The sequence below is a fragment of the Symphalangus syndactylus genome, chromosome 1, assembly GCF_028878055.3.
Source record: "Symphalangus syndactylus isolate Jambi chromosome 1, NHGRI_mSymSyn1-v2.1_pri, whole genome shotgun sequence".
NCBI classification, from domain to species: domain Eukaryota; kingdom Metazoa; phylum Chordata; class Mammalia; order Primates; family Hylobatidae; genus Symphalangus; species Symphalangus syndactylus.
The window spans coordinates 91,671,360-91,793,255 of record NC_072423.2 but is presented as its reverse complement, the minus strand read 5'-3'; the positions used below and the strand labels follow the sequence as shown (position 1 = coordinate 91,793,255).

The following is a 121,896-nucleotide window of genomic DNA, read 5'->3' as shown; positions in this document are numbered from 1 at the left end:
AGTCAAGTGGACACCTAAAACTAACCATCACACTACATTTCCAGATTCTGTTGGCAATTTGATTGTGGTTAGGGCCAGGCAATAAAAGATGGTGGAATATTGGAGAGCAAAAGGAAGGCAGAAGCCCCCTTGATTTAGGGAGGACCTACATCAGTGACAATATCTCCTCTGTTGTTCCAGCTCCCACCCACTAGCCCATTTCCTCTAGGTTCCTCTGGGTGATCCTAACACCTGAATACAGGAGGCATTAACTCTTCTACTTGTTCTCCAGTTTTTGTGGTAGCACCTTCCACCATAGATGATGTCTGAGTTGTCTTACCATTCCTTGTCTGAACTTTGCAAGTTAGTTCCCCATATCAAATTCTCTCTATTGAATAAATGATATAATGTGGTTTTTACGATGGGTTGCCAATACCTTGGAATGTCTCATGTTCCTTTGTTCAGTGTTCCACAATTATTTATTTGGTACTTAACATGTTCCAAAAACTCTTCAAGATGATGAGGATACAAGAAAGATCAAAGCAGACTGTTTTATTTCACTGGAAGTACATTCAAGTAGTGGGGAAATAGGTAATAAGCAAATATATGGCTGGTAGTGCTAAATGGCATGAAGAAAATGAAACAGAATAAGGATATGGGTAGAGAGAGATACAGTATCTAGATCAAATGTAAGGAGACTACATAGGGAAGCCCTCTCAAATGTGGTAACATTTGACTGGAGAACCGAAAGAACTGATGGAATATTTGAGGCATTTTGTGGAAAAGTCAGTGCAGAAATCCTGGAGTGGAAATTGCCTAGCATCATTTGAAACATAAAGAAGGCCAGTATGGGTAGAGAAAAATAAGGTAAAGTCATTTGGGTAAAGGGACTAAATCTAATAAGACCTTGAGGGTAGTAGGGTGGTTGACATTATTCTGCAGGACATGGAAGCCACAGGAGATATTTGAGATTTGACATGACATGACAAATTTGAAACAGTATACTCTACAATTTATGTGGAAGAAAGGTATGGAGGCAGGGGAATAGTCCAGGTGAGAAATGAGATTGACTTAGACTTGGGAGGTAGTAGGCTGGTAGTTAGGAGAAGTCAGATTCCGGACGTCATTTGAAGGTAAAGCAATTTTTAAAACTTGGAGTTTAGGGGAGTAGTTTGCTGCAGATAAAAATCTAAGAGTTTGTTATAGTTTGGATGTTTGTCCCTCCAAATCTCATGTTGAAATTTGACCCCAATTATCGGAGGTGAGCCCACTGGGAGGTATTTGGGTAATAGAGGCAGATCTCTCATGAATAGATTAATGCTGTCTCTTGAAGGTGGGTGAGTTATCAATCTATTAGTTCCCTTAAGAACTGGCTATTCAAAAATGTCTGGCTCCTCTCCAACTGCCCTCTTGCTACCTCTCTTGCCATGTGATCTCCGCAGTACCCTGACTTCCCTTCACCTTCTGCAGTGGAAACAGCCTGAAGCCCACACTTGATGTACATGCTGATGCCACAATCCTTATACCATCTGCAGAACCATGAGCCAAATAAGCCCCTTTTCTTTACAAATTACACAGCCTCAGGTATTCCTTTATAGCAACATGCAACTGACTAAGATAGAAGCATTAGAAAATAAATTAAGGAAGTGAGCACATGTAAACCAAAGAAATTGTTAAAGAACTTAGCCCTCCAAAACTCCAATGTTTGAAGACTCAGCACAGAAGACTGAGAAACTAGAGCCTGGAATGAATTAGTAAAATAAAAATAGAGTAGAAATCTGGTGGGCCAAAGGAGAAAAATGTTTCCAGGAAGAAGAATTTATCAACTGCAACACATAAACATTTGGATCTAATAATATGGAAAACATTAAGACCCGCCTTACTAAGAAGAAATTGGGTGATAAATGCCTGATAGGATTGAGTTAAAATATAAATGGAAGGGAAGAAAATGAGAAAAGATTTGCTGTCAATAATATCAGGTAATAGAGCAGTAGCTTAAGGAGAAAATGGGTTCATCAAAGTTTATTTTGGTTTCTGCTTTTCAAATTGAGAGACATCACTGTCTGTTTGTATGTCAGGAGTTTGGTGATTTCTTAATGGAGCTTACCTCACATTACAGAATTATTTTGCCTGTGTCCTGGCTTTCCTTGCTTCCCCAAAAGATAGGTAAGGTTCTGATTCCATTGATTTACTGGCAGGTGTATTCAGAGATGAGGGCAGCTCTTCCTAGTGCATCTTTCTATGCAAGCTTGTTGGGGAGGCCTCAGTTTTTACAGTAGTATTGCCTTACCAAAGCTTCCCATGTCCTTCAGTATACATTTTGTTTCCACTAAGAAAACATGGATGTTAAAACTAGCCTTGCTGTCATGTAATATTGAAAGGTATCAGTGAGATCAAAGGAAAGAACTGAGCACAGTAGCAAGTCAATGTGAGTGTCCTAAAGAAACTATATAAAGCCAGCAAAACAATCAATAATGCTGGAAGCAAATGAGAGATAAATAGATGAACATAAGATCCTATAGGCACGTAAAACAGAGAGATAGCAGTGGTGGTGCATAACGGGAATTCGACCTCAGCAAGAGTGAGTAGACTTCACCTCTCTTCCATTTGAATAAGACGTAAACTTCTCATGCTGACATTACAGTACCTGGGCTTCTTTTGTCCAAATGATTATAGAATCTGTGAAACAGAAGAAGCCTGGGTGCCATGAGGGTGGAATGAGAATTTTACATGTGGGTGTTTGTATCATTACCCATAGTTTCCTAATTGCCACCAGCCTGATCCTCCATTGTGTACCCAACACTGGACTTCCTGCCAGATTTTGTTAGGCTTTATACAGTGTTCACATCTTACTATCCCAGTCAACTTAAAGGGGCATATTACAACACTTGTCCATGTTACATTTTCCCTGTAAACAAAGGAGGGTAATACCCATCTCACAGGGTTGTTGTGAGGAATAAATAACATGCACAGGAATCACCCAGCCCAGTGTCTGGCACATAGGAAATGCCAATATATTGCTAGTGATCATTATTATCCTTACTAATGCTTTTTTCTCTGCATGCTTCTTTACTTCCTCATTACTCTAGAGATACATCACTATTTTGACCTACGGAACATTCATTCTCATTCCTTTTTGTGTCTATACTTGGTCACCATGGTACTTACTAATTTCCTATCCTTTAAATTTTCTGTGTTTCATGGGAGATTTGGAGGATGGGGTACAACGGTTTCAGCTTCTTCTCTTCCAGCTGTCTTGACTCTAGATATGCCATCATTGTTTCTCAGCATAAAAACAATCATTTAATTTACGAGATGAAAATAAGTCATTTATTAAAGTGAGTAAGAGATTTTTCTTTTTTTTTTATTATACTTTAGGTTTTAGGGTACATGTGCACAATGTGCAGGTTTGTTACATATGTATCCATGTGCCATGTTGATTTCCTGCACCCATTAACTCGTCATTTAGCATTAGGTGTATCTCCTAATGCTGTCCCTCCCCCCTCCCCCAACCCCACAACAGTCTCCAGAGTGTGATGTTCCCCTTCCTGTGTCCATGAGTTCTCATTGTTCAATTCCCACCTATGAGTGAGAACATGCGGTGTTTGGTTTTTTGTCCTTGCGATAGTTTACTGAGAATGATGGTTTCCAGTTTCATCCATGTCCCTACAAAGGACATGAACTCATCATTTTTTATGGCTGCATAGTATTCCATGGTGTATACGTGCCACATTTTCTTAATCCAGTCTATCATTGTTGGACATTTGGGCTGGTTCCAACTCTTTGCTATTGCGAATAGTGATGCAATAAACATACGTGTGCATGTGTCTTTATAGCAGCATGATTTATATTCCTTTCGGTATATACCCAGTAATGGGATGGCTGGGTCAAATGGTATTTCTAGTTCTAGATCCCTGAGGAATCACCACACTGACTTCCACAATGGTTAAACTAGTTTACAGTCCCACCAACAGTGTAAAAGTGTTCCTATTTCTCCACATCCTCTCCAGCACCTGTTGTTTCCTGACTTTTTAATGATGGCCATTCTAACTGGTGTGAGATGGTATCTCACTGTGGTTTTGATTTGCATTTCTCTGATGGCCAGTGATGATGAGCATTTCTTCATGTGTTTTTTGGCTGCATAAATGTCTTCTTTTGAGAAGTGTCTGTTCATGTCCTTTGCCTGCTTTTTGATGGGGTTGTTTTTTTTCTTGTAAATTTGTTTGAGTTCATTGTAGATTCTGCATATTAGCCCTTTGTCAGATGAGTAGGTTGCAAAAATTTTCTCCCATTCTGTAGGTTGCCTGTTCACTCTGATGGTAGTTTCTTTTGCTGTGCAGAAGCTCTTTAGTTTAATGAGATCCCATTTGTCAATTTTGGCTTTTGTTGCCATTGCTTTTGGTGTTTTAGACATGAAGTCCTTGCCCACGCCTATGTCCTGAATGGTATTGCCTAGGTTTTCTTGTAGGATTTTAATGGTTTTAGGTCTAACATTTAAGTCTTTAATCCATCTTGAATTAATTGTTGTATAAGGTGTAAGGAAGGGATCCACTTTCAGCTTTCTACATATGGCTAGCCAGTTCTCCCAGCACCATTTATTAAATAGGGAATCCTTTCCCCATTTCTTGTTTTTGTCAGATTTGTCAAAGATCAGATAGTTGTAGATATGTGGCATCATTTCTGAGGGCTCTGTTCTGTTCCATTGATCTATGTCTCTGTTGTGGTACCAGTACCATGCTGTTTTGGTTACTGTAGCCTTGTAGTATAGTTTGAAGTCAGGTAGTGTGATGCCTCCAGCTTTGTTCTTTTCGCTTAGGATTGACTTGGCAATGCGGGCTCTTTGTTGGTTCCATATGAACTTGAAAGTAGTTTTTTCCAATTCTGTGAAGAAAGTCATTGGTAGCTTGATGGGGATGGCATTGAATCTATAAATTACCTTGGGCAGTATGGCCATTTTCACGATATTGATTCTTCCAACCCATGAGCATGGAATGTTCTTCCATTTGTTTGTATCCTCTTTTATTTCATTGAGCAGTGGTTTGTAGTTCTCCTTGAAGAGGTCCTTCACATCCCTTGTAAGTTGGATTCCTAGGTATTTTATTCTCTTTGAAGAAATTGTGAATGGGAGTTCACTCATGATTTGGCTCTCTGTTTGTCTGTTATTGGTGTACAAGAATGCTTGTGATTTTTGTACATTGATTTTGTATCCTGAGACTTTGCTGAAGTTGCTAATCAGCTTAAGGAGATTTTGGGCTGAGACAATGGGGTTTTCTAGATATACAATCATGTCATCTGCAAACAGGGACAATTTGACTTCCTCTTTTCCTAATTGAATACCCTTTATTTCCTTCTCCTGCCTGATTGCTCTGGCCAGAACTTCCAGCACTATGTTGAATAGGAGCGGTGAGAGGGGGCATCCCTGTCTTGTGCCACTTTTCAAAGGGAATGCTTCCAGTTTTTGCCCATTCAGTATGATATTGGCTGTGGGTTTGTCGTAGATAGCTGTTATTATTTTGAGATACGTCCCATCAATATCTAATTTATTGAGAGTTTTTAGCATGAAGGGTTGTTGAATTTTGTCAAAGGCCTTTTCTGCATCTATTGAGATAATCATGTGGTTTTTGTCTTTGGTTCTGTTTATATGCTGGATTACATTTATTGATTTGCATATGTTGAACCAGCCTTGCATCCCAGGGATGAAGCCCATTTGATTATGGTGGATAAGCTTTTTGATGTGCTGCTGGATTCGGTTTGCTAGTGTTTTATTGAGGATTTTTGCATCAATGTTCATCAAGGATATTGGTCTGAAATTCTCTTTTTTGGTTATGTCTCTGCCAGGCTTTGGTATCAGGATGATGCTGGCTTCATAAAATATGTTAGGGAGGATTCCCTCTTTTTCTATCGATTGGAATAGTTTCAGAAGGAATGGTACCAGTTCCTCCTTGAGATTTTTCTTTAGAGTTAGACTACCATGGTCCATATTTTGGCTCTACCACTTACACTCTGTATATCCTTTGGCAGGTTATTTAATGTTTCTAGGACTTTGTTTTCTCAGGGGTAAAATGTAGATACAAGTGTGAGAACTAAAATAAGGAAAACATTAAAAGTGCTTACAACAGAATCAACTCATAATGAATACTCAGTGAATTTGCAGCTGTAGTCATTACTTACATCATTTTATTCCTGTGGTTCTGAATGGTTTGCCTTGCTGGAACGTTCACTTCTTACTATTTTTACACTGTGTCAGTAACTTTAGTAAAATATAATTGTGATTGTCTAACCCCATTATGGGGTGAATTGTGTCTCCCACTCCCAAAATTCCTATGTCAAAGTCCCAACCCCTAATACCTCAAAATATAACCATATTTCGGGATAGGTTAAAATGAGGCCCATAGGGTGGGGCCCTGATCCAATATGACTAGTGTCCTTACAAGAAGAGGAAGAAACACCAGGTATGCACATGAATAAATGAAAGAACACGTGAGGACACGGCGAGAAGGCAGCTATCAACAAACCAAAGAGAGAGGCTCAGAGGAAATCAAATCTGTTGATACCTTAATCTAAGATTTTCAGCCTTCAGAACTGTGAGAAAATAAACTTCTGTTAAGTCACCTTCTGTTAAGTCTGTGGTATTTTGTTACACAGCCCTAGTGAACTAAAATATTTCTAACAATTTACAACAAAACCCTGTGATGTATTAGATTTCCTCTTTGGAATAGATCCGTGAAAGTCATTTCCTGAGCAGAGAATCTCTGAAGGCTGGACAGGAATCTGCTTTATTTATTTATTTTTTTTTTTTTTGAGACAGAGTCTTGCTGTGTCACCCAGGCTGGAGTGCAGTGGCACAATCTCAGCTCACTGCAACTTTCACTCCCGGGTTCAAGTGGCTCTCCTGCCTCAGCCTCCGGAGTAGCTGGGATTATAGGTGTGAGCCACTGCACCCATCCAGGAATCTGCATCTTAAGATGTTTCACGGGTGATCAGTTTGAAATTCAAAAACAAGAACTTCTTGTAGGCAGAATAAATTCTGGAGATTTTGTTTTTTTTGTTTTTTTTTTTTTTTTTTGAGACGGAGTCTTGCTGTGTCACCCAGGTGGAGTGCAGTGGCGCGATCTCGGCTCACTGCAAGCTCCGCCTCCCGGGTTCAGGCCATTCTCCTGCCTCAGCCTCCTGAGGAGCTGGGACTACAGGCGCCCGCCAACACGCCCGGCTAATTTTTTGTATTTTTAGCAGAGACAGGGTTTCACCGTGTTAGCCAGGATGGTCTCGATCTCCTGACCTCGTGATCCGCCCGCCTCGGCCTCCCAAAGTGCTGGGATTACAGGCTTGAGCCACCGCGCCCGGCCAATTCTGGAGATTTTGTTTGTTTCTTTGGGTTTCTTTTTAATCAATCTCTCTTTTCCCATTATATCCCTGCATGCTATATAGCTGCTGGCTTTTGAATATCCTTGTAGGTACACAATTATGCCACACCTTTAACTGTAATTGTGTAATTATTATTCCCTCATTTAAAAATTGACTCTGGCAGTCCCTCATCCACTGCTTCATTATCTCAAGAATCTTCCCACAAGAGTAGGTCAAGTTGGCTGGGCATGGTGGCTCATGCCTGTAATCCCAGCACTTTGGGAGGCTGAGGTGGGCAGATCACATGAGGCCAGGAGTTTGAGACCAGCCTGGCCAATATGACGAAACCCCTTCTCCACAAAAAATACAAAAATTAGCTGGTCATGTGGGTGAATGCCTGTAATCCCAGCTACTTGGGAGGCTGAGACATGAGAATCGATTGAACCCAGGAGGTCAAGGCTGCAGTGAGCCAAGATCCCACTGCTGCACTCCAGCCTGGTGACAGAGTGAGATTTTGTCTCAAAAAAAAAAAGAGTAGGTAAAGTTAATTTGTAGAGGGATGACTCCCCTGCTCCATGGCAGCTATCCAGGTATCATTAAACAGTTTCTCTTTAATCTTCCATAGCACACTGTGTATCTTCCTTATAGTTATATGATGACATTACAGTACAATTATTTACAAACCTGTCACTTATATGAGACATTGAGCTCAAATTTTATTTTAAACTTATAAATAAATATATGTAAGTTAACATTGCTTTATTTACAGCAATAGTACCATAAAGCCCAAAATGATATTTGAATGAATCAATAAATCTGGTGAAATACACTACTATAATACATAAAAGCACTATTTCCTTTCTCTTTATTTCGTATCCTAGTTTCCCTATTTTAAAAATCTTTAAAGCCCTGTCATTAGTATGACTTGAACTGAAGCACAACTACAGTTAGCAAAAGTCAATGTTTAAACTCCACATTCCACTTTCCTTTAACTAAGGATAGTTTTTATTAACTTTTAGTAAAATTCAGTCCTAGTCAAGAAAAAGCCCTGCTCTCTGATCTTTGTACAAGAACATCATAAAGCAATTCACTTTGGATTTTCTAATATCCCTTTTCTGAGAAGAATGGCAGACTATTGAACAGGTGTATTTTAGGTCACGTGGTGACTGCATCCACCAAAAATCCACCGTTGACTTATCAGGAAACTCAGAGACCAGGATCTTTCACAGAGTTGTCTTTTAAGAAGATTCAGTTGTCAACAGCTAGCAGTCTCTTTGCCAAATAATTATATCTGTGACTTCTGAAACTATCTGGCTGCCTAAACTTAAAGGACTCGGGGAAAGTCCTTCCACTGCTCTTCTGCAGTGGTGTCACACCACTCAGTGCAGGGCCCACCGAGAAGAACGCAGTGTCAGGATCCACATGGCACTGTGGTAACTTTGTGAAAGGGGACATTTTCTCCCTCTGAACTTATCTTCATAAAGTCATTGTGCTTCCTCTTGGGGATCACCTGTTCAGTCTCAATGGGCTTTGATGTGCTCCTGGATCAAGTGGGTGGCATGGGGAGATTCCAGATTTGTCTGATGGCTTTCTTTTGCATCACCAACATCCTGCTGTTCCCTAATATTGTGTTGGAGAACTTCACTGCATTCACCCCTGGTCATCGCTGCTGGGTCTCCCTCCTGGACAATGACACTGTGTCTGACAATGATACTGGGACCCTCAGCAAGGATGACCTCCTGAGAATCTCCATCCCACTGGACTCAAACCTGAGGCCACAGAAGTGTCAGCGCTTTATCCATCCCCAGTGGCAGCTCCTTCACCTGAATGGGACCTTCCCCAACACAAATGAGCCAGACACGGAGCCCTGTGTGGATGGCTGGGTGTACGACAGAAGCTCTTTCCCCTCCACCATAGTGACTGAGGTAAAAGGCCCCATGTAAATCTTCTGTTTATGTGATTAAAGTGTTTGGGGTTAACACAAAAAATTGACTTGCTTTGTACCTTTAGTCCTTAGATGGGACCTGTAGTCAGCTCGTTCTTCATTCCTTTAGCAGGTGGCAGCAACTGATTATCTATTAATACTCTACAATACAGCCAAGTGTATTAGTATTCCATTGGTGTAAAAGTAATTGTGGTATTAGACCATGAATTTAAAATCATTATAACTAGGCTCAAACACATCTTTATTAATCAAAACAGGAACCATTACAATCAACACATTTTCACCAATGAGAAATAAGTTTGTTAATTCTGTAATATAAACATCTATGCTTTGGGATTTGACAAATTTTTCTGCATTCTGCTGGTTGTGAAAGTGTTTTTCCTACAAAATGTTGTCGAGATACTTAGTTTTGGTTGTTTTTGTTTTTTGTTTTTTGAGGGAGGCCAGAGTTTTATTACTACTCAAATTAGTCTCCCTGAGCATTCGGGGAGCAGAGTTTTTAAGGATAACTTGGTGGGTTGAGGGGAGCCAGTGAGCCAAGAGTGCTGACTGGTCAGGGCTGAAATCATAGGGAGTCAAAGCTGCCTTCTTGTGCTGAGTCACTTCCTGAATCGGACCGCAAGATCAGATGAGCCAGTTTATCAATCTGAGTGGTGACAGCTGATCCATCAAGTGCCGGGTCTGCAAAATATCTCAAGCACTGATCTTAGGAGCAGTTTAGGGAGGGTCAGAATCTTGTGGCCTCCAGCAGCATGACTATTAAACCATAATTTCTAATCCTGTGGCTAATGTTAATCTAGTCCCCAGGCAAGAAGGAGGTCTGCTTTGAGAAAGCCTGTCTTTGTTTAAACTATAAACTACAAGCTAAGTTTCTCCCAAAGTTAGTTCAACCTATGCCCAGGAATGCACAAGGACACCTTGGAGGTTAGAAGCAAGATGGAGTCCGTTAAGTTAGATCTCTTTCACTGTCTCAGTCATAAATTTGCAAAGGCAGTTTCAATCCCTCCCTTTGGGTTTTATAACACCTTAATCTTAAGGTGTAGGCTATGAAGATGGGAAAAGGCCATCTATCACTCCAGCTTCTTCCTGCTGACAGGGGACATAATGAGAATGGGAGTGAACCCCAAGGTGAGAAGAGTGGAACTGCTTTGCAGCTGAGTGTATTCATGCAGGCCTGGATGGGCTTCCAAGGCTTGCGTGGCAAAAATATTAGTACTCTCATCTATAGTTTTAGTATAGTATTTAAATGAAGAGCATGCTATAAGGTAAATAATGAGTCCTAGGATGAGGAGTACAATTCCCAATTTTAAAAGCAAAGATTTGAAAACATTTGTTTGGGACCTTCTAACCCACAAATAATTTAGAATTTAGTCTAACCTGCAGAAAATAAACATCAAGAACAGCTAACAAAAGTGTAATATAGTTTTTCTTTTGAAGCATAATTTTTCTCTCTCCAGTCCCTATTTTTATTAAAAACAAATTATGATAGAACTGACTTACAGTTTACAAAACAAACTTTAGTCTCACTGTACTTGGCCTGATTATTTGCATAAAGTGCAGCAAGAATAACTATTTTTCACTTAGGCTTTTTTAATTGGCTTTGATGAAACTCTGTTCCGTGAAGAATCTCAGATAAGGCTTTTTAAAAGCCAAGCCCAGCCATGGGTTTGTACTCTCAAATACCTATGAGTTGAGCAAAGTCCTCTCCTTGAGATAACTCAGGGTTCCTGGGCCTGTTAGAAAGTGACATTCTTTACTTAACACAGGTCAGGAACCTTGTACAGGGACTCTGTGTGGACAAGGTATGAGGCCAGATTCCCCAAAGGGTTTTAATTGGCTCCATAAGTCAACTTTGATTCTTTACAAGAAGCATGCCATTCCAGTCAAAGCCTTGGTAAAATGACCAGTTTCTCCAATTGTATCCTTTACTCTGATAGAGGAGGCTTAGTTTTCCAAACAAAACCCAACAAAGATAGCATGAGGCCAACTGAATCTGTCTCCTCCCTCTCCTCCTTTTTTTTCCTGCCATTTACTCAAAGGAGAAAACAAAACTCTTTCATTACCTTTTAACATTACATAAAAATTGTCTTCAAAAGAGAAAACCAAATTTCATGTTTGCATTAGTGCATCTTTAATGTTAAAGTTTGTTTTTTAAAATAAAATTTTATATTGCTATCTAGTTTTAATTAGTTTGACCATAAGGTAAGATTTTTATAAACTTTTTAGAACCCTTTACAATTTTCCATCAAACAGCACATCAATTTTCTAAGAAAACCCTGTTATTTGGACACATGCGCCCAGATTCTGGCCCCACATCAGTATGATTTTAATGTTCTAACCTATTGGAAAAAGCTAAATAATTTCTTTTAAGTCTTAGCCAACTTGTTTATACCCACAGAATTTTTTATAAGATTAACCCTTTACAAAACCTTTTCACTTTGCTTAAACTTTCAGTTTTGTCTTATTACTCTTTTAGTTTAAGACAATCTTTAAAAACCCCTCTAAACTAGAAAAAATTACATTCCCTTTAACAAAAGCCATATTCTTATGTCTTCTTATAAACTTTTACCAAAAACACATTCCCTACACACCTTGTATGTCAAACTGTTTCTCCAGTAATCTCAACTTCATGTTCCAATGTTAACTCTTTGCTACTTTTGTTTTTTAGTGAAAAATCTGATAAGTAAGCAATTTTAATTATGTACTGGGGTGGAGCCTAGGACATCAGATAGAAGTGAAGATAAGATCTAACTCTTTTCTGCATAGCTAAGGGCAAGGCTCTTCATGTGTCCCCAAGCCTCATCTATAATCTAATGCTCCAAAGTAGGTAAATTGAATGATTTTCAAAGGTCAAGGAAACACTTTGACCTTAAGGCATTTAGCAGATCTGATATCTGGCCTTAATTTAGACCAAATGTCTACATTTTCAAGACATTTTGTTTTACCAATAATCTTTAAAACTGTCTTTATTCCCAGATATGGTGGCTCATGCCTGTAGTCCCAGCACTTTGGGAGGCCGAGGTGGGCAGATCATGAGGTCAAGAGATTGAGACCATCCTGGCCAACATGGTGAAACTCCATCTCTACTAAAAATACAAAAATTAGCTGGGCATGGTGGCGTGTGCCTGTAGTCCCAGCTACTCAGGATGCTGAGGCAGGAGAATTGCTTGAACCCGGAATGCAGCAGTTGCAGTGAGCTGAGATTGCGCCACTGCACTCCAGTCTGGTGACAGAGCAAGACTCCGTCTCAAAAGAAAAAAAAAAAACTGTCTTTATTTCCAAAAGATTACTAAAGACATGTGAACAAAAAGTCATTAAAGTTTCTATTTTTCTGACAAAATATTAAGCTCTTATTTTTCTAAGCTAATTAATCAGAGCTCTTTTACATATAAATATCACACACACACAAAAAAAACATATAAATACAGACAAACAGAAGATTCAGCACTTGTAAGATTTTTCATTTGCCAGTTTCTTAATTGGATTACTGGCTTCAGGGTAGAGCCCTTGGAGGAAAAGGGCCAGGAGAGCATGCATTTGTAGGGCCTAATCACAGCTGAAGGTAAAGACAGATCCCCAAAATTAGGGGTGCCATTTTATACTGGATCCTGGATCAGATCCCTAAAAGGAGGGAAATACTTTGGGAGAAGACAGTGCGGTGCTTTTACCGACTGTGCATTTCATTGCAAGGCAACCCAGCCAATCAGCCCATTTTATAATCAGACCATCCCCCATGAGAGTCTCATTTCTCAGTGGGGGTTGGGGATGTTTCCATATCTTCCAGGTAGCCAAGAGCATGCCTCTCTGATCCAGGTGTGCAGAGTCAAGTGTTCCTCCATAACTACTATTAGCCATCCCCTAAGGTATATTTCCTACCTAGTTATTATACACCAAGCTCTTTCATAATGAAAAGTAATTTCTAATACCCCTAAAACCCAAAACCGTCAGATAACACAACACGAAACAGAACAGAGCCTTTTGAGAGGGATCTATCTGCTTTTAATTCCTGGGGTTTCATGAGGAAAACAGAGCTTTTCTCCAAAACGGGGTCTGTGGCACCTTCTGTTTTTCCCAAGAAGTCCCAGGCTACCAGAAATTATCTTAGGGACCCTCGTGTGTGCATTAAGAGTGGCAAGCCAAAAAAATGGAGAAAAATATTTTAGTTGACTGAGAAGAAAAAAGCTTTTTCCAGAAAAAAAAGTTCCAAGAAGAGAAAAACATAAAGGCCTTTTAAATATGTCTATAGCTTGTTTATCCACTTTTAATTAAGCTGACTTTTAACCACAGTGCTCTTTCAAAAAATCCTTTCAGATCTCTTATTACCCAAGCAGCCAATATTTCTGAACTTTGCCAAAGGTAACCTTCTAGGTGCTTTAAAGACATGGTAGGGAGTTTCTTTTTACAAGATTTAGAATCTCTACAAGGTAGTTCAGAGAAAAGAAAATTCAACAGAGGAAATCAAAAGCTATCCATGGGGGAAAAAAACCTTATTAAATGGCAAAGTTACACAAATAACAGACCAGGAAGGAATCATTCCAGAAGCCAACAATTGAACCCAGGCCACCACTATCAAAAGATAAAGCCTTAGCTATTGAGCTATACAGCATTGAGCAGTTTCTATTGCTTTTCCCAGAAGGAGCCTACAGCCTACAGAAGCCAATTTCTTTTTTTTCTTTTTTTTTTTTTTGAGACAGAGTCTCGCTCTGTTGCCCAGGCTGGAGTGCAGTGGTGCGATCTTGGCTCACTGCAAGCTCTGCCTCCTGGGTTCATGCCATTCTCCTGCCTCAGCCTCCCAAGTAGCTGGAACTACAGGCACCTGCCACCATGCCTGGCTAATTTTTTGTATTTTTAGTAGAGACGGGGTTTCACTGTGTTAGCCAGGATGGTCTCGATCTCCTGACCTCATGATCTGCCTGCCTCAGCCTCCGAAAGTGCTGGGATTACAGGCATGAGCCACTGCGCCCAGCCTCAGAAGCCAATTTCAAGCTTGCAAAGCTTTTAACTGGTCAGGAAAAAATTGTAGGACTATGACATGAACCCCCAAATTTCTGTCCTCTGGATGGTGGAAACAAAAAGAATGTATCCCCGCATGGTCATAAGGTTGAGCTCTTAAGGACACAAAACAAGACAGAAATTTCATACAGTATTGGCTTCAGGGACCCATAGCAAAGTTTGTAACTGACCAGCCTGCTGAGCTGGCTTGAAAAGCAGGCTTATAGAGGTCCTAAACCCACGTTCTATCCTGTGATACCCCTCTCTCCATTACAGAACACAGAAAGACAAATTCTTAGCACAAACTATACCAGATATGCTACAGCCTAAGATTAGTCTCACAAATCCTTTTTTTATTAATCAAACCCTTGCAGATGAGACAGATAGTTTACTATTTACCAAGACAGAGAAAGACTGAGAGAGACCAGAAACTTGACCAGTAAGAATTTCTTACCCTTTTTGCTGGCATATCAGGTTTCCAGGTTCCCTTTCTCTGCAGCTTCCAGAAGAATGGAGTGGCTTCTGATGATCCTGCTCACTTGTGCTATAGCTGTGGGGTTCACACCACTTTAAAAGAGGAAATCGCCCTTTCCTGTTTTATGGAACCATAGACAATATTCTTAATTTGCAAGATGCTGCCCAATGGGCTGCATGGGGAACTGAATTAACATTTTCCATTCCAGCAAAATACACATACAAAACAGACATTAGTCCCCTCATTCAGCACCCAATATCAGCCTGGCAAAGCTCAAACTTTTTTCCTGTTGGTCCCTGTTGTCTTTGATCCACTCCAGGTGGGGAGAGATGACCTGCAAATGTAATTCACAATGGGGTCTCTGGGCAAGGCAAAGAGCAGATAGTTACCCTGAGAGACAGGCCTGTTGAGCCTTTTTTAGGGCTCATCAAATATAACCAGACAAATAAGGAGGGTTCTCTGAGTTAGGGCTACTGGACTTCCACCAACAACCCCTTCTGAGATCCCTTTCACATATACAAACACACACAAAGATGAGATGGACAGAAGGCCTTCCAAACCAGATCCCTAGCCAAGAACTTCAAGATTATCCCTTCCAAACTATCCTCCTATTCTCCATATGAGAAACCTAGTTGAAATCTTCCTGATTGAGGAGAAGCCTCCCAAACCAGGACTCTTCCTACTAGTTAGAAAGAACCAACTGAGACCCCCTCAGGAGCCAAACAGACACCCTGCAATGGAGCTACAGACACAGATACCCCATGGTGGAGCTACAAACAGACACCCTGCAATGGGGCTACAGACACCCCACCATAGGGCTACAGAATCCATCGAGAGAAGGAAGGAGGTGTTGGCAGTGTCTAGGATACTCACCAATGCAGACACACCACATTGGGGCTACAGACAGACACCCTCTGATAGAGCTACAGTTAAGGGACATCTCTCCATGACTATTTCTCCATTGCAATTAAACCCATGTACATTGGATTGGCAGCTGCCCACCAGTAGAGAGAGTACCAGAGTCAGCCACCAGTCCAAGAGAACTAGGCAACCACTTGGGCTGGCTTCTGGATCCATTGCTGAAGGGGGGCCACTGAACCATGGGCAGGTAGCCACAAGGGCAATCCCAGATGAGCTCCCAAATTTGCAACCACCCAAGGGTGAGTCACCTTGTCCACTGCCTAGACAATGCCTATTCATCAAGACAGGGGAATTGCAATCAAGAAAGAATAATTCATGCAGAGCCAGCTGTGCAGGAGACCGGAGTTTTATTATTACTCAAATTAGCCTCAAAATAGTTGTTGAGATGTTTGAAGAAGTGGGAGTCGAGGTCAGGTGAATATGGTAGATAAGGCACAACTTCGTAGCCGAATTTGTTCAACTTTTGAAGCATTGGTTGTATGATGTGCAGTTGGATGTTGTCATTGAGAAGAACTGGGCCCTTTTTATTGGCCAGTGCTAGTTGCAGGTGTTGCAGTTTTCAGTGCATCTCATCGATGTGCTGAGCATACTTCTCAGATGTAATGGTTTCAATGGGATTCAGAAAGCTGTAGTGGATCAGACCAGCAGCAGACCACCAAACAGTGACCAAGACCTTTTTTTTTTGGTGCAAGTTTGGCTTTGGAAACTGCTTTGGAGCTGCTTCTCAATCCAGTCACTGAGCTGGTCATTGTCAGTTGTCATATAAAATCTACTTTTCATCACACATTACAATCTGATCAAGGAATGGTTTGTTGCTGTGCAGAATAAGAAGATGACACTTCAAAACAATGATGTTTTCTATTTGCAGTCAGCTCATGAGGCACCCACTTATCAAGCTTTTTCACCTTTCCAATTTGTCCCAAATGCCAAATGACTGTAGAATGGTCAATGCTGAGTTCTTTGGCAACTTCTTGTGTAGTTGTAAGAGGATCAGCTTTGATGATTTCTCTCAATTGGTCGTTGTTGACTTCCGATGGCCGGCACTACACTCCTCATCTTCAAGGCTCTCGTCTCCTTTGCAAAACTTCTTGAACCACAACTGCACTGTATGTTCATTAGCAGTTTCTGGGTCAAATGCGTTGTTGATGTTGCAAGTTGTCTCCACTGCTTTACAGCCCATTTTGAACTCAAATAAGAAAATCAGTCGGATTTGCTTTTTGTCTAACATCATTTCCATAGTCAAAATAAACATAAAATAAACAGCAAGTAATAAGTCATTAGCAAAAAAATAAAGTGAGAAATGTCCATTGCAATGACTGATAACACAACCACATTAAGAATGTATTCCAATATCAAATGGCAAATTCCAACAATGCAAAAATCACAATTACGTTTGCACCAACCTAATATTAAGCTAATTAATTAAACAAATTAAACACAAACCTGTTATTATGTCATTTAATCTAGGGAGAAAGACCTATAATTTTTAAAGTATTTGAAATGCTGTTAGGCAAATGTTATGCTAGGTCACCCCAGTTTTGAGTGAGTCTCAATACTTAAAAAACTGATACCCAGAGCAAGTAAATCAGAACCTCTGGGCACAGGATCCAGGCCTCAGTATTTTCAAAGCTGTTCAGATGATTCAATGTGTGGACAAAGATGAGACTTACTGTAGTAGTTGAATTATAGACTGCTAAGTGAAGTCAAAGGCAGAGCTCATATGTTACCTACATGATGATGGAAGCCTTCTTAGAAAGATTGTGGGAGTTTTATATATTTTTAAAATTTTTGTACCTGAAGTCTTTAATTGTTTTTTATGTGCTTTTAATTATAATACCCAAAAAAAATGTGTATAAGGTAATGCATTAAAGGAACTTAGTGGTCTGAGAGGAAAAGGAATAAAGATATGTAGACACATGGATATATATTTTGGAAGGTTAGGAGGTGAGAGAAAGACAGATGCATTTGAAAAGTTGAAATAAGTTTAGTATTTTTAGAATATGAGCTACCAGAAAAGACTACCTGCAGATGAATCTGGAGAGGAAGGCAGGACCTGCCTAGCAGAGGATCGTGTACACCATATGTAGGAGTTTGGAGTCAGTTTCTACTAAAGAGTTGAAACTCTTGTCAAGCTCTGCTGTACTGCTTTCTTTCTCTTCCAGTGGGACCTGGTATGTGAATCTCAGTCACGAAAATCAATGGTTCAATCCCTATTTATGGTTGGGTCACTGCTGGGAGGTCTAATATATGGCCATCTTTCAGACAGGTGAGTGTCATCTCACTTTCTTTGGGGCTGTTTATCAGATGATATATTCATTCCTTTATTTTAGAAATATTTACTGAGCTCTAACTGTATACTTTGCATTGTGCTATGTGCTGATCTCTCTTTCTGACTCCAGGAAGCTACAGCTGATTAGGAATGCTTATTTGAATTAGAAATGATACTTGGGCATTAAAAGTCTGTTCATTGTACTGAATAAAAGAGGACAGAAAAAGACATCCAAATCAGAGTCAAAGAAGTTTCAGGAAGGGATTTTTAGAGTAGATTACAGGATTTGAGGTTTACTTGTAGGAGTTAGTTCAATACAGGGAGAAGAAGGGTGTTTGAGGCAGGAGGTGCTTCATGTCTGAAAGTGCAAATTTGTGAAACAGCATTATTGGCCTTGACAATGTTCTGAACCACCTAGACCCTGTGAGATAAATTATTGCAGGCACTTTTAGACTGGCCATCATTTCATACCTGCAGCATAAGTGCTCATGTGCAGTGGGTAGTCATCATTATAAAATCTGATGGTTGTGCAGCACTGTGGCACTCACAGGATGGGAAGACATTGTACCTCTAACCTGGATGCTGATCCTTGTGAAATAGTTTTAAAAGGTCATTTGTATAACCACATAAGGGTTATACAAAATAGATTGTATTTATCAACTGATCTACTCTAATAGATTGTGGTATATTCATATAAATAAATTAAGAACCTAGAATGGACTGGGCACGGTGGCTCATGCCCATAATCCCAACACTTTGGGAGGCCAAGGTGGGTGAATCACTTGCGGTAAGGAGTTTGAGACCAGCCTGGCCAATATTGTGAAACCCCATCTCTACTAAAAATACAAATATTAGCCTGGCATGGTGGCTGGCACCTATATAGCTCCCAGCTATTCAGGAGGCTGAGGTGTGAGAATCGCCTGAACCCAGAAGGCAGAGGTTGCAGTGAGCTGAGATCATGCCACTGTACTCTGGCCTGGGCAACAAAGCGAGACACTGTCTGAAAAAAAAAAAAAAGAAAGAAAAAAAAAGAACCTAGGATGACTTTGCTTGAGGATGAGATGTTTGGGGGTTCCTGTGTCCTGGCAGAGCTCCTTCTGAAGGAGGCACTCAACCATGGCTGTCACTGAAGCACGTCACCCACAAGGACACTGAAACTGGATTCCTTCCTTACACCTTATACAAAAATTAACTCAAGATGGATTAAAGACTTAATGTAATACCTAACACCATAAAACCCTAGAAGAAATGGATACATTCCTGGACAAATACACCCTAGAAGAAAATCTAGGCAGTACCATTCAGGACTTAGGCATGAGCAAAGACTTCATGACTAAAACACCAAAAGCAATGGCAACAAAAGCCAAAATAGACAAATGGGATTTAATTTGTAGGGACCAGCCCTACAGGGTCTGTGGGTTTTTCTCCCCATGTACAGAGATGAGAGATCGTAGATATAAAGACACAAGACAAAGAGGTAAAAGAAAAGACAGCTGGGCCTGGGGGACCACTACCACCAAGACATGGAGACTAGTGGTGGCCTCGAATGCCAGCCTGTGCTGTTATTTATTGGATACAAGACAAAGGGGCAGGGTAAGGACTGACAGCCATCTCCAATGATAGGTAAGGTCACGTGGGTCACGTGTCCACTGGACAGGGGGCCCTTCCCAGATTGGCAGCTGAGGCAGACAGAGAGAGAGAGAGGAGAGAGTTTACACCATTATTTCTGTATTTCAGAGACTTTTAATACTTTCACTAATTCTGCTACTGCTATCTAGAAGGCAGAGCCAGGTGTACAGGATGGAACATGAAAGCAGACCAGGAGCATGACTGCTGAAACACAGCATCGCAGGGAGATGGTTAGGCCTCCGGATAACTGCAGGTGGGCCTGAATGATGTCAGGCCCTCCACAAGAGGTGGTGGAGCAGAGCCTTCTCTAACTCCCCCAGGGAAAGGGGGAATCCCTTTCCCGGTCTGCTAAGTAGCAGGTGCTTTTCCTAGGCACTGACGCTACCACTAGACCAAGGTCCACTAGGTAACAGGTGTCTTCCCAGGCGCTGGTGTTGCCGCTAGACCAAGGAGCCCTCTGTTGGCCCTGTCCAGGCATAACAGAAGGCTCACACTCTTGTCTTCTGGTCACTTCTCACTGTGACCCTTCAGCTCCTATCTCTGTATGGCCTGATTTCTCCTAAGTTATAATTATAGAGCAAAGATTATTATAATATTGGAATAAAGAGTAATTGCTACAAATGATTAATAATATTCATATATAATCATGTCTATGATCTATATCTAGTATAACTATTCTTATTTTATATATTTTCTTTATTATACTGGAACAGCTTGTGCCCTCAGTCTTTTGCCTCGGTGCCTGGGTGGCTTGCCACCCACACTAATTAAACTAAAGAGCTTCTGCCCAGCAAAAGTAACTATCATCAGAGTGAACAGGCAACCTATAGAATGGGAGAAAATATTTGCAGTCTATCCATCTGGCAAACAGCTAATATCCAGAATCTAAAAAGAACGTAAACAAATTTACAAAAAAAAAAATCAAAAAGTGGGCAAAGGATATGAACAGACATTTCTCGAAAGAAGACATTTATGCAGCCAACAGACACATGAAAAATGTTCATCATCACTAGTCATCAGAGAAATGCAAATCAAAACCACAATGAGATACCATCTCACACCAGTTAGAATGGCCATCATTAAAAAGTCAGGAAACAACAGGTGCTGGAGAGGATGTGGAGAAATAGGAACACTTTTACACTGTTGGTGGGACTGTAAATTAATTCTACCATTGTGGAAGACAGTGTGGTGATTCCTCAAGGTTCTAGAACTAGAAGTACCATTTGACCCAGCAATCACATTCCTGGGTATATACCCAAAGGATTATAAATCATGCTACTATAAAGACACATGCACATGTATGTTTATTGTGGCACTAGTCACAATAGCAAAGACTTGGAACCAACCCAAATGTCCACCAATGATAGACTGGATTAAGAAAATGTGGCATATATACACCATGGAATACCATGCAGCCATAAAAAAGGACGAGTTCATGTCCTTTGCAGGGACTTGAATGAAGCTGGAAACCATCATTCTAAGCAAACTATCACAAGGACCAAAAGCCAAACACTGCATGTTCTCACTTATAGGTGGGAGTTGAACAACGAGAACACATGGACACAGGGTGGGGAATATCACACACCAGGGCCTGTCGGGGAGTGGAGGGCTGGGGCAATGATAGCATTACGAGAAATACCTAATGTAAATGATGACTTGATGGGTGCAGCAAACCAACATGGCACATGTATACATATGTAACAAACCTGCACATGGTGCACATGTACCCTAGAACTTAAAGTATAATTTTTAAAAATCACAAGTATTCCTATACACCAATAACAGACAAACTGAGAGCCAAATCCTGAGTGAACTCCCATTCACAATTGCTACTAAGAGAATAAAATACCTAGGAATACAACTTACAAGGGATCTGATGGACCTCTTCAAGGAGAACCACTGCTCAAAGAAATAAGAGAGGACACAAACAAATGGAAAAACATTCCATGCTCATGGATAAAAAGAATCAATACTGTGAAAATTGCCATACTTCCCAAAGTAATTTATACATTCAATGCTATCCCCATCAAGCTACCACTGACTTTCTTCACAGAATTGGAAAAAACTGCTTTAAGCTTCATATGGAACCAAAAAAGACCCCACATAGCTAAGAAAATCCTAAGCAAAAAGAATAAAGCTGGAGGCAACACACTACCTGACTTCAAATTACGCTACAAGGCGACAGTAATCAAAACAGCATGGTACTGGTACCAAAATAGATATATAGACCAATGGAACAGAATAGGGGCCTCAGAAATAACACCACACATCTACAACCATCTGATCTTTGACAAACCTGACAAAAACAAGAAATGGGGAAAGGATTCCCTATTTAATAAGTGGTATTGGGAAAACAGGCTAGCCATATGCAGAAAATTAAAACTGGACCTCTTCTTTACACCTTATACAAAAATTACTTCAAGATGGATTAAAGACTTAAAAGTAAGACCTAAAAACCATAAAAATCCTAGAAGAAAACCTAGGCAATACCATTCAAGTCATAGGCATGGGCAAAGACTTCATGTCTAAAACACCAAAGCAATGGCAACAAAAGCCAAATAGACAAATGGGATCTAATTAAACTAAAGAGTTCTGCACAGCAAAAGAAACTATCATCAGAGTGAACAGGAAACATACAGAATGGGAGAAAATTTTTGCAATCTATCCATCTGACAAAGGGCTAATATCCAGAATCTAAAAAGAACTTAAACAAATTTACAAGAAAAAAAAACGACCCCATCAAAAAGTGGGCAAAGGATATGAGCAGACACTTCTCAAAAGAAGACATTTATGCAGCCAACCAACATATGAAAAAATGCTCATCATCACTGGTCATAAGAGAAATGCAAATCAAAACTGCAATGAGATACCATCTCATGCCAGTTAGAATGGCAATCATTTAAAAAGTCAGGAAACAACAGATGCTGGAGAGGATGTGGAGAAATAGGAACACTTTTACCCTGTTGGTGGGAGTGTAAATTAGTTCAACCATTGTGGAAGACAGTGTGGCGATTCCTCAAGGATCTAGAACCAGAAATATTATTTCACCCAGAATCCTACTACTGAGTATATACCCAAAGGATTATAAATCATGCTACTATAAAGACACATGCACATGTATGTTTATTGTGGCACTATTCACAATAGCAAAGACTTGGAACCAACCCAAATGTCCATCAATGATAGACTGGATTAAGAAAATGTAGCACATATACACCATGGAATACTATGCAGCCATAAAAAAGGATGAGTTCATGTCCTTTGCAGGGACATGGATGAAGCTGGAAACCATCATTCTCAGCAAACTAACACAGGAACAGAAAACCAAACACCACATGTTCTCACTCAGAAGTGGGAGTTGAACAATGAGAACACATGGACACAGGGAGGGGAACATCACACACCAGGGCCTGTCAGGGAGTGCAGGGCTAGGGGAGGAGTAGCATTAGGAGAAATACCTAATGTAGATGACAAGTTGATGGGTGCAGCAAACCACCATGGCACTTGTATATCTATGTAACAAAACTGCACGTTCTGCACAGGTACCCCAGAACTTAAAGTATAATAAAAAGGAGATATACCTAATGCTAAACGATGAGTTAATGGGTGCAGCACACCAACATGGCACATGTATACATATGTAACAAACCTGCACATTGTGCACATGTACCCTAAAACTTAAAGTATAATAATAATAAAATAAAATAAAATAAAATTTTTAATGAAAAATAAACTTCAATGAAATGTTTAATAAGGGATGTAACAATGATTGGGTTTGTGACAGCTGAGTTGAAAAGACTGTTAGTAAGAGCTAATAGTGGCAGCCAGGAGACCAGTTGTAAAATAATTTATTTCAATAACCATGGCTCAGATTTGTAAGATGACCCTAACAGATCTAAAATAGTAAAGGGATATTTTGGAAGATAGTAAAGGAACTCCAGAATTTATCAAGTTCAACCTCCTATCAAATGAAGGAACTTCTGCATTTCTAACAAATAACTATCTTGTTCTGTTACAAAACCTTTAAGAATATATTGCTCACTTCTTTAAAAAGAACCATCTGCTAGTATTTGACTCCTGTTAATATCACACAGTTAATCCATACATTGAATTTATCTCATTATCTGTGCCTTCTCAAGCTTGAAAGTTTTTTCTGTCTTTCTTCCCCCCAGGACCTAGATGACACCCAATAGTATTCCACTGCACTTAGAATAAAATCTAAGTTTTCTTATCATAAATCTTGCCAGCTCTGAGATCTGGCTGCTGTATCCCTTTCTCACCTTATCTATTACCTTCTTCCATTTTCTGCTAGTCTTCAAGACATCAAGCTGGTTCCCATCATGTAGCATTTACATTTGCTGTTCCTTCTGGCCATAATATTCTTTTTTCTGCACATAGCTCAGCCCACACCTTCTATTTACTCAAATTTAAATTTCACCCCCTTAAAGATCTCTTCCTTGACTCCTATCTGGTGGTGGCTTCACCCAAGTTACTCTCAGTAAATTTCTCAATCTTTATTTTTAAGGGGAATTTTACAATAAAACCTTTTTAAAGACTTACTCCTCCACTGAGTAGTAGCAAGGACCATTTAAACGGCTGTTGAAATAGTACAGAGGCAAGATCATAAGAATGTAAATTAAACGGGTATCAAGGGAGATGGTAAGATAGAGCTGGATTTGTAAAATGTTTTAGAGGTGGAGACAATAAGAGTTGCTGATAAGTTTAGAATATTTTCCACTACTGGGGAACTGCTAGGAAGAGAAATAGAAGAATCCAAGGGGATATAGGCTTTTGGCCCGAGCAAACAAGTAAATTCTGATGCCACTATACAAGATGAGAAAAGACTAGAAAGGAAGCAAATCTGGGGAAGAAAGTCAAGATGTCTGCTTTGGACTTGCTGGGTCGGAGTTCCCTATTAGACATGCATATGGAGTTTCAGGTAGACAGTTGTATATAATGGATATTCAGGTCACAGAAGAGGTCAAGGCTACAGACAATAACTTAGAATTTATTAGCATATAAATATTTTCATAGTTATGAAAGTGGGAGGGGTAACTCAGAAAAGAAATGTAGATAGAGACCAGTGATATCAAGTAGATTAAACTCTGTCTAAAGCAGGAACTCACCATATGATCACCATTTTACATCACTGTGACTGGCATTGGCATTCTCTTACCTTATTAATCAAGTTTTCCAGCCTTGACTTCTTTCTTTTTCAGGTTTCAAAGCTACCCAGATTTATTCATTATGCACTGTAGTATACAACTCTACCTTCATTCTTTTTTCACTAGCATTCGTTTTCACCTTAATTTAAGTTCATTAAACCAAATCAAGACTGACACAACTTTTTCCTTCTAGATGCTCTCTTTGCCTCTTCTTCTTCCTCTTCCAATCAAAATATGCACATAGTATTCTATACCACTGTAGGATTACTTTAGTTAACAATAATATATAGTTTCAAATAGCTCAAAGGAGGATATCTAATGTTTCCAACACAAAGAAATGATAAATGTTTTGAGAAGATAGGTATGCTAATCACCCCATTCTAATTACTGTACATTATAAGTATTGAAACATCACTATATATCCCATGAATATGTACAATTATTATTTGTTAATTTAAGAAATAAAATAGGCCGGGCACAATGGCTCACGCCTGTAATCCCAGCACTTTGGGAGGCCGAGGCTGGAGGATCATGAAGTCAGGAGATCAAGACCATCCTGGCCAACATGGTGAAACCCCATCTCTACTAAAAATACAAAAAAAAAAAAAAACTAGCTGGGCATGGTGATGGGTGCCTGTAGTCCCAGCTACTTGGGAGGCTGAGGCAGGAGAACGGCTTGAACCCAGGAGGCGGAGGTTGCAGTGAGCCGAGATGGCACCACTGCACTCCAGCCTAGTGACAGAGCAAGACTCCGTCTCAATAAATTAATTAATTAATTTTTAAATGCACATGAACCTTCTCTGTTTATCTCCATCAAACACCATCTTCATCTTAGCCCTACCACATTAGTCATGAGAGTTAGCTGCCCAAAATCTTAAACAGTTACCATAATGAAAGGATAATCCTCATTGATGTTTTAGTCAGATATGGTGGAATCTACAGGGCACCCATCTTTCAGACAGTAGCTCAGAGAACCAGGGCCATTTACTGCAGGCCTTTAATTTCTATGAAAGAGCGTATAAGACTACAGTGGACCTTTGATGGTCAGGTCTGGAGTTAGCGTATATTACTTGCCACATCCAAGTAAATCACCATGGTAACTACATTGAATTACAAGAAATGCTTTCTTCCAGTAGGCCTTTAAAAAGAAAAATGATGGTAAATATCTAGCCAGACTCTGTACCATTTGTACTTTTAATGAACGAAAATGTTTCAGTTAATAGTTTTCCTTATTTATGAGGCAATATCTTCGTTAATTTGGGCAAGGCCTCTTTCATGCTTGTATAACTCTTCCTGTCTACCCCATTTGTTTCTATTGTCATCTTTCACCATAAAGGGCTTTCTCGTGTGTTTATTGCTAATGTTTTTATTTGTTCAAGCTAAAAAAAGTGTGATATCATTGGGTATGCAGGTATTTTAATTTACATAAAAGGTATCCAATCTCTTTCTAACCTTTTGTCATTCACCACTAAGTTTTTGAGATCTACCTCTAGTTTCATGTGCATATCTAGTCTGCTGCTTCAAACTATTTCATAGCTCTTCATAGTGATCCCCCAATAATTTTTTCCTATTCTCATTTCCAGTGATGAATTCCTAACAACAGTATTCCTAACAACACACCTATTTCTAATATTAACATCTCGATATGTGTTTCTTTACTATGAGAATATTTTTTACTAATAGGCTTTAATTTTTATAGCAATTTTAGGTTTACAGAAATAATGAGTAGAAAGTACAGAGTGTTCCCATATAATCCCTTCCACAAAGTTTCCCATATTACCAACATTTTGCACTAGTGTGATACATTTATTACAATTAAAAGACCAATATTGATACATTATTGACTAAAGTTCATAGTTCAACTTAGGGCTAAATCTTTGTGTTATACAGTGTTATGGGTTTTGGCAAAAGTATAATGTCATGTATCTACCATCAGAGTATCTCCTTAAAAATGTCCTGTGCTACATATACCTATTTATCCCTCCCTCTCATCCGGGGGTAACCACTACCATGAGATTTTTATTGAGGATATATACATTCTCATTGTACTTATTGCATTTTTATTTCTCAGTTTTCCAATGATTCCTTCTCCATCATGACCTATATCATAGATCTTTTTTTAAAGATAATTCTATTCTAAGTTGCCGCATACAAATTTAGTAATAAAACATATTCCATATAAACACTCAGAAAGTAAGACATTTTATAAGAGTAATCATGACATAAATATACTACTAGGGTAACAAAAATAACAGAACAGGTGTCCAAAACTAAAGTTTGTTTGTATGCTAGTACTACTGAGAATTTAGTATCAACTCATGTAATTTGGTCAAAGTTAACTCTAGAAAGGGTGCCTGCCCTTCCTGCCGCTCTGTGACACACATACTGCTCTCTTCTATTTGTTTATCTTTCCCTTCTTTGTTTCTCATTCTCTGCCTTACCTCATCCTCTCCTCTGTAAACTTTCTACCAGTTTCTGCACTAAGGGGAACAGTTGCTGAATTGTTTTCTATAGAGCTGAAACACATTTCCCAAGGCCTGTAAATCTAGACATAGCTGAGTGGTTGTCATGCAGCCTATCTGCAACTTTGATTTATCATCTTTCCACTCTTCCTTTCAAATAAGTTTAGCTGTTACCTGGACAGTGCAGAGACCCAAGAACAGATCTCTGGATTTCCCTCCTCAGTGCTCTAAACACAACACACATATCCACTATCCTAAATGCATGTTTTGTAGAACAAACATTTGGGAAATATGGGGCAACTTCCCATATTTCATCTTCTTTTATATGGCTTCATATGGCAAAAGGGTCCTCCCAGGGATAGTTTGGTGAGAGCTTTGACAACACTCTCATACTGACAAATAGGGAGGGTTACATCTGTGATTTTTGCTGCTCACTAATATAATTATGCCACCCGGTGTCAAGCACCATGTTCCACTTGTTAAACATTTATCCTAATTTCAAGATGTGCCATTGTTTGTCAAATTTTCCACATGTTGTTTTTGTTCCTAAGTAATCTTATCTGGTTTAATATTTCTTAGGGTTGGACGGAAGATCATATGCAAATTGTGTTTCCTCCAGCTGGCTATCTCTAACACCTGTGCAGCCTTCGCTCCCACCTTCCTTGTTTACTGCATACTGCGCTTCTTGGCAGGGTTCTCCACCATGACTATTTTGGGAAACACTTTTATTCTCAGTAAGTCAATAATTTGAGCATTTTATCATCTCCATGTCTTGAATTGACCTTGAAATTACCATTTGTCTAAAATTATTATTATGTATATGTTTTCTTCCAGGCTTAGAGTGGACATTGCCCCAGTCGCGATCTATGGCAATAATGGTGCTATTATGTTCCTACAGTGTTGGGCAGATGCTCCTAGGAGGGCTGGCTTTTGCCATTCAGGACTGGCGCATATTGCAACTGAGCGTGTCTACACCCATAATTGTCCTCTTCTTGTCCTCTTGGTATGAACAATCCCTACATTCTTTGCCTGTAAGGGAGGCTATGGTAGACATAGAGAGGAAAATTCTGACACCAAGGATCTGTTTGGTCTCTGGTCTAGTCCTGAGCCATTATGTCCATAGTACCTATTGTGTCACCTGAGAAGCAAACAATGGAATAGGATGACACTATACGTGGGGAGGCTGGCAATTTGCATTCATTATTTTAGACATGGAATTATCATGGAATTATTTTTCTTAATAGAGAAAATTACCCACTTATTTTTGAAGCAAATGTATTATTTCTTTAACTTTCGGAATATTATGTGATGGAGATGATTTGGGGGCTTTTGTCACTGTAATTGAGATTGAATATAAGGAAAAGACAATAAATTTATTTACGTAACTATTTAAAATTAGAAGAGCATGTTGTCTCTAGCACCAAGAGTTACAATGGGGGTGACTTCAGGCAACATGACAGAGTAGGATCTCTAAAAATTGGTTCCTCCATAAAAGCAACACAAAACAAGCAAAAAGTTGTCAAAATCATCTCTTTCAGAACTCTGAAAATTAACCAAAGACTTGCAGCAATTTAGGGAATCTTTTGTTGAAGAAAAACTGAGTCCCAGTAAGAAAGTGAATGTTGGGATGTTTTTAACATACCTTAGTTTCAGCACCTACTCTCCAGCTATGCTGTAGCCTTGAAAAAATAACAGCTAACATTCTTGGTACTAGAGGGAGAAGGACAGAGCTTGAGTTATTTCAAAGCCTCATTCACAAAAAGCTGTCATTATTATACCTTTCTGCTGGCTCCCCTAAGACCCTATTTGGAAGGCTGTCTCTATTTGACCTGACTCAAAGTTGCCTAGTGTGAGAAGGCTCCCCTCATAAGGCATTTGTCAAACATATTTACTGACAAATGTTTTGAGGTCACAGCTGTCTGAAGTGATGGATAACAATTTGGGAAAATAATATAATTTAAAAAAAGAGTTGAAAATTAGAAGCTGAGGAAAAAACACAGTTGACCCTTGAACAATGCAGAGTGTTGGGGGCACCAACACCCCCAAACACTTGAAAATCTGCATATAAATTTTGACTCCCTAAAAACTGAACTACTTATAGCCTACTGTTGGCCGGCAGCCTTAACAATAACATAAACAGTTATTAACACATATTCTGTGTGTTATATGCATTATATGCTATATTCTTATGGTAAAGTAAGCTAGAAAAAAGAAAATGTTATTAAGAAAAGCGTAAGGAAGAGAAAATGTATTTACTATTCATTAAGTGGAAGTGGATTATCAAACAGGTCTTAATCCTTAACATCTTCATGTTGAGTAGGCGGAGGAGAGGAAAGAAGAGGAGGAGTTGGTCTTGCTATCTCAGGGGTGGCAAAGGTAGAAGAGGTAGATGAGGTGAAAGGGGAAGTCCCTAAGCTCTCACCTCTGGATGATCTTGGGGCTCTGCATATGCAGTCGGTGGAGGCTGAGGCAGAGATGTAAACTGCCTGACTGAGTGTCACATACTCAGAGCCTCTCAATAAAGACTGGGAGAAGTATTGGTTGCAGACAATTAACTTAATAGTTGAGCACTAAGCTAATCAAGTAGACATTCAGTGGCCACACATGACAAATACCGATTTTACAGAATTCATTCACAAAAAGCCACAAACCAAACAAACAACCACTACAACAGGCAGCAGCAACAACAAACATTGAGAAAGAGGGAAGAATATGATTTCCAGAATTGTTATATTATACGTTTAAAAGACCTAGTTTTCAACAAAGGAGCCATGGAAGAAAACATGAAAGCATGACTTCTACACAGGAAGAAAAGGCTATCAGTACAAACTATACCTGACAAGCCAGATGTTGGCTTATGAGACACAGGATTTGAATCAACTAAGTTAAATATGATCAAGAATTAAAGAAAACCATGTCTAAATAAGTAACAAAAAAATACAAAAAAAAAAGATGTCTCCTAATAGAAAACATCAGTGAAGACGGAAATGTTAAAAAAGGAGCCTGGAAAAACTCCTGCCTAAATACTGTGCTTTTCCCAAGGTCTTAGCAACCAGCAGACCAGGAGATACTCTCCCGTGCCTGGCTTGCTGGGTCCCATGCCCACGGAGCCTTGCTCACTGCTAGCACAGCAGTCTGAGATTGACCTGCAAGGCAGCAGCCTGGTGGGGGGAAGGGTGTCTGCCGTTGCTGAGGCTTGAGTAGGTAAATAAAGGGGCCAGGAAGCTCGAACTGGGTGGAGCCCACCACAGCTCAGCAAGGCCTACTGCCTTTCTAGATTCCACCTCTGTGGGCTGGGCACAGATGAACAAAAGGCAGCAGAAACTTCAGCAGACTTAAACGTCTGACAGCTTTGAAGAGACCAGTGGTTCTCCCAGCACAGTGTATGAGCTCTGAGAATGGACAGGCTGCCTCCTCAAGTGGGTGCCTGAACCCTGTGTAGCCTAACTGGGAGACACCTCCCAGTAGGGGCTGATAGACACCTCATACAGGCAGGTGAATTTCTGGGACGAAGCTTCCAGAAGAAGGATTAGGCAGCAATATTTGCTGTTCTACAATATTTGCTGTTCTGCAAAACCTCCACTGGTGATACCCAGGCAAACAGGGTCTGGAGTAGACCTCCGGCAAACTCCAACAGACCTGCAGCTGAGGGGCCTGGCTGTTAGAAGGAAAACTAACAAACAGAAAGGAATAGCATCACCATCAACAAAAAGGACATCCACACCAAAACCCCATCTGTAAGTCACCAACATCAAAGACCAAAGGTAGACAAAACCACAAAGATGGGGAGAAAACAGAGCAGAAAAGCTGAAAATTCTAAAAACCAGAGTGCCTCTTCTCCTCCAAAGGATTGCAGCTCCTCACAAGCAACAGAACAAAGCTGGATGGAGAGTGACTTTGATGAGTTAACAGAAGTAGGCTTCAGAAGGTCAATAATAACAAACTTCTCTGAGCTAAAGGAGCATATTCTAACATATCACAAGGAAGCTAAAAACCTTGAAAAAAGGTTAGATGAATGGCTAAACAGTGTAGAGAAGACCTTAAGTGACCTGGTGGAGCTGAAAACCATGGCATTAGATCTTCGTGACCCATGCACAAGCTTCAATAGCCAATTCAATCAAGTGGAAGAAATGGTATCAGTGATTGAAGATCAAATTAATGAAATAAAGTGAGAGGGCAAGTTTAGAGAAAAAAGACCAAAAGGAAGTGAACAAAGCTTCAAGAAACATGGGACTATGTGAAAAGACAAAATCTATGTTTAATTGGTGTACCTGAAAGTGACGGAAAGAATGGAACCAAGTTGGAAAAACACTCTTCAGGATATTATCCAGGAGAATTTCCCCAACCTAGAAAGGCAGGCCAACATTCAAATTCAGGAAATACAGAGAACACGACAAAGATACTCCTCAAGAAGAGCAACCCCAAGACACACAATTGTCAGATTCACCAAGGTTGAAGTGAAGGAAAAAATGTTAAGGGCAGCCAGAGAGAAAGGTCAGATTACCCACAAAAGGAAGCCCATCAGAATAACAGCAGATCTCTCGGCAGAAACTCAAAAAGCCAGAAAAGAGAGGGGGCTGATATTCAACATTCCTTTTTTTCTTTTTTTTGTTTTTGAGATGGAGTCTCACTCTGTTGCCCAGGCTGGAGTGTAGTGGCACGATTTTGGCTCACTGCAACCTCTGCCTCCTGGGTTCAAGTGATTCTCCTGCCTCAGCCTCTCGAGTAGCTGGGACTACAGGCATGTGCCACTATGCCAAGCTAATTTTTGTATTTTTAGTAGAGATGGGGTTTCACTGCATTAGCCAGGATGTTCTCGATCCCCTGACCTCGTGATCTGCCCACCTCGGCCTCCCAAAGTGCTGGGATTACAGGTGTGAGCCACCATGCCCAGCCTCAACATTCTTAAAGAAAAGAACTTTCAAGCCCAGAATTTCATATACAGCCAAACTAAGCTTCATAAGTGAAAGAGAAATAAAATACTTTACAGACAAGCAAATTCTAAGAGATTTTGCCACCAACAGGCCTGCCTTACAAGAGCTCCTGAAGGAAGCACTAAACATGGAAAGAAACAACTGGTACCAGCCACTGCAAAAACATTCTAACTTGTAAAGACCATCAATGCTATGAAGAAACTGCATCCATTAACAGGCAAAATAACTAGCTAACATCATAATGACAGGATCAAAGCCACATGTAACTATATGTGTGTGTATGTATATATATATATATAATATATATATATATATTTTTTTTTTTTGAGACAGAGTCTTGCTGTCACACAGGCTGGAGTCCAGTGGCACAACCTCGGCTCACTGCAAGCTCCTACTCCCGGGTTCACACCATTCTCCTGCCTCAGCCTCCCGAGTAGCTGGGACTACAGGCACTCATCACCACACCTGGCTACTTTTTTTGTATTTTTAGTAGAGATGGGGTTTCACCGTGTTAGCCAGGATGGTCTAGATCTCCTGACCTCGTGATCCACCTGCCTCAGCCTCCCAAAGTGCTGGGAGTCACACTTAACAATATTAACCTTAAATGTAAATGGGCTAAATGTCCCAATTAAAAGATGCAGACTGAAAGAACTAGAGAAGCAAGAGCAAACAAATTCAAAATCTATCAGAAGTCAAGAAATAACTAAGATCTGAGCACAACTGAAGGAGACAGAGACACAAAAATTCCTTCAAAAAATCAAAGAATCCAGGAGCTGGTGTTTTGAAACAATCAACAAAATTCATAAACTGCTGGCCGGGCGCGGTGGCTCACGCTTATAATCCCAGCACTTTGGGAGGCCGAGGCGGGCAGATCACGAGGTCAGGAGATCGAGACCATGGTGAAACCCCGTCTCTACTAAAAATACAAAAAATTAGCTGGGCATGGTGGTGGGCGCCTGTAGTCCCAGCTACTCGGAGAGGCTGAGGCAGGAGAATGGCGTGAACCTGGGAGACGGAGCTTGCAGTGAGCCGAGATTGCGCCACTGCACTCCAGCCTGGGCGACAGAGCGAGACTCCATCTCAAAAAAAAAAAAAAAAAATTCATAGACTGCTAGCAAGACTAATAAAGAAGAAAGAAGAATCAAATAGATGCAAAAAAAATGATAAAGGGGATATCACCACTGATCCCACAGAAATACAAACTACTATCAGAGAATACTATAAACACCTCTATGCAAATAAACTAGAAAATCTAAAAGAAATGGATAAATTCCTGGACACATACACCCTCCCAAGGCTAAACCAGGAAAAAGTTGAATCTCTGAATAGACCAATAACAGGCTATAAAACTGAGGCAATAATTAATAGCCTACCAACAAAAAAAACTCCAGGACCAGACAAATTCACAGCCAAATTCTACCAGAGGTACAAAGAGGAGCTGACACCATTCCTTCTGAAACTATTATAAACAACAGAAAGAGAGGGAATCACCCTAACTCATTTTATGTGGCCAGCAACATCATGATACCAATGCCTGGCAGAAACACAACAAAAAAAGAATTTTAGACCAATATCCCTGATGAACATTGATGTGAAAATCCTCAATAAAATACTGGCAAACCGAATCCAACAGCACATCAAAAACTTATCCACCATGATCAAGTCGGCTTCATCCCTGAGATGCAAGGCTGGTTCAACATATGCAAATCAATAAATGTAATCCATCACATAAACAGAACCAAAGACAAAAACCACATGATTATCTCAATAGATGCAGAAAAGGCCTTTGACAAAATTCAATAGCACTTCATGCTAAAAACTCAATAGACTAGGTATTGATGGGACGTATCTCAAAATAATAAGAGCTATTTATGACAAACCTGCAGCCAATATCATACTGAATGGGCAAAAACTGGAAGCATTCCCTTTGAAAACTGGCACAAGACAAGGATGCCCTCTCTCATCACTCCTATTCAACATAGTGTTGAAAGTTCTGGCCAGGGCAATAAGGCAGGAGAAAGAAATAAATGTATTCAATTAGGAAAAGAGGAAGTCAAATTGTCTCTGTTTGCAGATGACATTATTGTATATTTAGAAAACTCCATCATCTTAGCCCAAAATCCCCTTAAGCTGATAAGCAACTTCAGCAAAGTCTCAGGATACAAAATCAATGCACGAAAATCACAAGCATTCCTATATACCAATAACAGACACAAAGAGAGTCATCTCATGAGTGAACTCCCATGCACAATTGCTTCAAAGGGAATAAAATACCTAGGAATCCAACTTACAAGGGATGTGACAGACCTTTTCAAGGAGAACTACAAACCACTGCTCAAAAAAAATAAAAGAGGACACAAACAAATGGAAGAACATTCCATGCTCATGGATAGGAAGAATCAATATCGTGAAAATGGCCATACTGCCCAAGGTAATTCATAGGTTCAATGCCAGCCCCATCAAGCTACCAATGACTTTCTTCACAGAACTGGAAAAAACTACTTTAAACTTCATATGGAACCAAAAAAGAGCCTGCATTGCCAAGACAATCCTAAGCCAAAGGAACAAAGCTGGAGGCATCATGTTACCTGACTTCAAACTATACTACAAGGCTCCAGTAACCAAAACAGCATGGTACTTGTACCAAAACAGAGATATAGACCATTGGAACAGAATAGAGGCCTCAGAAATAACACCACACATCTACAACCATCTGATCTTTGACAAACCTGACAAAAACAAGAAATGGGGAAAAGATCCCCTATTTAATAAATGGTGCTGGGAAAACTGGCTAGCCATATGTAGAAAGCTGAAACTGGATCACTTCCTTACACCTTATACAAAAATTACTTCAAGATGGATTAAAGACTTAAATGTTAGATCTAAAACCATAAAAACCCTAGAAGAAAACCTAGTCAATACCATTGAGGTCATAGGCATGGGCAAGGACTTCATGACTAAAACACCAAAAGCAATGGCAACAGAAAGCCATAATTCACAGATGGGATCTAATTAAACTAAAGAGCTTTTGCACAGCAAAAGAAACTACCATCAGAGTGAACAGGCAACTTACAGAATGGGAGAAAATTTTTGCAATCTACCCATCTGACAAAGGGCTAATCTCCAGAATCTACAAAGAACTTAAAGAAATTTACAAGAAAAAAACAAACAACCCCATCAAAAAGTGGGCAAAGGATATGAACAGACACTTCTCAGAAGAAATCATTTATGCAGGCAACAGGCACATGAAACATGCGTATCATCACTGGTCATCAGAGAAATGCAAATCAAAACCACAATGAGATACCATCTCACACCAGTTAGAATGGCGATCATTAAAAAGTCAGCAAACAGATGCTGGAGAGGATGTGGAGAAATAGGAACACTTTTACACTGTCTGTGGGAGTGTAAATTAGTTCAACCATTGTGGAAGATAGTGTGGTGATTCCTCAAGGATCTAGAACTAGAAATACCATCTGACCCAGTGATCTTGTTACTGGGTATATACCCAAAGGATTATAAATCATGCTACTATAAAGACACATGCACACATATGTTTATTGTGGCACTATTCACAATAGCAAAGACTTGGAATCAACCCAAATGTCCATGAATGATAGACTGGATTAAGAAAATGTGGCACATATACATCATGGGATACTATGCAGCCATAAAAAGGGATGAGTTCATGTCCTTTGCAGGGACATGGATGAAGCTGGAAACCATCATTCTCAGCAAACTGTCACAAGGAAAGAATGCCAAATACTGCATGTTCTCACAATGAGAACACTTGGACACAGGGTGGGGAACATCACACACCAGGGCCTGTTGGGGAGTGGGTGGCTGGGGGAGGGATAGCATTAGGAGAAATACCTAATGTAAATGACTAGTTGATGGGTGCATCAAGCCAACATGGCACATGTATACCTATGTAACAAACTGCACGTTGTGTACATGTACCCTAGAACTTAAAGTATAATAGAATAAAATAAATCATTTTCTTTGCAGCAACATGAATGCAGCTAGAGGCCATTTTCCTAAGCCAACTAATACAGAAACAGAAAACCAAATATTACCTGCTCTCACCTGTAAGTGGGAGCTACCCATTTGGTACACATAGACATAAAGATGAAAACAGTAGACTCTGGGGAATACTAGAAAGGGGAGAGAGGGTGGGAGGGAACGGTTGAAAAAACTATCTGTTGGTACTATGCCCACTTCCTGGGTTGTGGCTTCAATTGTACTCCAAACTTCAGCATCGTGCAATAAACCTTTGTTACAAACCTGCACATGTACCCCTAGAATCTAAAATAAAACTTGGAAAAAAAGAATTCCACACCTGACAAAATTATCTTTCAATAAGTATCCTTTCAAGTGCTCATACATTTCCTTTGGAGAAATGTCTATTTAAGTCCTTTTCCCACTTTCTATAGATTGCTGTTGTTTTTGTTGTTGTTGTTTGCCATTCTGTGGGATACCTTTTTACTCTTTTGATAGTGTCTCAATGCACAATTTTTTAAATTTTTCATGAAGCCCAGTTTGCCTATTTTTTCTTCTGTTGCCTGTGCCTTTGCTGTCATATCCAAGAAATCATGGCTAAATATATATTCTGAACATTTTCCCTGTGTTTTCTTCTAAAACTTTTAGAGTCTTAGGTCTGACATTTAGGTATTTGATCCAGTTCTAGTTAAACTTTTATATGTGGTTGGGGAAAGATCCACCTCCATTTTTTTGCATGCACCATTTGTTTTCCTAGCACCATTTGTTGAAAAGCCATCCAACTTTTAGGATGAGTTCTTCTGCAAAACAAAAATGCCATTGAGATTTTGATAGAGATTGCATCTGTCAATTGTTTCAGGTAGTATTAACATCTTAACAATATTAAGTCTTCCAATTCAGAAATGCTGAATGTATTTCTAATGTGTCTTCTTTAGTTTCTTTCAATAGTGTTTTGTAATTTTCATTCTACAAATCTTTTACCTCATCAGTTGATTTCTTTTTTTTATAGATATACTTCAAGTTTTAGGGTACATGTGCACAACGTGCAGGTTAGTTACATATGTACACATGTGCCATGTTGGTGTGCTGCACCCAGTAACTCGTCATTTAACATTAGGTTTATCTCCTAATGCTATCCCTCCCCCTCCCCCCACCCCACAACAGGCCCCGGTGTGTGATGTTCCCCTTCCTGTGTCCATGTGTTCTCACTGCTAAATTCCCATCTGTGAGTGAGAACATGCAGTGATTGATTTTTTGTCCTTGAGATAGTTTGCTGAGAATGATGGTTTCCAGCTTCATCCATGTCCCTACAAAGGACATAAACCCATCTTTTTTATGGCTCCATAGTACTCCATGGTGTATATGTGCCACATTTTCTTAATCCAGTCTATCATTGTTGGACATTTGGGTTGGTTCCAAGTCTTTGCTATTGTGAATGGTGCCGCAATAAACATACGTGTGCACGTGTCTTTATAGCAGCATGATTTATACTCCTTTGGGTATATACCCAGTAATGGGATGGCTGGGTCAAATGGTATTTCTAGTTGTAGATCCCTGAGGAATTGCCACACTGACTTCCACAATGGTTGAACTAGTTTACACTCCCACCAACAGTGTAAAACTGTTCTTATTTCTCCACATCCTCCCCAGCACCTGTTGTTTCCTGACTTTTTAATGATGGCCATTCTAACTTGTGTGAGATGGTATCTCATTGTGGTTTTGATTTACATTTCTCTGATGGCAGTGATGATGAGCATTTCTTCATGTGTCTTCTGGCTGCATAAATATCTTCTTTTGAGAAGTGTCTGTTCATATCCTTCACCCACTTTTTGATGGGGTTGTTTTTTTCTTGTAAATTTGTTTTTCTTTGTAGATTCTGGATATTAGCCCTTTGTCAGATGAGTAGGTTGCAAAAATTGTCTCCCATTCTGTAGGTTGCCTGTTCACTCTGATGGTAGTTTCTTTTGCTATGCAGAAGCTCTTTAGTTTAATTAGATCCCATTTGTCAATTTTGGCTTTTGTTGCCATTGCTTTTGGTGTTTTAGACATGAAGTCCTTGCCCATGCCTATGTTCTGAATGGCATTGCCTAGGTTTTCTTCTAGGGTTTTTACGGTTTTAGGTCTAACATTTAAGTCTTTAATCCATCTTGAAGTAATTTTTGTACAAGGTGTAAGGAAGGGATCCAGTTTCAGCTTTCTACATATGGCTAGCCAGTTTTCCCAGCACCATTTATTAAATAGGGAATCCTTTCCCCATTTCTTGTTTTTGTCAGGTTTGTCAAAGATCAGATGGTTGTAGATATGCGCCATTATTTCTGAGGGCTCTGTTCTGTTCCATTGGTCTATATCTCTGTTTTGGTACCAGTATCATGCTGTTTCAGTTACTGTAGCCTTGTAGTAGAGTTTGAAGTCAGGTAGTGTGATGCCTCCGGCTTTGTTCTTTTGGCTTAGGATTGAATTGGCAATGCGGGCTCTTTTTTTAGTTCCATATGAAGTTTAAAGTAGTTTTTTCCAATTCTGTGAAGAAAGTCATTGGTAGCTTGATGGGCATGGCATTGAATCTATAAATTACCTTGGGCAGTATGGCCATTTTCACGATATTGATTCTTCCTATCCATGAGCATGGAATGTTCTCTATTTGTTTGTGTCTTCTTTTATTTCATTGAGCAGTGGTTTGTAGTTCTCCTTGCAGAGATCCTTCATATCCCTTGTAAGTTAGATTCCTAGGTATTTTATTCTCTTTGAAGCAGTTGTGAATGGTAGTTCACTCATGATTTGGCTCTCTGTGTGGCTGTTATTGCTGTATAGGAATGCTTGTGATTTTTGCACATTGATTTTGTATCCTGAGACTTTTCTCAAGTTGCTTATCAGCTTAAGGAGCTTTTGGGCTGAGACGATGGGGTTTTCTAAATATACAGTCGTGTCATCTGCAAACAGGGACAATTTAACTTCCACTTTTCCTAATTGATACCTTTATTTATTTCTCCTGCCTGATTGCCCTGGCCAGAATTTCCGACACTATGTTGAATAGGAGTGGTGAGAGAGGGCATCCTTGTCTTGTGCCAGTTTTCAAAGGGAATGCTTCCAGTTTTTGCCCATTCAGTATGATATTGGCTGTGGGTTTGTCATAAATAGCTCTTATTATGTTGAGATACATCCCATCAATACCTAATTTATTGAGAATTTTTAGCATGAAGGGCTGTTGAATTTTGTCAAAGGCCTTTTCTGCATCTATTGAGATAATCATGTGGTTTTTGTCTTTGGTTCTGTTTATATGATGGGTTACGTTTATTAATTTGTGTATGTTGAACCAGCCTTGCATCTCAGGGATGAAGCCCACTTGATCATGGTGGATAAGCTTTTTCATGTGCTACTGGATTTGGTTTGCCAGTATTTTACTGGGGATTTTCACATCAATGTTCATCAGGGATATTGGTCTGAAATTCTCTTCTTTTGTGTCTCTGCCAGGCTTTGGTATTAGGATGATGCTGGCCTCATAAAATGAGTTAAGGCAGATTCCCTCTTTTTCTGTTGATTGGAATAGTTTCAGAAAAAATGGTACCAGCTCATCTTTGTACCTCTGGTAGAGTTCAGCTGTGAATCTGTCTGGTCCTGGACTTTTTTTGTTGATAGGCTTTTAATTATTGCCTCAATTTCAGAGCCTGTTATTGATCTATTCAGGGATTCAACTTCTTCCTGGTTTAGTCTTGGGAGGGTGTATGTGTCCAGCAATTTATCCATTTCTTCTATATTTTCTACTTTATTTGCATAGAGGCGTTTATAGTGTTTTCTGATGGTAGTTTGTATCTCTGTGGGATCAGTGGTGATATCCCCTCTATCATTTTTTATTACGTCTATTTGATTCTTCTCTCTTTTCTTCTTTATTAGTCTTACTAGCAGTCTATCTATTTTGTTGATCTTTTCAAAAAACCAGCTCCTGGATTCATTAATTTTTTGAAGGGTTTTTTGTGTCTCTATCTCCTTCAGTTCTGCTCTGATCTAAGTTATTTCTTGCCTTCTCCTAGCTTTTGAATGTGTTTGCTCTTGCTTCTCTAGCTCTTTTAATTGTGATGTTAGGCTGTCAATTTTAGATCTTTCCTGCTTTCTCTTGTGCGCATTTAGTGCTATAAATTTCCCTCTACTCACTGCTTTAAATGTGTCCCAGAGATTCTGGTATGTTGTGTCTTTCTTCTCATTGGTTTCAAAGAACATTTTTATTTCTGCCCTCATTTTATTAGGTACCCAGTAGTCATTCAGGAGCAAGTTGTTCCATTTCTAGGTAGTTGAGCAGTTTTGAGTGAGTTTCTTCTTTTATTATTATTATTATTATTATTATTATTATTATTATACTTTAAGTTTTAGGGTACATAGTTCTAGTTTGATTGCACCGTGGTCTGAGAGACAGTTTGTTATAATTTCTGTTCTTTTACATTTGCTGAGGAGTGCTTTACTTCCAACTACATGGTCAATTTTGGAATAGGTGCAATGTGGTGCTGAGAAGAATGTATATTCTGTTGATTTGGGGTGGAGAGTTCTGTAGATGTCTATTAGGTCCACTTGGTGCAGAGCTGAGTTCAATTCCTGGATATCCTTGCTAACTTTCTGCCTCATTGGTCTGTCTAATGTTGACAGTGGGATGTTAAAGTCTTCCATTATTATTGTGTGGGAGTCTAAGTCTCTTTCTAGGTCTCTAAGGACTTCCTTTATGAATCTGGGTGCTCCTGTATTGGGTATATATATATTTAGGATAGTTAGCTCTTCTTGTTGAATTGATCTCTTTACCATTATGTAATGGCCTTATTTGTCTCTTCTGATCTTTGCTGGTTTAAAGTTTGTTTTAACAGAGACTAGGATTGCAATCCTTGCTTTTTTTGTTTTCCACTTGCTTGGTAGATCTTCCTCCATCCCTTTATTTCGAGCCTATGTGTGTCTCTGCACGTGAGATGTGTCTCTAGAATACAGCACACTGATGGGTCTTGACTCTTATCCAATATGCAAGTCTATGTCTTTTAATTGGAGCATTTATCCCATTTATATTTAAGGTTAAATTGTTATGTGTGAATTTGATCCTGTCATTATGATGTTAGCTGGTTATTTTGCTCATTAGTTGATGCAGTTTCTTCCTACCATCGATGGTCTTTACAATTTGGCATGTTTTTGCAGTGGCTGATACCAGTTGTTCCTTTCCATATTTAGGCTTCCTTCAGGATCTCTTTTAGGGCAGGCCTGGTGGTGACAAAATCTCTCAGCATTTGCTTGTCTGGAAAGGATTTTATTTCTCCTTCATTTATGAAGTTTAGTTTGGCTGGATATGAAATTCTGGGTTGAAATTCTTTTCTTTAAGAATGTTGAATATTGGCCCCCACTCTCTTCTTGCTTGTAGAGTTTCTGCTGAGAGATCCGCTGTTAGTCTGATGGGCTTCCCTTTGTGGGTAACCCAATCTTTCTCTCTGGCTGCCCTTAACATTTTTTCCTTCATTTCAACTTTGGTGAATCTGACAATTACGTGTCTTGGAGTTGCTCTTCTCGAGGAGTATCTTTGTGGCGTTCTCTGTATTTCCTGAATTTGAATGTTGGCCTGCCTTGCTAGGTTGGGGAAGTTCTCCTGGATAATATCCTGCAGAGTGTTTTCCAGCTTGGTTCCATTCTCCCCGTCACTTTCAGGTATGCCAATCACATGCAGATTTTGTCTTCTCACATAGTCCCATATTTCTTGGAGGCTTTGTTCATTTCCTTTTACTCTTTTTCTCTAAACTTCTCTTCTCGCTTCATTTCACTCATTGATTTTCAATCACTGATACCCTTTCTTCCAGTTGATTGAATTGGCTACTGAAGCTTGTGCATGCATCACTTAGTTGTCGTGCTATGGTTTTCAGTTCCATCACGTCATTTAAGTCTTCTCTATGCTGTTTATTCTCATTAGCCGTTCGTCCAATCTTTTTTCAAGGTTTTTAGCTTCTTTGCGATGGGTTCAAACATCCTCCCTTAGCTCAGAGAATTTTGTTATTACCGATCTTCTGAAGCCTTCTTCTCTCAACTCGTCAAAGTTATTCTCCATCCAGCTTTGTTCTGTTGCTGGTCAGGAGCTGTGTTCCTTTGGAGGAGAAGAGGCACTCTGATTTTTAGAATTTTCAGCTTTTCTGCTCTGATTTCTCCCCATCTTTGTGGTTTTATCTACCTTTGGTCTTTGATGATGTTGATGTACAGATGGGGTTTTGGTGTGGATGTCCTTTCTGTTTGTTAGTTTTCCTTCTAACAGTCAGGACCCTCAGCTGCAGGTCTACTGGAGTTTGCTGGACGTCCACTCCAGACCCCTTTTGCCTGGGTATCACCAGGGGAGGCTGCAGAATCACAAATATTGCAGAATGGCAAATGTTGCTGCCTGATCCTTCCTCTGGAAGCTTCATCTCGAGAGGCACCCAGCCGTATGAAGTGTCAGTCGGCCCCCTGGGAGGTGCCTCCTGGTTAGGCTACTCGGGGTTCAGGGACCCACTTGAGGAGGCAGTCTGTCCGTTCTCAGATCTCAAACTCCATGCTGGGAGAACCACTATTCTCTTCAAAGCTGTCAGACAGGGATGTTTAAGTCTGCAGAAGTTTCTGCTGCCTTTTTTTTAGCTATGTCATGCCCCCCAGAGGTGGAGTCTACAGAGGCAGGCAGGCCTCCTTGAGCTGTGGTGGGCTCCACCGAGTTTGAGCTTCCCAGCCACTTTGTTTACCTACTCAAGCCTCAGCAATGGCGTACACCCATCCCCCAGCCTCATTGCCACCCTGCAATTCCATCTCATACTGCTGTGCTAGGAGTGAGCAAGGCTCCGTGGGCGTGGGACCCTCCAAGACAGGCACAGGATATAATCTCCTGGTGTGCTGTTTGCTAAGATCATTGGAAAAGTGCAGTATTAGGGTGGGAGTGACCCAATTTTCCAGGTGCCATCTGTCATGGCTTCCTTTAGCTAGGAAAGGGAATTCCCTACCCCTGCACTTCCCAGGTGAGGTGATGCCTTGCCTTGCTTTGGCTCATGGTGTGGGCTGCACCCACTGTCCTGCACCCACTGTCCAATAAGCCCCAGTGAGATGAACCCGGTACCTTAGTCAGAAATGCAGAAATCACCTGTCTTCTGCATCACTCACGCTGGGAGCTGTAGACTGGAGCTGTTCCTACTCAGCCATCCTGGATCCTCCATAAATTTTTCATATATCAAATTTATTATTTTGGGGAAGTTTTCTTCCATTCCTAGTTTGTTGAGTGTTTTTATTATGAAAAAGCATTAAATTTTGCCAAATGCTATTTCTGCATCAACAGAGATGAGCATGTGGGGTTTTCCTTATGTTCATGTGGTATATTACAGTGATTCATTGTTGTATATTGAACCATCCTTGCATTCCAGTATAAATGATATTTGGTCATGGTGTATAACCCTTTTAATATTTTGTCACATTTGGTTTGCTAGTCTCCTGTTGTGAATTTTTGCATCAGTGTTTGTAAGGTATCTTTCCCTATAGTTTTCCTCTTTTGTCCTTGTCCAGATTTGTTATCAGGATGATACTGGCTTCACAGAAGGATACAAAAGGTCACATATTAAATGATTTCATTCATATGAAGTACCCAGAATAGGAAAATTCATAAAGACAGGAGGTAGATAAATGTCTCCTATGGATTGGGTGAAAAAGAATGAAGATAAATGCTAATGGGTATAGGAATTTTTAGGTAGCAATGAAAATGTTCTGAAACTAGGTAGTGGTGATGGTTGAAGAACCTTGTGATTATGCTCAAAACCATTGAATTGTACCCTTTTAAATGGTCAATTTTGTAATATATGCATAATATGTTAATCACAAAAAAATAGTAATCCAAATGAATCATCTGGTTTGGCTATGTCCCCACCCAAATCTCACCTTGAATTGTAGCTCCCATAATTCTCATGTGTTGTGAGAGGGACCCAGTGGGAAATTGAATCATGGGGCAGTATCCCCCATACTATTCTCGTGGTAGTGAATAAGTCTTATAAGATCTGATGATTTTATAAGGGGTTTCCCCTTTCACTTGGCTATCTTTTCACTCTTGCCTGCCACTATGTAAGACATGCCTTTCACCTTCCACCATGACTGTGAGGCCTCCTCAGCCATAGGTGAGTCCATTAAACCTCTTTTTCTTTATAAATTACCCAGTCCATGTTACTTTATCAGCAGTGTGAAAACGGACTAATACAGTAAATTGGTTCCAGTAGAGTGAAGCACTGCTATAAAGATACCCAAAAATGTGGACGCAACTTTGGAACACAGGCAGAGGGTGAAACAGTTTGGAGGGCTCAGAAGAAGACAGGGAAATGTGGGAAAGTTTGGAACTTCCTAGAGACTTTTTAAATGGCGTTGGCCAAAATGCTGATAATGACATGGACAATGAAATCCAGGCTGAGGTGGTCTCAGGTGGAGATGAGGAACTTGTTGGGAACTGGAGTAAAGGTGACTCTTGCTATGTTTTAGCAAAAAGACTGGCAGCAGCATTTTGCCCCCGCACTGGAGATTTGTAAAACTTTGAACTTGAGGGAGATGACTTAGTGTATCTGGCCGAAGAAATTTCTAAGCAGCAAAGCACTCAAGAGGTGACTTGAGTGCTGTTAAAAATATTCAGTTTTAAAAGGGAAACAGTGCATAAAAGTTTGAAAAATTTGCAGCCTGATGATGTGATAGAAAAGAAAAACCCATTTTCTAAGGAGAAATTCAAATCCGCTGCAGAAACTTGCATAAGTAATGAGGAGCCAAAGGCTAATCGCCAAGAAAATGGGGAAAATGTCTCCAGGGCATATCAGAGAACTTTGGGCAGCCCCTCCCATCATAGGCCTATTTACCTAGGAGAAAAAAGTGATTTAGTGGGCCAGGCCAAAAGACCCCCTGCTGTGTGCATCCTAGGGGCATGTGTCCTGAGTCCTAGCCACTCTAGCCATGGCCAAAAATGGCCAAGGGACAACTTACGTTGTGGCTTCAGAGGATGCAAGCCCCAAGCCTTGGCAGCTTCCACATGGTATTGAGCCTGCAGGTGCAAAGAAGTTAAAAATTGAGGTTTGGCAACCTCCACCTAGATTTTAGAGAATGTATGGAAGTGCTTGGATGTCCAGGAAGAAGTTTTCTGTGGGGCAGGGCCCTCATGGAGAACCTCTGCTAGGGCAGTGCAGAAGGGAAATGTGGGGCCAGAGCTCCCACAGAGAGTCCCCACTGGTGAACTGCTGAGTGGAGCTGTGAGAAGAGGGCCACTGTCCTCCAGATCCCCGAACTGTAGATCCACCAACAGCTTGCACCATTTGCCTGGAAAAGCCACAGACACTCGATGCCAGACTGTGAAAGCAGCCAGTAGAGGGCCTGTACCCTGTCCAAGCCACAGTGGCAGAGCTGCCAAAGACCATGGGAACCCACCTCTTGCATCAACATGACCTGGATTTGAGACATGGAATCAACGAACATCATTTGGAGCTTTAATATTTGACTGCCCTGCTGGATTTTGAACTTCCATGGGGCTTGTAGCCCCTTCATTTTGGTCAATTTCTCCTATTTGGAACAGGTGAATTTACCCACTGCTATACCCCCATTGTATCTAGGAAGTAACTAACTTGCTTTTGATTTTACAGGCTCATAGGCAGAAGGGACTTGCCTTGTCTCAGAAGAGACTTTGGACTGTGGACTTTTGAGCTAATGCTGAAAAAAATTAAGACTGTTGGGAAGGCATAATTGGTTTTGAAATATGAGGACATGAGATTTGGGAGGGGCCAGGGCAGAATGATCTGGTTTAGCGAGGGACCCAGTGGGTAATAATTGAATCATAGGAGTGGTTTCCCCTATACTGTTATTATGGTAGTGAATAAGTCTCATGAGATCTGATGATTTCATAAGAGTTTCCCCTTTTGCTTCTCTTGCCTGCCACCATGTAAGACATGCCACCACGATTCTGAGGCCTCCCAGCCATGTGGAACTATGAGTTCATTAAACCTTTCTTTCTTGATAAGTTACCCAGTCTCAGGTATGACTTTATCAGCAGTGTGAAAATGGACTAATATACTCATGGTTCTGTATAATTACTTTAACAAATACTTGTTGATGGCCAGATACATCCTTCACCCTAGGAGTCCAGCAGAGGAGGCCAATTCAGTCAGAAATGACTCTACTATAATTTAGAATGTCTGTATTAAATCAAAGGGGAAAGGAATCTCATGTTAAAGGTTAAGTGCCAAATAAATAATTGTTTACTATACCTATGTTGTCTTCTTTCATCAGGAAGATGGTGGAGTCTGCTCGGTGGCTGATTATCAACAATCAGCTAGATGAGGGCTTAAAGGAGCTTAGAAGAGTTGCACTCATAAATGGAAAAAAGAATACTGAAGAGACACTGACCACTGAGGTGATCTGGAAAGGGGAAATGATTGCTGTGATTAAATGAAAACATGACCTCACAATCACACTAGTCTAGGTTCCTGGAGTGACAGAATTAGACTTCTGTGAGTGGAGTCTTACATCTCTGTCCTGATAAAATACATATATCTTTCCTTTTGTCAATGATTTGGATATAGATATTGAAATATACTGGCAGAAGTGGATATAATTGTTTAGTTAAATTGATTGGGAAGTTTTCATGCTCTTACCCTAGACATATAGGGGAAAGTAATCAAAATACAATTTATTTCTCACTAATTTATTGACTTACGGTCCCCTCTGGAGAAACTAAGAAAGCCAATAAAATAAATTATAATTAATCATACAGAAGATAGATTTAAATGTGATTTTGACCCTTTATGTATTTATTCAATAATTCAATAAATATCCCCTTGAGCACCAAATATGTCAACTAAAGTTCTACACAATGTGGAACTTGTGAGAGCCTGACATGGCTCATTCAAGCACTCTTTCACTCATTCCTTTAAAAGTACTTATTGCCTACCAGGGTGTACCACGGTGTTGTTAGATGTTGATAAGAGAATAAGTCAGAGTCTCTAACCTCAAAGAACTTAAATTTTACTATGGGACAAAAAAATTAAGAAATCATTATAATATAGAATAGGTGCTATGATATGGTTATATGCAGAGTATTTTTGAGAAAACACAGAGGAAGTATCCACTTTAGCCTTAATAGGTCAGAAAAGGTTTAGGAGTTAGCTGGTTAAAAGGAAGACAAATGGCATTTCAGGGATAAAATGAACTGGTTGGTATAAGCAAAACTAATAAATGAATGTCAGTCCTGAAAGAGAGCAAATGCCCTATAGAAGAACAGGTTAGTAAAGGAAAACACAAAGGTTCTAGCCTCTGGCCCCAAATGATTTCATCCCTCTGATATGCTAAGTAAATTGACATATGTACAATGTCTGGAAAAGTATTATTTTATTATAGCATATGCTCAAAGTCCAGAATTTCAATGAAGTTTGAGTGTGGACAAGGCTACTTATATGTAGTTCCTTAACTACAGGACCTTTGTGTTTGTATTAATTGACCTGTGAAACTAAAGACATAAGACATCTGTCTCCAACACATCCAACATACAATAATGATAGCAGCATGGAATAACTACTGTATTCCTGATCAAAATAGGAGAGACGTGAGGTACAAGGAGTTCAGAGCAATTATGAAGTGCAGCCCGGCAAATGTTAGAAGTTCCTTGATTAGGTCTCAAGGTATGGAAAATGAAAGCAATGTGTCTCTCTGCTACAATCTCTTCCCTCTTGGATACAATTTATGAGTTTTCTTTCCTCTCATGAGAAAGAACATCTTTGCAGCTGAATGGTACTCTTATTCAGCTTTTCACCAACAAGATTTGTGGGGCTACACAGACTTTTTCATTTTGTACTGTCTTTGTCCCATGCTATCACGTGTGCAGTGTTTTTTCCATTAAAGATTTCTCAAAAACATTGCAGATCACCTGTCAACCCATTGGGGTTTATTTTTATTAGACAAAATTCACAGCAACAAACATCTTTAAGATAAGCTCTATTCTACCTATGGCTCCTGCTGAGATGGTTGAGAGATCAATGCATCTAAGTATCCTAGAGGCTTTTTTTTAAATTGAGAGACACATGTTTAATCTCTTTAGAGGGCCCCTTTTTTCTGAATAATACACTGACTCTTTTACCTTTCTAGGATCTTAAGAAACCATCTCTAGGCCATGTTTTCATAACAGTATTCCAAAGCTATTTCTTTTTTCTTTATTTTAATTATTATGGGTACATAGTAGTTATAAATATTTATGGAGTATGTGAAATATTTTTAAACAAGCATACAATGCATAACAATCACATCAGAGTAAATGGGGTATCTATGATCTCAAGCAGTTATCCTTTCTTCATGTTACAAACAATTCAATTATTCTATTTTAGTCATTTTTAAATGTACAATATTATTGTTCACTTTAGTCACACTGTTGTACTATCAAATACTTGACCTTATTCATTTTATCTAACTATATTTTTGTACCGACTAACCAACCTTATTCCCCCTCCACAACTACCCTTTCTTGTCTCTGCTAACCATCCTTCTACACTGTATCTCCATGAATTCAATTGTTTTAACTTTTAGCTCCCACAAATGTTCCTGAGAACATGAAAAGTTCATCTTTCTGTGTCCAGCTTATTTCACTTAGCATAATGACCTCCAGTTTCATCCATGTTGCTGCAAATGACAGAATCTCATTCTTTTTATGGCTGAATAGAATTCCACATTTATGTATCACCTTTTCTTTATCAACTTACCTGTAGATGGACACTTAGGTTGCCCCCATATCTTGGCTATTGTGAATGTTGCTGCAATAAACATGAAGTGTTTATTGATTTCATTTCCTTTGGATAAAAACCAAGTAGTAACATTGCTGGATCATACACTAGTTCTATCTTCAGTTTTTTGAGGAACCTCCAAAATATTCTCCATAGTGATTGTACTAATTTACATTCCCTCCAAGTGTGTATGAGGGTTGAGGTCCTTATATGTTCTGGTTATTAATCCCTTGTCAGATGAGTAGTTTGCAAATATTTTCTCCCATTCTGCAGGCTGTCTCTTTACCTTGTTGATTATATCCTTTACTGTGCAGAAGCTTTTTAACGTGATGTGATCCCATTTGTCCAGTTTTACTTTGTCTGCCTGTGCTTGTGCTTGGAATATTACTCAAGAAATCTTTGCCCAGACCAATGACCTGGAGAGTTTCCCCAGTGCTTTCTTATAGTAGATTTATAGTTTGTGATCTTAGATTTAAGCATTTAATCCATTTTGATTTGATTTTTTATATGGTGAGAGTTTAGTTTCATTCTCCTGCAAATGGATATCCAGTTTTCTCAGCACCATTTGTTGAAGAAACTGTATTTTCCCTAAAGTATGTTCTTGGCACCTTTGTCAAAAATCAGTTCACTGTAGATGTAGGGATTTATTTCTGGCTTCTCTACTCTGTTCCGTTGGTCTGTGTCTTTATGCCAGTACCATGCTGTCTTGGTAGTTATAGCTCTGTAGTATAATTTAGAGCCAGGTAACATGATTCCTCCAGTTGTATTCTTTTTAATCAGAGTAGCTTTGGCTATTCTAAGTCATTTGTGGTTCCATTAAAACATCATTGTTTCTATTTCTGTGAAGAATATCATTGGTATATTGCATTGTATCTGTAGAATGCTGTCGGTAGTATGGACATTTTAACAATATTGATTAATCCAATCCATGAACATGGAATATATTTTCATTTTTTGTGTGTTCTCTTTGATTTCTTGCATCATTGCTTTACAGTTTTCATTGTAGAGCTCTTTCACTTCTTTGATTAAAAACTTATTCCTAGGTATTTTATTTGTACCTATTACAAATGGTATTATTTTATTAATTTGTTTTTCAGATTGTTCACTGTTGTCATATAGAAATGCCACTTATTTTTAGGTTGATTTTGTATCTTGCAACTTTACTAAATTTGTTTGTCAGCACATAGTTTTTTGTGGAGTGTTGGCTTTTCCAAATATAAGCTTATATCATTTGTAAACAAAGATAATTTAACTTCTTCCTTTCCGATTTGGATGCCCTTTATATCTGTCTCTTGTCTGATTGTTCTAGCTAGGATTTCCAGTACTATGTTGAATAACAGTAGTGAAAATGAGCATCTTTGTCTTTTTCTGAATTTTAGGGATAAGACTTTTAGTTTTTATCCATTTACTGTGGTACTAGCTGTGTGTCTATCATATTTGGCTTTTATTATATTGGGGTATGTTCCTTCTATACCCAGTTTTTTTGGGTTTTTGTCATGAAGGGAAGTTGAATTTTATCAAATGCTTTTTCAGCATCAACTGAAATGATTATGCAGTTTTTGTCCTTTATTCTGTTGATAGGATGTATCACGTTGGTTGAATTGCATATGTCGAACCATCCTTGCATTCCTGGTCATAAATTCTGCCTGGCCATGAAGAATAATCTTCGCACGCACCATTGAAATTGGCTTGCTAGCATTTCATTGAGGATTTCTGTATCAATATTCATCAAGGACATTAACCTGTAGTTTTCTTTTTTATCTGTCTCTAACTGGTTTGGGTATCAGAGTAATACTGGCCTCATAGAATAGGTTTGAAAGTATTTTCTCCTCCTGTATTTTTTCAGAATAGTTTGAGTAGGATTAGTATTAGTTCTTTAAATGTTTGGTCAGGCCAGCAATTTGGGAGGCCAAGGCAGAAGAATTGCTTGAGTCCAGGAGTTCAAGACCAGCCTAGGCAACATAGACCCCATCTCTACAAAAAAAAAAAAAAGATCTTAAAAATTAGTGGTGTGGTGGTACAGACTGTGGTCCCAGCTACTCAGGGGGCTGAGATGGGACAATCACTTAAGCCTGGAAGGTTGAGGCTGCTATAAGCCATGAAAGCATCACTGCACTCCAGCCTGGACAAAACAGTGAGACAGCATCTCAAAAAAATTTTAAATATAAATAAAAACCAATAAATATTTGTTAACATGCATCAGCGAAGTCATCCATTCCTGTGCTTACTTTGCTAGGAGACTTTGTATTGTGGCTTCATTGTCATTACTTATTGGTCTGTTCAGGTTTTGAATTTCTTCATGATTCAATCTTGATAAGTTGCATGTGACTAGGAATTTATTAATTTTTTCTAGCTTTTATAATGTATTGGCATACTGTTGCTTATACCAGCTTTTAATAACCCTTTGAATTTCTGCAGTATTGGTTGTAATGTCACCTTTTTCATTTCTGATTTTGAGTCTTCTTTTTTTTTAGTCAGCCTAAAAGTTTGTCAATTTTGTTTATCTTTTCAAAAAGCCAACTTTTGTTCATTTTTTTGTATTGTTTCCTCCCAATTTCATTTCTTTCTACTCTGATCTTTATTACTTCTACTATTTTGGGGGTTCAGTTTGCCCTTGTTTTTCTAATTCTGTAAGACACATCATTAGATTGTTTAGTTTATTTGTTTGTTTGCTTGCTTGCTTGTTTTTTGGAGATGGAGTCTCGCTCTGTCACCCAGGCTGGAGTGCAGTGGTATAATCTCGGCTTACTGCAACCTTCAGCTCCCAGGTTCAAGTGATTCTCCTCCCTCAGCCACCCAAGTAGCTGGGTGGCATGTGCCACCATGCCTGGCTAATTTTTGCATTTTTAGTAAAGATAGGTTTTCACCATGTTGGCCAAGCTGCTCTTACACTCCTGACCTCAAGTGAGCCACCCACTTTGGCCTCCCAAGTGCTGAGATTATAGGCGTGAGCCACTGTGCCTGCCAATATTTGAAGTTTTTATACATTTTGGATGTAGGCACTAATTGCTAAAAATTTGCAATTAGTACCACTTTCTCTCTGTCCCATAGGTTTTTGTATGTTGTGTGTCCACTTTCATTTGGTTCAAGATAGTTTTAATTTCTGTCTTCATTTATTCATTAACCCACTGGTCATTCAGGAGCATATTGTTTCATTTCCATGTGTCCGTATAGTTTCTAGAGTTCCTGTTGTTACTGAATTCTAGTTTTATTCCATTGTGGTAAGAGATGATGCTTGATATCATTTTCATTTTTTAAACTTTTTAAAATATACTTTAAGTTCTGAAATACATGTGTAGAACATGCAGGTTTGTTACATAGGTATACATGTGCTATGGTGGTTTGCTGCACCCATCAACCCATCATCTAGGTTTTAAGCTTCATATGCATTAGGCATTTGTCCTAATGCTTTCCCTCCCTTTGCCCCCCAGCCCCCGGCAGGCCCTGGTGTGTGATGTTCCCCTCCCTGTGTCCATGTGTCTCATTGTTCAGCTCCCACTTATGAGTGAAAACTTGTGGTGTTTGGATTTCTGCTCCTGTGTTAGTTTGCTGAGAATGATGGTTTCCAGCTTCATCCATGTAGGGACATGGATGAAGCATATGAACTCATTCTTTTTTATGGCAGCATAGTATTCCATGGCGTATATGTGCCCCGTTTTCTTTATCCAGTCTATCATTGATGGACATTTGGGTTGGTTCCAAGTCTTTGCTATTCTGAACAGTGCCACAATAAACATATGTGTCTTTATAGTAGAATGATTTATAATTCTTTGGGTATATACCCAGTAATGGGATTGCAGGGTCAAATGGTATTTCTGGTTCTGGTTCCTTGAGGAGTTGCTACATGATCTTCCACAATGATTGAACTAATTTACACTCCCACAAACAGTGTAAAAGCATTCCTATTTCTCCACATCCTCTCCAGCATCTGTTGTTTCCTGACTTTTTAATGATTGCCATTCTAACTGGCATGAGATGGTATCTCATTGTGGTTTTGATTTGCATTTCTTTAATGACCAGTGATGATGAGCTTTTTTTCATGTTTGCTGGCTGCATAAATATCTTCTTTTGAGAAATATCTGTTCATATACTTCACCCACTTTTTGATGGGGTTGTTGTTTTCTTTCTTGTAAATTTGTTTAAGTTCCTTGTAGATTCTGGATATTAGCCCTTTGTCAGATGGATTGCAAAAGTTTTCTCCCATTCTGTAGGTTGTCTGTTCACTCTGATGATAGTTTCTTGTGCTGTGCACAGCCTGAAATATTTACTTACTGGAGCTGTATGTAAAAGTCTCCCATATCCTGCACTAAATAATAAATGTAAGAAATGAATTAATATTATTTTTAAAAATAATGTGTCCACTCCTGTGCTAAATACATTTTATATTTGCATGTATGACTTCAGATAATTATTAGATAATCCCTATGAAAGAAGTGCTTAATATATTTTCTAAATGATAAGAAAACTAAGCACCTGAGATAATTAATATATCAAGTGGCAGGGCTGAAATTCCAAGCCAGATTTGTGCAAGCCTAAAACCATCTCCTTTCCAACAACTATATTTCACTTCTTCAAATATCTGGCTTAGGCAAAAATCATACTCCATCAACATATCTCCAACATTTTTTGCTGCCTTCTGTGCACTCCACTCATGGGGGGACCCAGCAATCCCATTACTGGGTATATACCCAAAGAATTATAAATCATTCTACTATAAAGACACATGCACACATATGTTTATTGTGGCACTGTTCACAATAGCAAAGACTTGCCTGGCATATCTAGAGAATAATTGCTCAGAAGCTAATCATAAAGTGGACCCAGCTTTCAAGAAAGCTATTGATTTACAAAAATAAGCAGCTTCTCTTATAACAAGGGAAGGACAAGTATTTCATGCCCAGTGGATAAGAAAGAAACCTTTAACCTTTAAACAAATACATTTTCATTGCCTCCAATTTATAATGCAAATATTTTTGTTAATACTTTTACCTATCACTGGCTCAGTGTTTAAACTGGCTTTATTCCTATATAATTCCTCTGAGTTCCCATTTCCTTCTACACCTTTTGTAACACTTCACATATGAGATGAATTATTTAATGCCCATATTCCCCACTAGACAGAAATTTCCTTGAGGATAGTTAACAATATGTCTATCTTGTTCTCTAGTACTTACCACTATGCCTGACACATTACTGACATCTCACAAATGCTTGTTGTTATTTTTGTTGCTGAAGTTTGTGACATCCACCATGAAGAAGGAGTTGGATGCAGTCCATATTAAAACATCAGTTTTTTCCCTGTTCCATGCACCCAAATTGCGAATGAGAGTCTTCGGCCTGTGCTTTGTGAGGTAAGTTCCATTTGGTGATGATTAACTTAAAATATTGGAGATACAAAACTGTTTCTTCTTTCAAAAGATTAGCAGCAGCATTTGGAGGATATTTCATACATAAGAGAAGAGAAAATCATATATGCCTCTAAGTGCCACATTTTTAGATAGCCTAATATTATGACAGGACAGTGGGACCTAACTACATAGTTAAAACTTATCAGCATCATATTCCAGCACAGAGTTTGTCACTGGATATTATGGTGATAGTAAGTTTTACCACAAAGCATAGTTTAACTTTTTAATTTTCTAACTTTTTATTCACTAAAGAAGTTACATCAAGTGGCTATCCAGATGACATGATTGTAGATCAATTTTGCAAATCTATAAAACTAGTAACCACCACACAGACAAGCTCATTTTCAGCATCCTGAATCATCGCTCATGTCTCTCTTTCACCCTAGTTAATACTTCTCCAAAACCACCAACTGTACTTACTGCTATCCCTGCAGATTACATTTGCTGGTTCTTGAATTTAATATTAATAGAATCATGCTATCTGTGTACTTTTAAATATGTGAAATTTATTCATTTTGTCTTGTATAACAGTAATTTGGTCTTTTAATTGTAGGTCATTTTCTCTTATATGAATATTCCATAAGTTATCTGTCTATTCTGGTGTTCATGGGTTTTGGATTTTTTTTCCACTTTTGGGCTATTATGAATTCCTGGGTTTAAGGCACATATATATTTGGCTATAGTGAACTACCAATCAATATTCTAAAGTGGATATGCAAATGTGCACTTCAATCAGCAAGTATAAGAATTTTGGTTGTTCCATATTTTGCTAATATGACTTATTCTGAAATCTTTTAAGTTCATAATTCCAATGACTGCATTTAGTATCACATTGTAAATTTAATTTGCATTTTATTTTTTTAACTTACATTTTAAGTTCAAGGGCACATGTGCAGGTTTGTAATATAGGTAAACTCGTGTCACAGGAGTTTGTTGTACAGATTATTTCATCACCCAGGTATTGAGCCTAATACCCACTAGTTATTTTTCCTGATCCTTTCCCTCCTCCCACCTTCCACCATTAGGTAGGCCTCAGTGTCTATTGTTCCCCTCTGTGTGATCATATGTTCTCATCATTTAACTCCCACTTGTAAATAAAAATATGCAGGATTTTGTTTTCTGTTTCTGCACTAGTTTGCTAAGGATAATAACCTCCAGCCCCACCCATGTTCCTGCAAAGGACATCATTCCATTCCTTTTTATGGCTGCATAGTATTCCATGGTGTATATGTGCCACATTTTCTTTACCTAGTCTATTATTGATGGGCCTTTGGGTTGGTTCCAAGACTTTACTATTGTAAATAGTGCTGCAATAAACATACGTGTGCATGTGTTTTTATGGTAGAATGATTTATAATCCTTTGGGTATATATCCAGTAATGGGATTGCTGGGTCAAATAATATTTCTTGTTCTAGATCTTTGAGGAATCACCACACTACTCTCTTCCATAATGGTTGAATTAATTTACACTCCCACAAAAAGTGTAAAAGCATTTCTATTTCTCCACAGCCTCTCCAGCATCTGTTGTTTCCTGACTTTTTAATGAGCACCATTCTAACTGGCATAGGATGATATTTCATTGTGGTTTTGACTTGCATTTCTCTAATGACCAGTGTTGATGAGCTTTTTTTCATGTTTGTTGGCCACATAAATGTCTTCTTTTAAGAAGTGTCTGCTCATGTCCTTTGCCCACTTTTTGATGTGGTTGTTTGTTTTTTTCTTGTAAATTTGTTTAAGGTTCTTTTAGATTCTGGATATTAGCCTTTTGTCAGATGGGTAGCTTGCAAAAATTTTCTCCCATTCTGTAGGTTGCCTGTTCACTCTGCTGATAGTTTATTTTGCTGTGCAGAAGCTCTTTAGTTTAATTAGATCCCATTTGTCAATTTTGACTTTTGTTTCAATTGCTTTTTGTATTTTAGTCATGAAGTCTTTGCCCATGCCTATGTCCTGAATGGTACTGCCTAGCTTTTCTTACAGAGTTTTTATGGTTTTTGGGTTTTACATTTAAGTTTTTAATCTATCTTGAATTTTTATATAGGGTGTAGGAAAGGGGTCCAGTTTCTGTTTTCTGCATAAAGATGGCCAGTTTTCCCAGCACATTAATTAAATAGGGAATCTTTTCCCCATTGCTTGTTTATGTCAGGTTTGTCAAAGATCAGATGGTTGTAGATGTGTGGTGTTATTTCTGAGGTCTCTGTTCTGTTCCATATATGTATATCAGTACCATGCTGTTTTGGTTACTGTAGCCTTGTAGTATAGTTTGAAGTCAGGTAGCATGATACCTCCAGCTTTATTCTTTTTCCTTCGGATTTTCTTGGCTATACAGGGTCCTTTTTGATCCATATGAAATTTGAGCTAGTTTTTTCTAATTCTACAAAGAAAGTCACTAGTAGCTTCATGGGAATAGCATTGAATCTATAAATTACTTTGGGCAGTATGGCCATTTTCACTATATTGATTATTCCCATCCATGAGCATGGAATTTTTTTCCATTTGTTTGTGTCCTCTCTTATTCCTTAAGCACTGGTCTGCAGTTCTCCTTGAAGAAGTCCCTCATGTCCCTTGTAAGTTGTATTCCTAGGCATTTTATTCTGTTTGTAGCAATTGTGAATGGGAGTTCACTCAGGATTTGTCTCTCTGCTGGTCTATTGTTGGTGTATAGGAATGCTTGTGATTTTTGCACATTGATTTTGTATCCTGAGACTTTGCTGAAGTTGCTTATCAGCTTAAGGAGTTTGGGGGCTAAGACGATGGGGTTTTCTAAATATACAATCATGTCATCTGCAAACAGAGACAATTTGACTTCCTCTCTTTCTATTTAAATACCTTCATTTCCTTGCAATAGTTTACTGAGAATGATGGTTTCCAGTTTCATCCATGTCCCTACAAAGGACATGAACTCATCAGTTTTTATGGCTGCATAGTATTCCATGGTGTATATGTGCCACAAAAAACCAAACACCGCATGTTCTCACTCATAGGTGGGAATTGAACAATGAGAACACATGGACACAGGAAGGGGAACATCACACTCCGGGGACTGTTGTGGGGTTGGGGGAGAGGGGGAGGGACAGCATTAGGAGATATACCTAATGCTAAATGACGAGTTAATGGGTGCAGCACACCAACATGGCACATGGATACATATGTAACCAACCTGCACATTGTGCACATGTACCCTAAAACCTAAAGTATAATAATAAAAAAATAAATAAATAAGGCTGGGCGCGGTGGCTCACGCTTGCAATCCCAGCACTTTGGGAGGCCGAGGCGGGCGGATCACGAGGTCAGGAGATTGAGACCACGGTGAAACCCCGTCTCTACTAAAAAGACAAAAAATTAGCCGGGCGTGGTGGCGGGCGCCTGTAGTCCCAGCGACTCGGAGAGGCTGAGGCAGGAGAATGGCGTGAACCTGGGAAGCGGAGCTTGCAGTGAGCCAAGATTGCGCCACTGCACTCCAGCCTGGGTGACAGAGCAAGACTCCATCTCAAAAATAAATAAATAAATAAATAAATAAATAAATAAATAAATAAATAAAATCATGAACAAATAAATAAATAAATACCTTCATTTCTTTCTCATGCCTGATTGCCTTGGCCAGAACTTCCAATACTATGTTGAATAGGAGTGGTGAGAGAGGGTATCTTTGTCTTGGGCTGGTTTTCAAAGGAAATGCTTCCAGCTTTTGCCTATTTAGAATGATATTGGCTATGGGTTTGTCATAAATAGCTCATTATTTTGAGATATGTTCCACCAATACCTAGTTTATTGAGAGTTTTTAGCATGAAAGGGTGTTGAATTTTATCAAAAGCCTTTTCTGCATCTATTGAGATAATCATGTGGTTTTTGTCATTGGTTCTGTTTATGTGATGGATTGCGTTTATTGATTTGTGTATATTGAACTAGGTTTGCACCCCAGGGATAAAGCTGACTTGATCATGGTGGATAAGCTTTTTGATGTGCTGCTGAATTCAGTTTGACAGTATTTTATTGAGGATTTTCTCATCGATGTTCACCAGGGATATTGGCCTGAAATTTTCTTTTTTTTTATTGTGTCTGTGCCAGCTTTTGGTATCAGGAAGATGCTAGCCTCATAAAATGAGTTAGGGAGAAGTACCTCTTCCTCTTCCTCTATTGTTTGGAATAGTTTCAGAAGGAATGGTACCAGCTCCTCTTTGTAGCTCTGGTAGACTTCGGCTGTGAATCTCTCTGGTCCTGGCCTTTTTTTGGTTGGTAGCTATTACTTACTGCCTCAATTTCAGAACATGTTATCGTCCCACTCAGGGATTCGACTTCTTCCTGGGTTCATCTTGGGAGGGTGTATGTGTCCAGAAATTTATTCATTTCTTCTAGATTTTCTAGTTTATTTGCATAGAGTTGTTTATAGTATTCTTTGACGGTAGTTTGTATTTCTGTGGGATCAGTGTGATATCTCTTTTTCTCTCTTTTCTTCTTTATTAGTCTATCTAGTGGTCCATCTATTTTGTTAATCTTTTCAAAAAACCAGCTCCTGGATTCACTGATTTCTTTGAAGGATTCTTCATGTCTCTATCTCCTTCAACTCTGCTATGATCTTATTTCTTATTTCTTGTCTTCTGCTAGCTTTTGAATTTGTTTGTTCTTGCTTGTCTAGTTCTTTTAATTGTGATATTAGAGTGTCAATTTTAAATCTTTCCAGCTTTCTGTGGTAGGAATTCTGTGCTACAAAATTTCTTTGTTAACACTGCTTTACCTGTGTCCCAGAGATTCTGGTACTTTGGGTCTTTGTTCTCATTGGTTTCAAATAACTTCCTTTTTTTTAAGATAGCTATTATTTATTTATTTATTTATTTATTTATTTATTGTACTTTAAGTTCTGAGGCAAAGAACTTCATTTCTGCCTTAATTTCATTATTTACCCAGTAGTCATTCAGGCGCAGGTTGTTCAATTTCCATGTAGTTGTGTGGTTTTGAGTGAGTTTCTTAATCCTGAGTTCTAATTTGATTGCACCGTGGTCTGAGAGACTGTTTGTTGTGATTTCCATTCTTTTGCATTTGCTGAGGAGTGTTTTACTTCCAATTATGTGGTCAATTTTAGAATACATGCTATGTGGCACTAAGAATGTATATTCTCTTGATTTGGGGTGGAGAGTTCTATTGTGTCTATTAGGTCCACTTGGTTCAGAGCTGAGTTCAAGTCCTGAATATCCTTGTTAATTCTGTCTTGTTGCTCTAATATTGAGAGTGGGGTGTTAAAAGTCTCGCACTATTATTGTGTGGGAGTCTAAGTCTCTTTGTAGGTTTCTAAGAACTTGTTTTATGAATCTGGGTATTCCTTCATTGGGTGCATATATATTTAGGATAGTTAGCTCTTCTTGACCCATTGATCCCTTTACCATTATGTAATTCCATTCTTTGTCTTTTTTGTGTGTGTGTGTGTGTGAGATGGAGTCTCGCTCTGTCGCCCAGGCTGGAGTGCAGTGGCCCGACCTCAGCCCACTGCAAGCTCTGCCACCTGAGTTCATGCCATTCTCTTGCCTCAGCCTTCCAAGTAGCTGGGACTACAGGCGCCCGCCACCACACCCGGCTAACTTTTTGTATTTTTAGTAGAGACAGGGTTTCACTGTGTTAGCCAGGATGGTCTCAATCTCCTGACCTTGTGATCTGCCCGCCTCGGCCTCCCAAAGTGCTGGGATTACAGGCGTGAGCTACCGCGCCCGGCCTCATTCTTTGTCTTTTTTTATCTTCGTTGGTTTAAAGTCTGTTTTATCGGAGACTAAGATTGCAACTCCTGCTTTTTTTGCTTGCCATTTTCTTGATAAATCTTCCTCCATCCCTTTATTTTGAGCCTGTGTGTCTTTGCACATTAGATGGGTCTTGACTCTTTATCCAATTTGTCATTCTGTGTCTTTTAATTGAGGCATTTCGTCCATTTACATTTAAGGTTAATATTGTTATGTGTGAATTTGATCCTATCATCATGATGCTAGCTGGTTATTTTGCCCATTAGTTGATGCAGTTTCTTCATAGTGTTATTGCTCTGTATATTTTGCTGTGTTTTAGCAGTGGCTGGTACCAGTATTTCCTTTCCATATTTAGTGCTTCCTTCAGATGCTCTCGTAAGGCAGGCCTGGTGGTGACAAAAAGGATTTTGTTTTTCCTTCACTTATGAAACTTAATTTGGTTGGATATCAAATGCTGGGTTGAAAATTCTTTTCTTTAAGAATGTTGAATATTGGCCCCCACTCTCTTCTGGCTTGTAGGGTTTCTGCAGAGTGATCCACTTTTAGTCTGATGGGGTTCCCTTAGTAGGTAACCTGACCTTTCTGGCTGCCCTTAATATTTTTTCCTTTGTTTCAATCTTGGGGAATCTGAAAATTATGTGTCTTGGGGTTTGCTCTTCTCGAGGAGTATCTTAGTGTTGTTCTCTGTATTTCCTGAATTTGAATGTTGGCCTGTCTTGCTAGGTTGGGGAAGTTCTCCTGGATAATATCCTGAAGTGTGTTTTCCAACTTGGTTCCATTCTGCCCATCACTTTCAGGGACACCAATTTACCGTAGGTTGTGTCTTTTCACATAGTCTCGTGTTTCTTGGAGGATTTGTTCATGCCTTATCATTCCTTTTTCTCTAATCTTTTCTTCACACCTTATTTCAGTAAGTTGATCTTCATTCTCTGATATCCTTTATTCTGCTTGATCGATCTGGCTATAATACTTGTATGTGCTTCATGAAGTTCTCATGCTGTGTTGTTCAGCTCCATCAGGTAATTTATGTTTTTCTCTAAACTGGCCATTCTAGTTAGCAGTTCCTGCAACCTTTTATCAAGGTTCTTACCTTCCTTGCCTTGGGTTAGAATATGCTCCTTTAGCTCAGAAGTTATTACCCACCTTCTGAAGTCTACTTCTGTCAATTCATCAGTCTCATTCTCTGCCCAGTTTTGTGCCCTTGCTGGAGAGGAGTTGCGATCATTGGAGAGAAGCAGCATTCTGGTTTTTGCAATTTTCAGCATTTTTGCACTGATTTTTCCTCATCTTCTTGGATTTATCTACCTTTGATTGTTGAGGCTGATGACCTTTAGATGAGGTTTTTGTGTGGAGTCCTTTATGTTGATGTTGATGTTGATGTTGTAGCTTTCTGCTTGTTACTTTTCCTTCTAACAGTCATGTCCCTCTTTGTCAGGTCTGCTGCAGTTTGCTGGAGGTCCACTCCAGACCCTTTTCACTCGGGTATCACCAGTGGAGGCTGCAGAACAGCAAAGATTGCTGCCTGCTTCTTCCTCTGGAAGCTTCATCCTGGAGGGGCACCAGCCTGATGCCAGCTGGAGCTCTCCTGTATGAGGTGTCTGTTGACCCCTGTTGGGAGGTTTCTCCCCGTCCGGAGGCGTGGGGGTCAGGGACCCAGTTGAGGAGGCAATCTGTCCCTTAGCAGAGCTGGTGCGCACTGTTGGGAGAATCCCTCTTGTCGGGATCAGCTGCGCTCTTCAGAGCTGGCAGGCAGGAACGATTAAATGTGCTGAAGCTGTGCCCACAGCCACCCCTTCCCCCAGGTGCTCTCTCCTAGGGAAATGAGGGTTTTGTCTGTGAACCTCTTACTGGGGCTGTTACTTTTCCTTCAGAGATGCTCTGCCTGGTGAGGAGAAATCTAGAGAAGCAGTCTTGCCACAGCCACTTTACCATGCCCAACCCAGACCTCCCATCCTCCTTAGCACTGTCAGGGGAAAACTGCCTACTAAAGCCTCAGGAATGGCGCACACCCCTCCCCCTACCAAGCTCCATCGTCCCAGGCAGGCTTCAGACTACTGCGCTGGCAGCAAGAATTTCAAGCCAGTGGTTCTTAGCTTGCTGGGCTCCATGGGAGTGGGACTCACTGAGCGAGACCACTTGGCTCCATGGCCTCAGCCCCTTTTCCAGGGGAGGGGAGTAAATGGTTCTGTCTTGCTAGGGTTCCAGGCACCACTGGAATATGAAAAAACACTCCTGCAGCTAGCCCAATGTTTGCCCAAACAGCCACCTAGTTTTGTGCTTGAAGCCCATGGCCCTGGTGGTATAGGCACACGAGAGAATCTCCTGATCTGCAGACTGCAAAAACTGTGGGAAAAGTATAGTAACCCGGCCATGTAGCACAGTCCTTCATGGCTTCCCTTGGTGCAGGGAGGGAGGTCCCTGGCTCCTTGCACTTCCCGGGTGAGGTGACGCCCCACCCTGCTTCTGCCTGCCCTCTGTGGGTTGCAGCTACTGCCTAACCAGTCCCAATGAGATGAACTGGGTACCTCAGTTGAAAATGCGGAAATCACCCGCCCTCTGCATGGGTCTTGCTGGGAGCTGCAGACCAGAGCTGTTCCCACTTGGCCATCTTGGCCCCTCCCTGATTTCTACTCTTATTTTTATTATTTCTTTGCTTCTACTTACTTGGGTTTCTCTCTCTCTCTCTCTCTCTGTGTGTGTGTGTGTGTGTGTGTGTGTGTGCGCCCTCCAGGCAGAAAAGCTGAATTCATTTTTTTTTGCAAACTTTCATTTTTCCTAATAAATGCACAGAACTACAAAGGAACTATAAAGTTCCCTGTTAGCATTGCCAAACCTGCATCCCATATTTTTTTAACAAATTGTATTGTGTATGTTTAAGGTATACACTATGATGTTATGAGAGATGTGTATAGTAAAATTATTATAGTGAGACAAATTAGCATATTCATAATCTCACATAGTTACTCATTTCCATATATTTTGAGGTGTTGTATTTTTATTCTAAATTAGTCTAAAATAATTTCTAATTCATGATTTGGATCCTCTTTGACCCAATGATTTTGGATAAATGTTGTGCTTAGTTTCCAAATACCTGTGGACCTTCAAGTTTTTGTCTATTTTGGTAAAAATTCAATATAAAATTTTTTAACTTTTATTTTAGGCTCAAGGTACATGAGCAGGTTTGTTATATAGGTAAACTCATTTCACAGAGGTTTGTTGTACAGATTATTTTTGTTGTTCTCTTCTTTGTGTCCATATGTACTCAATATTTAGCTCCCACTCATAAGTGAGAACATGTGGTATTTGATTTTCTGTTTCTGTGTTAGTTCACTCAGGATAATGGCCTCTAGCTATATCTATGTTGCTGCAAAGGACAGGATCTTGTTCCTCTTCATGGCTGCATAGTATTCCATGGTGTATGTGTACCACATTTCCTTTATCCAGTCTACCATTGATGGGCATTTAGGTTGATTCTAGGTCTTTACTATTATGAATATGCTGTGATGAACACAGACATACATGCATCTTTATAGTAGAATGATTTATATTCCTTTGGGTGTATATCCAATAATAGGATTACTGGGTCAAATGGTAATTCTGTTTTAAGTTCCTTGAGGAATCACCATACTGCTTTCTACGAATGGCTGAACTAATTTACGTTCCCACCAGCAGTGTATAAGCATTCTCTTATCTCTCCATCCTCGCCAGTATCTGTTATTTTTTGACCATTTAGTAATAGCCATTCTGACTGGTGTGAGATTGGATCTCCTTGTAAAGAAGTTTCTATATCATGGATTAGGAGAGTGACAACCAGACTACTTTCAGGTACTAAAGACTAGAGTCCCTGATAGTGCTAATATGATAGCCAGCAAAAGAAAATACGTGCATTCTGCTCATATACGTTTGCAAGGAGAATAATCATTGGTTTTGGCAGGATTATGATAATTATTTTGTTATTATCATTACCATCATCATCATCGTTTTCACCATTCATCACCATGACCTCCTGATGTCTGTGGAAAATATAAAATGTGTGAAGGCACTGGGCTATGTGTTAAGGATACAGAGGCATTAAGATCTAAACTCTGCATTCAAGGAACTTAAATAGAATTATTGCTTTTTTTTCTTTATTTGTTCATCTGTTTGTATTTTCTTTTCCTCTCCAAAAATTATCATTTCTGTCAAAAAATGGAATTATGCAAATTGATTTCACGCCTCAGATGAAAACCTGCTGTCAAAGCAGATTACAAAATCAAGAACACCCTTTACTTAGCCTAATTCTGTTTATATTTTTAAATATACTATTATTTAAGGCATACATGATAGTAAACTTGTAACTACAATTTAAAAACACCTCATTACCCACATTAAGAAAGACAATCAGACCAAGATAATTGAGGCCTTCTGCATAAACCTCCGTTGCACATTCCCATCCATTTTTTCCAGGTTTTTTATTTTATCATCCCCAAGCCTTTCATTATACCTTGCTACATTGGTATTTATCTCTAAGTAATATGCGGTATTCTTTCATAATTATAAAATTTATAGAAATTTTATTACATCTATGAATTTTTCTAAAATGTTCATTTTTTCCTCAAATTTCATCTGCAAGTTTTATCAAAATAATTCATGTCGAATAATGAGAATGCACAGGGCCTAATCATGAAAACAGAAAATCATCATCTTCACCTAATCCCTTCTTAGCTTTCTCTTAAACCTGTTCTGTGGTTCTTTCCCTATCCCTGATGAAATCTCTGACAAGCCACATAACACATACTCTCCTCCTCAGTAATAAAAAAAAAAAAATCCCATCCTCTCAACTCACAAGAATAGCCTCATCTTAGTAATACATATATTTCAGCCACATATGAAAATTAAACAGATATTCATTCAGAGTTAGAGATTCTCTGTTTCTGTAGTTCAAGCTGACTTTGGTGGTTGATATGGTGAGAAGGGTAAGAAGATATTGTTGACTTTTTCTCTATGTAAATGTGTTATGCTTCCTCTCCACTTGTATAATCTGTGGGCCAGATTATACAAGTAAGTATTACCCCCATTCTCCAGGGATTACTAAGACTAAGGTAAAGAAGGTCTCTGAACGGGAGCAGAGAAGTTAGACTCACACAATGCTGAACTGCTGCAAAGAAACTATTACCCTAATTTCCACCATCTAACCCTACCCATGTCCAGTCATTTATATCATCCAGTTGACTGATGAATTCAGATTTCACATTACTTTTTCTACATGGGTAGGTCTTTAACTTTCATTGATAATATGTATGTTTGCTATCTCTTTTCTTCAGGACCCAGTAAAAATTATGACAATGAAGAGCCCATTTTAACATCATGTTCCACAATTCTTTTATGTTATTTTAAGATCATTGTCTGAAAAAGAAATAGTCTATAAAACAGAATGATCCCTTTTTTAAAAGGAAAAACACTGACCATTTGCCAGTTGGGTCAATATTATAATCATTTGTAGGACTTACCTTCAAAATCTTAGAAAATGTTTCCTAGGCTTTAAATCTTATTGAATATGTCTTTGTCCTTTTATTCACTTCAGATTCGCAATCACTGTACCCTTTTATGGCCTGATACTCAACTTGCAGCACTTGGGGAGCAATGTGTCCCTGTTCCAGGTTCTCTGTGGAGCTGTCACACTCACAGCCAGATGTGTTTCCCTTTTGACACTGAATCATATGGGTCGTCGAATAAGCCAGATGTTGTTCACGTTCCCAGTGGGACTTTTCATTCTGGTCAACACCTTTTTGCCCCAAGGTGAGAGAGATAGGAGTTTCAGGAAAGAAATTAGTTACCCCCATTCTCCAGGGATTACCTTGGTCTTTTATGCCTGGTGCCAAAAGAATGGCATTGCCCTTGACAGCCAAAAGATTCCCTGAAGTTAATATGAGGGTTTGGAACTGATTCTGACAACATGTTCTTTTCAGCACTTGGGCTCTTACTCAACCAACGTCAGCCGTGATGGTTCAGACACACGGTTGTCTTCATCACAGCCAAGATGAATCTGGACATGGGCTCCAATTACACCTAATGGTTTCTTTAGAAGAGTAACTAAGCACATGCTTTTTGGCTAATCACCCTTTTATAGCTATTGTGGAGGGGCTAGGCCTTGCAACTGTATGCCAAAGTGGGCACATAATGCCCTCACTGCCTCTGTCTAGGATACTTTCTAATTTTTAAGGTCTCTCTAACTTGTCCATATCCTCTTCCCTGTATATTCATTTTTGAGTTCTATATTATCTCAGCATAAATGCAACACTTTTTTAGAAAAGGCTTCTTGACTTTGCTGAAATAAAAATTCCTTGTCTTCAACCATAAATGAAGTGTACAGTTGGAACAAGAAAAATGTCTCATCTTAACATATCTTTATCTGTTTTATAATCTACCCCTAAACAAGGAACAGATTAAGAAGCTGACCCAGCCTCTCTTAAAATCTACGTTCCTAAGTTAAATTAATAGAACGACCTTCTGTAATGATTATGGGAACATTAGTGGTCACTATATTCCACTCATCTCCCAGAGCAGGAACATATTTTGCAGGATTCCCAGACTGGTGGGCTCCATGCCTCCTGCTAGTGTAAGTTTTCTGCCTTACAGGAGAACCTTCTCCACTCTTTTCAAATCCTATTTTGATATTTTTATTGATGAAAAAGTACCTTTTTGAATTTTCAGTGTCAATGGTTCCCAGCGTGACATTATTTATTTCCAAATAGGAGTTAGGTTTTATAATGTTAGGTTTTATAATCCTGAATTATTCAGAGCTTGTGCCTCTCCACACTGTCCACTCCCAAATAAACCCAGTCCTTTTCTTACTATATGGTAGAATGTCTGTCTCATATCAAAAATTGTTCCCACACTCTTAGCTCTAAACTGCTCAAGACATGGCTCACAAACTCCTCAGTTATTATCTATATATAGTTCTATGCCCCACTGGAGGTGCACAGAAAATATTACACAGAAAAAATAAAACAAATATTGTTCTAATAGAACAAATATAGTTCTGTGGCCCACTGGAAGTACACAGAAAATATTACACAGAAAAAATAAAACAAATATTTCCTGTTGGTCCCTACCCCCACCTTTATTGGCAATACTCAAATGTGCTGAAAGAGTTGAAGATTGAGATTGAGACCCTTTATTCAATGTTTAAGCCCTACCATTTTACAGTCTATATTTCTCAGCCTCGCAACCATTCCCCAATCTCTGGCATGTTGCAGTTTGTCTACCACATATTTCACACTTGCAAAGTCCTCCATTAGAATCTTTTTACAATTATTTGGGGGTTGACAAGTTTCTTCAGGCAAGATTTCCTGATTCTCACTGTTCTTTCTAGAAATGCAGATCCTGCGTGTGGTTTTAGCAACTTTGGGAATTGGTAGTGTTTCTGCTGCTAGCAACAGTGCTTCTGTCCACCACAATGAGCTCGTCCCCACCATATTGAGGTACGAGAGCTAAAGACCATCTGGTTTCAAAACAGAAATTTCGGAACTTATTGATATTCATTGTGAATGAAAGACTGACACTGTTTAGGTGCCAGATGAATTAATTGTAATAGAAATGAACACAGCAACAGAGAGCCATATATGTATTATTATTATCAAATTATTAAAGCTACGGGTTATTGCTACAGGTTAATGAATGCTACAGGTATCTCTATTTTAGTAATTATGAAACTAAGGTTAAGAGCAGTTACCAACATTATACTATCAAATAGGTAGAAACCAACAGAGGTAAATGTCACAATTAAGGGCTTGCTGTCAAAGCCCATGTGTTTAGTAACTCTGCTGTACTGGCCCCCATAAAGAAATAATGATGATAAAGAGCTTACATGTACAGATTCATACAAGATTTTTTTGTTGTTGTTATTTGCACCCTAAGGTCAACAGTTGCAGGAATCAATGCAATGTCCGGTAGGACTGGGGCAGCACTGGCTCCTCTGTTGATGACCTTAATGGCATATTCTCCCCACTTGCCCTGGATTTCCTATGGAGTCTTCCCCATCCTTGCTGTCCCTGTTATCCTCCTCCTTCCAGAAACCAGGGATCTACCTCTTCCTAACACCATCCAGGATGTGGAAAATGAGTGAGTAAACCCTCTAGCTGTCACGTGAGTGGGGAGTGGCTATGTGCTGTAGCTCTTTAATGAGAAAGGTCAACGACCATTTGGGGCCCTCTGTCCTTCATGTAGGCTCAGACCTAGGACTTTTCTATTTGTCACCATGTCCTTTAGTTCAGTAGCAGCCTACCCTATCCACAATGGAGTCAGACTCTCAAGGTTCTCTAGGTCACACAGACCATTTCACACCAGAAGTTTCAGTGGTGAAAAGATCCAAATTAGCCTATTATGAGTGGCACATACTTTCTGCCCTTGTGGGAAACACACGCTCCTGTTGTTTTTTCACAAATCTGCTAAGACTCAAATGCCTCATTCTCATCCCCTGGTTTTATCACACATTGGCCCAATGAGTGCCTGATATGTGGTGGGAAAGGGAATGAGATTGCCTCATACCTAATTATTGCTTCAGTCAAAGAATCATGGGACTACAGCATAGAGCAAAATCTCCTTTGCAAAAATAACGATGTATCTGAAGGAAATGGATCTTGTTGGGATGCCTCTGAGATTTAGTCAAATTTGTTGCCATGGGCAACAGAAATTTTGAGGAGACAAAATTAAGAAAAGAAAGCAGGATTTTAAATGATGAAAAATAAGACAATAGCTTTAAAATTTTCAGTTCTCCCTTTGATTTTCTAAAGATGTCATTGGTATGAGATCCAAAGAGACAATGGTGAGAGTATCAATATTCAACACTGTCTTCCCAGGTATGCCCAGGTATCAGGGCCCTTTCCAACACAATAGTATCAATATCTAGAGAATCTTGGATTACAATGCTGGTGGGTAGAGGGCAGCTTGTCCTCAGGCACGCAGTATATATATGATTAATCTAGATCTTATTTATTTTTTGTTTCTTGATCTTGTTTTTGTTTGCATTTCTATTTCTCAGCAGAAAAGATTCAAGAAACATAAAGCAGGAAGATACTTGCATGAAAGTAACACAGTTTTAAGAGATTCCCAAGACCTGATCCAAAGAAGAGCAAAATGGCCGGGGGGAATCAAGATTATGCCTTTATATCTGCAAAATTAGCCAAAAATACAATGTGCAGACAGGTGCCATTTATAATTATGGTACTACATGTATCAGTAATTCCAAAACACCTTATAAGTTTAAGTGATTCCATGAAATAATGATTTGCTTTTGGGAAGAAGTTGCACAACTAGTTTCAAATTCATCCCAAAATCACTAACAGCCAAGATGATTCAGGAAAAAGAGCATCATGGAGTGACGATCAGGCTAATTCATATATGGAAAAGCACATGCTGGACTTTTTATAAAACTATAATCAACAAAACAGTAATAGCAAATGCATTATAATTTGTTTGCATTAACACACTGTAATGACTCCAGAAACATGCCCAAGTATACATGAAGAGTCTTCAAAAAATTCATGAAAATGCATATCATGAGTAAACTATGCATGGAGTTCAAATTTTTGTGCCAAAATAAATCTGTACTAATTTTTTACAACATGGCTGAACAGGATATATTTTGAAGCACTAAGAAGGATAAGATGTTTGTTTGAAAAAAGCTTTCATCCAAGGAACATGAATTCTGCTGAAATAGAAGCAAGAACAAACATCAAATTTATGGTGAAACATAGGTGGAAGAACGGTGAAATCATTGATACTTTACAAAAAGATTATGGGGACAATGCTCCAGAGAAATTAGTAGTTTACAAATGGATAATGCATTTTTAAAAGAGATGAGACAATGTTGAAGATGAATTCCTTAGCAGCAGAACATCCACATCAATTTGCAAGGAAAAAAATTTATCTTGTTGGTTTCTGATAAGGTTTGGCTGTGTCCCCACCCAAATCTCATCTTGAATTGTAGCTCCCATAATTCTCAAGTGTTATGGAAGGGACCCAGTGGGAGAAATTGAATCATGGGGTCAGTTTCCCTCATACTGTTCTTGTGGTAGTAAGTCTCACAAGATCTGATGGTTTTACAAGAGGTTTCCCTTTTCACTTGGTTCTCATTCTCTTGTTGCCTGCTGCTATGTAAGACATGACTTTGCTCCTCTTTCACCTTCTGCCATAATTGTGAGGCCTTCCCAGCCATGTGGAACTGTGAATCCATTAAACCTCTTTCCTTTATAAATTACCCAGTCTCACATATGTCTTTATTAGCAGCATGAGAAAGGACTAATACAGTGCTCTAACTGAAGAGGGCCAATGATTAACAGCAGAAGCAATAGCTGACACCATAGACATATCCATTAGTTCAGGTTACACAATTCTGACTGAAAAATTAAAGCTGATCAAACTTTACACTCAATGGGTCCCAAAACCATTCCACCCCAATCAGCTGCAGACAAGAGCAGAGCCTTCAATGGCAATTTTAAATAAGTGAGATCAAGATCCTGAAGCATTTATTTGAAGAATTGTAGCAGGAGATGAAACATGGCTTTACCAATACAATCCTGAAGACAAAGCACAATCAAAGCAATGGCTATCAAGAGGTGGAAGTGGTCCAGTCAAAGCAAAAGCAGATCCGTCAAATGTGAAAGTCATGGTAACAGGCTTTTTGTTTGTTTTTTTTTTTGGTTTTGGTTTGTTTGTTTGTTTTGAGATGGAGTCTCCTTCTGTCACCCAGGCTGGAGTACAATGGTGCAATCTCGGCTCACTGCAACCTCCCCATCCCAGGTTCAAATTATTCTCCTGCCACAGCCTCCAGAGTAGCTGGGATTACAGGCATCCACCACCATGCCCAGCTAATTTTTGTATTTTTAGTAGACACGAGGTTTCACCATGTTGGTCAAGCTGGTCTTGAACTCCTGACCTCATGATCCACCTGCCTCAGCCTCCCAAAGTGCTGGGATTAGAGGCATGAGCCACTGTGCCTGGCCATGGTAACCGTTTTTTGGGATGCTCAAAGCATTTTGCTTGTTGACTTTCCAGAAAGCCAAAGAACAATGATATCAACTTATTATGACAGTATTTTGAGAAAGCCAAAGCTTTAGCAGAAAAGCACCCAGGAGAGCTTCACCAGAGAGTTCTCCACCATGACAATGCTCCTGCTCATTTCTGTCATCAAAAAAGAATTTTGTGAGAGTTTCAATGGGAAATTATTAGGCATCCACCTTACCATCCTGATTTAGCTTCTTCTGACTTCTTTTTTGTTGCCTAATCTTAGAAAATATTTGAGAGGCATCCATTTTCCTCAGTTAATAAGGTGAAAAAAAAAAATACTGCATCGTCATGTTTAAATTCTCAGGACCTCAGTTCTCTATAGACGGGCCAAATGGTTGGTATCATCTCTCACAAAAGTGTCTTGGATTTGATGGAATTTATGTCAAAAAATAACATTTATATTTTTATTTTTATTTTTTAAATGCCATTTTTTATAAACTCCTTCAAGTCCCCTTGTATAAACATTTAATATATAAAATTTTTGGCACCAGAAATCTCTTACAAATGGAAAGATCATGTAATGAGTAGTTTTAATTGACCCTTTGGAAATGAATTCACAAAACTGATGACATTGGTTTCCGTTGGTGATAAAATTTTATTGTTTTTTCTTTGCATTCTTTCTGGCTTTATATTTTAAACAACTAATAGGAATCATTTAAAAATATAAACATCAACCCAAAGGTCCAACAACGATAGACTGGATTAAGAAAATGTGGCACATATACACCATGGAATACTAGGCAGCCATAAAAAATGATGAGTTCATGTCCTTTGTAGGGACATGGATGAAACTGGAAAACATCATTCTCAGTAAACTATCACAAGGACAAAAAACCAAACACTGCATGTTCTCACTCATAGGTGAGAATTGAACAATGAGAACTCATGGACACAGGAAGGGGAACATCACACTCCAGGGACTGTTGTGGGGTGGGGGAAGGGGGGAGGGACAGCATTAGGAGATATACCTAATGCTAAATGATGAGTTAATGGGTGCAGCAAAACAACATGGCACATAGATACATATGTAACAAACCTGCACATTGTGCACATGTACCCTAAAACCTAAAATATAATAATAAAAATTAAAATTAAAATTAAAAAAATATATATAAACATCAAAAACTAAAGGATAATTGATATAAGTGATTTCAAAATGTACACATATATTTGTGTATACATATTTAACATATCATTAGGATTAAAATTATATACTTCGGTACAAAAACAGGCAAAGAGCAAGAACAAGTAACTTTCAGGGGAAAAGGCCACGTAAATAATAAATACATGAAAAATATGAAAAGGTGTTCAAATTTAGTAGTGATCAAAGAAATGTACACTAAAATGAAATAAAAATTTGCATTTCACAAACGAACAAGGATTTTTTAATGTACTATTCATTCTCAAAGTGGGTAAAATGCAATGAAATAGGTACTCATACAATACTAGGGGAAGTATAACATAAAGTGTGTCATAACAGCATGGCATTTTCATCAAAAGTTTTAATACAATTGTTATTCCTTCAGCAAACACTTGTTGATGTTATACAACATGCTATGCTAGTTCCTGTCATCTGCCTATAAAGAAAGCTTTCTTTCCAATCCCCATGCCCTTTTTTTTTTTTTTTTTTACCTTGCCTATTGCACTGGTAAGAAACACCAGAACAATGTAGAATAGAAAAGATGAAAGTAAAAATTCTTGCTTTATTCCTGATCTTTGATGGAGAAGGAATTCAGTACTTCAGCATTAAGTATGATGTTATCTGTAGGTTTTCTTTAGATTCCCTTTATCAGTTTGAAGAATTCCTTTTTATTCCTACAATATTGAAATTTTTATTTCAGCTTTTATTTTAGATACAAGGGGTATATGTGAATATTTGTTACGTGGGAATATTGCATGTTGCTGAGGTTTGGAGTATGGATCCCGTCACTCAGGTAGTGAGCATAGTACATGATAGTTAGTTTTTTAACCCACTCCGCCAACCCTCTAGTAATACACAGCGTCTGTTGTTCCCATGTTTATATCCATGTGTGTTCATTGCTTATCTCCCACCTGTGAGAACATATATTTGGTTTTCTGTTTCTGTGTTAATTTGCTTAGGATTATGACTTCCAGCTCCATCCATGTTGCTGCAAAAGATATTCTTTCATTCTTTTTATGCTGCATAATATTCCATAGTGTATGTGTACCACTTTTTTTAGCATACAAATTTATTTAATGTAAGTTTTCTGTGACACAAGAGTTCGCATAAGGAAATGATAACCTGAAGAAACAGGTAAGCTTGCATATTTTTATGCTTAGGCTTGATGAAGAGTGGACAGTGATGGAGAAATATAATTGTATGTAATGTGCACAATATTTTAAATTTCTTTAATGACACCCAACCATTCAAAAGCTGTTATTAGGATGAGTTAATCATACAACAGAACAAACCAAAATGGCCCATGTAAATCTACAGCCATATGTTCATTTGTGGTTTACTAATTAGTTAACTCATTTATTGCTAAGTCTGTCTGTTTGGGATACAATGTACTTTGTCCATAAAGATTTTTTTTAAATTTTTTTATTTCCATATGTTATTGGGGAACAGGTGTTGTATGGTTACATGGGTAAGAATGACACAGTGGACTTTGGGGACTCAGGGGAATAGGGTGGGAAGGGGGTGAGGGATAAAAGACTACAAATAGGGTGTAGTGTATACTGCTCGGGTGATTCGTGCACCAAAATCTCACAAATAGACCACATTTTCTCAATCCAGCCTACCATTGATGGGCACCTGAGTTGATTCCATGTCTTTGCTATTGTGAATAGTACAGCAATAAACATGCTAGTACATATGTATTTTTGGTAGAATGATTTATTTTCTTTTGGGTTTATACCCAGTAATTTAATTGCTGGGTCAAATGGTAGCTCTGTTTTAAATTCTTTGAGAAATCTCCAAACTGCCTTCCACAGTGGCTGAACTAATTTACATTCCCACTAGCAGTGTATAAGCATTCCCTTTTCTCCATAGCCTCACCAGCATCTGTTTGTTTGTTTGTTTTAATTTTTTATCAAGAAAAGATGTCATAGGCTGGGCACAGTGGCTCATGCCTATAATCCCAGCACTTTGGGAGGCCAAGGCTGGCAGATCACCTGAGGTCAGATGTTTGAGACCAGTCTGGCCAACATGATGAAACCCCGTCTCTACTAAAAATGCAAAAATTAGCCAGGCGTGGTGGCACACCCCTGTAATCCCAGCTACTTGGGAGGCTGAGGTGGGAGAATTGCTTGAACCTGGGAGGCAGAGGCTGCATTGAGCTGAGATCATGCCACTGCACTCCCTCCAGCCTGGGCAACAGAGTGAGACCCCATCTCAAAAAAAAAAAAAAAAGTTGTAATTTGTCAGATCTACTATCTTTTTAATCTCCTAATCTGGAAAATTACAGTGGTTAATTTTTAAATGTTTAGACACCCTTATAAGTCTGTAAAAAACATTTATTTGGACATGATATATTATCTTTATACAATGTTGGATAGGTTTTTGGCTTAGTCACTTCGGGCTGCTATAACAGAATGCCATAGACTAGGTGGCTTAAACAACAAACATTTATCTATCACAATTCTGGATGCAGAAAAGTCCAAGATCAAGGCAGAAGCAGATCTGATGTCTGGTGAGAGCACTTTCCAGGTTCACAGACAGTTGTCTTCTTGTATCCTCATATAGCCAAGAGAGGGAACAGGCAAAGCAAGCTCTTTTGTCTCTTCTTATAAGGGCTCTAATCCCATATGTGAGGGCAGAATCCTCGTGAACTAATTCTCTATCAAATGCTCTGCCTCCTAATACCATCACTTTGTGGGGTTAGAGTTTCAGCATGTGAGTTTTGGGAGCACCCAAGCATTTATTCCATAACAGTTTTCTAAAATTATACTGAAATATTTCACATTCATATTCATGAGAGTTACTGGTTTGTAGTTTCCTTTTCTTGAAATATTTTCATCTCATTTTTATGCCAGAGTGAATTATGGCCTCACAGAATTAGTTTCAAACAACTTTCTTCTCTGAAAGAATTTGTGTAGAATTGAAATTATTTCCTCTTTAAGCTTTTTGTAGAATTCAACAGTGAATCTATCTGGTCCTGTAATTTTTTTATTTTGTTTTGTTTTTGTTTGTTTTTTGTTGTTCTGTATTGTCTTTTTTAACACTACAATTTTGTAATGTCTTAACTACAAACTTGTATTTCTTTGGTAGATATATAAGGCTGCTTAAGTTATATATTTCTTCTTCATTTTTTCTCCTCACTAACGGTAATATACTCCTGCTAATCCAAAGATTAGCCATAGTAAATTTTATCACAATGTTTCAGGTTTGAGCAAAGTTCTAGGTTTTTCTGAATGAAGAAAACCATCCTCTATTATAAAACACAGAATGGCTTTGGAAATTAGCTTATGCTGTGAACTTGGTAATGTTTCTTTATGAGTTCAACCTAAAATTATAAGATGAACATCACTTACAAGTAAATTTACACTAATCTAAAGTCACTCCAATGACAACTAATATTTGTTGAATCACAAGTATCAACTGTTTTATATACCTCCTGTGCTGTCAAATGTTAAAGCAAGAAGCAAGAGCTATACTTTCACACAAACTTACAGCAGAGGTATTTTTTTGTTCAAATTATAGGCTCAGCAACATTTTTCCTATCTCATTGCAAATTGCTAAGGAAATTTCTGTTTAAATATCCATTTAGCCATGCTGTTGAGGAGCTTTCACGCAAACTAATATCAAGAGAACACTCTAATAGAACTCCATAAATATCTTCCAAGCAACATGTATTCTCATGGATTAATATCAGCATTTAGCAGTAGCAGCAGTACTTAGCACCTGCCTATGTGAAAAGAGAGTTTCAAAGATTAGATATGTAAAATCTCATTACAGATTATCATTAATAAATAAACGTTTGTAATTGGTTTCAATGGTAGGTAACACTAACTTTGAACCCCAATTAAGTGAAATATTACCTCAAAAGAAAACGAATTCAAGAGCACTTCAGATCCTTGGAAAGAAAAAGGGCAAGCCCCTAAATCTCAAGCTGATAAGCAACTTTGGCAAAGTCTCAGGATACAAAATCAATGTGCAAAAATCACAAGCATTCTTATACACCAATAACAGACAAACAGAGAGCCAAATCATGAGTGAACTCCCATGCACAATTGCTTCAAAAAGAATAAAATACCTAGGAATCCAACTTACAAGGGATGTAAAGGACCTCTTCAAGGATAACTACAAACCACTGCTCAATGAAATAAAAGAAAATACAAACAAATGGAAGAACATTCCATGCTCATGGGTAGGAAGAATCGATATCATGAAAATGGCCATACTGCCCAAGGTAATTTATAGATTCAATGCCATCCCCATCAAGCTACCAATGACTTTCTTCACACAATTGGAAAAAACTACTTTAAACTTCATATGGAACCAAAGAAAAGAGGCTGCATTGCCAAGTCAATCCTAAGCGAAAAGAACAAAGCTGGAGGCATCACGCTACCTGACTTCAAACTATACTACAAAGCTACAGTAACCAAAACAGCATGGCACTGTCACCACAACAGAGACATAGATCAATGGAACAGAACAGAGCCCTCAGAAATAATGCCACATATCCACAACTATCTGATCTTTGACAAACCTGACAAAAACAAGAAATGGGGAAAGGATTCCCTGTTTAATAAATGGTGCTGGGAAAACTGGCTAGCCATATGTAGAAAGCTGAAACTGGATCCCTTCCTTACACCTTATACAAAAATTAATTCAAGATAGATTAAAGACTAGATTTAGACCTAAAACCATAAAAACCCTAGAAGAAAACCTAGGCAATACCATTCAAGACATAGGCATGGGCAAGGACTTCATGTCTAAAACACCAAAAGCAATGGCAACAAAAGCCAAAATTGACAAATGGAATCTAATTAAGCTAGAGCTTCTGCACAGCAAAAGAAACTACCATCAGAGTAAACAGGCAACCTACAGAATGGGAGAAAATTTTTGCAATCTTCTCATCTGACAAAGGGCTAATATCCAGAATCTACAATGAACTCAAACAAATTTACAAGAAAAGAACAACCCCATCAAAAAATGGGCGAATGACATGAACAGACACTTCTCAAAAGAAGACATTTATGCAGCCAACAGACACATGAAAAAATGCTCATCATCACTGGCCATCAGAGAAATGCAAATCAAAACCACAATGAGATACCATCTCACACAAGTTAGAATGGCCATAATTAAAAAGTCAGGAAACAACAGGTGCTGGAGAGGATGTGGAGAAATAGGAACACTTTTACACTGTTGGTGGGACTGTAAACTAGTTCAACCATTGTGGAAGTCAGTGTGGCGATTCCTCAAGGATCTAGAAATAGAAATACCATTTGACCCAGTCATCCCATTACTGGGTATATACCCAAAGGATTATAAATCATGCTGCTATAAAGACACATGCACACGTGTATTTATTGCGGCACTATTCACAATAGCAAAGACTTGGATTCAACCCAAATGTCCAACAATGATAGACTGGATTAAGAAAATGTGGCACATATACACCATGGAATACTATACAGCCATAAAAAATGATGAGTTCATGTCCTTTGTAGGGATATGGATAGCTGGAAACCATCATTCTCAGTAAACTATCGCAAGGACAAAAAACCAAACACCGCATGTTCTCACTCATAGGTGGGAATTGAACAATGAGAACACGTGGACACAGGAAGGGGAACATCACACACCGGGGACTGTTGTGGGGTGGGGGGAAGGGGGAGGGATAGCATTAGGAGATATACCTAATGCTAAATGATGAGTTAATGGGTGCAGCACACCAACATGGCACATGTATACATATGTAACAAACCTGCACGTTGTGCACATGTACCCTAAAACTTAAAGTATAATAATAATAAAATAAAATAAAAAGGGCAAGCCTCCTGTGTGGCGGGAATTAGCTGAGAAACATGAGTGAACCCCTACTATGTGAGAAGATCAGAGATTCACCATTCCACTAGGGATCCACGTAACCCAAGATGCAGGAGGGCACCGTTTTTCTCCCAAGCCCCAGAGCTAACTTGGGGAGAGGCCAGAAGACTTTGAGAGAGAAAAGACCTGGGAAAAGCTGCAGGCATTTTCCCAGATCCAGGGCCAACAAGAGGATGTTAATTTCAATCCTGGTTCATACCAAGTCAGTCCTGTTGGTGACTCAGCAATGGCGGCCACTGCAGGCATTTTAATCTTGGGCCACAGATAGCAGTACTTGGTCTGGAGCCAGGTAAGGGCTTCGCCCAGCCAGAATTGAGTAGTGAGTGGGGCATGCATTCCAATCATAGGCACTGGAACTAGGCTGTCTCCCATAGCAAGACTGGAGTGAGAGGAGATTTGCTGAAGCCACAGTTTCTCCAAAGTGGTGAGATTTGTGGCTAGGAATGGCATTGTGACCTGGGACCAGTCTTTGTGTGACATTGCTGGGAGCCCCAGCCTGTCTCCTTGGTCAGTCAGAGGAGTGAGTCCACCAGTTTCAAGGAGTAGGAGGAAGGTGGATTCCACTTCTACTCACCTGGTTTGGGAGCCACTTTTCCCTTCCTGTGCAAAGAACTTGCTACCAGGCGGCTTCTCCACTCCTAGCCCATAATCTCCAGGCATTCTCACTCTCAGGCATTCAACACACCTGCTCACTCCCCCCAGACCTGAGCTGAGGTGGTGAGCACCATACTGGTTGTGCACCAATTGTGGGCCTCTATCCTGCCCAGGGAGTCTCAGCCCTTGTGTCTCCACATCACAGGATCTTCCACAAACATTCCCCAGAACCCATCCAGACTACAGCAACCACAAAGGGCTGGCAGGACCCAGGGGAACTGCAGGATTCTTGGAGGTCTAACCTGCAGGGCAGGCTGCACCTAGGAGAAAGAAGAGTGCAGCACAGCGAAGCACCCTTTGAGACAGAGGAAACCACAGTGTGTATTGTCCTGTGCCCAAGAGCTCCCTGTTTGTGAACTGAAAGTGACCATGTCCTTTCCAGCAGAGTCACGGACATAATGCTGGGCTCTTTAGAGGGATTTTGCTCCAGCAGCCAAGGGGCTCTGTGGCTTGGGACTGGACGTGGAGAGGGAGGCTTTTCCTCTACCCCCTGCCCACTTGCCCTGTTTGCAGCCATGGCTGTTCCCACAGGGAGTAGGTACAGGTGCACATGCGGATGACCATCCTGGAGCTATTAGCCTCCACAGCACCCCCACTGGTATGTGCCCATCAGGCCTGGGCTTGTACAAGGTTGGGGTCCCTCCTCTTTCTACACATAGCCACAGTGTTCCTACAGCAGAGATCAAGTGAGCTACAAAGCTGCCCATTTACGGCTGAGGAAAGAGGTCTGAGGGAGGGCCCAAGGCCACTTTGGCTGAGAGCCATAGAACAGGTGTTTTCCACAGCTCTCAACCACATTGTGGCTGGAAGATAAACAACAGTATGTATCTGAACTGAAAGTCACAAGCCCTAGGACAAAGGTGTGTTAGGGAGGTGGATCGTATTTTTTGCCTGTCCAGGATGTGGAGCTGGTGCAGCCCCCTACCTGCAACAAAGACCTCAATGCCTTCACCATGAACTTCTCCTACCACCCCCATCGGGGCTGGGCTTGTGTTAGAGCAGGCAGGTAGTTAGACATGAGCAGACCAGAGGAGCCTCTGAGAAAAGGGAGGTCTTGAAAATCTCAGACCCCAGGGACCACCCAAAACCTGTATGCTAGATATGAGCAGAGAGGAGGGGAAATACCTGTGCAGGAAGGGATGCCCACTAACGTGCCCAGTAATTATCCACTCCACAGTTAACCTGTCAGAATGTACTTGATGCATGCTGATAAGGGGGAAGAGGGCAAAGAAGAAATTCCTAAGAGATACACAGGCGCAATTCGTATCCAACACCAGGCCCACACATGCGCACCAACTAAAAGTAAGGAAGGGTCCTACAAGCCTAGGGTGGGAACTAAGTGAGGAAATGGAAGGGACTTAAGGCAGAAGTGGGAAAACTAGACCAAAAAAAGGGTAGAAACATAGACAGAGGTGAGAATCTCAAAAAATATATATATATCCGACATCATAAAAAACCCAACACAGAACTCTTGGGGTGCTGCTGGCTCACCCCCTTCAGCAGCATGCTCTGCCTTATACTTTCAGAGCATACTGTCTCTCTAAGTTCTCTGCTATTTTCCTTCCACAAATTCTCTTTCTTGGCTAAATCAGTCGCTTGGCAGATTTCTTTCTCCAAGTAAGACTAAGAACCAAGGATTCATGCACACTTCCTGGTAACACTTGCACTCCTCATTGGGGTATCCGAGGGCAAGGTTCAGCTATGCCCAGCGTTGTTCCCCATTCCGAGGACGTGCAAAGAACTCAGGGCACCAGATATTCCCCAGACCAGTCCAGCGCCTGAGACAACAGAGAGACCCTCCCAGTAACAAAGATCAAGCACACACCCATCAGCTCCTGCTGCAGCTGGTTCTTACCCACGAGCGTCACCTTCTGGCCTGCGAGTTGAACTGCTCATCCCAGTACTAAACCTGTTGTCAGAAGTGCACTATGCTGAAGATAAGCTTCCTGAGACCTCCGCAATTCCAGTCCTGCAGAAGGTAGTGAGCCTGCTCATAGGCCCAGCACATCGCTACTATAACCGGCATTTGAGAAAGCCACTGCACAAAGGCCATCTATTATATAACCAAGAGACTCATACAGAGCTTTGGCCCCTGAAAGCACCCACTGTCAAAGCCAAACGACCATAAACAGCGTACATTGCAGTCAAACTCTCGGGCCGGGGGAGTGGAGAGTGGGGGGAAATTTTTTTTAAGTCCCATCCAAAGGAAAGTAAATTCAAAAATAAGAAATCCCGTCCCGGCTCCCTACCTCCTGGATGTGGCTCGAGCTGGAGGCACGCAGGGCCGGAGACTCCGCAGACCCGCAACCCGGAGCAGCTCAGAGGCGGTGAATAATTGCTCTTCAAGTCTGCAATTAAAAATGGCCTCCAATAAAACTACATTGCAAAAAATGGGAAAGAAACAGAATGGAAAGGGTAAAAAAGTTGAAGAGGCAGAGCCTGAAGAATGTGTGATGGAAAATGTACTAGATCAACGTGTAGCAAATGGAAAAGTGGAATATTTCCTGAAGTAGAAGGGATTTACAGATGCTGACAATACTTAGGAACCTGAAGAAAATTTATATTGTCCAGAGTTGATTGAAGCATTTCTTAATTCTCAAAAAGCTGGCAAAGAAAAAGATGGTACAAAAAGAAAATCTTTATCTGACAGTGAATCGGATGACAGCAAATCAAAGAAAAGAGATGCTGCTGACAAAGCAAGAGGATTTACCAGAGGTCTTGATCCTGAAAGAATAATTGGTGCACAGATAGCAAATGGAGAATTAATGTTTCTCAAGAAATGGAAAGATTCAGATAAGGCAGACTTGGTGCTGGCAAAAGAGGCAAATATGAAGTGTCCTCAAATTATAATTGCATTTTATGAAGAGAGACTAACTCGGCATTCTTGTCCAGAAGATGAAGCTCAATAATTTTCACACTGTGTATATATATTTTTATATATATATAATATGTATTTTATATATATAACATAATATATATAATATATTATGTTATATAATACGTATTATATATTATATACAATTATTATATAATATATATAATACGTATTATATATATATATTTGGGTCTTGGTTTTTTATTTACTAGTGTGATGAAATAACTACATTCTAATGAAAATCAAGTTTGATATGTTCCTTTTCAAAGTAGCATTGGAAGAGTTGTTGGGGGGGGTTTTGCATCCATAGCACTGGTTACTTCAAACAAATAAATAAGAGCTTTCTGTAGTTGCTTCCTTTATCAGAAAAAAAAAAAAAAAAAAAGAAATCACAACTCCAGATGAGAAGGAACCAGCATAAGCACTCTACCAATATGAAAAAGCAGACTGTTTTGACACCTTCGGAGGATCACAGTAGCTCTGTAGGATGGATCCTAGCCAAAATGAATATTCTGAAATGACAGATAAAGGATTCAAAATTTGGATTATAAGGAAGCTCAGTGAGATCCAAGAGAAAGTTAGAATCAACACAAAGAAGTCAGAAAAACAATTCAGTGTATGAATCAAAAATATATTAAATAGATTTTTTTCTTTTTAAATGTTTATTTTAGGTTCAGGAGATACAAGTGCAGGTTTGTTACATGGGTAAATTCTGTGTCGTTGGAGTTTGGTGTAAAATGATTTTGTCATCCAGAAACTAAGCATAGCACCTGATAGTTTTTCAACTCTCACCCTCCTTTTACCCTCCAACCTCAAAGTAGGTCTAGATTCACTACCATAGGAACAGTATGCGGGAAACCAATCCCATGATTCAATTATCTCCCACTGGGTTCCTCCCACAACACATGGGAATTATGGAAGCTACAATTCAAGATGAGATTTGAGTGGGACACAACCAAACCATAACATTCCACCCCTGGCCCCTCCCAAATCTCATGTCCTCACATTTCAAATTAATCATGCCTTCCCAACAGTCCCCCAAAGTCTCAACTCATTTCAGCATTAACTCAAAAGTCCACAGTCCAAAGTCTCATCTGAGACAAGGCAAGTCCCTTCCACCTATGAGCCTGTAAAATCAAAAGCAAGTTAGTTTCTTCCTAGATACAATGGGGCACAGGCATTGTATAAATATACCCATTTCAAATGGGAAAAAATCACCAAAACAAAGGGGCTAAAGGCCCCATGCAAGTCTGAAATCCAGTGAAGAAGTCAAACCTTAAAGCTCCAAAATGATCTCCATTGACTCCATGTCTCACATCCAGGTCCCATTCTGGGGTCTGGAGGACAGTGGCCCTCTTCTCACAGCTCTACTAGGCAGTGCCCCAGTGGGGACTCTGTGTGGAGACTTCAACTCCACATTTCCCTTCCACACTGCCCTAGCAGTGGCTCTCCATGAAGGCTCTGCCCCCGCAGCAAACTTCTTCCTGATCTTTTGAAATCTAGGTGGAGGTTCCCAAACCTCAATTCTTGACTTCTGTGCACCCACAGGCTCAACATCCCATGGAAGGTGCCAAGGCTTGGAGCTTGCACCCTTTGATGCAATGGCCCAAGCTGTACTTTGGCCCATTTTAGCCATGGCTAGAGCAGCTGAGATGCAGGGAACCAAGTCCTTAGGCTGCACACAGGAGGGAGGCCCTATGAAACCATTTTTTCCTTTTAGGCCTCCAGGCCTGTGACGGGAGGGGCTGCCACAAAGGTCTGTGTCATGCACTGGAGACATTTTCCCCATTGTCTTGGGGATTAACATTTGGCTCCTCATTACTTATGCAAATTTCTGCAGCTGGCTTGAATTTCTCCTCAGAAAATGGGTTTCTTTTCTATTGCATTGACAGGCTGCAAGTTTTCTGAACTTTTATGCCCTATTTCCCTTTTAAAACTGAATGCTTTTAACAGCACCCAAGTCACATCTTGAATGCTTTACTGCTTAGAAATTTCTTCTGCCAGATACCCTAAATCATCCCCCTTAAGTTTCAAGTTCCACAAATCTCTGAGCAGGGGCAAAATGCCACCAATCTTTTAGCTAAAACATAGTAAGAATCACCTTTACTCCAGTTCCCAACAAGTTCCTCATCCCATCTGTGACCACTTGACCTGGATTTCATTGTCCATGTCATTATTGGCATTTTGGTCAAAGCCACTTAACAAGTCTCTAGGAAGTTTCAAACTTTCCCACATTTTTCTGTATTTTTCTGAGCCCACCAAACTGTTCCAACCTCTGCATGTTACCCAGTTCCAAAGTTGCTTTCACATTTTTGGGTACCTTTATAGCAGTACCCCACTCTACCAGTACCAATTTACTGTATTAGTTCATTCTCATGCTGCTGATAAAGACATACCTGAGACTGGGTAATTTACAAAGAGAAAGAGGTTTAATGGACTCACAGTTCCACATGGCGGGGGAGGCCTCACAATCATGGCAGAAGGTGAAGGGCACATCTTACATGGTGGCAGGCAAGAGAGAATGAGAGCCAAGTGAAAGGGGAAACCCCTTATAAAGCCATCAGATCTCATGAGACCTATTCACTAACATGAGAACAGTATGCGGAAAACCGCCCTCATGATTCAAATATCTCCCACTGGGTCCCTCCCATAACATGTAGGAATTATAAGACCTACAATTCAAGATGAAATTTGGGTGGGAAAACAGCCAAACCATATCAAATGGTAATTCTGTTTTGAGTTCTTTGAGAAATCTATAAACCTCTTTCCACGGTGGCTAAACCAATTTACATACTCACCAGCAGTGCACAAGCATTCTCTTTTCTCACAACCTTACCAGCATCTATTACTTTCTGACTTTTTAATAATAGCCATTCTGACTGGTGTGAAATGGTGCCTTATTATGGTTTTGATTTGCATTTTTCTAATGATTAGTGATATCGAGCATTTTTTCATATGCTGTCCACATATGAAAAATGTATGCTGTCCACATACATTGTTGTTCGCATGTATGTCTTCTTTTGAGAACTTTGTTCTTGTCCTTTGCCCTCTTTTTAATAAGGTTGTTTGCTTTTTGTCTTGACCTGTTTAAATTTCTTATATATTCTGGATATTAGACCTTTGTCCAATGCATACTTTGTAAATACTTTCTCCCATCTTTTAGGTTATCTGTTTAGTCTGTTGTTTCCTTTGCTGTGTAGAAGCTCTTTAGTTTAATTAGGTCTCACTTGTCTATTTTTGTTTTTATTGCAATTGCTTTTGAAGACTTCATCATGAAATATTTGCCAAGGCCTATGTCCAGAATTGTATGTCTGAGGTTTTCTTCTAGGGTTTTTGTAGTTCTACATCTCACATTTAAGTCTAGCCCCTCTGCAGATGATATTTGTACATGGTGAAAAGAAGGGATCAAGTTTTAGTCTTTTGCATATGGCTAGCCTGTTATCTCAGAACATTTACTGAATAGGGTGTACTTTCCCCATTACTTGCTATTGTTGACTTTGTCAAAGATCAGATGGTTGTAGGTATACAGTTTGATTTCTGGGTTCTCTTACCTGTTCCACTGATTTCTGTTTGTTTTTGTACCAGTACCATGCTCTTTTAGTTACTGCAGTCTTATAGTACAGTTTGAAGTTGGGTAGTATGATGCTTCCAGCTTTTTGTTTGTTTGTTTGTTTTTCTTACTATTGCTTTGGCTATTTGGGCTCTTTTTTAATTAAAATGAATTTTTAAATAGTTTTTTCTAAATCTGTGAAAAAATGTTGTTGGTAGTTTCATAGGAATCATATTGAATCTGTAAATTGCTTTGGGCAGTAAGGCCATTTTACCAATATTGGTTCTTCCTATCAATGAGCATGAAATGTTTTTCCATTTGTTTGTGTCATTTCTGATTTCTTTCAGAAGTGTTTTGTAATTCTCATTGTAGAGATCTTTCACCATCCTAATTAGCTGTATTCCTTGGTATTTTATTCTTCTGTGGCTATTGTAAAAGGGATTGTGTTCTTGATTTGACTCTAAGCTTGGACAGTATTAGTATATACAAATGCTAGTGATTTTTTACACTGGTTTTGCATCCTGAAATCTTATTAAAATTATTTGTCAGTTCTAGGAACCTTTGGGCAGAGACTCTTGGGTTTTCTAAGTATACAATCATATCATCTGTGAAGAGAGATAGTTCTACTCTCTCTCTTCCTATGTGGATACCGTTTATTTCTTTCTCTTGCCTGAATGCTCTGGCTAGGACTTCCAATAATATGTTGAATACGATTTGTGAAAGTAGGCATCCTTGTCTTGTTCCCAAAAGGAATGTTTCCAGCTTTCTCCCATTCAGTATAATATTGGCTGTGGGTTTGTCATAGATGGCTCTTATTATGCTGCAGTATGTTCCTTTGATGCCCAGTTTGTTGAGGGTCTTGAACATAAAAGGATCTTTACATCAAAAGCCTCTTCTGCAACTATTGAGATGATCATGTGTGAGTTTTGGTTTTAGTTTTGTGTGGTGAATTATATTTATTGATTTGCATATATTAAACCAACCTTGCATTCTCAGAATAAGGCCTACTTGATCATGATGGATTTGCTTCTTGATGTGCTGCTGGATTTGATTTGCTAGTATTTTCTTGAGGATTTTTGTATTTATGTTCATCAGAGATACTGGCTCAAAGTTTTCTTTCGTTTCTGCCATGTTTTGGTATCAGAATGATGCTGGCTTCATAGAATAAATTTTTTTGAATAATTTCGGTAGGATTGGTACCAGCTCTTCTTTATACATCTGGTAGAATTCATTCTGGTAGAATCTATCTGATCCAGAGCTTTTTCTGGTTAGTAGGGTTTTTTTCCTACTGATTCTATTATGGAACTTGTTATTAATTGATTCAGGATTTCAGTTTCTTCCTGGTTTGATCTTAGGAGATCACATGCTTCCAGAAATTTATCCATTTTTTCTAGGTTTTCCAGTTTGTTTATACACAAGTGTTTATACTAGTCTCTGCAGCCTTTTTGTATTTCTATGAGATTGGTGGTAATGTTCCTTTGGCACTTATGATTGTGTTAATTTGGATTTTTACTCTTTTTTTCTTTATTAGTCTAGCTAACATTCAGATATGGTTTAGATCTGTGTCCCCACCCAAATCTCATGTTCAACTCTAATCCCCAATGCTGCAAGTGGGGCCTGGTGAGAGGTGACTGGATCATGGGGGCAATTTCTCATGGCTTAACACCATGCTCCCCTTGGTGCTGTCTTCACAATAGTGAGTTCTTGTGAGATCCAGTTGTTTAAAAGTGTGTGGTACCTCTCACGCCCTGCTCCTGCTCTGGCCATGTGAAGCTCATTGCCCCCACTTTGCCTTCCACCATGATTGGAAGCTTCCAGAGACCTCCCCAGAAGCAAAAGCTGCTATACTTCCTATACAGCCTGCAGAACCATGAGTCAATTAAACTTATTTTCTTTATAAATTACCCAGTCTTGGGCATTTCTTTATAGCAGTGCAAGAATGGACTAACACACAGTGTTTAAATCTTATTTATTCTTTCAAAAAACCAACTTTTCATTTCATTGATTTTTTATGGGTTTTTGTGTCTCTATTTCATTGAGTTTAGCTGATTTTGGTTATTTCTTCTCTTCTGCTAGCTTTGGGTAGGTTTGCTCTTATTTTTCTAGTTCCTCTGGGTGTAATGTTGGATTGTTAATTTGAGATCTTTCTAACTTCTTCATGTCAGCATTCAGTGCTATAAACTTTCCTCTTAACACTGCTTTTGGCTGTGTTCCAGAGATTCCAGTGTGTTGTATCTTTGTTTCATTCATTTCAAATAATTTCTTTTATTTCTGCATGAATTTCATTTTTTACCCAACAGTCATTCAGGAGCAGATTGTTTAATTTCCATGTAATTGTATTTTGAGCAATCCTCTTGGTGTTAATTTCCACTTATATTACACTGTGGTCTAGACTGTGGTTGGTATGATTTTTCTAATTTGTTGTGAATTGCTTTATGACTGAGCATGTGCTCAATCTTAGAGTATGTGCCGTGTGCAGATGAGAATATATATTCGCTGTTGTTGGGTACAGCATTCTGTAGATGTTTGTTAGGTCCATTTGGTCAAGGGTCAAGCTTAGGTCCCAAACATCTCTGTTAGTTTTCTGTCTTGCTGATCTGTCTAACGGTGTCTGTGGGGTATTGAAGTCTTCCACTATTATTGTGTGATTATGCTGGTCTCTTCATAGGTTTCTAAGAACTTGTTTTATGAATCTGGTTGCTCCAGTGTTGGATGCATGTATATTTAGAACAGTTAAGTCTTCTTGTTGAATTGAATCCTTTGTCATTACATAATGCCCTTACTTGTCTTTTTTGATCATTGTTGGTTCAATATCTCTTTTGTCTGAATAAGAATATCAACCCCTGCTCTTTTTTTTTTCCATTGGCTTCATAGATCTTTCTTCATCCCTTAACTTTGAGCCTATGGGTATCATTCCATGTGAGATGGGTCTCTTAAAGACAGTATACAGTTGGGTCTTGCTTTTTTTTTTTTTTTTTTTTTTTGAGATAGAGTCTTTCTCTGTTGCCCAGGCTAGAGTGCAGTGGTGTGATCTCAGCTCACTGCAACCTCCACCTCCCAGGTTAAAGCAATTCTCCTGCCTCATCCTCTCATTACAGGTGCCTGCCATGTGCCAGACTAATTTTTGTATTTTCAGTAGAGACAGGGTTTCACATTTTGGCTAGGCTGGTCTTGAACTCCTGACCTCATGATCCACCTGCCTTGGCCTCCCAAACTGCTGGGATTACAGGTGTGAGCCACCACACCTGGCCAGGTCTTGTCTTTTACCCAACTTTCTACTCCATGTCACTAAACTGGGGTGTTTAGCCTATTTATATCCAAGGTTAATATCGATATGTGAGAATTTGATTATTTCATCATGATAGCTGGCCATTATGCAGACTTGATTGTATAGTTGCTTTATAGTGTCAGTGAATTGTGCACTTAGGTGGGCTTTTGTGGTGGCAGGTACTGGTCCTTTGTTTCCATGTTTAGCATTCTTTTAAGGGCCTCTTGTAAAGCATTTAACAAATTCCCTTAGCATTTGCTTGTGTGAATAGAATTTTATTTATCCTTTGTTTATGAAGCTTAGTTTGGCTGGATATGAAATTCCTGGTTGGAATTTCTTTCTTTTAAGGATGCTGAATATAAGCATTCATAAGGATGCTCTTAAGGATGCTGAATATAAACATCTCAATCTCTTCTGGTTTGTAAGGTTTCTGCTGAAAGGCCCACTGTTAGCCTAATAAGGTACCCTTTTTATTTTACCTGCTGCTTCTCTGTAGCTGTTTAAGATTTTTTACCTTTATGTTCACCTTGGAGAATCTGATGAGTATGTGTCTTGTGGATTGTTGTCTTGTATAGTTATCTTGCAGGGGCTCTCTGAATTTCCTGTATTTCCATGTCAACCTCTCCAATGGGGTTGGGGAAAATTTGTGGAAATATCCTCAAATATGTGTTCCAAGTTGCTTGCTGTCTCCCTGTCTTTCAGAAATGTCAATGGGTCATAGATTTGGTCTCTTTGTATAATTCCATATTTCTTGGGTTTTTTTTTCATTTTTTGTTCTTTTCTCTTCATTTTTGTCTGCCTGAGTTAATTTGAAGGAGTCATCTTTGAGCTCTGAGATTCTCTCCTCAGCTTGGTCTATTCTATTATTAATGCTTCCAATTGCGTTCTGAAAGTCCCATAGTGAACTTTTCATTTTCAAAAGGTAAATTTGATTTGTTATTAAAATGGCTATGTCATCTTTCAACCCTTGGACCCTTTTACCGTGGATCCATTTTTTGCTTTTATATTCTTTGATGCATGTGAGGGTTTAACTTTGGTAAAAGATGGATTTAGTCAATAGGCTTCATTGCTACATTTGTTCAGAGAGCCAAGGCTCAGCTCAGCACTCTTGGGTTACGTGCTTTAACCCCAGGGGGCTGGGAATCAGGCCCACAGCTTTGTTCTCTTTCTCCTTGATGTTTAACACCTGCTGCACTTTAGGACCAAAGTCTTCCCAGTATTCTGGCAACAACACCCCTGTATTAGTCCATTCTCACACTGCTATAAGGACATACCTGAGACTGGGTAATTTATAAAAGAAAGAGGTTTAATTGACTCACAGTTCCACATGGCTAGGAAGGCCTCAGACAATGTACAATCATGGTGAAAGGGGAAGCAAACATGTCATTCATATGATGGCAGGAAGGAGACATGCCAAGCAAAAGAGAGGAAAGTCCTTTGTAAAACTAGATCTTATGAGAACTCACTTACTATCACAAGAACAGCAGCATGGGGGTACCCACTCCCATGATTCAATTACTTCCCACTGAGTCTCTCCCACAACATGTGGGGATTATGGGAACTACAATTCAAGATGAAATTTGGGTGGAGGCATAGCCAAACCATATTATCCCACCACTGGCCCCTCCCATATCTCATGTTCTCACATTTCTTATGCAACTAGCATAATGAAAATACTTAAGACTCCTTTAACAGAAGAATTGGTCAAGCAGAAGGAAGAAGTAGTGAGCTTGAAGACAGGATATTTGAAAATACACACTGAGAAAAGACAAAAGAAAAAAGTATAAAAAACAATAAAGCATGCCTACAGGATGTAGAAAATAGCCTCCAAAGGGCAAATCTAAGAATTCTTGGCCTTGAAGAGAAGGCAGACAGATAGGTGTAGAAAGTTTATTCAAAGGGATAATAACAGGACTTCCCAAACCTAGAAAAAAAATTAATATCCAAGTACAAGAAGGTTGTAGAACACCAAGAAGATTTAATCCAAAGAAGATGACCTCAAGGTATTTAACAATCACACTCCAAAGGTCAAGTATTATTTTAAAAGAATCCTAAAAGCAGCAAGAAAAAAGCAGCAGATAACATACAATGGAGCTCCAATATGACTGGCAGCAAACTTTTTGGTGGAAACCTTACAGGCCAGGAGAGTGGCATGACATATTTAAAGCACTAAAAGAAAAAACTTTTACACTAGAATACTGTATCTGGTGAAAATGCCCTTCAAACATGAAGGAGAAATAAAGGCTTCCCCAGACAAACAGAAGCTGAGGGAATTCATCAAGACAAGACCTGTCCTACAAAAAAAATGCTAAAGGGAGTACTTCAATTAGAGTAAAGGACAATAATGAGCAATAAATAATTACTTGAAGGTACAAAACCTACTAGTAGTAGTAAGTACACAGAAAAACACAGAATATTATAACACTGTAACTATGGTGTGTAAACTACTACTAAATGATGAACCAATCAAAAATAATAACTATGACAACTTTTCAAGACATAGTCAATATAATAAAACATAAATAGAAACAACACAAAGTTAAAAAGCAGGGGAATTAAGTGAAGACAGAGAGTTTTTATTCGTTTTCTTTTTGCATGTTTGTTTGTTTATGCATTTAGTGTTCAGTTGTTATCAGGTTAAAATAATGGGTTATAGGATAGTATTGGCAAGCCTCATGGTAACCTCAAACCAAAAAACATACAGTGGATACAGAAAAAATAAAAAGCAAGAAACTAAATCATATCCCCAGAGAAAATATTCTTCATTAGAGAAAGACAGGAAGAAAAGAACAATGGAAGAGAAGACCACAACAAAACCAGAAAACAAATAACAAAATTACAGGAGTAAGTCCTTATTTATCGATATAACATTGAATGTAAATGGACTAAATGTCCAATCAAAAGACATAGACTGGCTGAATGGATGAAAAAACAAGACCCATTGATCTGTTGCCTACAAGAAACACACTTCACCTGTAAAGACAAACATAAACTGAAAATAAAGGGATGAAAAAAGATATTCCATGCCAATGGGAATTAAAAAAGAGCAAGAATCACTATACTTAGACAAAATACATTTCAAGACAAAAACTGTAAGAAGAGACAAAGAAGGTCACTATAAAATATAAAGGGGTCAATTCAGGAAGAGGACATAGCAAGTTTAAACAGATATGCACCCAACACTAGAACACTTAGATATATAAAGTAAATATTACTAGAGCTAAAGAGATAGATAAGCTCTGATATAATAAAAGCTGGAGACTTCAACACCACACTTTCACCATTTAACAGATCTTGCAGACAGAAAATCAATGAAGGAATGTTACACTCAATTGGCACTATACACCAAATGGATATAATAGATACTTAAAGAACATTTCATGCAAGAGATGCAGAATACTTTTTTCTTCAGCACATGGTTAATCCTCAGGGATAGACTATATGTTAGGTCACAGAACAAGTTCTAAACATTCAAAAAATTGAAATAATGTCAGGCATCTTCTCTGCCCACAGTGAAATAAAACTAGAAATTAATAACAAGAAGAATTTTGGAAACTATACAAATACATGGAAATTAAACAATATGTTCTTGAATGATGAGTGGATCAATGAAGAAGGAAATTAAAAGTTTTCTTGAAACAAATAATAATTGAAACACAGCATATAAACCCTATGTAGTACAACAAAATCAGTACTCAGAGGGAAGTTTATAGCTATAAGTACCTACGTCAAATAGGAGGAAAGATTCCAGTCTTGAGGGAAAATGACAGATAGGAGGCAGAGCTAACTTTCAGCTCCCACTCAGACAGACACAGCAGTGTGTGGAGACTCACACCATGAAGTTTTGCTCCAAGAACTACTGCAGGAACATACCGGGAAAGCTGAGAGAATCCACAGACCCTTTGAAAGAAGCAGATTGCTCCTGCAGGCCCTGGGAGACAGCCAAAAAACTGTGAGTGCCCAAAGTGTGAAAGAGACCTGAGCAAAATACAGGGGTAGAAGAAGTCTACATCAAAAAGTCTGAAAGACCACAAGTAGGCAATCTAAGGTCACACCTCATGGAAGTGGAGAAAAAAGAACAATCCAAATCCAGCAGAAGAAAAGAAAGCCAAGGTAAGAGCAGAACTAAATGAAAAATTTTTTAAATGACAAATGAAACAAAAACCTGGTTCTTTGAAAAGATAAATAAAAATGATAGACCATTACATAAAATAAATTTAAAAAGATAAATAGATAAATAAAATAGATAAATATAAATAACATAATAGATATAAATAATAGATATTCTTTGTAATATCTATTATAAAAATATGTATAATAGATAAATTTAAAAATAAATAGATAAATTAAAATGATAGACCATTAGATAAAAATGATAGATCATTAGAGCTCAATTAGAAATGAAAGGTGAGATATTATAATGGATACCAGAGGAATATAACAGATCATTCAAGGCTACTATGAACACCTTTACATGCATAAACTAGAAAACCTAGAGGAGATGGATAAATTCCTAGACATATACAACCCTCCTACATTAAACCACGAAGAAATAGAAACCAGACAGATTCTCAGCTGAATTCTATCAGACATTCAAAGAAGAATTGGTACCAATTCTATTGACACTAGTTCACAAAATAGAAAAGAAGAAATCCTCTCTAAATCATTCTATGGAGGCAGTATCACCCTAATACCAGAACCAGGAAAGGACATAACCAAAAAAGAAAACTACAGACCAATATCCCTGAAGAATATAAATGCAAAAATCCTTAATGAAATACTAGCAAACTGAATCCAACAGCATATAAAAAAGATAATCCACTATGATTAAGTGGGTTTTATACCAGGGATGCAGGGATGGTTTGACATATGCAAGTCAATAAATGTGATACACTACACAAAGAGAATTTAAAACAAAACTCGCAGGATCAAGGAGAGCTGGCAAGATGGCCAAATAGGAACAGATCCAGTCTGCAGATCCCAGCAAGATCCATGCAGAAGGCAGGTGATTTCTGCATTTCCAACTGAGGTACCCAGTTCGTCTCACTGGGACTGGTTGGACAGTGGGTGCAGCCCACAGAGGGTGAGCTGAAGAAGGGTGGAGCATGCAAACAGGGTCTGGAGTGCATGCAAACAGGGTCTGGAGTGGACCTCCAGCAAACTCCACCAGATCTGCAGCAGAGAGGCCTATTAGAAGGAAAACTAACAAACATAAGGGAAGAGTATCAACATCAACAAAAAGGATGCCCACTTACAGACCCCATCTGAAGGTCACCAACATCAAAGACCAAAGGTAGATAAATCTATGAAGATGTGGAGAAAACAGTGCAAAAATGCTGAAAATCGCAAAAACCAGAACACCTCTTCTCCTCCAAAAGATCACAACTCCTCGCCAGCAAGGGAACAAAACTGGACAGAGGTTGACGAACTCAGTTTGACAAATTGACACAAGTAGGCTTCAGAAGGTGGGTGATAAACTCCTCCATGCTAAAAGAATATGTTCTAACCCAATGCAAGGAAGCTAAGAACCTTGAAAAAAGGTTAGACGAATTGCTAACTAGAATAACCAGTTTAGAGAAGAATATAAATGACCTGATGGAGCTGAAAAACACAGCATGAGAATTTTGTGAAGCATACACAAGTATCAATAGCCAAATTGATCAAGTGGAAGAAAGGATATCAGAGATTGAAGATCCCTTTTCCTTTTTCTTTTTTTTTTTGAGATGGAGTCTCGCTCTGTCACCCCGGCTGGAGTGCAGTGGCGCAATCTCGGCTCACTGCAAGCTCCGCCTCCCGGGTTCACGCCATTCTCCTGCCTCAGCCTCTCCGAGTAGCTGGGACTACAGGCGCCCGCCACCATGCCCGGCTAATTTTTTTGTATTTTTAGTAGAGACGGGGTTTCACCATGGTCTCGATCTCCTGACCTCGTGATCCACCCGCCTTGGCCTCCCAAAGTGCTGGGATTACAAGCGTGAGCCACCGCGCCCGGCCGATTGAAGATCAACTCAATGAAATAAAGTGAGAAGACAAGACTAGAGAAAAAAGAGTGAAAAGAAATGAACAAAGCCTCTAAGAAATATGGGACTATGTGAAAAGACCAAATGTACATTTGATTGGTGTACCTGAAAGTGATGAGGAGAATGGAACAAAATTGGAAAACACTCTTCAGGATATTATCCAGGAGAACTTCCCTAACGTAGCAAGGTAGGCTAACATTCGAATTCAAGAAATACAGAGAACACCACAAAGATATTCCTTGAGAACAGCAACCCCAAGACACATAATCATCAGATTCGCCAAGGTTGAAATGAAGGAAAAAATGTTAAAGACAGCCAGAGAAAGGTCGGGTTACCCACAAAGGAAAGCCCATCAGACTAATAGCATATCTCGCAGCAGAAGCCCTACAAGCCAGAAGACAGTGGGGGCTTGTAGGGTGCTTTCCTCAGAAGCACCATTTGTTCAGTTTGCTGACACCAGATGCTATAAGGCTATTGTTGTGACAGTTCTTAAACCCATTCTGTTTGGGTAGAACATCCTTTGAAAGTTTCTTATACCTGCTTTTCTAATGTACAATGAGGAAAATTCATTTCCTTCCTGTCAAGAAAAGTTAATGATCATTTTCCATTCCCCACCCACTCAAAGCGAGTATCCTATTAAACCTCCATAAACCTGTTTCAAATTAAAATGGTGCATGGTAATATTAAAGTGTGCATTTATTAAATATTCTGTGTAAGTCATAAGAAATTCAAAATACTTTTATAAGACCCCTGCGACTATGGTATAAGTTGCTTTTTAGAAGTAATGAATCTTCAAAATTCTCTGATACAATTTTGATTTTGTCCTGGTACTTCCTGCCACTGTCCTTCATTGATTCTTACCTTGGCCCACTTCTGGTCATCTCTATTTCTTTTTCATTTTTCTGTCTTTATATTCCTCAGCTTCCCCAATACAAACAATTGTCTAGAATTGATACATCCCAGGATTCTCATCCAAACATTTACATCCAAGTCAAACCAAAAGAGAACAGAGACCAGATTCATTAATTCAGTGATCCAACATAAGTTAAGTAACTAAAAAGAAACCAGACCAATTTTTAACCCATTGGGACAAAGTGACCGGTTTCTTTGATTTTTCTTTTTTTCAGTTCAGCGTATTTGGAGATCATGGACATGCAGCCACAGTGCTCTGAGGGTCACCACATAGACCTCACACTGTTTGTTTTATTGGTCTATAAGCTGGTGCATATTTCATGGTTGTTCACTACTATAGAAATGGAAATATGCTACCTGTGCTCCTCCCCACCATTATACAAGAGCCTGATTACCTGATGTGGATCAAATCACCACCCACTCCCAACATAACTACTGCAAGTGCTGTAGTCTCATGTGACTGAGCATAAGCCCATGAGCTGGTGTATGCTTCTTTCCTGAATTGTCAGCCCCCTACAGTGGTTACTATGACAACAGCCCTTGCTGAACCTTGTTTGTAGCTGGCAGGACTGTCTGCAACTTGCATCATTAATAAAAATTTCTTCACACCTCTGAAAAAAAAAAAAAAGGAAAGAATTTTCAACACAGAATTTCATATCCAGCCAAACTAAGCTTCATAAGTGAAGGAGAAATAAAATTCTTTACAGACAAGTAAATGCTGAGAGATTTTGTTACCACCAGGCCTGCCTTACAAGAGCTCCTGAAGGAAGCACTAAACATGGAAAGGAACAATCGGCACCAGCCACTGCAAAAACATACCAAATTGTAAACAACATCAACGCTATGAAGAAATTGCATCAACTAACAGGCAAAATAACCAGCTAGCATCATAATGACAGGATCAAATTCACACATAACAATATTAACCTTAACTGTAAATGGGCTAAATATCCCAATTAGAAGAAAAAGACTGGCAAATTGGATAAAGAGTCAAGACTCATTGGTGTGCTACATTCAGGAAACCCATCTCATGTGCAAAGACAAATATAGACTCAAAATAAAAGGATGAAGGAAGAATTACCAAGCAAATGGAAAGCAAAAAAAAAAAGAAGGGTTATAATTTTACTCTCTGATAAAACAAACTTTAAACCAACAAAGATTAAAAGAGACAAAGAAGGGCATTACAAAATGGTAAAGGGATGAATGCAACAAGAAGAGCTACCTATCCTAAATATATATGCACCCAATACAGTAGCACCCACATTCATAAAGCAAGTTCTTAGAGACCTACAAAGAGACTTAGACTCCCACATAATAATAGTGGAAGATTTTAATACCCCCCTGTCAATATTACACAGATCAACCAGACAGAAATTTAACAAGGATATTCAGGACTTGAACTCAGCTCTGGACCAAGTGGACCTAACAGACATCTGCAGAACTCTCCACCCCAAATCAATAGAATATACATTCTTCTCAGCACCACATTGCACTTATTCCAAAATTGACCACATAATTGGAAGTAAAAAACTCCTCAGCAAATGCAAACAATGGAAATCATAATGAACAGTCTCTCAGACCACAGTGCAATCAAATTAGAACTCAGGATTAAAAAACTCCCTCAAAACCACACAATTACATGGAAACTGAACAACCTGCTCCTGAATGACTACTGGGTAAATAAAGAAATGAAGGTAGAAATAAAGATGTTCTTTGAGGCCAGGTGCAGTGTCTCATGCCCATAATCCTGGCACTTTCGGAGGCTGAGGCAGGCAGATCACAAGGTCAGGAGATTGAGACCATCTTGGCCAATATGGTGAAACCCCGTCTCTACTAAAATACAAAAAATTAGCCAGTCATGGTGGTGCATGCCTGCAGTCTCAGCTACTCGGGAAGCTGAGGCAGGAGAATTGCTTGAACCCAGGAGGTGGAGGTTGCAGTGAGCTGAGATCACGCCATAGCATTTATAGCCCACAAGAGAAAGCAGGAAAGATCTAAAATCAACACCCTAACATCACAATTAAAAGAACTAGAGAAGCAAGAGCAAACAAATTCAAAAGCTAGCAGAAAACAAGAAATAACTAAGATCAGAGCAGAACTGAAGGAGATAGAGACAAGAAAAAGCCATAAAAAAAAATCAATGAATCCAGGAGTTGGTTTTTTGAAAACATCAATAAAATAGATAGACTGTTAGCCAGACTAATAAGGAAGAAAAGAGAGAAGAATCAAATACATGCAATAAAAAATGATAAAGGGGATATCACCAACGATCCTACAGAAATACAAATTACCGTTAGAGAATACTATAAACACCTCTACATGAATAAACTAGAAAATCTAGAAGAAATGGATAAATGCCTGGACACATACACCCTCCCAAGACTGAACCAGGAAGAAGTCTAATCCCTGAGTAGATCAATAACAAGTTCTGAAATTAAGACAGTAATTAATAGCCTATCAATGAAAAAAAGTCTAGGACCAGTTGGATTCTAGCTGAATTCTACTAGAGGTACCAACGGAGGCTGGTACCACTCCTTCTGAAACTATCCTAAACAATAGAAAAAGAAGGACTCCTCCCTAACTCATTTTATGAGGCCAGCATTATCCTGATACCAAAACCCGGCAGAGACACAACGACAAAAAAAAAAAAGTATAGGCCAATATCCCTAAAGAACATTGATGTGAAAATCCTCAATAAAATACTGGCAAATCTAATCCAGCAGCACATCAAAAAGCTTATCCACCAGGATCAAGTTGGCCTCATCCCTGGGATGCAAGGCTGGTTCAAGATATGCAAATCAATAAAGGTAATCCATCACATAAACAGAACCAATGATAAAAACCACATGATTATCTCACTAGATGCAGAAAAGTCCTTTGACAAAATTCAACAGCCTTCATGCTAAAAACTCTCAATAAACTAGGTACTGATAGAATGTATCTCAAAATAATAAGAGCTATTTATGACAAATGCACAGCCAATATCTTACTGAATGGACAAAAACTGGAAGCATACCCTTTGAAAACCAGCAAAAGACAAGGATGCCCTCTCTCACCACTCCTATTCAAAATAGTATTGGAAGTTCTGGCTAGGCCAGTAAGGAAGAGAAAGAAATAAAGGGTATTCAATTAGGAAAAGAGGAAGTCAAATTGTCTCTGTTTGCAGATGACATGATTGTATATTTAGAAAACCCCATTGTCTCAGCCAAAATTTCCTTAAGCTGATAAGCAACTTTAGCAAAGTCTCAGGATACAAAATCAATGTGTAAAAATCACAAGAATTCCTATACACCAATAACAGACAAACAGAGAGCCAAATCATGAGTGAACTCTCATTCACAATTGCTACAAAGAGAATAAAATACCTAGGAATACAACTTACAAGGGACATGACAGACCTCTTCAAGGAGAACTACAAACCACTGCTCAAGGAAATAAGAGAGCACACAAACAAATGGAAAAACATTCCATGCTTATGGATAGGAAGAATCAATATTGTGAAAATGGCCATACTGCCCAAAGTAATTTACAAATTCAATGCTATCCCCATCAAGCTACCACTGACTTTCTTCACAGAACTAGAAAAAACTACTTTAAATTTCATATGGAACCAAAAAAGAGCTAACATAGCCAAGACAATCCTAAGCAAAAAGAACAAAGCTGGAGGCATCACGCTACCTGACTTCAAACTATACTACAAGGCTACAGTAACCAAAACAGCATGGTACTGGTACCAAAACAGAGATATAGACCAATGGAACAGAACAGAAGCCTCAGAAATAACACTACACATCTACAACCATCTGATCTTTGACAAACCTGACAGAAACAAGCAATGGGGAGGGAATTCCCTATTTAATAAATGGTGTTGAGAAAACTGGCTAGCCATATGTCGAAAGCTGAAACGACCCCTTCCTTACACCTTATACAAAAATCAACTCAAGATGGATTAAAGACTTAAGTGTAAGACCTAACACCATAAAAACCCTAGAAGAAAACTAGACAATACCATTCAGGACATAGGCATGGTCAAAGACTTCATGACTAAAACACAAAAAGCAATGGCAACAAAAGCCAAAATTGACAAATGGGATCTAATTAGACTAAAGAGCTTCTGCAGGGCAAAAGAAACTATCATCAGAGTGAACAGGCAACCTAAAGAATAGGAGAAAATTTTTGCAATCTATCCATCTGACAAAGAGCTAATATCCACAATTTACAAAGAACTTAAATTTACAAAAAAAAAACAACCCCATCAAAAAGTTGGTGAAAGATACGAACAGACACTTCTCAAAAGAAGACATTTATGCAGCCAGCAAACATGAAAAAATGCTCATTATCACTGGTCATTAGAGAAATGCACATCAAAACTACAATGAGATAACATCTCATGCCAGTTAGAATGGCGATTATTAAAAAGTCAAAAACAAATGCTGGAGAGGATGTGGATAAATAGGAAGGCTTTTACACTGTTGGTGGGAGTGGAAATTAGTTCAACCATTGTGGAAGACAGTTTGGTGATTCTTCAAGGATCTAGAACTAGAAATACCATCTGACCCAGCAATCTCATTACTGGGTATATACCCAAAGGATTATCACTTATTCTACTATAAAGACACATGCGCACATATGTTTATTGTGGCACTGTTCACAATAGCAAGACTTGGAACCAACCCAAATGCCCATCAATGATAGACTGGATAAAGAAAATGTGGCACATATATATGATGGAATACTAGGAAGCCATAAAAAAGATGAGTTCATGTCCTTTGCAGGGACATGGGTGAAGCTGGAAACCATCATTCTTAGCAAACTAACACAGGAACAGAAAACCAAACACCACATGTTCTCACTCAGAAGTGGGAGTTGAACAATGAGAACACATGGACACAGGGAGGGGAACATCACACACCGGAGCCTGTTGGGAGGTGGGGGCTGGGGGAGCGATAGCATTGGGAGAAATACCTAACATAGATGATGGGTTGATGGGTGCAGCAAACCACCGTGGCATGTGAATACCTATGTAATAAACCTCCACATTCTGTACATGTACCCTAGAACTTACAGTATAATTTTAAAAAATAGTTAAAAATATCAATTTTAAAGAAGCTCAATGAGATGCAAGAGAAATCTGAAAACCAATACAAAGGAATTATAAAATAAATTCAGGATATAATTGAGAAATTTATCAAGGAGATTAATATCTTTTTTAAAAAAGCATAAATTCTGCAAGTAAAAAATTCATTGAAGGATATACAAAATATATTTGAAAGCTTCACTAAGACTAAACCAAGCAGAAGAAATAATCTCAGAACTTGGAGACAGGTCTTTTGAAATAGTCCAGTAAGACAAAAATAAGGAAAAAAGAATTTAAAAGAATGAACAGGCCAGGCACGGTGGCTCATGCCTGTAATCCCAACCCTTTGGAAGGCCGAAGTGGGCAGATCACCTGAGTTCAGGAGTTTGAGACCAGCCTGGCCAACATGGTAAAACCCTGTCTCTACTAATAATACAAAAATTAGTCAGGCATGGTGGCACACGCCTGCAATCCCAGCTACTCCAGAGGCTGAGGCAGGAGAATTCCTTGAACCTGGGAGGTGGAGGTTGCAGTGAGCTGAGATGACACCATTGCACTCCAGCCTGGGTGACAGAGCAAGACTTTGTCTCCAAAAATAAAAATAAAAAAAAAAAGAATGAACAAAGCCTTTGAGATGTCTGGGACCACATAAACTATCTGGACTTACAAAATATTGATATTCCTAAAGGGGAATACAGATTAAAAAGTTTAAAAAAGCTATTTTTAAAAACTTCCCAAGTTTAGCAAGAAAGTTTAACAGCCAGATAAAGGAGTGTCAGCAATCTCCAGAAAAATACATTGAAAAGGACTTCACCATGTAATATTATATTCAGAGTGAAAGAAAATATTTTTTGAGACAGAATCTCCCTCTGTCACCCAGACTGGAGTGTAGTGACATGATATTGGCTCACTGCAACCTCTGTCTCCAAGGTTCAAGCAATTCTCATGCCTCAGCCTCGCAAGTAGCTGGGATTACTGGTGTGCACCATCATGCCCAGCTAATTTTTGTATTTTTAGTAGACACCAGATTTCACCATGTTGGCCAAGCTGGTTTTGAACTCCTGGCCTCAAGTGATCCACCCATCTCAGCCTCCCAAAGTGCTAGGATTACTGGCATGAGCCACCATGCCTGGCCAGGAAAGAATTTTTAAATTAGCAAGAGAAAAGCATCTAGTCACCTATAAAGGAAACCCAATCACAGTGACAGCAAATTTTTCAGCAAAAACCTTACAGGCCAGAAGAGAATGGGGTGACATTTTCAAAGTGCTGGGGGAAGAAAACGTTAGTCAAGAATTTTATATCCTGCCAGAATAAAATTCATAAGTGAAGGAGAAATAAAGTCTTTCCCAGATAAATAAATACTGAAGGAATAAATAAATACTGACCAGACCTACAGGAAATGCCCAAAGAGGTCTTAAACATGGAAATAAAAGGTCGATATTCACCACTGTGGCAGCACACAGAAATGTAAAACTAACAGTTATTATAAAACAATCACACAAAGGAGGACAAGAAAGGAATCAAATGGCAACATGATAGAACATCATCAAACCACAAAGGCAAAAAGAGTAAAAAAGAAGGAAAAAATTTATAAAACAGCTTAAAAACAACTAACAATATGGATGGAACGAAGCCTTGCATATCAATATTATTCTTGATTGCAAATAGATTCAATCCTCCACTTAAAAGATATAGATTGGCAGAATGGATTTTTAAAATATGATCTAACTACATGCTGCCTACAAGAAACTCACTTTACCCATAAAGACATATACAGACAGAAAGTAAAGGAATGGAAAAAGTTATTCCACACAAATGGAACCCAAAAATGAGCAGAAGTAGCTACATGTAGTGTTTTAGTCCATTCTTACATTGCTATAAAGAATTACCTGAGACTGGGTAATTTATACAGAAAAGAGTTTTGATTGATTCACAGTTCTGCAGGCTGTACAATAAGCATGGCTGGGGAGGCCTCAGGAAACACACAGTCATGGCAGAAGGCAAAGGGGAAGCAGGCATGTCTTACATAGCCAGAGAAGGATGAAGAGAGTGAAGGAGGTGGTACTACACACTTTTACTTTTAAACAAACAGATCTTGTGAAAACTCTATTAGGAGACAGCACTAAGGGGATGGTGCTAAACCATTAGACACCATCACCACGATCCAATCACCTCCCACCAGGCCACATCTCCAACACTGAGAATTACAATTTAACACAAGATTTGGGTGGGGACACAGAACCAAACCATATCACATAGATAAAACAGACTGATATGGTTTGGTTATGTCTCCACCCAAACCTCATCTTGAATTGTAACTCCCACAATTCCCACATGTCATGGGAGGGACCAAATGGGAGGTAATTGAATGATGGGGGTGGGTCTTGCTCATGCTGTTCTTGTGATAGTGAATAAGTCTCATGAGATCTGATGACTTTATAAAGAGGAGTTCCTCTGCACAAGCTCTCTTGCTTTGCCTGCCACCATCCATGTAAAATGTGACTTGCTCCTCCTTGCCTTCTGCCATGATTGTGAGGCCTCCCCAGCCACGTGAAACTGTAGGTCCACCAAACCTCTTTTTCTTCCCAGTCTCAGGTACGTCTTTATCAGCAGTGTGAAAATGAACTAATACAGTAAATTGGTACCAGTACAGTGGGGTGCTGCTGAAAAGATACCCAACAATGTGGAAGCAACTTTGGAACCAGGTAATAGGCAGAAGTTGAAAGAGTTTGGGGAGCTCAGAAGAAGACAGGAATATGTGGGAAAGTTTGGAGCTTCCGAAAGACTTATTGAATGGCTTTGCCCAAAATGCTGATAGTGATATGGACAATAAACTCCAGGCCGAGGTGGTCTCAGATGGAGATTAAGACCCTGTTGGGAACTAAAGCAAAACTGACTCTTGCTATGTTTTAGCAAAGAGACTGATGGCATTTTGCCCCTGCCCTAGAGATTTGTGAAACTTTGAACTTTAGGGAGCTGATTTAGGGTATCTGACAGAAGAAATTTCTAAGCAACAAAGCATTCAAGATGTGACTTGGGTGCTGTTAAAGGCATTCAGCTTTATAAGGGATGAAGAGCATAAACGTTCAGAAAATTCACAGCATGACAATGCAATAGAAAAGAAAATCCCATTTTCTGAGGGGAAATTCAAGCCAGCTGCAGAAATTTGCATAAGTAACAAGGAGCCAAATGTTAATCCCCAAGACAATGGGGAAAATGTCTCCAGGGCATGTCAGAGGTCTCCATGGCAGCCCCTTTCATCACAGGCCTGGAGGCCAAGGAGGAAAATATGGTTTCATTGGCCAGGCCCAAGTTCCCTGTGCTGTGTGCAATCTAGGGACTTGGTCCCCTGCATCCAAGCTGCTCCAGCCATGGCTGAAGGGGGCCAATGTAGAGCTCAGCCCATGCCTTCAGTGGGTGCAAGCCCCAATCCTTGGCAGCTTCCATGTGGTGTTGAGCCTGTGAGTGCACAGAAGTCAAGAATTGTGTTTTGGAAACCTCCAGTAGGTTTCAGAGGGTGTATGAAAACGCCTGGATGCCAAGGCAGAAGTTTGCTGCAGGGGCAGGGCCCTCATGCAGAACCTCTGCTAGAGCAGTGCAGAAGGAAAATGTGGGGTCAGAGCCCCCGCACAGAGTCCCTACTGAGGCACTGCCTAGTGGAGCTATGAGAAGAGGGCCACTGTCCTCCAGAACCCATAATAGTAGATCCACCTACAGGTTGCACCATGCACCTGGAAAAGCTACAGACACTCAATGCCAGTCCATGAAAGCAGCCAGAAGGCAGGCTGTACCCTGTAAAGCCACAGGGGCAGGGCTGCCCAACACCATGGGGACCCACCTCTTGCATTGGCGTGACCCAGATGTGAGACATGGAATCAAAGGAGACCATTTTACAGCTTTAAGATTTGACTGCCCCGCTGGATTTTGGACTTGCATGAGGCCTGTAGCCCCTATGTTTTGGCCAGTTTCTCCCATTTGGAATGGCTATATTTACCCAGTGCCTGTACCTTCATTATCTAGGAAGTAACTAACTTGCTTTTGATTTTACAGGCTCATAGGTGGAAGGGACTTGATTTGTGTTGGATAAGACTTTGGACTGTGGACTTCTGAGTTAATGTTGAAATGAGTTAAGACTTTGGGGGACTGTTGGGAAGGCATGATTGCTTTTGAAATTTGAGGGCATGAGATTTGGAGAGGGCCAGGGAGGGAATTATATGGTTTAGATGTGTCCCTACCCAAACCTCATCTTGAATTGTAACTCCCACAGTTCCCAAATGTCATGGGAGGGACTCAGTGGGAGGTAATTGAATGATGGGGGTGGGTCTTTCTCATACTGCTCATGATACTCATGCAGCTTTCTCATGCTGATACTGAATAAGACTCACAAATCTGATGGGTTTACAAAGAGAAGTTTCACTGCACAAGCTCTCTGTCTTTGCCTGCTGCCATGCATGTAAGATGTGACTTGCACTTCCTTGCATTCTGCCATGATTGTGAGGCCTCCCCAGCCATGCGGAACTGTAAGTCCATTAAACTTCTTTTTTCCCCCAGTCTCAGTTATGTCTTTATCAGCAGTGTGAAAATGGAACAATACACAGATTTTAGGCTAGGTACAGTGGTGCATGCCTTTAATCCCAAATTTTGGTTGGCCAAGGCAGGAGGATTGCTTGCATCCAGGAGTTCAAGATCAGCCTGGCAACATAATGAAATCCCTTCTCTATGAAATACTTTGAAGATTATCTGGATGTTCTGGCATGCACCCGTAGTGCTACCCACTCAGGAGGCTGAGGTGGGAGGACCCCTAGAGCCCAAGAGTTTGAGACTACAGTGAACTATGATTCTGCCACTGCACTCCAGACTGGGCAAAGGGATGAGACTGTCTCCAAAAAAAAAAAAAAAAAGACTTTAAATCAAAAGCAGTAAAAAGGAAAAAAAAAAGAAAAGAAAGACAAGGAAGGTCATTATGGAAGACAGTGTGGCAATTCTTCAAAGATTTAGAACCAGAAATACCATTTGACCCAGGAATCCCATTACTGGTATATACCCAAAGGAATATAAATTATTCTATTATAAAGATATATGCATGCGTATGTTCACTGCAGCACTATTCACAATAGCAAAGACATGGAATCAACTCAAATGCCCATCAATGATAGACTGGATAAAGAAAATGTGGTACATATACACCACAGAAATCTATGAACCCATAGAAAAGAATGAGATCATGTCCTTTGCAGGGACATGGAGGAAGCTAGGGGCCATTATTCTCAGAAAACAGAACAGAAAACCAAACACCACATGTTCTCACTTATAAGTGGGGGCTAAACAATGAGAACACGTAGACACAGAGAGAGGAACAACACTTACTGGAGCCTGTCAGGGAGGGTTGGAGGCGAGAGCATTAGGGAAAAGAGATAATGCATGCCGGGCTTAATACCTAGGTGATGGGTGATAGGTGCAGAAAACTACCATGGCACAGGTTTACCTACATAACAAACTTGCACATCCTGCACGTGTACCCCAAAACTTAAAAAAATTATTATTATTATTTTTAAAAAGAAGGTCATTATGTAAGGATATAGGGATCCATTCAGCAAGGGGATATAATACTTCCAAATATACATGCACCCAACATCAGGGCACCCAAATTCACAAAACAAAATGTTACTAGACCTAAAGAAAGAAACAGACAGCAATGCAATAATTGTGGGGGACTTCAACATCCTACTAACAGCACTAGACAGATCATTGAGACAAAAATTAATAAAGAAACATTAGACTTAAATTGGACTTTAGACCAAATGAACTTAACAGACATTTACAGAACATTCTACCAAACAACTACAGAATATACATTCTTTTTATCAGAACATAGAACATCCTCCAAGATAGGCCACATGTGAGACCAAAAAACAAGTTTTAACAAATGTTTAGGCCAGGCACAGTGGTTCATGCCTATAATCTCAGCACTTTGGGAGACCAAGGCAGGACTGCTTGAAGTCAGGAGTTAGAGGCCAACCTGGGCAACATAGTGAGGCCCCATCTCTACAAAAAAAAAATTTTTTTAAATAGCCAGGCATGGTGGCATATGCCTGAAGCCCGTATGTTCATTTTCAATGAATAATGGCCCCCAGCTTCATCCATGTCCCTGCAAAGGACATGATCTCATTCCTTTCTATGGGTTCATAGTTTTCTGTGGTGTATATGTACCACATTTTCTTTATCCAGTCTATCATTGATGGGCATTTGAGTTGATTCCATGTCTTTGCTATTGTGAATAGTGCTGCAGTGAACATACGCATGCATGTATCTTTATAATAGAATAATTTATATTCCCTTGGTTACTCGGGAGGCTGAGGCAGGAGGGTTGCTTGAGCCCAGGAGTTTAAGGCTGCTGTGAGCTACGAACGTGCAACTGCACTCCAGCCTGGGCAACAGAGTGAGACCCCCATCTCTAAAACAACAAACAAATAAATTTTGAAAAATCAAAATCATATCAAGTACCTTCTCAGACCACAGTGGAATAAAGCTAGGAGACAATGCCAAGAGGAACTCCAAAAACTACACAAATACATGGAAATTAAACAGCATGCTCCTGAATTATCACTGAATTAATGAAGAAATTAAGAAGAAAGTTAAATCCTTTTAAATAAATGAAAATGAAAACACAACATACGAAAACCTGTGAAATATAGCAAAAGCAGTGCTAAAAGGGAAGTTTGTAGCATTAAATCCCTACATCAAAAAAGTAGAACGATCACAAATTAACAACCTACTTTCACAACTCAAGCAACTAGAAAAACCGAGATCAAATAAAATTTAAAGTTAGCAGAAGAAAATAAGACTATCAGAGACTATTATCAACAACTATGTGCTCATAAACTAGAAGACATACAGAAAATGAATAAATTCCTGGAAACATACAGCCTCCTGAGATTGAACCAGGAAGAAATAAAACTTCTGAACAAATCAATAATAAGTAGCAAGACTGAACCAATAATAAAGAAAAATCTCCAAAAGGGGAAAATAAAAAGCCCTGGGCCAGATAGATTCACAGACAAATCTGCCAAACATACAAAGAACTAATGCCAATTCTCCTGAAACTACTCCAGAAAATTGAAGAAGAGGGAATTCTCCCTAACTCATTCTATGAAGCCAGTATCATACTGGTACCAAAACCAGACAAGGACAACAAAACAAGAAAACTACAGACCAATATCCCTGATGAACATAGGATGCAAAAATCCTCAACAAAATACTATCAAATCAAATCCCACAGCACATCCAAAAGATAATACACCCTGGTCAGGTGAGGTTTTCCCAGGGATGCAAGAATGATTCAATATACACAAATCAATAAATGTGATACATCACATAAACAGCATTAAGGACAAAACCAAATGGTCACCTCAATAGATGCAAAAAAAATTCCATAAAATTTAGCATCCCTTTATAGTAAAAATCCTCAACAAACTAGCCATAGAAGGAATATTCTTCAACATAATAAAGGCAATATATGACAAACCCACAGGCAACTCATTTTTTTTTTCAGTGCCTACCTTTTTCCTGCAGTAGGGCAACTCATTCTTAATGGGGAAAAGTTTAAAGTAGTCCCTCTAAGAACTGGAACAAGACAAGGATGTCCACTCTCACCATTCCTATTCACCATAGTACTAGAAATCCTCACCAGAGAACTCAGGCAAGAGAAAAAAACAATAAAAGTCATCCAAGTGGAAAAGAAGAAATCAGATTATCCCTGCTCCCTGACTGTATGATCTTATATCTAGAAAATCTTAAAGACTTCACCAAAAAAAACTCTCAGATTTGATAAATTCAGTAAAGTTTCAGGGCACAAAATTAATGTGCAGAAATCAGTAGAATTTCTATACACCAATAATGATCTAGCTGAAGACCAAATCATGAAAGCAATCTCATTTACAATAGCTGCAAAAAATACCTAGGAGTATATTTAAACAAGGAGGTGAAAGATCTCTGCAAGGGGAACAGCAAAGCACTGATGAAAGAAGTCATAGACAACACAAGCAAATTGAAAAATATCCCATGCTCATGGATTAGAAGAACCAATATAGTTAAAACGATTATACTGCCCAAAGCAACCTAGAGATTCAATCTAATATCTATCAAATTACCAATGTCATTTTCTACCAATAATCCTAAAATTCATATGGAACCAAAAAGGAGCCCAAATAGCCAAAGAAATCCTAAGCAAAAAGAATAACGCTGGAGGCATCACATTACCTGACTTCAAATTATACTACAATGCTATAGTAACCAAAATAGCATAGCACTGGTACAAAAAATAGGCACATAGATCAATGTAACAGAATGAAAAACCCAGAAATATGCCACGTACTTACAATCAATTGATCTTTGACAAAGTCAGCAAAAATATACATTGGGGAAAGGACATCCTATTCAATAAATGGTGCTGGGAAAATTGGATAGCCATATACAGAAGAATGAAACTGAACCAATACTTTTCACCATATACATAAATTAACTCAAGATGGATTAGAGACCTAAATGTAAGATCTGAAACTATAAAACTCTTAGAAGAAAACCTAAGAAAAATTTTTCCATACATAGCCTAGGAAAAGAATTTATGACCAAGTCTTCAAAAGCAACTGCAACAAAAACAAAAATAGACAAATGAGACTTAATTAAACAAAAAAATACTACTGCACAGCAAAGGAAAAAATCAACTGAGTAAACAAGACAACTACAGAATAGGAAAAAATATTTGCAAATTATGCATCTGACAAAGGGTTAATATCCACAATCTAATAAATAGCCCCCATTAAAAAGTAGACAAAGGGCAAAAACAGATATTTTTCAAAAGAAGGCATACAAGTGACCAACAAACATATTAAAAATGCTCAACATCACTAATTATCAGATATATTAGTTCATTTTGCCTTTCTATAAAGGAATATCTGAGGTTGGGTAATTTATAAAGAAAAGAGGTTTATTTTGGCTCACAGTTTTGCCAACTGTACAAGAATCATACTGCCATCACCTTCCGCTGGTGAGGGCCTCAAGAAGTCTACAATCATAGTGGAAGATGAAGGGGGAGAGGCATGTCACATGGCAAGAGAGAGGGGAGAAGGTGCCAGGATCATTTTAGCACTCAGCTCTCACGTGAACCAGTACAGTGAGAACTTACTCATTACCCATGAAGATGGCACCAAGACATTCATGGAGGATCCACCTCCATGACCCAAACACTTCCTACTAGGCCCCACCTTCAACAATGAGGATCATATTTCAACATGAGATTTGGAAGGGACAATCATCCAAACTATGTCGTTCTGCTGCTGGCTCCCCAAATCTCATGTCCTTCTGACATTGCAAAGTACAATTATTCTTTTCCAATAGTCCCCCAAAATCTTAAATCATTCCAACAGCAACTCAAAATTCCAAAGTTCAAAGTCTCATCTGAGACTCAAGTCAAGCTCCTTATAGCCGTGAGCCGGTAAAATCAAAAAATAAGTTATTCCACAATACAATGGTGGTACAGGCATTGGATAAACACTCCCATTTCAAAAGGGAAAAGTTGGCCAAAAGAAAGGGTTACCAGGCCCCACCCAAGTCCGAAACCAAGAAGAGAAGACATTAAGTCTTAAAACTCCCAAATAATTTTTGACTCCATGTCCCTCATCCTGGGCACACAGGTGCAAATGGTAAGCTCCCAAGGCCTTGGGCAGCTCCAACCCTGTGGTTTTGCTGGGCACATCCCCTGTGTCTGCTCTCACCAGTTGGAGTAAAATGCGTGCCGCTTCAAGAGTGCACACTGTCAGTGGCTCTACAATTCTGGGGTCTGGAGGGGAGCAGCACCTTTCCCACAGGTCCAGTAAGCAGTGCCCCAGTAGTGACTCTGTGAGGACTCCAATCCCTCATTCTCCCTTGGCACTGCCCTAGTAGAGGCTTTCTGTGGGGACTCTACCCCTGTAGCAGGCTTCTGCCTGGGCACCCAGGCTTTGCCATACATCCTCTGAAATCCAGGTGGAAGCTGCCAAGCCTCCACCACTCTTGCATTCTGTACATCTGCAGACTTACCACCACATGAACACTGCCAAGGTTTATGGCTTGAGCCTTATGAAGCAGTGGCTCTTTTGTGCAATGTTGAAATAATTTAGCTCCACATTCCCCTTGAAAACTGGCACAAGACAAGGAAGCTCTCTTTCACCATTTCTATTCTACATAGTATTAGAAGTCCTAGCCAGAGCAATCAAGCAAGAGAAAGAAATAAAGCCCTGGTTCCTTTATGCAGCCTGCATGAGGAACCATTAGGACTTTCAAGACAATATTTTCAATAGGAAGGATTAAGAGATGTCTTTTGGAAAATTGAAGAAGCCCTCTAATATTTTGAACAATTGACCTCTTTGAGAGCATGTTACAAAAGATAAACACTATGTGAGTTCCTAACCTTAAAAAAAGAAATGTCTTTTCCAGTTTGATCACTAAAAGTAGCCCAATAGCAGCAGAACTTTTCTCTACCACAAATATTTTTGCTACTCCCTAAGCCCAGATTTTAATCATGAATACTGCTCACCACAGAAGGAACCAGGGCTTATTGGAGGAAGTTCATCTAAACTTTGGAAACAGAAAAAGATCCAACATAAACTTAATATTTCCAGAAAGCAATGATGCTGTTAAAATTGAATGATTCTTTTTTTTCTGTAAGTTATAGTAATACTTCTTTTTTTTTTAATTATTATACTTTAGGTTTTAGGGTACATGTGCACAATGTGCAGGTTTGTTACATATGTATCCATGTGCCGTGTTGGTTTGCTGCACCCATTAACTCGTCATTTAGCATTAGGTATACCTCCTAATGCTGTCCCTCCCCTGTCCCCCGACCCCACAACAGTCCCCAGAGTGTGATGTTCCCCTTCCTGTGTCCATGAGTTCTCACTGTTCAATTCCCACCTATGAGTGAGAACATGCAGTGTTTGGTTTTTTGTCCTTGTGATAGTTTACTGAGACAACCATTGTGGAAGTCAGTGTGGCGATTCCTCAGGGATCTAGAACTAGAAATACCATTTGACCCAGCCATCCCATTACTGGGTATATACCCAAAGGACTATAAATCATGCTGCTATAAAGACACATGCACACGTATGTTTATTGCGGCACTATTCACAATAGCAAAGAGTTGGAACCAACCCAAATGTCCAACAACGATAGACTGGATTAAGAAAATATGGCACATATACACCATGGAATACTATGCAGCCATAAAAAATGATGAGTTCGTGTCCTTTGTAGGGACACGGATGAAACCGGAAAACATCATTCTCAGTAAACTATCGCAAGGACAAAAAACCAAACACCGCATGTTCTCACTCATAGGTGGGAATTGAACAATGAGAACTCATGGACACAGGAAGGGGAACATCACATTCCGGGGACTGTTGTGGGATGCGGGGAGGGGGGAGGGACAGCATTAGGAGATATACCTAATGCTAAATGACGAGTTAATGGGTGCAGGAAATCAACATGGCACATGGATACATATGTAACAAACCTGCAGATTGTGCACATGTACCCTAAAACCTAAAGTATAATAAAAAAAAAAAAAAAGAAAATGTGGTACATATACACCATGGAATACTATGCAGCCATAAAAAAGAATGAGATGGCCGGGCGCAGTGGCTCACGCTTGTAATCCCAGCACTTTGGGAGGCCGAGGCGGGCAGATCACGAGGTCAGGAGATCAAGACCACGGTGAAACCCTGTCTCTACTAAAAAAAAAATACAAAAAATTAGCCGGGCGTGGTGGCGGGCACCTGTAGTCCCAGCTACTCGGAGAGGCTGAGGCAGGAGAATGGCGGGCACCCGGGAGGCGGAGCTTGCAGTGAGCCGAGATCGTGCCACTGCACTCCAGCCTGGGCGACAGAGCGAGACTCCGTCTCAAAAAAAAAAAAAAAAAAAAAGAATGAGATGAAGTCTTTTGCAGCAACATGAATGGAGCCAGAAGCTATTATCCTTAGCAAGCTAATGCAGGAACAGAAAACCAAATACCACATATTCTCACTTATAAGTGGGAGCTAAATGATAACAACTTATGAGCACAAAGAAGAAAACAACAGACACCGGGGTCTACTTGAGGGCGGGAGTAGAAGGAGGGGGAGGAGCAGAAAAGATAACTAGTTATTGGGTACTAGGCTTAATACCAGGGTGATGAAATAATATGTACAACAAACCCCCATGACACATGTTTACCTATGTAACAAACCTTCACATGTACCCCCAAACCTAAAAGTTAAAAAATACATTAATTAATTATTAAAAAGAGTAAATTAAAAAGGAAAGGACTTCGTTTCAAGGAGAAGCATAAAGATGGAAGGGATGGAAAGAATAGAGGGGAAGAATGGTTAATTGAAATAGTTGAGTAAGTGAAATTCCGATAATTCATAATAACATTCAAAAGAGAAAAGTTAATACAAAGTATGCAAAAAGGGGAGTTACAAATACCAAAATTATAGGTGAATGATTAATTTTTATTGATTCAAAACAAGCAGAAGATTTTTTTTCTTTGAACTTTTATTTTATTTTCTTAATCATGCAAGGAGACTGCTTATTCCTAAAGTTTTGCAATAAACATAGTAAACAGGCTCCAGGCAGTTGTTCTAGTCTCCCTTACCCTTGTCCTCATATAAATTGATGCCTACTTTCTCATAATCCTTCTCCAGGGCACCCATATCCTCTGGGGCCTCAGGGAACTCTCCCTCCTCCATGCCCTTGTCCACATCCCAGTGCACAAACGCCCTCTTGGCATACATCAGGTTGAACTTGTGGCCCAGGCAGGCCCAGGCCTCAGAGATAGTGATTGTGTTGCTCAGCATGCACACGGCATGCTGCACCTTGGCCAGGTCACCACCAGGAACCACAGTGGGCTGCTGGTAGTTGATACCAACCTTGAAGCCCTTGGGGAACCAGTCCACAAACTGAATGCTACATTTGGTCTTGATGGTAGCAATGGCAGTATAAACATCCTTGAACATCACATCTCCATAGTACAGCAGGCAGCAGCCCATGTACTTGCCATGCCGGGGGTCACACTTCACCATCTGGTTGGTAAGCTCGAAGCAGGCACTGGGGATCTTGGCCACTGACAGCTGTTCATGGTATACCTTCTCCACAGAGATGATGAGTGAATAGGTGGCCAGGGGGAAGTGGATGTGAGGGTAAGGTGTGAGGTGGGTCTGGAACTTCATCAGGTCCACACTGAGGGGCCCATCAAAGTGCAGAGAAGATGTGATAGAGGAGATGATTTGGTAATGAGGCAGTTGAGGTTGGTTGAGGTTGGGTGCTCGATGTCCAGGTTGCAGCGGCAAATGTCAGACATGGCTTCATTGTCCACCATGAAGGCACAGTCTGAGTGCTCCAGGGTAGTGTGAGTGATCAGGATGAAATTTTAGAGCTGGACCACAATTATAGACAGCTATGGGGATTGAGCAGATAAAGAATTCCAGCTTGGATTTCCTGCCATAGTCAACAGACAGCCGCTCCATGCGGAGTGAGGTGGAGCCAGAGCCAGTGCCCCCAACAAAGCTGTGGAACACCAGGAAGTCCTGAGGTTCTGTGCAGTGGTCAGAAGCTTGCAGATCTGGTCCATCCCCAGGTCAGTGATCCCCTGGCCAATGGTATAGTGACTACAGGCATAGTTGTTGGCAGCATCCTCTTTCCCAGTAATGAGTTGCTCTGGGTGGAAGAGCTGTCAGTTTGGGGCATCAGATCTTATCAATGACCACAGGATCCAGATCCACAAAATCTGGCTGGGGCACATGTTTTCCAGCACCGGTTTCACAGAAGAAGGTGGTGAAGAAGTCATCCTCTCCACCAGTGACCTTGTCACTGGGCATCTGTCCATCAAGCTGAGTCCCATGTTTCAGGCAGTAGAGCTCCCAGCAGGCACTGCCCATCTAGACACCTGCCTGCCACGTGTGGACTGAGATGCATTCACACATGGTGAGTCCGGGCAGTGTATCTAACACAGAGTCATGGTGACAGGTATCAGTGAGAACTAAATTTTTAAGTTCAAGGAGTATATGTGCAGGTTTGTTACATGAATAAATTGCATGTTGCAGGGGTTTGGTGTACAGATAATTTGGTCACCCAGGTAATCAGCATAATACCCCATAGTTTTTTAATCCTCACCTTCCTCCCACTCTCCACCTTCAAGTAGGCCCCAGAATCTATTATTCCCTTCTTTGTGTCCATATGTACTCAACATGTAACTCCCGCTTATAAGTGAGAATATGCAGTATTTGGTTTTCTGTTCCTCTGTTAATTTGCTTAGGACAACGGCCTTCAGCTCCAACCATGTTGCTACAAAAAACATGATTTCATTCTTTTTTATGGCTGCATAGTATTCCATGGTGTATATGTACCACATTTTCTTTATCCAGTCCACCACTGATGGGCATCTAGGTTGATTCCATGTCTTTGCTACTGTGAACAGTGCTGTGATAAACATGCACATGCATGTGTCTTTATGATAGAAAGATTTATATTCCTTTGGGTACATATCCAGTAATGGGATTGCAGGGTCAAGTGGTAGCATCTTTTAAGTTATTTGAGAAATCTCCAGACTGCTTTCTACAGTGGCTGAACTAATTTACATTTCCACCATGTATAGGTTTTCCCTTTTCTCTACAACCTCACCAACATCTGTTATTTTCTGACTTTTTAATAATAACCATTCTGACTGGTGTGAAATGGCATCCCATTGTGGTTTTGACTTACATTTCCCTGATGATTAGTGATACTGAGCACTTTTTCATATGCTTGTTGGCCATCTATATGTCTTCTTTTGAGAAGTATCTATTCATGTCCTTTGCCCATTTTTAAATGGGGGGCTGTTTATTTTTTGCTTGTTGATTTGCTTAAGTTCCCTATAGATTCTGGATGTTAGGCCTCTGTCAGATGTATGGTTTATAAACATTTTCTCCCATTCTGTAGGTTGTCTATTTGCTCTCTTGATAATGTCTTCTGTGCAGAAGTTCTTTCGTTTAATTAGATCCCACTTGTCAATTGTTGGTTTTGTGGCAATTGCTTTTGGAGTCTTCATTATGAAGTCTTTGCCAGAGCCAATGTCCAGAATTGTATTTCCTAGGTTCTCTTCTACAGTTTTTATAGTTTTAGGTTTTATGCTTAAGTTTTAATCCAACCTGAGTTGATTTTTGTATATGATGAAAGGTAGGGGTCCAGTTTCAATCTTCTGCCTATGGCTAGCCAGTTATCCCAGCACCATTTATTGAACAGGGAGCCCTTTCCCCTTTGCTTTTGTTGACTTTGTCAAAGATCAGGTGGTTGCAGGTGTATGGCTTTATTTCTGAGTTCTTGCCCTGTTCCATTGGCCTTTGTATCTGTTTTTGTACCAGTACTATGTTTTTGGCTACTGTAGCCTTGTAGTATAACTTGAAATTGAGTAGTGTGATGCCTCCAGCTTTGTTCTTTTTGCTTAGGATTTCTTTGGCTATTCAAGCTCTTTTTTAATTCCAAATGCATTTTAGAACACTTTGCTCTAATTCTGTGGAAAAAAAATGTCTTTGGTAATTTGATAGTAATAGCATTGGGTCTGTAAATTGCTTTCAACAGGATGGCCATTTTAACAGTAATGATTCTTCCTAGCCATAAGCATGGAATAGTTTTCCCATTTTTGTTTGTGTCATCTCTGATTTCTTTGAGCAGCATTTTGTAATTCTGGTTGTAGAGATCTTCCACCTCCCTGGTTAGCTGTATTCCTCGTATTTTATTCTTTTTGTGGCTACTATAAATGAGATTGTGTTCTTGATTTGGCTCTCAGTTTGGCTGTTACTGGTATATAGAAATGCTACTGATTTTCAGGCCCAGCGCGGTGGCTCACGCCTATGATCCCAGCAATTTGGGAGGCCGAGACGGGTGGTTCACGAGGTCAGGGGATCGAAACCATCCTGGCCAACACAGTGAAACCCTGTCTCTACTAAAAACACAAAAAATTAGCTGGGCATGGTGGAACGCATCTGTACCCAGCTACTCAGGAGGCTGAGGCAGGATAATTGCTTAGAATCCCAGAGGCAGAGGTTGCAGCGAGCTGAGATTGCGCCACTGCACTCCAGCAGCCTGGGTGACAGAGCGAGACTCTGTCTCAAACAAAAAAAAGACAGAAATGCTACTGATTTTCATTCATTGATTTTTGCTGAAGCTGTTTATCAGATCTAGGAGCCTTTGAGCAGAGACTATGGAGACTTCTAGGTGTATAATCATATCATCTGTGAAGAGAGGTCATTTGACTTCTTCTCTTCCTGTGCGGATGCCCGATTTTCTCTTGCCTGATTGCCCTGGCCAAGACCTCTCTACTATGTTTAATAGGAGTGATGAGAATGGGCATCCTTGTCTTACTCTGGTTCTCAAGAGGAATGCTTCCAGCTTTTGCCCATTCTGTATGATATTGGCTGTGGGCTTTTCAGTGGTGGCTCTTATTATTTTGAGGTATGTTCCTTTGATGCTTAGTTTGTTAAGGATTTTTAATATGAAGTAATGTTGAATTATATCAAAGGCCTCTTCTGCAGCTATTGAGATAATCATGTGGTTTTTGTTTTTAGTTCTGTTTATATGATGAGTCACATTTATTGATTTGCATATGTTGAAGCAATCTTGCATTCCAGGAATAAAGTCTACTTAATCATGGTGGATTAGCTTTTTGATATGTTGCTGGATTTGGTTTGTTAATGTTTTGCTGATAATTTTTGCATCTATGTCCATCAGGGATATTGGCCTGAAGTTTTCTTTTTCCATTGTGTCTCTGCCAGATTTTGGTATCAGAATGATGCTGGCTTCACAGAAGGAGTTAAAGACAAGTCCCTTCTCCTTGATTTTTTGGAATAGTTTCAGTAGGAATGGTTCCAGCTCTTTATACATCTGGTAGAATTCGGCTGTGAATTCGTCTGGTCCAGGGCTTTTGTCTTGTTGGTAGGTTTCTTTTATTATTGATTCTGTTTCAGAACTTGTTATTGGTTTCCTCAAGGTTTTCATTTCTTCCAGGTTCAATTTAGAGCGGTTGTATGTTTTCAGGAATTTATCCATTTCTTCTAGGTTTTCTAATTGTATGCATTGAGGTATTTACAATAGTCTCTGAGGGTTTTTGCATTTCTGTGGGGCCAGTGGTAATGCTCCCTTTGTCATTTATGATTCTGTTTTGGGGGATCTTCTCTCTTTTTTATTAGTCTGGCTAGTCTATCAATCTTATTTTTTCAAAAAACCAACTTTTGATTTCAATTATCTTATGTATGGTTTTTCTCATCTCCATTTCATCCAATTCTACTCTGATTTTGGTTATTATTTTCTTAAGTAGAAGAATATTTATATACCTGGACTTTTTGTTTCTTCTAGTAAATATATGTCTGTCTATAAGTAATTAATATGCATTGAATTCCATTTGTGTATGTAAAGAAGGGTATAAGCCAAATAGCCTGGAAAGAGTAGGAGGCATATGAAGAACAAGAGGGACTAATCAGCATCAATTATAAATCAAGTAATTTATTCAACAGTGAACCAGCATAGGTGGTCAAACAAAATGGCCAAGTGTGAGCAGTAGGTGTCAACAGTGTATTGCAAAGTGATTCATCAGTTACGTTAAAAAAAAAAGAATAGAACTAACTACCCAAGCTTCATCATGCATCTCCTAGGAGATGAAACTTCCACATGGCACTACTAACTATAAAAAGATCCTAATAAGGCAAACAGAAGTTTTTAATAATACTAACAGATCAGTTTTGCATAATCATAGTGATAGGACACCACTACAGGGGATTCTAAAAGTGCATCCCTGGGGGAGGTTCCAGGTTATAAAATCCAAAAATCTAGTTGATATAACAAGTTAAGTTTAACTACAAAGAAGAATGCAAAGCCTGATGACCAGTGGCTTGGGTGTGAATCACCTTGGAAATCCCCTGCCCTGACAAAAGCCCAGATTATTTAGCTCAGATTTTTTTTTAAGACGGAGTTTTGCTGTTGTTGCCCAGGCTGGTATGATCTTGGCTCACTGCAACCTCTGCCTTCTAGTTTCAAGCGATTCTTCTGACTCAGCCTCCCAAGTAGCTGGGATTACAGGCACCCACCACATTTTCACATTTTTAGTAGAGACAGGGTTTCACCATATTGGCCAGGCTGACCTCAAACTCCTGACCTTGTGATCCCCCGCCTCGGCCTCCCAAAGTGCTGGGATTACAGGCATGAGCCACCATGCCCAGCCTTAACTGAGATTATTTAACCTCAGCTGGTTTAAGAATTTGTGGCAGAGGGGCAGTTCCAAGATGGCCAAATAGGAACAGCTCCAGTCTACAGCTGCTAGCATGAGGGATGCAGAAGACAGGTGATTTCTGCATTTCCAACTGAGGTACTGGGTTCTTCTCACTGGGGCTTGTCAGATAGCAGCTGCAGGACAGTGGGTGCAGCCCACCGAGCATGAGCCAAAGCAGGGCAAGGCATTGTCTCACCCAGGAAGTGCAAGGGGTCTGGGAATTCCCTTTCCTAGCCAACGGAAGCTGTGACAGATGGCACCTGGAAAATTGGGTCACTCCCACCCTAATACTGCACTTTTCCAGTGGTCTTAGCAAATGGCACAACAGAAGATTATATCCCGTGCCTGGCTCAGAGGGTCCTATGCCCACGGAGCCTTGCTCATTGCTAGCACAGCAGTCTGAGATCAAACTGCAAGGCAGCAGCAAGGCTGGGGGAGAGGTGCCCGCCATTGCTGAGGTTTGAGTAGGTAAACAAAGCTCGAACTGGGTGGAGCCCACTGCAGCTCAAGGAGGCCTGCCTGCCTCTGTAGACTCCACCTCTGAGGGCGGGGCATAGCCAAACAAAAGGCAGCAGAAACCTCTGCAGACTTAAATGTCCCTGTCTGACAGCTTTGAAGAGAGTAGTGGTTCTCCCAGCATGGACTTTGAGATCTGAGAATGGACAGAATGCCTCCTCAAGTGGGTCCCTGACCCACGAGTAGCCTAACTGGGAGGCACCCCCAGTAGGGGCAGGCTGACACCTCACACAGCCAGGTACCCCTCTGAGATGAAGCTTCCAGAGGAATGATCAGGCAGCAACATTTGCTGTTCAGCAATATTCGCTGTTCTGCAGCCTCCGCTGCTGATACCCAGGCAAACAGGGTCTGGAGTGGACCTCCAGCAAACTCCAACAGACCTGCAGCTGAGGGTCCTGTTAGAAGGAAAACTAACAAACAGAAAGGACATCCACAACAAAACCCCATCTGTACATCACCATCATCAAAGACCAAAGGTAGATAAAACCACAAAGATGGGGATAAAACAGAGCAGAAAAGCTGAAAATTCTAAAAATCAGAGCACCTCTCCCCCTCCAAAGGAATGCAGCTCCTCACCAACAATGGAACAAAGCTGGATGGAGAATGACTTTGACGAGTTGAGAGAAGAAGGCTTCAGACGATCAAACTACTCCAAGCTACAGGAGGAAGTTCGAACTCATCACAAAGAAGCTAAAACCCTTGAAAAAAGATTAGACGAATGGCTAACTAGAATAACCAGTGCAGAGAAGACTTTAAATGACCTGATGGAGCTGGAAACCATGGCACAAGAACTACGTGATGAATGCACAAGCTTCAGTAGCTGATTCGATCAACTGGAAGAAAGGGTATCAATGATTGAAGATCAAATGAATGAAATGAAGCAAGAAGAGAAGTTTAGGGAAAAAAGAGTAAAAAGAAACGAACAAAGCCTCCAAGAAATATGGGACTATATGAAAAGACCAAATCTAAATCTGATTGGCATACCTGAAAGTGACAGGGAGAATGGAACCAAGTTGGAAAACACTCTGCAGGATATTATCCGGGAGAACTTCTCCAACCTAGCAAGGCAGGCCAACATTCAAATTCAGGAAATACAGAGAATGCCACAAAGATACTCCTTAAAAAGAGCAACTCCAGGACACATAATTATCCGATTCACCAAAGTTGAAATGAAGGAAAAAACGTTAAGGGCAGCCAGAGAGAAAGCTTGAGTTACCCACAAAGGGAAGCCCATCAGACTAACAGCAGATCTCTTGGCAGAAACTCTACAAGCCAGAAGAGAGTGGGGGCCAATATTCAACATTCTTAAAGAAAAGAATTTTCAACCCAGAATTTCATATCCAGCCAAACTAAGCTTCATAAGTGAAGGAGAAATAAAATCCTTTACACACAAGCAAAACTGAGAGATTTTGTCACCACCAGGCCTGCCCTAAAAGAGCTCCTGAAGGAAGCACTAAACATGGAAAGGAACAACCAGTACCAGCCACTGCAAAAACATGCCAAATTGTAAAGACCATCAAGGCTAGGAAGAAACTGCATCAACTAATGAGCAAAATAACCAGCTAACATCATAGTGACAGGATCAAATTCACACATAACAACATTAACCTTAAACGTAAATGAACTAAATGCTCCAATTAAAAGACACAGACTGGCAAATTGGATAAAGAGTCAAGACCCATCAGTGTGCTGTATTCAGGAGACTCATCTCACATACAGAGACACACATAGGCTCAAAATAAAAGGATGGAGGAAGATCTACCAAGCAAATGGAAAACAAAAAAAGGCAGGGGTTGCAATCCTAGTCTCTGATAAAACAGACTTTAAACCAACAAAGATCAAAAGAGACAAAGAAGGCCATTACATAATGGTAAAGGGATCAATTCAACAAGAAGAGCTAACTATCCTAAAAATATATGCACCCAATACAGGAGCACCCAGATTCATAAAGCAAGTCCTTAGAGACCTACAAAGAGACTTAAGCTCCCAAACAATAATAATGGGAGACTTTAACACCCCACTGTCAACATTAGACAGATCAACAAGACAGAAAGTTAACAAGGATATTCAGGAATTGAACTCAGCTCTGCACCAACCAGACCTAATAGACATCTACAGAACTCTCCACCCCAATTCAACAGAATATACATTCTTCTCAGCACCACATCACACTTATTCCAAAACTGACCATATAATTGCAAGTAAAGCACTCCTCAGCAAATGTAAAAAAACAGAAATTATAACAAACTCTCAGACAAGAGTGCAATCAAACTAGAACTCAGGATTAAGAAACTCACTCAAAACTGCTCAACTACATGGAAACTGAATGACTACTGGGTACATAACGAAATGAAGGCAGAAATAAAGATGTTCTTTGAAACCAATGAGAACAAAGACACAACATACCAGAATCTCTGGGACACATTTAAAGCAGTGTGTAGAGGGAAATTTATAGCACTAACTGCCCACAAGAGAAAGCAGGAAAGATCTAAAATTGACACCCTAACATCACAATTAAAAGAACTAGAGAAGCAAGAGCAAACACATTCAAAGGCTAGCAGAAGGCAAGAAATAACTAAGATCAGAGCAGAACTGAAGGAGCTAGAGACACAAAAAACCCTTCAAAAAATCAATGAATCCAGGAGCTGGTTTTTTGAAAAG

The 121,896-nt window shown here is 39.5% G+C and overlaps 1 protein-coding gene and 2 pseudogenes across 1 annotated transcript; 2 read left to right on the top strand and 1 right to left on the bottom strand.

The window, feature by feature from the left end:
- Positions 1-8,405: 8,405 nt before the first annotated feature.
- On the top strand, positions 8,406-69,072 carry SLC22A24 (solute carrier family 22 member 24). Its single transcript, XM_055294287.1, has 10 exons — positions 8,406-9,248; positions 17,819-17,922; positions 27,761-27,915; positions 28,016-28,184; positions 46,378-46,501; positions 54,093-54,208; positions 65,553-65,767; positions 67,344-67,452; positions 67,889-68,092; positions 69,012-69,072. Exons 1-10 carry the CDS (start codon positions 8,847-8,849, stop codon positions 69,070-69,072), a joined length of 1,659 nt encoding a protein of 552 aa, XP_055150262.1. The 5' UTR covers positions 8,406-8,846.
- Positions 69,073-80,978: 11,906 nt separating this feature from the next.
- LOC129491050 (chromobox protein homolog 3-like) lies at positions 80,979-81,605 on the top strand (annotated as a pseudogene).
- A 31,457-nt stretch (positions 81,606-113,062) lies between these two features.
- LOC129490897 (tubulin alpha-4A chain-like) lies at positions 113,063-114,403 on the bottom strand (annotated as a pseudogene).
- Positions 114,404-121,896: the final 7,493 nt, after the last annotated feature.

Excerpts from the sequence above, each read along its gene's own strand:
- SLC22A24 (XM_055294287.1), top strand. The coding sequence starts at position 8,847 with ATGGGCTTTGATGTGCTCCTGGATCAAGTGGGTGGCATGGGGAGATTC. Across the intron at positions 27,916-28,015 it reads GGGAAACACTTTTATTCTCA|GCTTAGAGTGGACATTGCCC; the intron begins GTAAGTCAATAA and ends GTTTTCTTCCAG. Across the intron at positions 67,453-67,888 it reads CTCGTCCCCACCATATTGAG|GTCAACAGTTGCAGGAATCA; the intron begins GTACGAGAGCTA and ends TTGCACCCTAAG.